Source organism: Atractosteus spatula, chromosome 8 (genome assembly GCF_055471065.1).
Source record: "Atractosteus spatula isolate fAtrSpa1 chromosome 8, fAtrSpa1.hap1, whole genome shotgun sequence".
In the NCBI taxonomy this organism is placed as follows: Eukaryota; Metazoa; Chordata; class Actinopteri; order Semionotiformes; family Lepisosteidae; genus Atractosteus; species Atractosteus spatula.
Window position 1 is genome coordinate 46,209,853 of NC_142713.1, and position 144,179 is coordinate 46,354,031.

Genomic DNA, 144,179 nt, shown 5'->3' on the forward strand with positions numbered 1-144,179 from the left:
GAAACAATCCATTTCATTTTATTCATACTGTATTTGTGACAAAAGTTGACGAGTAATTGTCAAAATTAATACAATTTAATAATAATTCTTTGCAATTAGAGCTTTTGTTGTGAATATATTAAGCAAGAATGATGTTAAAATTAATGTGATCTTTCAAAGATATGATTACAAATAATTTAGTGAGATGTTTTCTTCAAGGACATGTAGTACATGTACAGTATATCAATTTAGGAATTTTACTACTTGAATCAGAGTCTTCTACAGTATGTTGAAGGCTAAAACTATTCAGTTCTTTTAGTCTGTCATGGTAAGATGCCTTATGAAACCATACTGTACATGTGCATCGCATAATTTCCATAAAACATTGATTTAAATTCTATCATTTTAACTACAGTATATATCCCAACATTCTGTTTGCCTAATAATTGCTTCCTCACAGTTTCATTCTGAGCAAAGTCATCACTGAAACAAACAGTTACACTGACACCTGGTTCATTCAGCATGAGTCTTGCCAAGTGCAGTGCAGTTTTCTTTATGTATGGGAAAATCAAGGTCACAATCCAAGGTCAGTAAGCCTCAGTGGGGTCTCAGCCGGGCAATCTGTTCTCATACAGCTCCACTGTGTCCTTCATAGACTATTCAGTTAGTGTTTTGTATTAGCAGTGAAAGTTTGCAGGACATGACTTTTCTAGCACCACTACCTTACTCTCATTTTCTCATTGCTTATTGCAAATTGTAAGCCATTGAAATTAAAAGAAAGTTAACCATTATATCAAGTTCACACTTCTAACAGTAATATTTGTATTGTAGTATCAACAGTATAACCAGGTTTTCTTGTGCAGCAAATTAAGCATGACTAGCATTTGGTTACTGTCAAAACTGTCATGTTTCTTTAAAGTGATTGAAATTCCAGTGTATACAGTTCACCACAACTGAAAGCTAGATGAAAACCACTGCCCCCAGCCCCCAGCCCCCAGCCCCCATTCAGCCCCAACATCCACAAATGAAAATATTGAGATTTGTTATCTTAGTACCAATGCATTGGCTAAGGAGGGACAGAATCAGTACATTTTAATTTGTTGAATGTTATATACTGTAGTGTTTTTCAAATATATGCCTTTAGCCATTTTAATAAGATTTACGTATGTTAGAAACAAATTTGCACAAATTTCTTACCCTTTTACCTAAACAAATTTTCATTTTAAATATTAATCTCACCTGATAGTATGAAGTATGCCAAAGTGGTGCCAGAATAAAGAGTTTGATAACAGCAGCAAATAGCTGACTTATAACTAATAATGTTCTGTTTGATGTTTGCAGCTGAGCAAAAAAGAAATGCCAAATGACTGAACAATGCAGATTTCTGGGCCAAGCCCAAGTACCTGTCAGAACATCCTAACAAGGCTGAATCTGTGAAGATTAATTGAACCACTACCTGTATACTTTCCCTCTTTTAAACAGCACTATAGTACTGTATATGATACATTGAGACATTATTTTAACAAACTGCTGTGGGTCACGGTAAATTGTGTTTTCCTGGAATCATAATTTTGTAGCTTAATCTTCATACTGGCTGGAAATTGAATTTTGTGAACCTATAGCACATATAGTTCAAGTGAAGTGGAGAATTCCAAGAAGGAATGGAAGCTAAGGAAAATACTTTAAAATACTTCATTTTTGTTGAAATATACATTTAACATGAATAAATTAACCTGATTCAGAATTTGTTTTAGAAATTATATTCTGAAATACTGGACACATCTAGAAGACATTATCTTGCAGCATAAGGGTGTTTCAATCCCATATGAGAGGCTAAATTGATCTTGGATAAGAGTATGCAAATACACTGTATCAAACGAGTTTTCCTGTTAAAAAAACATACATGTATTACATTTTTGTGTCTGAGTGGTTATTATTTTAGTTGCTTTCCAGTAAATGCCAGTAAAGCAAAGGTGTCACACTATAGTACATAAACTCTTTGAAGGTCACAGACTGCATATGGCAAGCAAGTTTTTACTTGGCCTGAAATGAGTCACTAACAGATTTTATTAGCTCCATTCTACCTTGGAAAAACCATATGCTATTCATTACAAATGAGTGCAAAGATGGATAAAAGGTTAATTCTGCATCTGCTGGCTATAGTTCCATAATATTCAATATCCATTTTTTGTCAAAACCATTAAAAATGATAATTTAAGGTATTAAGATTGTCTTCAAAGATAAAACAAATATTGTTGTGCTGGCATTTTCATACTCAGGATAGGAGCAAGGAACTGGCAGAAGAGTAAGAACACTAATAGTAATAGGATTCAGTTCCTGGCATGGTGCAATTCTACTCTTTATTACAAAGTGTCTGGTTTTGAATACCATCAAACATGCTGTAGCAAGTGCAAATTTTGTAGGTATTGCACCTACAGTATTTGCTGGTTGTAAACATGCATCACCTTAAAGAAAAGCTATGGACCTCCCTAAAGTATGGTCCCACCCATTTAGTTCTTGCTTCTGTTACTGCTGAAGTCTATAGGACTTACATACTGTAATGGGGCAGCATATGGGTGTCATGGTTAGTGCTGTTGCATTATAGCTCTTGGGTCCTGGGTTACTTTAGGAACGGTGCCTTCTGTGTGGAATTTGTGGGTTTTTGACAAGGTGCTCCATATTCCTCTCACATTCTGCAGACATGTTGGCTAATTTAATTGATTTATGTAAATTATGCTCATGTACTGTATATGTGTTTGCTTGCCAAAGAACAGGGAGGTGTTGTCTTGCCTTGCATCTTATATCATAATCACAAACACCTCTCCCCACCAACGCCCATGCACTAATTAATCAATTGTCATTCATCACACTCTTCCCTATTTATACAGTACCCTCCCACTCCACTCAGTCCCTGCTCACTATTGAGAAGTACTCTTCGGCTTTCTCTTCTACTCTCGACCTGACTTGGATACCCGACCTAGTTCTAGTTTGTCGACTTTGATTTTTGCCTTTTGCCTTTGGATTTGGTTGCTTATCGGTTCCAGTCATCCTCATGGGAGGGCGGAGCAGTGGCTCTGTAGCAAGGATCTGTGCCTGTGACTGGAAGGTTGCCGGTTCAAATCCCGCAGCCGGCAGAGGAATCCTACTCCGTAGGGCCCCTGAGCAAGGCCCTTAATCCCAACTGCTCCAGGGGCGCTGTACAATGGCTGACCCTGCGCTCTGACCCCAAGCTTCTCTCCCTGTCTGTGTCTCATGGAGAGCAAGCTGGGGTATGCGAAAAGACGAATTCCTAATGCAAGAAATTGTATAGGGCTAATAAAGAATCATTATCATTATCATTACATTACATTCTTATTATCATGCTCAGTGCCGCATAGGGTCCAGGTGGTGCTCCTAACACCATCTCTGACAATTACATAGTAAATGGCTATCATCAAGTTCTTATATAACATACGTAACAATACCCATACATCATCTGTAACATGACCAATGTTTTGTAACCTAAAACATTCAAATTCTGAGAGACAGTGAAAAAAAGAGAATTGCACAGAACAATTCACAAACACAACATATATTGTTACAGCTTTAGGTGACTGAGAAGTGTCTCTTCGATTTTAGATAAATTTTGTGACACTGGGAAGAGTAAACACTTCTAATCTCAAAGAAGAGAGGATGTTTGCCAAGGTCTGGGGGGGTCCCTTGAGCAGAAACAATTGTAAAATTTAGTTTAGTATACCTAGGTCAGTTGTGGATTAATGATTGTCAAGAAGCAGTACAGACACACATAATATAAGATCACATTAAGAGTACAAAAGGAAGGAGGAAGAAACAAGAAGCAGGAAACAAGGAGAGGACAGAAAAGTCCGGAGGAGTTGGGACTCTAAGCTTGAACCAGGCGAGAGCCCGTACTTCTTGATCATCCAAACCAAACCTGACTGAAGCTAAGTATTTGAACTTTGCTAGAGAGTGTGCTATTCTGTATTTTTAGGGAACTTGGGTTTCCTGGGTAAAAGATACCTCAGTTAGAAACATCTTTCCTGATTAGGGTGCATTTTATGAATAGGGAGATAGGCTCCCATTTATTTTGTGGCATCCAGGGTGCAGATAGAGCATTTAACTGCAGGTTGCTTTGTATTTAGTTAGAATGCAGCTCATCTCATATGTGGCCTCAGTAGGCAATTATGAGTTTAATGTAGCAGTCTGGGGTTTTCTGGGTGACCACTCACTCTAAAATGCCTTGTTTGTAAATACAGTCAATAGAGTAACTTGTGTGTTGTATGTAGTGTAGTTTGTGTCTTGTCATTGTAATAAAGGAGTAACTCTTGGTGCCTGGATTATTACTTCTCTCAACAAAGCTGTGCCAAAGAATAAAGAATTCACATGCTTCCAATTGTACCAGCCGCTCAGGAATATTACTAGAAGTCACTTACAAGTTGAGGTAAGTTGGGGGTTATGAATAATTATTTCCCTGATTGACTAAACCGCTTGGTCGATTCCTGATTTTCACCAGTTTCGTAGCCCCCAATTTGTAACAATATAAAATATTTTTTTCACAGATGACATAGTATGAAGTATACAGCTTATATACTGTTTTAAATTAGTTTGGTAACATAAGTAAAAAAAGGCCACTCTGAAAAGAACAAAAGCAAAGACAGGTACACTACTACAATTCCACACTGCACAAGAGAAATGGATATTTTTGTTTTGAAGAAATAAATGGTGTAAGCAGAACACATACAGTGCATCAAATGAATATTTTATAACTGCTTTAAATCACTCATGGAAGCAGTCAATCATCATAAAATAAAAGTGACATACACTACACTCTATAGATCCATGTAATGAGACTCAGTTGTCTCATAAGAATGAAATCTTTGTAGAAAATACTTGCAGAAAGTACAGTATTGTAGAAGCTTCAAGTAACTTTTTATTTGACTGCAGATTTCATTAATATTCATCAAGGCTATCATTTAATGATATATAATAAACTATTTTCTATAGCATTTTTAAAGGTGGCTTCTCAAAGCGCTTTACAGAATGACAATAAATGAAAACAATACAAAAGATAAAACACAATTACAATACACAGAGAAGACTGTGGATGATGGTACTAAGAATAGTAGGAGCAGAGGGGTGAAGAATGGAACCAGTTAAGTAAAGGCTCTTCTAAAGAAGAAGGTTCTGAGTCTGGATTTGAAGGAGTTTAGAGAAGCTGACTCTCTGATATCCTTGGGCAGAGAGTTCCAGAGCTTGGATGCATAACAGGCGAAGGCCCTGTCACCCATATAATGTAGATGGGCTTGGGGTCAGTTAGGAGACCAGAATTAGAAGAATGAAGGTTGCGAGGTGGGGAGTAGGGTGGTATTAGTTCAGACAGGTACTGAGGTGCCAAGCCATGCAGAGCCTTGTAGGTGAGCAAGAGGATTTTAAAGTCCACATGGAATTTGACAGGAAGCCAGTGCAAGGACTCCAGGATAGGAGTAATGTGATAACTTGCACTAGACCTGGTCAGGATTCTGGCTGCTGAATTTTGGTCATACTGCAGTTTGTTCGATCTGGATTAAGATACCCCAGCAAGTGATAACATAGGGCGTAGTCTAGCGATATTTCTGAGTTGAAAAAAAGATGTTTTTACAATATGCTGCACATGTGCGCTGAATGTTAAGCCAATATCGAATATCACCCCAAGGTTTCTCTATTTAGACTGAAGCTCAAGTACAGAACCATCTACAGACAGAGTTACAGGATTGGCTTTACAAAGTTGAAGGGGGTGCCAAAAAGCAAGATCAATCTTGTCACCGTTAAGATGAAGGAAATTTTGAGTCATCCAAGTTTTTATGTCAGAGATGCAATTAGATAGAACAGAGACAGCCATATCAGTGTCAGGTTTGGTATGGATGTATATTTGTGTACCATCAGCATAGAAATGATAGCTGAGCCCATGTGATCTTAAAATAAAAGCTGACCAAATGGAAACAAATGCTGAAGAGCAAGGGGCCTTTTATTGAGCCCTGAGGAACACCAGACTTAAGACCAATTTCAGACCTATACCCATTAAGAGAGATAAAGTGACTGCTTTGTCACTTTTTCTCTTAATTCTATTAGAATTAACACACTTAGAACAAATGCACTAGACACTGACAGATCCTTTAATAACTTAACTTGTGTTCTGTTTTGCTTTTACATTATACAGTATACTGTATATAAATTTAACTCATCTGTCTTCTTTTCCAGTTTTGGGATGTGAGAAAAGGTCAAACTGTTACTAATTGTTTTCATTTTTTTGTTACTGTGATGAGTTGTTACATTACAGTATGAGATTTGGTACTAGTGTTAATGCTTTAATGTAATCAAATAATGTTGGTATTTATCCATGTCAAAAAGAGTCCTGTGCATATGTTTAGAAAAAGAGTAGAGGGAAATTAATCAATTGTATTCTGTATGTTTAAGAAAATTTATGTATAAGTCATGAAGGTAAATTAACAATATCAAGAGGTAAATTCATAAAGTCAAATCACATTGTTAAAGCTCACCATTTATTAAAACCTCTGTTATTTGATATAGTTACATTCTGATGAATAAATTAAATGTAATCAAATATTTAAAACATGCATTTAAGATTTGATTATAAACAAGGAACTTTGAAAAAATACAGATCTAAGAATCATGGTATGTTTTGAGTAAATGAAATAGGTTTTTGAGGTATGAAATTTGAGTGACACACTAAGAATTAACACATTTCAAAGTTTATTTCATGTATAATCTCCCTGGGCATTCACACACTCCTGAAAAGATTATATAGTTTCTTAAACTAATTTTAGCAGTTTTAACTCAAATGAGCCTTAGATTGCTGCATTCTCATTGTACATCAGTATAGATATGAATCTTCATACATCATTAAACAACCCAGACAAGCCTCATAGTTAAGAGGTGATGAAAATAACATTTACAAAGCACATAATTACCATCAGCTCATGCTGAATTGTGTGATTTACTGATGAGTGATGTAAGCATGCATAAGTAGGTTCATAATTTGCAAATTATTTAAATTATTCATCTGCTTATGAAAATATTAGTTAGAAGATATATCCCTAGCTGGGAGATGATAAACAATGTAACACTATAAGCAAAATAAAATGTGCAAAAATGGAACCAGTGATTTTGTGACTCCTGAATGGAGTGTAAATAATATGCATACACCAGTAGTATTTCTTCAAAAAAAGGTAGGCCTGAAATAATTATTACATTAGCAGTCCCAGTATTGTCATAGATCAAATACTTTGGTCTTGTAGTCTGTCCTGAATTATAATATTCAGACATTTCTGGACTCCACAAAAACATTTAAAATCTCACATCTCAAGAAATCCTCAAGGGGGTACACAACTGGTCAATATTTAAATATTGACCATGGCATATTTAACTTGGGTTTCCTCGGCTTTAAGTTTAGCCGTTACTACTGCTGGATATTTGTAAACTTGCAGGGACTTCACAGAGTTGGGTCACTCCAGTGAGACACTGTAATGACTGATGAATGTCAAATGACAGTAATAAATGCTTCACATAGGTGGGTGTCTTGCGGGCCATTGTCCATAGCTCCTCATTCTCTATTTGGAGAACATGTTACAAACAATGGGATACTGCAAATTCAATATATAAAATATAAAAAATCATGGTGATTCCAAATTGAATAATAGAAATGCATTACTACTAAGACTAATATTGTAAGAAGATGAAAATGAAAGTATATTGCATACTTTTCACAACCACTATTTCAAATTTTCCAGAAAGATATGGAATTGTTAGTTTGGTTTTTGAATAAGTGACTGTGACCTTTGAATAAGTAATTGAGGTACTGTATAACTGCTTTATTAAAGTAAGCAATTCTTTAAATGACTACCTTAAAGAAATCAAAGCAAACCTAAAACAGTGGTTAATAATCATATGGTCATTTGTTTGTATTTTACTTTTTCTGTATTAATTCAGGGATGTTACTTATTCATGATATCCTACATTTACTTCAGTTGTATTCCCTTTTTCATTCACTGCATAATAACTTTTTCAATACATATGATGTCCTCATACATACGACACATGATGTAAAAGAAAGACTTTAAGTAAGGATTTTTGCATGAACAGAATGACCAAATGTTTAGTTTCCAGGACTTGTTTATATTCTCTTTAGGTTTCAGCGTACCTGTGTTCTTCAAGATACATTCATAACATGGATTAAAGGGGTAAGGTACTATTCTAATCACATGTACCTTGCAACTCCAGATTAATCAAACATTTATCTGCAGCAAAGATGCATACTATGTATGACCATTACCTGGCATAATCACTGAGATGGTATGTACTCCAGGTCATAGAAGATACTATAATTAATTTCCAAAATACTTTCAACACGACTTTGTTCCAAAATACATTTTCAGTACAATTCAATAAAATCATCTTATCATTGTATTATAAATGCTTTCCAGTTTTTCAAAACTCAATATAAAGTCACATAATACAGGTTTAGGGACTGAGAAAACAGCATATGTTTCCAAGCTATAAATTGCAGCCAGCATCGCAAATCGAAAAATGTGAATTAGCATTCAAATTATAAGAACAGTGCTACTAAAACTGAAATAGTTTTTACTCTTTGTGTTTGGGGTCATTAGGCATTAGTGCAGAGTCTTTCCATTATTTCATGTACAATGAGTAATCAAAATTTGAATGCTCGAATTGAACATTTTTATGGGCGAAATAAGTTAAATATCAGCAGAGCCTGCAAAGACAAATCAAATATTAAACATTTTGATTGCATAAGTATTCAGTTCAGTTGAAGCATTCAAGTTTTGATTAAAAATATTTACTCTAAAAACTGTGTGTACTGTACATCATTTGTAATTTGACAACATGGGACATCATTGAAAGGAGTGAATATTTTTGTGTTGCACTGTACATTAAAGTTGTTAAATATAAGCAAAAGAAGCAAAATCCTGCTGAGAAGGAATGCCTACAATCAGTTCACAGAATTACTGTTATTAAACCAAACTATGCATCCATTCATTTTCTACAATACAGGGTCACAGGGGAGCCACAGACTCCCAACTATCAACTTGTATAAGGCAGGGTACACCCTGGACAAGACACCAGCCCACCTGCATGGCAAACAATCACAAACACACAGGGCCAATTTTCCCAGAAGCCAATGAATCTACCAGTCTGTATTTGTACTTTAGGATGAAACCAGAGTACCATGAGAAAACCTGCACAAACACAGGTAAAACATACAAACTCCATGCAGATAGCACCCCAGGAATCGAACCCAGTGCCCCAGTGTTGCAATCATGCTAACATCTGTGCAGCCCTACTAAACCAAAGTATCATTTACAAAACAAATACATTTATTCAAAACAAAAGAAACATCCAGCAGACAGTACAGGAAAGAAGAAACAGTGTATGAGGTGATTTTGGTCATTACGTCTTACATTTTCATCAAGCCTGTTACTCCTAACAATCATTAGAAACCTTCATTAAACTGTATTGGGGTTTTGCACACTTCTTGTACCTTTTCAGGTGTACTAGGAAGGCATGGCTTTTTTAAACTGGAATTTATTTGACAAGAATAGCATGCTTTGCAGTACATGGTACACTTTAGAGGTTAAATTCCAATTACATCAAAATGTGCATTAAACAAATACAAACATGAGAAAAGTTCCTTCTGTAGAATAATGAAATGTATTCATATTAGTAATAGGGTGACAACTACTGCAATTACAGCAAAACTTATGACTAAAAAAGTCCATATCAGAATATCACTACATGCAGTAATAGTAAAGAGTTTCAGACAGGACAGGTTGTTAAACATTTCTGCAACATCATTGGCTAAATTTAAATGGTCCATCTGTCAACATTTAGCATTGAAATGTTGTAGAGCATAATGCTGCTTTTAAATAGTATTATGTAATTAAGAATATAGTCAGCCAAGTGTGACTGTTGTTCTTTTTCACATTACACTTCAGTGATTATTTCTGTCAATCATCTGTTAAGGGTCATGACAGAGGAGCCTGTCACAAGGTACAGGTAGCACAGGAAATACACTATTCATACACCTTCCATTGAGCAGCTGCTAAATAAGTTCCTGAGGGTGCACACTCAGGGCTTGACTAGTAACTGCTATTACTTAATTTCATATACATTCACATACATAAAACACATACTTAAACACAGGTATGAAGTTAGACACAAGATGTGAAGACAGGGTTAATTTTAAGTCCTTTCTGCATGAAGATTAGACTTCTAAGGCTGGAGTTTATGGCAGGAAGGGGGTTAACTGATAGGGATTCCAGATGCAAGCTGGGAAACTCCCTGGGGACTTAATCCCTGACCATTTGGCCAAAAAGCTGTAAACTGGCCAAACACGTGACCTCCCCCCTTTACCATAATAACAAGTGACATCAGAAGCAGAAAGAAAATACTATATAAACTAAAAGTTTGTACCAGCACTTTGAACAATACTTCAGTTTTGTTGTTTCTTGCAGGAAACAAGACTTCAGCTTTATTGTTCCTTGCATGCAATAAACTCATCTGTTTAACTTCATCTCAGGATCCAGAACCTTATTCTTTCCATTACAACAGGTAGAAGTGAGTATTGTGGTGTGAATGGAGAGTGCTCTCAAAATGGATGATACTCACTGTTTGTTTGGGGTTGGTACTTCCAGGGTGGGTCAGCCTATGGTGGCTTCAGAAGGCCAAACCTAACTCCACTTCACAAGGTTTATTTATGGGGATGGGAAAAACCACATGCATATGAATTTGAGAAATGGTTTGCTCCAGAGGGGGAGGGGCTTACATGCTACAGTATTTAAGCTGGCTCCTCAGCCTAAGAGGGTTGTTGTTGTTGGTGGTGAGTCAGGTAGTATGACTTAAAACAGAGAGAAAACAGTAAGAAAAGGAGGATTTATCTTTATTTGAAGAATTATTTTTGTTCCTTTTTGGGGTTTTGTTGTTCTGGTGTGGGGGACTGGGAGCACTGTAAATAAACTGCACTTATTTTACTTGAGTGCTTTGCGGTGGAGCCATTCTTTTATAAAGCAGACCTACTGTACTTTGGCCTTCCTCAGGCCATTATGTGACAAGGGTGCTTTTTATTAATAAGAAACGTATGATATTGATAAACTTCCCTCACAATACCTAAAAAATATGCAATTAAAAACAGTTGAAAAATGAATTAATAAATAGTGTATATTAATTGGTTTCAAACAGATAAACAATATTTTAAGATTACACTAATAAAATAAAATCTATTTTCATTCCAATTAAAATGTTTTATGCAGAAATACATGATTATATAGATAGCATGCTAAATGTATTCAATGTTTGTAATCTTAATTTCTACTCAAAATGTTCACATTTCCAAAAAATATATTGATATTAATTAGATTCAATAAACATAAGTATTAAATATTGGCTCCCATGTTATTTAAAGCATTTCAGCATAAACCACTTTATTGAAACTAACTTGAATGCAAGGTGATGAAGAACTAGTGGAACTAGTTTTATAACTAGTCTAGTACAGAACATCTGCTTCATACTTCTATCATATATAAACCTCTGATTTTTGCTGGCATCCTCCATCAGTCTATTGCTAGCTGTAGGCCTTTATGCCCTGTAGAAAAGATAAAAAGCTCACCATATCTACCCTGTCTGCTGGGAAGAGGTTGTGTTTCAACTGTCTTTTACTAATTAACCATGGAATGACACTTCAGGTAGAACAGGTACTGTAGCTAGCCAAATGCCACAATTACTGTAAGTGTCTTAAAATCCATCACTTTATAGCAGAGAATTGTGGGCCTCTCCTAGTAAACTCACTTAATCAGCATTGGAAAAGTGAGAGGCACCCACTGCAGTTCTTCATGTATGGATATTGCTGGTTATAGTTTTGTTTACAGACAGTAACAGAAAGTTCAACAGAGTATGTTGCACTTGCTACTATTTCACTATCCACATTGAGGGAAGGTAGACACAGATTCTGATCCAAGAATATTGTCATTGTCGCTGAGTCACAAACTCAGCTTGAACTTTTTTGGTGTTTGTGATTGATTTTTAGACACTGTGGTGTTGAAGTTGAATGTTCCAGTCATTTCTTTGGGATTAAAGGACAACAAAGGTTGCTAACAATATCCTTTATCCTAACAGGGTCTAAGGGTCAAGAATTGGTAGCTGGTTAGACATTAAAACAGCATCGAATGAACTGCTGCAACATTACAGCATTGACCATTCCAAGTGTCCATTTCCTCACTGTAGTCATCAGTCATAGTATCTTACAGATGAATCGTAGAACTCATTAATGAAATATTTTGATAGGGATTGGATGTGCATGATGCACATGGTAACAACATTACCACCTTGTAGCCTGATCTAACCAGATCTAAGGAAATACAAAAGGTTTTGACTGTTCAGTACTGGAAAGTGAGATCACCAATGGAAAGCATGTTGCTGCTGTAATTGGTGATCCAGTTGTTCAACCAATTTCTAATTTATCCATCTGATTTGCTATGTGGGCTGCTGTGTATAATAGCTACCATGCATCAGCCAACTGCAATTCTGTGGTGGATACTGTGGGTCCTCTCCTATAGGTAAAGCACTCTGGGGCAAAAGCACTCTATAAATGCAAAGAGTTATAATTAATTATGACATTCTTGCAGGAAATGACATTCCATTAAATTAATGTGCTGCGGTGTTTGTTGCACACCTGAAACCCAAATATTCCCTGCTTATTTTTAATTCAGACCAGTGACAAAAAAAAGACCTAAGGATTTAATGCGTTATTTCCGTAAGACAATGTCATCACATTTTTATTGCCTCTTAGTATAAAAACAGAGAAATAATCTGAAGCTTTCATCAGCCAACTCTATGAGAATCATTAATGGACATTTATTTTCTGTTAAGTTATACTTATGTTGCCTGCTACCTCACTAGAACAAGCAGACTGAAAGGGATAGATATACTTCAGTTCCAAAGGTGGGGAAATAGTCTTTGAAGGAAATATCCCATTAATGTTTTTTGTAACAGGAAGATCAGATGAATTTATAACAGCATTCACTCTTAGTATCCACTCCCTATCACTCTGGCTGTCAGGATATGTCTTGTTTCTCCCATATCTCATTCTTTGTCTGTATATTACAATTTCTAGAACAAGGATAAAAGAAAGAAAAAAGCCTGTGTGCCACTGTGAGGTGATTCACTGCAGAGACTGTAATAGGTTGAGAATGTATCACATCCAGGATTAGAATCCACGAAGTATAAATAGGAGGTATATTTTTAACCAGCTCATCACGTTCTTGAATGGTATTAATTACTTACCATCCATTTGCCTAATAATACATTTATATGTTTTAAATAAAGGTTCACTATGTAATTAAGAATGTTCTCTAGTTGGACGTTAACATATCCCATTGTAGCTCTCCCACATGGATGGGATAAATTGCACAAATCTTATTTTTTAACTGCGTTTAATTGTTAAAAAATCTGCTTTTATGCAATTTTCTTCTTGTTGTTCAAAAAAACTCAATACATAAACTAGACAATTTACCATATACAGACAATGCATTGTTAAGAATATGCAGACCCCTTCACAGATGGTCAAATTGAGGAAATGAATATTGCTAATTATCAGCCACATGTGGAGTCATACAATAAGGGAAAGGGAAAATTAGCATCTAATTATAGGCTAGGCTGTTTCCAGAATAGAAAGCTTACTATTTAATAATAACTGGTGTACATGTATAATGCAAACTAGCAGTTAAAAGGCACATACAGCACCATGTTAAAGCATAATTATACCTTTATACCGACTACTGAATGGAGTTCTATCATGATACTAAGTATATCACCATCTAAACAAATTTAAGTGACTTTTTAGAAACAGAGCATTTCACAACAGAGTCCATAATCTATGTACAGTACATGTCATATTAAAATAAGAAAAGAAAGAAGAAGAAAAAGATTTATATGAGAAAAATAATATTTTTTGCTCATTTCACATGGAACATGTAACAGGAAGGTGGGCTGGATATTTTGATATCAAGCAGTGGATAATTCTAAAAACTGAAAACTAAAAACAAGGGAGAAAAATACAAAATTTCACCTGTGGATCCTTCTTCAGGTGTGAATCTGCAGAATTATGCGATTAAGGGTTGTGGCAGTGAGGACCAGGGAAGGGACACAGAGAATGAAGATGGGACAGGGGAGCTGAAAAAGGGACAGAGCGGCTCGATATTTGGGCACTGCGTTCCTGTACATTAATGGAGAGTAGAAAGAAATGGGTTGTTCATTGAGTCCTTGTGGAATGCTTAAGGATAAATATGACCTCTGTGACTGTCTGATGACTTCTGATGAGTTTTTGGATTATCCTGAAAGGGCACAAACAGAACGTTCAGTTTGTTATGATTACGGAACTATCAGGGAACCAAAAACTGGAGAACTGTCAGTTTGAAGAGTTCTTTCACCATCAATTTTGATGACTTTCTGCCAGAGATGGAGAAGAAATTGCTGGACGAACATGATGCCTTCAAGGTGAAATTGAAATAGACAGATTCCATGGGTATACAGTATGTGCTGTTGGGTCAACGTGTAGTAACAGTGGCTGGTGTAGACAGGGGGTGTGGACAATTAAGGGAACTGTGGAAGGCTGTGTTGATTAGGTAGCTGATGGTAAGAATTGAAACTTGTTTTTTTTTCCTTTTCAATGTAGATGTTCCTTCTACCTGTTCCTTTGCAGCTAGCATGCTCATGTAATTCACCGCTGTCACCTTTGCAAATGTTCTTATACAACCTGTGGAGAATGTTCCACCAAAACTATAGCATAAAGCACAGATTATTAGAGGTATATAGTGCAGTATGAATCTCTAGTGCCACCTGGGGGATTAGTAGAACACAACCAGATGCACAACACAATGTTAGAGATAGCTGTGGGTGATAGTTATGGTTCTCCATGATCCATATAATTAAATTAATTTCAGTTTACACTGTAATTGTTATTATAGTGTACATCTCTCACAACATGTAGTTTTTATAATTATAATAATACTTTCTTAATAATTTATAGTTCTTTCAAAAGTGCCATAGGAATTCACAGTGTGAAGCTCATTGCAATTCACCTGCATTAAGATGACTGCTGTATTCTGTGTACAAGCTTTTTGATCAAACTTATTTGGAATTGATTATTCATTGGTCACAGTATTGTTTAATATTCGACTTCTGACAGTATTTTCTTCACAGTTATTCATTGCATATTCTGTGTAGCATATTTAATGTCACAATATTTTTTTAATTAGAAAATGAACTTAGAAATGCTTATTTAATTTACAAAAATGTATTTAAGTTTTCATCTGAACCTTGCATTTGGATAGAAATCAGATGAAGTTTTGAGTGGATGAACCTCATGCTGGAAAGTATAAAAAATAATTTCACAGTTTGTGCTTCTGTTTATTTACATACTGTATATACATAGAATGCAAAGATCAAATGCCCTCCGATGATGCTTTGAGATAGGCTTTCATGCTCTCCCACAACGGGACTTTCACATTAAATTATTACAGATCACATTTTCTGATATACTGTGTACTCCTAGATTCTAATACACTTACATTAAATCATGTTTACTCTGATACGTGTTAGAAATCCGTGCACCATGAAATCACAGACCTTCCTACTGTGACTTTAATTAGGTTTTTATCGGAATCTAAAAATAAGTATTTTTTTGCAGGTTACTTGTTTTATTGTGCTTGTAATTTCTTTAAACTTTTATTCAGTATGTGCAGTGATAAAAAGTACCATAGCTGTAAGAAAATCAACTACTTAAATTTCTAACAAACCTTATTATCTCTAATAAAAATATTAATCTTTACAGACATTAATAATTCACATTTAATGACTAAGATACTGAGGGAATCAACAAACCCTTCACAAAGCATATTTTCTAACACTACCTACAGTAGTGTATAGTACAGTACTATACAGTATTACAGTACTTGCTTCACATACTGTAATTTCACAAAGACCAATAATTCCATAGAACCTTTGTATTCATAAAGGGTTAATATCTAAATATCTGACAAGATATCTCCAGTCTCCTCCTTGCATTAATTGGCCAGAAACATCACAATTTTAAAAATAAAATTGAATTTCTCAATGAACAATATTTTTATTCAACCATGTATAATATCACTGAAAAAAAATGCTATTGAATAAAGGAAATTTCAATATACTGTAATCATATAATATTAAACATCCATGCCGCCTTTCTTTTTTAGTTCAAGGTCAACGTGCAATTTCATGGTGCAGAAGCATTCATCATACAGTAGTTTGCTTTTCCACCATTAGGTTCCACAGAGGTCAGTGCATTGTGAATAGAGCATATAAGTAAAGTATAAACTAACTGTAATATGAGTGTCATTTAGACCACCTAAATTAATTGTATAGATTGGGAATTCATGGATTTCAATTTCAAATTTGTCATAGATGAGGGAACAGAGGTGGCAGTGGCATTGAAACAATACAATGTTATGTTACCATACTAATGTCGTGTAATAATACAGTGTGTTGTATTTTATTCTATATAAATATTTTCAGTTCATTGCATAAATCCTCAACATTACAGGTATGTCTATTTCTTAATTACTTCTTCAAACAAAATAATGAAGAAATTGATTTTACCAAATCTAATCGCACATTGCAGACGGGCACAGTTCTAACAGTCACAGAGATCCTATTACAACTTACATTGTTATTCCATGTACTGTAGGAGTACTGTATTATTTCATTACTGTAGGTTTCATTAACCTCAATGAACTTGTTCTGTTCTCTCAAATGTACTTAATGGATTTCATTGGTGTAGAAATCACTGCGTGATAAGATGATAATTTTGTGGATGTACAAAGGAGGTAACAACCTGGAGAGATTACTTACTGTATATGCTCATGCATAAGATAACTTGATAAGTTCTTCATTGAACTGTTTCTGATACTAAAATCTTTACTTTGATTAATTTATATGTCCTCCATTCTGATTAACACAACAGGAATAATCATGATGCTGGTATGGTTAATGTTAAAAAGGTTGAATTATTTAAAATATTGTCATTTGCATTTAAGTAATCAGAAGACAACAGTAACAATGTACATCTGCACTAATTTCACAACTGAAGCTCTGCTCACTGTCCAATGTTTTTAACTTTAACAAGTGATAATTCCATTATTCACTTAGGAAACGTGGATGTGGATTAAGTGTTTTTCCTCATTTGTATTCTGATCTATTGTAAATATAAATGTCAAAAATAAATGTCAAAAATATTCCAGCATGCTTTTACTAGATTGACTGGATTGTTAAAAATCTTTTGTGTCTGCTTAATTTTGTGGTGACTGTAAAATCGTATATACTATAGTTATGCAATGTCTTCAAACCAAATTAAAAATTTTACTCTATACAGTACTGTATATTGGTTGAGAATAAAAGTTGTGCATAGGATATATTGTCGCATATGGGAGTGGTATTTTAGTCAAAACAATGACTAAATATTTTAATTCTATTATTTTGACTAAAGTGGTAATTTAGTCAAAATAATAGATCTGACACTGGCTTAAATATAAACGATTTGTACAAGTAACCACACACCTTCACTGGTTACAGAACAATAAGCAAGGGCATAAGGGGGTCTTTCACTTCCTGTGAACAATTAGTGCCCAGCCCCAGCAAAACTATTCAGATCCTTCCTTTGATGTCCAATCCATCCATCCATTTTCACTCTGCTTTTCCTGGTGAGGGTCATAGTTGCAGCAGGCCAGCCCAGACATCCCTGTACCCAGCAACAGATTCCAGCTCCTCCTGGGGGATCCCCAGGCGCTCCCAAGCCGGCCAAAAGATATAATCCCTCTAGTGTGTCCTGGGTCTGCTACGGGGTCTCCGCCCAGTGGGACGTGCCTGGAACAGCTCCGGTGGAAGCCGACTGGGGGGCATCCCAATGAGACGCCCAAACCACCTCCACTGGCTCCTCTCGATCTAGATGAGCAGTGACTCTACTCTGAGGCTCTCCCGGATTGCCGAGCTCCTCACCCTGTCATGGAGAGTCAGCCCTTTGATGTCCCGTTTTGTGATATTACAAAATGGTGGATACTTTTTTAATTATTTTATTCAAAACTTGAATGCAGAATCTGAAGATAAGATTAGCTACAGTAATGTCAGCAGAAAAAAAAATAATTACAATAAGTATTCAGACTCATGAACTCAATATTTGAGCTTCTACCAACCCTGTTGTCAGCGGGGTGCAATTTTTGCCTGGTCTTCCTGGCAATTTTGCTCAGTCTCTCTCAAGTTGCTTAGGGAAATCAAGAATTTGATGTGGCTACTTTCTTAATCTTAAGCCATTCTAGTGTAGCTATAGCCTTGTGCTTAGGATCATTGCCCTACAGAAAGATGAATTTTGATCCAAATTTTAGGTCTGATACAGGTTTTCCCCCAAAATTTGGTTCTATGTTCCCTCCAATCTTACCAAGCTTTCCAGTCCTTGTTGTTGAGAGGAAAATTATTGAAAAGCAAAACTATTACATAAAGCTACAGCACCACCACCATGCTTGACAACAGTGAAGTGTTGACTAATTGAGGCATTATGTTTTTTGTTGATGTTCAATGTAGATTTTCTTTCTTTTCTACACAAAATCTCTTTGTGGAGATGTTGTTGACCCAACCTTAGCAGTGGTTTTGAGTAAGTTACTGTATTGACACTCATAACAAGGATTTAATGCATATTAAATGGATAATGGCTATTTAACTAACCAAATTATTGCTTTTAATCAGACCAAAGCACTTTTCCAAGTCTGTAATGATTGAAAATGTATCTTCTTATTCCAAAGTTAATTTAATTTTACAGTTTATCTCCAGAACACCATTGTTTTGCTGTTTCTAGGCCAGTTTGGATAGTGTGCCTGGAAAGTTTTAAGTGCTTTGTAACTGAATCCCAAGAAATCTTCTAGGAGAAGAGAAGATGTTAGCTGAGCCCAGTCCTTTTTGTTTATCCTATTGATTTTGGTTTCCATATTTCTGAGATTTCTGAGATGTATCAGAAAATTATGTTGTATGAACACACATTAAGACTGAATGTTTTGCCTAAAATAGTCAACACTGTAATTTTCTGAGAAGGATCATTTTGACCTGAAGAGCCTGAAAAATAATAGGAAAATACTGATTGTGCTTTATAATATTGTCAAAAGTTCTGACACTGGGGCTGGTGATAAGACATACACTTTTCAATGCATGTAAAAGATACATACATTCTGTGAACACATACTGTTTAAAAATAACAGGTAAATGCAAGAAAGCATAATGACACACAGTATAAATAATTTATGCTCATCAATAAAATGTCTCCCTGACTTATAGCATTTTTCATGTACAGTATTATGGTAGTGTGATCGTGTAGCCCACAGTTTATTCTTTGATTGCCATGAGTTTTAAGTAGTGTAAGTACTAGATACTGAACCATAGCGCTCTGAAGGTTTAGAGGATTTGAGGCTACTGATTAGAGATGATTCCTGCTGCCAAGTCAAATTCTACTCTCCTGCAAAATGCATATTACTGAACTGTTTTGCAATTTTCCTCTGAGGCTCTTTGAGCAAATAATCATTTACCAAGATGAAGCTGGGTCACGCAATCAAGGAGCCTGTCAAGCAGTCCCCCCACCCCCAAAAAAAAATAATACTTTCAATTTATCAGTAAGATCAGATTTATCAGAGTAAGTGAAGAGTGGTTTAGTGGAGAAACCATTTGCCATTTTTTTGAAGAAATGTCTATGCTTAAAGGGAGGAAAACAGTCCAGATGCCAACCGACAAATTCTCCTAATGTAAAATAATGTATGTGACTGAAAACCAGTAGAATCAATGCCTGAAACAAATACCTAACACAAGTAACGTAATTGTGAAAATAAAACCATTATCTTTTCCCCTTATAGTTATAAAAGCCATGTGATTTCTTAATATTTGGATTGCAACATTATTATCCTAAAAGGAATGGTAAGAAGGTACTGTATATCAAACAGCAAAACCTCATGCCTTAAAAAATGAAAAAGCACTACAAATTAAAACCAGTAGGTGTCAGTGGAGACAGTTGGAGAAAAGATGTTACTATAATTTCCTAATGCACCGGCTCTTCAGCCACTATCAGAGTTTTATTATAAGCAACATTTCTATTATTCTCCAGCTTTATCTGAAAATATTCACCATTACTAAGCAGTGTCCAGCAAAGCATACAAGACCACAAGTGTTTGTATTTTTGTGGCAAGTTAGCAGTTAAACCTTTATTATGCCTGCACATTCTTACCAAACAGTAGGTTAATATATCAAACAGTTAGGTATTCTTATTTTAATACATACAAAAACACTATAAAATGGCACTCTTTAATACTGTTTCATGACAAAATCTGTGTTTTGACATTCACATAATAAAACATTGCCACACCTGTCTTTTTTTTAGTACTTCTTCAGCCTCTGACCAATCACAATCCTATATAACGGGCCAGGACATGAAAAGAAGTCACTGTCAGAATGTTCAGTATTTAAGTGATAGGTTTTAACAAATTATTTTTCAAACGTTCATCCTTATTTCTGACTCTGTAAATCTTACTTTTCAGATTAATTCTCTCCCAGCAGATATCAGGTAAATTCCTTTTCACATAAAAGAAAAAAAAATACATTTCACAAAATAAATTAATTCCAACAACCTCTAGTATCCTTTCAACTCTGACAGTGACCTCTTCAAAGTGATATTTATTTTTTTTCAAATTCATATTGGCCTTAATTTGTTTAATATGACATTTGTTTTAAAAAAGCAAGATGTTATGTATGTTTGTTGTTATAAATACATTTACTGTTATCTTTCTATGTGAATTAAGCAAGAAAGAGGTACTATATACCACCCAAATACTGGAATTCAAATGATTCCTTCTTTTCAGAGCAGAAATAAAAACTTTAGGTCTTAAAACTGGCCCAATATGAAATGGAAAAAAGATTCACTTTATCCATACTGCATGTCTTGTCTTCAATATAAATATATAAAAAGTTACCAAAAAGGAAAAGAAAAAACAACAATCTTTAACCCCACTGTAAGGGCTGAACTTACAAAAGAAATGCTCAACAAAAAAGCAGGAAAAGGTGTTTTGTATTTTTTTTTACCGTGCACTTATTGTTTAATGTGACATCACAACTTTGTCTTCATGCACTGCGAAAAATTATTGCTTTTTTAAAAAAAAATGAATATGCTAATGAAACACTTGGCACATGGCTTGAAGTTATTTTGCTATTTTAGTGCATCTCAGAATCGTCCATTAGGTTGCATAGCAAGGGGGGTTTAACATATGTAACATATGTACTGTGCTGTGCTTAAGGTACTGTGACATGGAAGGGGCTTCCCGGCACATTTTCATCACCCCATTTGACAATAAGGATGTAGTCCCCCTTTTCCTTGACCGTGTATGTAACGTTATACATTCTATTGCCCATGTGCTTCACATACACTTCTTCACAAGGTGTCTTTGGACCGTGCACTCCCACCATTAGCATATTAGTACCTACAAAAAGAAAGGGAAAGTTTTGTTATCTCTCACTCTAGTTGTGAAACCATTGAAGAACATTCATGCAGAAAAGCGAATAAGTAAAAAACAGATGCATCCATCTATCCATCATCAGAAAGTTGCTTATAAAGGTTGCAATAGCCCTTCTTAGAATTATAAACCACTTATAATGACTTATAATTCCCTAGATGGGGTGTATGTCCACATTGGCACAATTTAGAGACACCATTTAACCAAGTCAGCATGTCTTTATAGGAGCAACTGGAGTAAACCTATCCAAATAAGACAAAACATGCACTCTCCACGTACAGAGCCCCAGCGCAGAATCTAACCTAGGAGCCAAGAGCTGTGAGTGTCAGCACTGACCAGCACTGGCCATTATGATATCATCCTTTCATTGCCACCATTTAATTGTAAAACAATTCTACAAACCCTGTGTTAAAATAGAAGAGTAAAGAGTTTTCCATCTTCCCTTAGCAACTAAAGAATGATGTTCACTATCAATGCCGCTCTGTCAAAACGCACTCACCTGCTTTACTGCAGTCCACTGTAAAAGTGTTTTTCTGCCCAACAAAGGCCTTGGAGAGACCAGGACCCCTTGAAACAACTTTACTGGCATCTGATGAGAACTTTGGCATGGCACTATATCCTCCAACAGTGGCAGTTTTAGTAACAGTTTCCACAAGAACTGATGAGGTTTCATGCAGGCTGTGACCTCCTGACAGGCGAGCACCTACACATTAAGAATCAAAGAACTATTAAGAACCACTATCACTAGATCATCAAAAACCATCTCTTGATCTACAAAACCCTGACTATCCTCATAAAGTCACATAAGGAGCGGCAGTCAATTTACCTTTCTAATAAAAATGATAATAACATTTCATTTTTTACAACATAATTTTTTGGGATGATAGCTATAGTATATACAGTATGCAGATGCTGCAAATAAATGACAAAGGTGGAACCAGTTAAAAATTTAAGTAAAACCTTACATACAAATGAAAAAAATATATTTCTATGGATAGACTGTATTCCCCCTTTTTTCTAAAACATTTTTGTCTGACAAAATGCTTTGTAATTCTTCATACATTGCCTCCATCTACAGTATATAGTAAGTTAACAAAGGACTTAAACAGTTGTTTATTTAGGGTTTTGTAATTTTGTTTAAAGTTTTATCAGTCTAACTTTCAGCTAATTTCCACTCTGCATACTGTAGGTTTTTAAGGCAGATTTTCATAATTGTTTATCTCTATATCTCAGTTTTCTTACCTGTGACTTTTGCTTTGAAAGGGCTGCCCACAATATGCTGAGGTCCACCATATTTAATAGAAATTAAATAGCTTCCCGGAGCCATTGGTGTGTAAGTAACCTTATATCCCTCTGGGCATTCATTGCAATCCATCTTCACCTTAGAGGGGCCATCAATAGTCACTGAGAGAGCACCAGACCCAGCATTGCATGTGTTCACTATAAACTCAGAAGGCACTCCTAAAGGAAATGAAAGAGAGACGAACATCTACTATGATACAAATGAACAAAATAAAAATATTTTAAATGTAGTAACATAGTAACAAAACGTTCCTCAGTGTAATAAACACATACAATCTTATAGCAAGAATGTCAAGAGTGCTCATTGCCTTAATAATTTCTAAATGACTTGTATTTTGATCTTTGTGCTACTATATGTTTACAACAGGGGATATAAAATGTACATTCTGTGAGGACAGTTTCTTAACAGGTCTCCCTAAGAAAAACAAAGTCATAAATATGTCAGAAAGAGACAGAAAATGGGAAATGAAATGGGAAGTTTACCTGTGGTTCCTCCCTCCAGCCCAGGCCCAAACGCAGACACAAGCCCTGGGTCCCCAGCCTGTCCGGGCTCTCCCACCCGGATTTTGAAAGGACTGCCTGGGATGTGGCTGCCATTGAACTTCACATCAATGGAGTGGACTCCGTTCTCGTGGGGAATGAAGCGGATGGCATACTTATCTGTGGAACAAGAAAAAAGAATCGATCCTGCTTAACGAATAATCTTGACACAAACGCTTTCTGTTTGATGAAAATATGAACCTCAACTATTCTGTCAACTGACTTTTTAACACACATCATAGCTCACATCTGGTAACAAGTAGATAACAGGGGGTGGAGATTTATAACTGAGGGGGCAAATGCCATGTGATGTTCTGCAGCTGTTCCTTCAAGACCCTTTGATTAAATTATGACTAAACAGCCCTTTGTCAGGACATTATACAATTATTATCAAAGGCTGGACATACTTTATTAAACGCTTAGTAGCCAATTTACACAATATAATAAAAATGTAACAATATAATTAATAAAGACCATTTCTTTAATGTTTTTTTTTTATGTGTTAAGCACACATCAATCCAAACATCACTGCATGGCAACCCAAGCTTTTTCTAAATGAAGCTTGTCAAGGCTATATGTATACATAGTCAAAGGTAGAAAAAAGCACCTATTAATTAATTAATCAAAAATGCTTAGAAGATATGTCTCTTATAATTTTATAATTATTTTATATACTTTACTTTGGCATTCAAATTTCATCAAATGAAGTGTTTTTTTTTCACATGTACTGCGACTCTGCTCTAAAGGTAATAAAAAAAGATCTGGTTCACATTCTTACCACTATCCAGCTCAGAGACATAGCATTCCTCCACGGCCCCAGATGGTGTATGAACTTTGGCATCGATCACCCCTCTGGCTCCGTTCAGCTGCACCGCAAAGGATGCCGGTTGGTTGACCTTTAATCCGGTCTCCTGTAAGGGATGGCAGAGCAGTGTCAAATTTAACTGCCATGTTATTTTGGTTGCCTTTGGAGATGATCACACACGTAAAATGTGCAGAGCAGAGGGGAACAATTCCTATGTGAACAGTCCAAGCAGGATACAGCCAATATATCTCAGCACAGAGCAGGTCTGATATAAAGTAACCTACTTGTGATTACTGGAAGGACAGTTAAGCCTCTGTATCAGCACAGGATGTAACTTGACATAAATATAGCTTAAGCTTTCTGCTTTAACACATACTGTATATGTGGATCTCCCAGATATTTGGCTTTCTTTTGTTGTTGCTGGGTTTGTTGTATGAAACAAAGTATTTCATAAGAACTTGAAATATTTGATAAAAGTCTACAAATGTAAAAGCAAATTAGCATTTGCTTTTAAGTTATGCAGTAGTCAGAGAGATACAGTATAACCTATCAGGCACTTCTTCGATCAATAGATCAATATCACATTCTGCTACATTTTTGGAAACACAAAAATTTCAAATACTATGCACCATTTAAATTATTTGCAGCTCTACCAAAAGTCAGTTTCAGACATCTTAATAAGTCTTGCAATATATACGGTATATTGTATTTTTTATTGTCATGTCTGAAAGTGTAGTATTTTTTAAGGTTTTTGTCTATAATTCCTGTGACAGATAGATTAAAAAGCCCACAAGGGTCACTTCAAGTCCAGGTTGAGCTCTGTGACCCAGACAGTGTGAGTTCCAGGTTGGGTCATGTCACTAGCTGACTGTGACCAGGATGCCACAAGCAGCAGTGCACTATGGGCTCAAAGCCACCAGGGTAGGATTGGAATTAGTCAGCTGTGGCTCTATTGACTCCCCACAAGAAAAAAGCCCTTGTAGCTGCTGACTTGCAACGACCTCAAAGAGGGATATGCCTGTCCTCCAGCTGGGATCGAAGCTTGTAGAAATCACTACAGAACCTCTAAAATGTCCAAAGATGAAGAGCTCAAGGAGTGAAAAGGTTGGAGGCACAACCTCTGCACTTTCTCCCTCTCTCAATGCATGTGTACAGCAGGCATTACTGTGAGCCATTCAGTAAAGATTCAACTGGCAATACCAAATTTGGGGAATAGGGTATATGATAAAAAAAGCCAGTCAGTTCTAAAATTATACTATATATAAAAAGAACAATGGATCACTGATTTATTTAAAGCACAGAAAAAAACAGTAAGTTATTCTCTAGGGTAATCACTGTATGCACAGTATATATGGGGATAAACAGCTTGAAGAAGAGTCATATTATAGCCAACAAGTGTACCTGCAGACTGGTGACAGTGAGTCTCCGTGCATCATCAGACAGTGTAGCAATTGGTACAATAAAGGGACTGTCTGGAATGTGCTCATCGTTGAACTTGATTGACACCTCATAATCACCTTGGAAAACCAGAACAGAAGTTAGAACCAACTCAATCATTTCTAGTCACCATTAACATTATCATTTTTCTCCAAAATGATTTAAAAAAATCAAAGCCCAGTAATCTCTTAGTAGAAAGATCATGAGAAAGTACCGTCCCTAGCATAGCATATTTGAATTCCTACACGTGTTCAACGGTAAACATGATTCTTTATGCACTGGGTATGGGATATGGATACTGTTGCAGTGGTACTGTTGTTTACACTGCTATTGTTATTGTATTTGCTATCTATTGTCTTGTCTGCTGTTCTATATACACAGTTTACTGCACCTGAGAGACTAATGAGAAACACTTTTCATTATAATATGCACCTGTGTACTGTAAGTATAATGACAAATAAAGTTGAGTTGAGTTGAATTGAACTGTATAAGTAGTTTTCTACGTCAAAGACTGCAATCTATGACATTTTATGATAGAGTATTTTCCTGTACTGCATGTGTTAAATTATAATGGTGGCCCTATTTGCACTGTATAATATGGTATCACACAGTTTTGCATTTATCCTTTAGGAGATTACAGACATAATAGTAGAGAACATTTGATGACAGTGTTCATATAGGTTCCCAATTGTGTTCCATAATAACCTATCAATATGTTCTTTTTATTGGTTTGTATAATCATTTTACACTTGACCAAAAAGAGAGGTTTTGGTTTGTAAATCATATATCCAATTGGTTTAATTCAGCTGTTGTATAATTGACTATAATACTGTATCTTTAGGATTGTTTTCCTCTGTGATGATCCAAAAGCCTACAACAGTCTACCTTGTAAAACATATACAAATACAAATTAAGCACACCTGCATCTTACTGGCTTGTGGAGGCCATTGTTTTTCGTGTAGAAACATGTTTTTAGCCGAGAATCAATAATTGTTTTCATTGCTAAATCGTGATACATCTTCATCAGTTTATTCTTAATTTTGCACAGTGCAAAATACATTGAATGACAGGTGTGAATAGCCTTACCAGGGTCCTGGACAACATAGGAGACCCCACAAGATCCATCTTTCCTGTCTTCAAAAGAAATCTCCGCTTTGCTTGGCCCTTCCACAGCAATGGAGAGACCACCAGCACCTGCCTCTCGCGTCCAGATGCTGAACTCCGCTGTGGAGAGCAGAGAAATGCATATTTATAAATCAGTTAAATGATGCAATGAATGAAAAAGTGTATCAGTGAGGAACATTACAAATTTAAGATTAACTATTCATTTTTTTATTATCCTTTACCAGGCTTCATTTAAAACTCCAAGTTAATGGCACATTGATTTTTTGTTAGGTTTTATGTAAATGGATTGCTCAGAAAGGGAAATCGAAGTGTTAAAGAAAACAGGGTTTTCTTTACATTTCAAGACAGTACCTGGAACTCCTGCAACTCCGCGGTCCAGACCTGTGCCTCCAGCTCTGACCTTATGAGCTCCACCCTCACCCAGTGGCCCAACAGTGAACTGGAAGGGGCTACCAGGCACATGCTGTCCACGGTACTTCACATTCACTGTGTGAGGGCCCATCTCCTGAGGCACAAAACGCACGCTGTAGGTGCTGTCCTCTCCTTCAATGATCTCAGCATCTTCGGTCTTCCCTCCTGGGCTGGTGACCTGGGCTGTCATATCCTGGGAGCCAGCTTCTCCTTAGAGACCAGACAGAGGAAGAAAGAGACTTCAGGTGTCTCATCGTGAACTTAAACCAAACTTGTACTAAAATTAAGAAGAGGTACACATCATCCTGAAACACCAGAGGCCTAGTGTAAGATGTAACAGATAGAGATTAAACAGTGCAGAGTGACAGGTAAAGTAGTGAAGGGATAATCAGCTGATTATAACAGTGTGATTAAAGCCCTTTATAATGGGCTAGAAGGCTATATACAACACAGTACCCTTATTCCATCTTTCCATATTATATTCCATTATCAGTTTCTTAATCATACATTTTCTTAGAAATATAATTTGTTGCAGCAAGGTTAGTCGTAGCAAATTTTGTTTTATTTCTTACAGTTGACAATCTAAATGATTGATGCATGAGTTAACAAGTTGGCGATCACATTTTCCAGCTATGTTGTCATTTTATATGAATATATTTTAATAATTTTGAAATATATTTCTCCTGGGGGGAATAGTCTGAAAATCTTGCTTCCAGGTTCACAAATTGTGACAGCAGCTGGGCTCTGATTCAAACCAACTGTACAAACTCCTTGGGCAAACTGACAAACCTCTACACCCCACAACATGCCACATACAGTATGCCACTTTTCTTTTAGGCATCCTTTTATGTTCCTAAAGAAACACAGGAATTAAAAAGCTGAAATGTGCGGCACAAGTGGTCTGAGACACACACCCTCTTGTCTGGGAATACCGCTGAAAGTTCCTAGACTCTCTCTGCCCAAGAACTCTCCAAAGACGCCATGGAAGGGGTCTCCTCCGACCTGAGTGGACTCCTCCACCCTCACCTCCCTCTTGGTCTCCCCACCCCGCGTTTTGCTGATCTCAGTGCGCTCAGTGCGCGTGTAGGTGTGGCTGCTGCGGGTGAAAGTTCGTGTCAAACGCTCCTGGGCCGATACCATCTGGAACCAGTTCCCTGAAAGGATGAGGGAACAAGAAGAGGAAGGAAGGAAGAACAGAGGGATTGAGGAAAAAAGGTTTAGAAAGTAGAAGATACCGTTGGTAAAAAAAATACTCAAGCCCATACGCCTGTGCACACTATTGTATTTATTCCTTTTCTTGTTTCCTTATCTATATTTTTACTTGATTAGTAAGGGGTTTTGGTTATGCTGACAAAAGTGACTATATTTAAATATGTATGTTTTAATTAACTACTAATTGAGTCTGGTGCACTTCTTGTAAAAGCACATCAGCCCTTGCCCCACAAGCTAACCTGCTTGTTTAATAACACTTTAGATTAGGGGTTGCAATCACATTTTAAATGCATAAAGTAATAACAGGGTTAAATTAATGAGACAAAAAACAGTCCATACAGTAGATTAATTGAAAGTAAGTAACAAGCTCTAATCCTGGCCATACAGTAACTAGAACCATAACCCTAACCTTAACTATAGTTTTAAGAGGACCTTTATTTCAGGTTCACATACTGTATCTTCTTTCACACAGCTTGGTGAGTCATTTCTTTAAAGATGTTATTCCCTTTATGAAAGAATTCTAAAGTATTCATATTTTTCATGCTGATAGGGAAATAATGTTATTCTTTTTGCAGATGATGTTATAATAAAAATATCTAATCAAACGTTGTGTGTACTTCTTAATGTATTGCCCCAGAGCATAAACATCATTCGAGTTAAAAAAATTGAAGTTGCCTGTAATATTATTTTATGTGAGTCAAAGAACAGTTCAATTCCATTTATCTTTGAATTAGTCTGGGGACTTTTGTGCTTGATTAAATGCTTTTGTGCTGCATGACTCAAAATAGTTTATATCCAAACAATTTCACATTGTCAAAAGACCTGTTACATAAGTGACATTTCCATAGTCTAGCATATTGCTGCGCAGAATGTAAGCATAATTTCCCATCAACCTAATTCCAGGAGGAAAAATGAAAACATGTGCTCTGTTAATTACAGTATGTGCATCTGCTTTCCTGTCCCTGTTTGTGCTTCCTGTCTAGTATGGGCCTCAGCCTTTTTTTTATCAAGGACAAAGCTAGCGACAGATACAAACAAAAGCAGGACACAGGCTTAAAAACACAAAATATGGAAAGCTTGAGGGTGGAAACAAAAGTTTTTTAAATTATGAGTGAAATGAGTTAACATTCCATGAGGTGAAAGGAATGTGAAGAAAAATCACATATTTTCTTGGCTCAAGGCTTACATTTTCCCATATAACTTTATTCAGAATCACTCTTGTATCTGGTTACCTGGGATTTTGAGGTTAAGGTCACATGTGCTACCAACAGTTGCAATGGAGGGAGCCTGTCTTTTTCTTGTAATGCTCTCCTTCATCCTACCCTCTCCTGTCACCTTGACTGTAAAGGGACTTCCTGCAAAACAAATGCATCTTGATTTAGGAATAAATTAACATTAAAGGATGACGAACTAGACTAAAAGGTATAATCCATCTATTTTACTGTATATAACATTACATATACTGTATACCGATAAAGGCAGTAGAGAAACAGATATTTAAATATTTTTTCACATGATGCTTCTAATATGGCATACAATACTAATGATGAGTGATCTCTATTTGCTAAAAATGTATGTCTAAAAGTAAAGAGTGCCAGTAGACATCAGAAGACTAGTCCTCTGCTCTGTCAGATGAGTTGAGTGTTATTTTCTCTTGACTTATTGATTTTATGCTTCAGTAAAAGATTGAACAAAAATAATACACTAAATATCATGTTCAGTGATTTTTTCTGTTTTGTGTGTTCAGCAGTTTTTTTTAGAAATACTCCTTACCAGGCACGTGTTTGTCAGCAAATTTGATATTGATTATGTAGTTTCCAGGTTCAGTCGGGCAGTATGTCACCTTGCATGTTCCATCCTCCACATCTTCACAGTTTATGTCAACTTTGCTCGGACCTTCAATTGACAAACCAAGACCTCCATAACCTACAAGAAAGATGAAAGGAGTTAAACAAGTTAATCCAGGATTTTTCAAGTTGAAGTTTAATAGAGCACAGTTAGAGCAATTACCTTTATGTATTTAAGCTTAATTATCCAGCTGCTGTGAAGTTATATTGAGAGCAGCTTTAAACTCATTTATAACTATATACAGACTTCTATAAACAAAGAGCACTGGTTCTACTATCGGTGTTGGCATCAAAACCTTACAAAGAGTAAGAAACTTAGAGGCAATGGTTCAAAGAGGCCATAGTCTGAGAAGATGCAAGCAACTGGACAAGCAAGACAATCCTCAGATCTTCCCCTCTTTCACATTTGCAAATGTTACCATGTTTTTATTCTTCAACGTGAAAATATTGAACAATTTTATATTAGCGTAGGTATCACTCGTCATATTTCATATAGAAAAAGATCCCATGCTCTTTCATAAGCCACCTATCAGAACTGGTTAACCACATACATGTAAACCTTTCCTGATGTTAGAATCCAAAACAGAAGAAAACTAGCATCTTTCTTTTTCTGTGTTCACCTTTTTTCTCTCCCCCCTTCCATAATGCCCTCTTGACCCCACAATTTACCTTTCTGGAATGCACCCCCCCTCTCGGAAAAAAACCCTCTCCCATCTTCGCCCTGATCCCACCCCATCCCACATGGCCAGCCCCAGAGATTCTGCAAAACTAACTCAGTAACTAGAAGAAAGTGGCAGGACCAGTTTCCTCCTAGAGATTCCTTCTGTGCCACCAAGGACCCAAGCAGTAGACAGCTCCATTTGAGCAATATCATGAAAGGCAAGGGCCCACTGGGGTCACGGAAGGAGGTGTGGTGGTTGCCAACAACATGTGATCATTCTTTAGGTGGTAGTAATGCCAGACAACCACACCCTTTTCAGTGGTATTGTTAAGCCAATAGAGGTTTCAGCACTGTGGACAGAGTCACACATACCCTTCTCCAAAGCAATAGAACATTTGTGCAACATACTGTATGGTCCATGACCATATTTGAAAAAATGTGTCTGTAGCTCCCTGGGAACACAGAGTACACTTTTAGGAGTCAGTAATATGCATTAGAAAATGAGAAAACTGCCAATTTTTTTCATAAAATGCTGAAATCTGTATAGTGGTCATACCTGCATTTCTTGTGTCCACAATGAACTCAGACACCTCAAAGGTGTGGCCCTCTATTAATCCCTTTCCGGACACCTTCACTTTGCTGGCATCTCCAATTTCTGACTGCCCCACCATGATTTTGAAGGGGCTGTTGGTGACATGCTTGCCATTCTTCTTCACACTGACCACATGCTCTCCCACTTCCTTGGGTGTGAATGAAATACCTTTGGAAAAATACATAGTGCCATCAAAAAATACCCTGTTTTATTTTTACATTTTTAACAAATAGCATGCATATGAAATGATTCATTATATATCTAGGACTTGAGTGGAAGGAAATATCTGCAGTTTGCTTGACAGTTTTTCCCTTGATTTGTATGGCTTAATTGGATTGTATGAATAATGGTAATGATAATGATACAAAAGAGCTATCTTAATTAAGGTGCTGAATTTCAGATTACAAATTTATGCTACCAGCTCTGTAGGCTTCTCACCAATATGCCTGTTTGGCAGCCTTTTCAGAAGACAAGGCTCCTCGTTGCCAGATGGAGCTCTGATACTGGCAGTTAATGAACTGAGATCGGTCTCTGTGATCTTCAAAGAGACATCTGTTGCTGTGCCAACATTAAGCTGCGATGTTCTCATGGAATCATCTCCTGTAAAAGAAAATTGGCAAAATATTTAATGTTTTAAACTATACAAAATGAAAAAGCTCAAAATATCGCTCAGAAAAATAATTATATCAACTATGTGAAAACCCCAGCTACAACCATCTTAACTAAACGTTTTACAGATTATCTTCATGTGCTACATTTTAAATTAAGCTTCATTCATTTCATGTCAAATTAATAATACAGTACTTCCATTAAAATCGGGTTTGCATCAGCATTTACATTATTTACATTTATGTACATTTATTTCCCCACAATATTAAGGCCCTTTGTGTGTGTTATAAATCTGTAATGGAGAGTTGATGAAGTGGAATGTTACACTAAACTAGAAGGTGATCTAGGGTCAATATTTACATAATCCAGAAACAAAAACACTGTTGTATCCATTTCAAGTTTATTTACAGGTCCAATGCTACTCCATTTAAGAGAGTCCATATGAGGTTAATAATAACTACCAGCCAGCTCTGTAAATCCAAGGTTATGGATGCTTATTTACGTCTTGTGGGTGCCCCATAATTAATGGATTTTGGAAATGTGCAGGGTATGTGTTGATCTACATAATAGGTAATATTTTCCTTCAGTCCCTAGAAGTTCTGTTACTCTCTGATGTATATCGGTCATCAATGCTTGACAAGTGATTTATCTTAACAGGGATGACTGTAGTGATGAAGACTTTTTTAATTAGTTGGACAGAGCCTTCTATTTTTTTCTTGTGTTTGGTTAGGATATTCACATGATACTGTATGTTCCTTCTAGAAAGGCACGTGTCTCAGCTTTTAGTCAGCCTCTATCACTGCTTTAGTAGATTGGGACACTGCTATTGACAAAGTAGCTCAGAAGATGTGATGTCCATATTTAAGTATGTTTCACCCCTTTTGTCTTTTTTTCTTTCTCCTTTATTTTTGACTAAAACCCTAATGCATATTGTGTATGTCTAGAGGTGTTGATGTGGTCTCATTCTGTGTTTTCTTTTGTGTTTCCTCTCCTCTGGGATTGAGGTTTAAATAAAAAAATTAGAGAGTTGTTAAAAAGTAATGATCTCTGTTGTGGAAGATTAAGTTATTTGAAAGCTTATGAGGATCTGTTAAGGGAGCAGGCGGTTCCCCTTAAATCGTCTTGTGTATTGTTGCCTTCTTGCTATGATTAATGAGTGCTTTTCATCTACCTGTGATCTTGGAAGTGAAGGGACTCCCAGGGATGTGCTTGTCATCAAATTTGACAATGATGTTATAGTCGCCTGGTGCAGTAGGGAGATAGGACACAGTGCATGTGCCATCTTTATTATCCTTGCAGGTGATCTCAGCCTTAGATGGGCCTTCCACGGCAAGAGAGAGCCCACCTGCTCAAATCAAAATGAAATACCATTACTCTTCTGTCAATGCCAGGTATCACCAAAGCCTGATTTTCTAAACTGGCTTAAAGAATAGCATGCTGATAGCAATACTCTTCATAAACTAACTTTAAGATTTTTCTAACTTTTTTCAGTTTCTTTTACAATTGTCTTTTACAGATTTTAAAGCTGACGAGGCCTGCTGTATCCAACCAACTGAAATACTTACAATGAAAGTTATGTGAAATATTTTAAGTGTATTGCACATGCGGTAGTAAGAAAGGCTGTGATGGAGATCTTAAGTGATAGCTGAATCAAATACAACTGTCCTTCCTTTTTTCTACAAAAGCTCCCTATTTTCCATACCATAGTTAAATGAGTCTGTCTTTGTGCATTCCATTTTTTTTCAGTATGTGCATTTAGTCATAATGTGAAGGTTAGAGAGTAATTAATCATAGTTTATTGCCAGAACACATTACCTTCTCCAGCATCCTTAGTAACAATAGTAAATGTAGCTGGTTTATTCACCATTCCATGACTGAGACCTGGGCCATAGGCATTCACATGGCCACTGTTAATAGCATCCACATAGAACTGCAGAGGGCTGCCTGTGAAAAAGAAATTACATTACACAATTACTAAAGCTTACCCAGTGTATTTCAATATAGTGTTTGCCTGTTTGTTTGTTATTTAATTATTTAAACTGGTTTACTAATATAATTAACAGATTTTTTGAAGAGGACTACCAAGGGGTAATAAACTGACTAATAGACTACTAAGCAATAATAAACCGGGGAATGGCAGAGCAGTCCCAGGCCCTGAACTTATTTTGACAAGTAGCAGGAGCTAATGTACAATCATGTTTATGTTTCATAGCCTGAAGAGGCTATGTTTTGGGTTTTTGGTTACTTACCTGGTATATGATTTCCATCATATTTAATATCCATTTCATGCAGTCCCTTCTCTGTTGGAGCATATTTAACTGTGACAGTACCATCCTTGTTATCAGTGATATTAGGACGGGCTGTCTTGCCTGAGGGCATCCGAACCTCACCTAAAATGATAGAAGTCTACTATTAAAAATACAGGAAGGAAAAACCGCACTGTTGACTTCTATATAATGCATGAGCTTCAGAGTTTGCTTTTATTTGGCAAACCCCGTTCGCCATCAACTGGCATAAAAAGGTTAATCTTTAGTCTTTTTTAATCATCAGCACACTTTAACATAAAAAATGGACAGAAATGTAGGTCTTTTTTGTGACTTTATGTTGTGCATCTCAAATGCCAACTACGAATTACAAAAGCATGATTGTCAATACTTGCCGTCTACTGTACATACGGTACATGTCATCTGGAAACATCAATGGGTTTTCTTATCTGGTCTGACACTGAGCATCTTGTCCATTGAATTGCCTCATGCATGTCTCTCAGCACCACATGTCCAGGTTTCACTGGGGACTTACCTGTTATTTCACCTTTTTGGACAGTGAAAGGGATAACTAAGTTGAAGGGTCTAAGAGCTGGCTCCAAGTCATCAACAGGTGCAATGGGCTCTTCTGTTGCCTGGGAGAAGGAATAACGAACATCAAGTGATGTAATAGGTAACAGAGCTAAAGGCATAAAGACAGGAATCAGAGAAGACTGTTATAAGGAAAAGACATCAAAGATGAGTTATATCTCAGATTTGGGCATGAGTATAGACGATCCAGGCTGCTTAAGCCTGTCTTGGAAGAAAGAAGAAGAGCTGCAAGGAAAGAAGTGAATACACTGTACAATGAGCCATGCACACATTAAAAATGAGGATTACACTCAGAAAAGAAATGGGGGAAAAAATCAACGTACTGACATTGGTTAACATTGAGACAACAGCTTATTCAGATATCTGTTAATTGCAGCTACAAATCTTTTAATTATACTAGGACAGGTCCTTGAAAACACATTCTGCAATGAAACACATGAGGATTGTTGCATTCAAATTTAAATTAAATTAACAATACTATCAGTGTAATAAAAGCAGTGCTTTATTTTTAGTAATAATCATGCAATAGGACTAAACAGTGCCAAGTTCTCCAAATAAATCATATTTCTATTCTTTATGTAATATATTATTTTAAGGTAGGCAAATTTAAAATATACACAAATGGCCTACTCCTTTATATATAATAATAAAGGACCTATTGATATACATAATATAATATATATGTACTCCTTAATAGATCATTTTAACACATTCCTACAATGCCTTCAATAGCCTTATCAGATATCTGGTTAGACTGAGATCACAGGGTTATGGTGATGGTGTGATTGACAATGTTGTACACTGAGTTGTGAAGAATTTAATTACTTTTTAATGAAAGAGGAAGTGAATGAGTGAGTGAAAAGAGGGAAATTGTGTTAAGGAACTGAAAAGGTCTTGGAAGATATACCCTCTGTGGCTTCATTACACTAGTCTGGCAAAGGTAGCTGCCTTATGAGTTGCAAATCTAAGAATATCAAAATATTCAAGCACCAGAGGGTGAAAAATAATTTGTAAGCTTGTCCCTTAAGCATTACATTTGTATCATTTTATCTAATAACCAGAAAACTAATTTGAAGGGGACTACAGGGATATATTTTCAAATGGTTTTTCAACCCAATGCATGCTGTAGGTTCCTTCTGCCAGTTTTCTGGTAACAGGTTATAACTACTTGCACTGTAGTTCATAGCATATTGCACTGGGAATATACTGCAAGTTACTAGTAAATGCATTTGTGCTTTTATCTTTCTTTAGAGTAATCCATGCTGTCCTGTAAAACAAAAAAGAGGGTATTTCTCAGAGCTGAGATAGCTGTTTCTCCAGTGTAATTGTTATACCCAGTGTGATGGATAGCCAGTGTGGTAGGAAGCGTAGGGCTGGTGTAACTGCAGCATATCACATGGTTCTTCAATTATGGGAATGGTATCACACGCCTAGCGGAAGGTAAGTTACAAATTCAGAACAATGTTATCATGCACAAAAAAAAACAATCGTACAATGTTAAAACCATTATAAATAGACTAGTGCATGACAGCCATGCAATTTTTTTCTTTCTTCTACCAGTTGCAAAATCAGAATATACAGATTCAGTTTGCCTCCCACATAATTTAACTGAACATTTATGGGTTTAATTATGTTTACAAAAAAAAATGTCAAATGTAAAAACAACAAAAACAAGTCATACTGTATTTCTCCAAATGTCATATCATTATGTTATATGAAATGTATTGTTTCTTTTACGTTATAAGAAAGGCATTCATGACCAAAGATATGCTTCAGCTTTACTAACACATAAAACATCCTCCATAAAAAAAAATCTAGCACAAGTTAGAAAAGCAGACATCTGGAACAAATTTAGCATTTCCTCTACATATTAAAATTTGAAAGGGCTCTAAATCATCATTACTGAGGGCAAAACTAATGTATCAGAATTACTTATTCCATTACTATAAAAACTGCTTCACATTTGAACACACAAATCTGAAGGTTGAACTCCTTAAGCACTAGTACAAAAATGTTTTTTTTTTTCATTGACAGAAGCCTTGCTTCTATTTGGAAAATCAAGAAATCTAAATATCCTCATTACTTTCCACCAGCCTTTTCTGTTAAATTTAATATTGATACTGGGCAACAAATGATTGTATCCCCATGGAAGAGACCAAAGAAAGCACCTACCACAACATGGAACGGGCTATTAGGAATGTGCTCCCCTCCAAAGCGGATAGTAATAACATATTTGCCTGGTTCAGGAGCAGTGTAATAAATATCAAAAGTGCCATCAGAGTTCTCCACAACATCAACATCCAGTTCTGCACCATCGGGGGTTGACACCTTACAGGTAACTTTTCCCTTCCCAGCGGCCTTTGCATCAACTGTGATCACAGTCTCCTCTCCAATCTGAATTGTGGGTCCAAGGCCTGTACCTATTGTGAAAAGATGTTTAGAAAAATTAAGGCTGCCAGGCAAAGCATGCCTCACCATCTTTTTTTTTTATCTGGTTAGCCTCTACAAACTGCTCTTTGTGATCTCTACAGCTGCATTCACCTTATGGAACTGAAATAGAAAAAAATGTTGCTTACCCAAACCATGTCCCCCAATGGATACTGCAAAAAGAAAATCAATTTTAGATATAATGGATGAATCATCTAACTGATTTTTCAAGGTGTGATAGTGTCATTACCACTGTAAAGGAATAACAAAGCTGTTAAGTGTGTTTATAACTGTGCGGTACATGTAAATAAACTTTGTGACTGACCTGTAACCAAACACTTGCTGGCATCTCCAGTTGGCAGGGCATGAATGCGGTAGGGAGAGTAGGGAATCTCATCTCCGCCATATTTGATGGTAATGGTGTAGCGACCAGTCATGTCAGGCACATATGATACAGTATAGGTTCCATCTCCATTGTCACGGATGTTAGCTTTTTTGGGTTTCCCTTCTGGGTCCTAGATAGATAAGAATATTCATAGTTTGTGTGTATGAGTGTTGAGTACAAAACATTAGTATGTACTGTATATTTATATAGTGTTGAATATTTTACTACATCACACTTTCAGTTACTTTCTAAATGAAAAGTTTCAAAAAGTATCTAACCCCAAGCAGAATTCAGTTCTTCTCTGTTGTTATATTTCCAATGAAAATACAACACACTTAAAGATCTCAACTACACAACCAAGATACAGGACAGTAATATCAATGCAATATCATCAATACAACAGGATAACTTTCAATCCTGCTACATCTACAGTATAGAACAAAACAAGGATTTATTTTTGAAACACAGCTTCTTTGTAATGTATCAGTTGACGATAATGTTACACGTGGAAAGTTGTGATGTTGAATATAAACTGCTGGTGACATGAGAACACATTTTTGCTAACTCTTGTATTTTCTCTGTAGCACTGAAATGTACATGTTACAACTGTAGACACATCCATCTCTCATACATTCACTTTTGTTTGGAAAATGTACTGGGGACTTAGCAAAATAATATTCTACAGATATTCCTACAAAATATAAAAATGTGAATGTTTTGCAACTGCAGCTAGTGAGAAGCTTTTATGGCAATCAAGAACAAATTATTCATAGTGGGCAAATATGTCAGATCAATAGCAATTTTCTAGCTTAACTGAACCTAATTAAACCAGTGTAATGTACAATTTAAGAGGCCCAGCTGTCTGAGTTTGCAGTTCTTCCTGTATTTACGTGGATTTTCTCCAGGTGTTCCAGTTTCCTTCCACCTTCCAAATTCTAAATTGTCCCTGTGTGTCAGCATACTGTGAAGCACTAGCAGTCCAGGCTGAAGTCCCCCTTTGCACCCCTATGTCTCTGAGACTCTCTGGTTTTATCATGACCCAAAAGATGGGTGGGTCTGTGTCAAAGCTAGTTAACATTTACTCAGTGTTAGTCATGTACTTCAAACAGCAATCAGAAAATTAGTTGAACCTCATGAGTGTCAGTCCACAAAGACTAGGGGAAGAATATTAACTTAGAAATTACAGCATACCATTTCTTGTTTTTAATTGCAAAAGGGGATTGTAGTGTTTATTGATTCGTGTGTATCTTCTCTACTGATATCTCTAAGGAAAACGTGCAATTTTACATCCAAATCCCTGTCATTGCCAAGACTGAATCCCCCCAAAAAGTTCTTTATTTCTGAGATGCACATCAAATTAACTTTATCTGTAAGCATATGAATTTTAAATATTCAGACATTGAACATTCAGAAAAAAAAACGGTTTTTGTGCAAACAATTTTCAGCTGGCTATAAAAGTGTTTCATGTATGTACTGTATGTTTCTCTGTTCATCAGAAGACAAGTCTACTTTATTAAAGAAGGGATGCTTAGCTGAACTGTATGGCATGCACTAAAACATATACAGTACAATACTACTTAATTGTTTTTCTTTCTAAATGATAAGAAATGAATCATTGAAATGCATGTACAGTACGTTTGGTTTCCCAAGTGATATAAATTCTATTTACAGAATTGGCACAGATTAGTATTGCTACAAAAAAGAGCCATTCCCCATGCCTTGGATGATTAGTTTTGGTTTTAAAATGCAAGTCTTCTGTTGTATAAATTAGTGATGGCCAACTCACAATGTTGCCCTACAAGTGCAGAATGACATCTGTGATTGTGTATCAGACATTAGGCATACACTCATCTTGACTGCCTTACAGAGCAGATGGAAGACCAAATGTCTGTTCCAAATTTAAACAGTTGCCATAAACTTTGACAGACAATATACTGTTCAATGTAGGGTTTACTTTCTTACACTATTCAGCTAGGCACCAGTTTTCCTAAAACTCAAGGCGCGTGTAGTTGACCACCACTGTCTGGGACAATTGTTTTCCCCTCACACTTATCCACATGGTACACAAGGAAGCAACTGAGAGGCAAGGAAGACTGAAGACAGAATGAGGTGACACAGGGACTGGTGGAAGAGCTGCTTACACAGCTTTTTTTATGAGTAGGAGAAGGGATGGTTTTCTTTGGAATACGTTTCTCCCAAACCCTCCTCTTCCAATCCTCCACAAAAACTGAGGCCTCCTGCTTGCGGCCTTCAGGGTCCTACAAGCAACAGGTAGATACGTCACATTATCCAACTTATTTAGCTCCAGAGGTGAAAGGGATCCTTGGAGCTCACCATGGCTCTTGCTGGACCTACCTCTTCATGTAAGGCTATCATCTCATGATGGAACTCAAATCAGTCAATGTATCACATGCTACAAGCAGTAAGGAGTAGATAGATTTAAAGGTAAACACAGTTAAGCTAACTTACCTAAGTACTAAAAGAGTTAAAATTAGAGGATGAAAATGAAGATATGAACTGACATTGTTGTGGATTGTGTCTGTCCAGACACCAAATATTTTGTTTTCGTCAAACAGTGAAATATTTTTTATGTGATTCTACTTACAAGAATCTGAACAGTAAGAAGACCTTCACCAGCATCTCTGGCATCTATAGTGAACTCCACAGGCAAACTGGCGGGCACTCCTGAGGCATTGAGTCCTGGACCGCTGGCACGGACTTTGCTGGCATCATGAGTGGGCAAAACTTTAATCTTAAACGGGCTGTAAAAAATATATTCTTACATTAATACAACAGTATTTTTAAACAAGAGTGAAGGACTAAATTGACATGCCATTGTTTGTAACACAATCAAAAGCTTTTCAGGTAGGAAACCATGTTGGATTTCAGTGCTCCCTAATAATGCAAACCATCATTTTGTTTTTTTAATATCAGTCTTCCTTTTTCTTAAACAGAAACTGAATTGCAGCTAAATTTAACAGAGCTTTATGCAACCTATTGCTGAAGTATTGATTTAAATGAGAAGTTCTCCTCACATTTATATTGAGATGGAGGTACGTCTATATATTAGTGCAATCTCTGGTGCTTACCTGCGTGGCACCTCCTGATCAGCATACTTGACTGAGATAGTATATGGCCCATCCATGGCAGGAGTATAATTAACAGTGTGTGTCCCATCTCCATTATCTTTGATATTGACGGGCTCTGCCACTCCTGCAAGGGTACCATCAGAAAACAGAAATCATATTCACATTCTTACAAGATAAGGGTTCTTATTAATTGCACCTTGCTGCACAATAAGCATTCTGCAACTGACCTGCAGGCCCAAACAAGAGAACCTCAAGTGGAGCCAGGCCTGCTTTGCTGCTGTCCACAGTGAACGTCTGTGGAATGTGAGCTCTCACCCCAGTGCCCAATCCAGGGCCTGAGCACTTCACTTTGCTGGGATCAACCACCTCCTTAACAGGCACTCGGAAAGGACTGCCTGCAGGGCAAGAAAAGAGCAATGTTTGAACCCTTAGGAATCCAAAAAGAGGATAGAAAAGATGGACAGATAAAGGCAGAAAGCTAACCTAAAGTATCCTGCAGAAACCAGCAGGATAAATTCCTTAACAAACATATTATTATAATAGAATTTAGTCATCTTATGTACTGCATAACGTATAACTCCGTCTATCCATCCATGTTCAAACTGTTTCATCTAATTCAGGGTCGCAGGGGAGCCAGAGCCAAAACAAGCAAGCAACAGGCACAAGGGGGATACACCCTGGACAGGACACCAGTCCATTACAGGACACACAGACACAAACACACAGCACAGGGGCAATTGTCCAAGAAGCCATTTAACCTACCAATAAATTTGACTGGGAGGAAACCTGAGCACCTGGCAAAAACCCACATGAACACAGGAAGAGCATACAAACCCCATGCACATACAGTAGCATCCCAGGCCTGGAACTGAGTGCAAAGCAAAATTCCAGACTACAGTGTCAGTGAATTGTTACCTGGAATTGGGCGTCCCCCAAAAGTAATGTTGACATCATAGTCTCCTGGTGTGAAAGGTATGTACTCCACACTACAGCTGCCATCTTTGTTGTCTTTACAAGACATTTTGGCTTCAGATGGACCTTCAATAGCCAAGCCCAGTCCACCAGTCCCAGCACCCCTGAAAGGCAAAACAGCAGAATCACCAATTTGAGTTTCTTTAAAATGTCACCTGCTAATTATAGGAAACCTAAATATAGTTAGGTTAAATTAGATTTTGGTAGATCTCCTCTCATTTGTAACTCTTCTTATTTATAAATTAAAAGTCATTTGGGACATTTGGGACTTACAGTATTTTGCAATTCAATTTGTTTTCCAAAAGAAAATAAGAAGATATGTTTTTTGTCAACATAATGACAATTTTCAACATGTGTTGTACAAAATGTAAGCATTTCAAAATGTACCTGGTTTCGACTGTGAAGCGGTTGGGCTTGTTAACAAGGCCTCCTTCCAGACCCGGCCCGTAGGCTCTGACACGTGAAGGATCACATCCCTCTGCAATAGCCACTCTGAAGGGACTCTTAGGAACAGCAACATCATCATACAGCACCTCAATCAGGTGTATACCTGGAGATAAGACAGAGCAAACACAAAGCCCACAAACTTGATCATCTGGGTATTGTATATGCATTTGAATTCATGACCAATATTGCCTATAATGGGAGAGATATTAATAGTCATTTAAACCTGTGAAATGAACCACTTCAACACCAGCTGCTTTGAGTTATTATCTATTTATATCATTGAAGTTCCAGTACTTTAGAAACTATTCCAGAATATATTTTTGCCAGACTATTGCCATAGCATAACAGAAATCCTTGTCAGTGTTTAAACATGTGTTCTGATTCACTGGCTATTTATACCAACTCCCCAATGTGAAACTGTGACTGCCCCTTGTCTCTTAAATTGCATGACCGTATATGGAGGCTCTGATCTTTCAAAATGTATTACTGTTTTTCACTGTAATATAATTTGATCAGCAAATGTCTCAATGGCTAAGAAGGAAAGCAGATAGACTTTTTAAAGCCAAGAAATAAAAGAAGTGTTCACAAAAATAATCTTAGAAAGAAAAACTCACATTCCTTTAAAACGTTCTTGAAAATGCAACCTTCCCCTGCTCTTATTAAAAAACATTTAATCTTTTTGAAATGGGTGTTTTTTTGTTGTTTTAAGCAATTGTGTAGTAAAGTTCCAATCATCTATCACAGGGAAAGCACAGATAAAAGTACACAGTAAAAAGTACACAGTAGACATGCATGTCTTAATATCTATTTCAACTTCTCCTCTCTGAAGCACTTGTTTTTGTGATTTTTCAATAAAATTAAAGAAGTAGTATATGAACCAAAGAAATAAAATATCACCGGCCAGTGATATTTACATTCACATGCCACATATATACATTATGTAAATGAAGATTTTGCTAAGACTTTATGATTAAGCAGTTGTTAAAAGGAGTCTGTGAGAAAAGAGAAACCTGTTGTACTCAGTATTAGTTAATTGTGGGAACAGCAGGTACAGCTCTGACAATTTTGCATTTCATAACCTGTTATTATTTTCTACAATATGGCATTTGCAAATAAGCTGCAGAAATAAAAACCAATTTTAGAAATATATTAACCATAAAGAGCTAATAGCTCTAAAACAGGTCTGTCCAACCCTAGCCCTGGATGACTGGTGTGTTTTGCATTCCTGCTCAGTTTTTAACTATCTAAGCCAGCTGATGTCTGGATTAACTGGACCTATTTTGTGAACTCAAAGAGTCCTTGAAAACCACCAGACACCCCAGGCATTCAGGACCAGGACTGGACACCACAGCTCTAAAACATTGACCGCTATTGCCAAGCTTGCCCAGTGTACTTAGAGCACTAGCTGGGCTCATGGCCAGGTCACATCTCTTTTGCTTCCCAAATGATCCCACTCTATTGTTCAGTGTCAAGGCTGTGTGACAACTAGCAGGTGTGGGACACGGCCAATCTCCTGCTAGATCAAAAAGAAATGTCAGTGACGCATTTTTCACACAGTCCATGTCACTGAAGCTGTCTGTGAACAGCCAGGACCTAACCCTAACCCTTTGAGGCAGGTTCAGTTTAAGGATGAAAAGATATTGGCGTGTTTACATGCACCAGGTCTGCCAAATACATGAAGCCAGATAAATTCAGCAAACATGAAATTTAGTATCAATTTTTTCTATATTTCTTTCTAAAATTTATCTCTGTTACACTCTTATACAGTACAGATATGTGTCAAGATACTATACAGACTAGCTTGTCTGTGCAAGCTAAAGCCTAAGACAACACAAACACTCCATGATTTTTATTTAATTGAAGATAGCTGATTTTCCTACTATGTATTGTGTATAATAATTTTTATATGAGTAAACCGTGAATCATGAAATTGCTTCTCTGATTATACTTTGTCATACAAAATCTATATAGTTTTTTATGTCTATGTACACCATTGGACATAAATCAGTATTTCAAATTCATGCTTTCAGTAGTGCATATTTTGCCTTACCATCTTCATATGCAGTATATTCTACCCTGTAGGTCCCATCCCCTTTATCAGTGATGTAGGTATCTGTTTTGGCTCCAGAAGGGTTTACAATCCTTGCTTTCACATGGTTGCCTCCAGTCTTATTCAGTGTCCGGACATCGACAATGAAGTGTGTAGTAACTTCACGGAGGACCCCTGCAAACACAAGTAGGTCAAGTGACTGTTGTTATTTCGAAGAAAATAAGCTTAGGCAGGAAGCTTTTTTATTGAATTCTACATCTTTCTGCCTATTTCCAATTTTACTTTTGCCAGTAAAAAAGCAATAAATACACTAAATGGAATGTAGGATTATAATAAAATACATTCAGTAAATATTTAATACACTACTCAGAAGTTCTTAAAATTGGCACAAAACAAGGAACTACATCTGATATTGAGCTTAATAAAACCAGGATGCATTCTATTACATCATTGAGGAAAACAGGGTATTCCATTATAAAAGAGGGATAATAATAGCTGCAGAGTGCAAAATGGTAACCTTAACATCAAACTAGCTGCAACAACAGCAGGGCAGTGTGCCAGACATCTGCACGGTCTGTTGCTTATACTTCTCAGACTGACTCACAGAGACCATTGTTTTATAAGTTTAAAGGCTTATTCTGCATGTCATGGTTATTAATTCACTTTTAAGTTGTATAACTACACATCTATTAAAATCTTATGCTTCCTAAACTATTTCAGTTGGTAATTATGGGTAAAGCCTCATTTACTGCAACACTGCTAGAGTAACTACATATACTGCATATTGTTTTGGGTATTGCAATCTAGACTTTTTGTATGCCTTAAAATATTTATTGTTGCTATAGAAATGTTTTTTTTATATGTTTTGTTTTTCTGAGTGTTAGACAGCTAAAGATTAAAATTATTTTTAATCTCTCCTCCCCACCCTCCATAGAACCAAAGAAAATGTGGTGGTAATAATACAAGACTACTGAATTAAAACTGGCTTGCAATCTACAGCCCACTGCTCCATCTCTAACACAGCTGCACTGATGTTATGATGGAAAATCGTAGGCCTCATTTCAGCAAATTCTGTTAACTGTGCTGAATCGCAGCCAGTATAATACAGCTTATTCTAGCTTGTTTTTATTTGCCAAATAAAGTGAGTGAATATCCTATCTGAGGATACAAAATTACATCAGAGTGACTATATTCACCACACATGGATCTCTTAATGAATTTAGGGCTCTTGAGATTTCAAGATTAATAGCACATGGACATGGATTAAAGTGACATAATACACTAAAAATGCTTTACTTAATGCTGTTTTTCATTATAGTTACTAATTGAAAGAGAGGAGTACATTTTAACTTTTGTGGGGAAAATCAGGGGAGAGCTACCCAACAAAGGGAGTATTCCAGAATAAAGTCATATACCACTCATAACAGCATTACTGTATAAATAAAGAACAAAGAACTGCCTTCTGTGTTATGTCACAGATGGTGTTTCTGGCATTGGGGGATTCCTTACAAATAATTTACCGATGAATTAAGTGGTCTTTGATGATCTTTTTTATGACTGATTTCAGCAGTTCTAAGCAAACTTACTTACCTCGTGGCTCAATTCCTGGTCCATAAACCTTAATTCCGCTCGTATCGACTGCTGGGTCCACCTGGACACGGGCAGGGAATTTGGGCACTGAGTGTCCTCCATATTTGATGGTGATAGTGTACATTCCATGGAAGGGAGGTATGTATGTGATGGAATATGTCCCATCGCTGTTGTTCTGAATGTGGACCTCCGCCTTGGCACCAGAATCCGATATGATCTCGATGGTCAGCTCAGCATCACCAGCCTTGGAGCAGTCTACAGTGAACGACCCAGCCTCGTTGACCTTGCCTCGCTCAAGACCTGGCCCACTGGCTGTCACCTTGCTGGGGTCAAACACGGGCTTGATGGCTGCTTTGAAAGGAGACCCTGGAATATGAGCTTCTGCAAAAAGGATGTTGATGGAGTATTCGCCAGGTTCAGTAGGCAGGTAGGACACAGAGCAAGAGCCATCGCCATTATCTTGGCACTCGATTTTTGCCTCACAAGGCCCCTCCACTGTTAGCCCAAGTCCACCAGTGCCAGCTCCTTTAGTGTCAATGGCAAAGGGAGCTGGCTTGCCCACAATTCCTCCCTTCAGACCGGGACCATATGCGCGCACCTGGAAAACAGAATTCTCGAGGTGACTTTAAAGTCATCTCAAAGGATTTAGCCTCAGAACCGATACAGCACATGGCAGACTATTTCAATTAAAAGGGGTAGACCTTTTTGTTGTGAGGCCAAACAAAAGAAACCTTATCTAAGGCAGGGAGACCCTCCATCTATTAAGAAACTATCCTTTTGGATTGAATGACAAACAGAGGATGTTCAGGTATGTAAAGACCAGAGATTCAGAGAATGTTGATCGTGTCCTCATCCAGAATATAAACGTATCCAACTTTTACTACACTTAATTCTATTAGGAAAGCCTCAGAAGTTGCAATGCCAAATAAAACAGCCTCAGCAGACATGCCCTTTAAGAGATAAAACAAATCACTTAATATGCTATTATTTATGAAGGATTTCTCCAAAGATATCTCTTAATCAATAATATGGTACAGCTGGATATAATGGAGATATGCTCTCATGCTGAGCTGAAAGTAAATTGCACTTGATTGCAGCAATATTATTTTCTTTTTTCTGTATAAAGGCACTTTTACCTTCTATGAACCCTTGCTGACTTTATTTTTTTTATATATTATCTACATACAGTGCCTTGCGAAAGTATTCGGCCCCCTTGAACTTTTCAACCTTTTGCCACATTTCAGGCTTCAAACATAAAGATATAAATTTTTTATTTTATGTGAAGAATCACCAACAAGTGGGACACAATTGTGAAGTGGAACGAAATCTATTGGATTTTTGAAACTTTTTTAACTAATAAAAAAATGAAAAGTGGGGCGTGCAAAATTATTCGGCCCCTTTACTTTCAGTGCAGCAAACTCACTCCAGAAGTTCAGCGAGGATCTCTGAATGATCCAATGTTGTCCTAAATGACTGATGGTGATAAATAGAATCCACCTGTGTGTTATCAAGTCTCTGTATAAATGCACCTGCTCTGTGATAGTCTCAAGGTTCTGTTGAAAGCGCAGAGAGCATCATGAAGACCAAGGAACACACCAGGCAGGTCCGTAATACTGTTGTGGAGAAGTTTAAAGCCGGATTTGGATACAAAAAGATTTCCCAAGCTTCAAACATCCCAAGGAGCACTGTGCAAGCGATCATCTTGAAATGGAAGGAGTATCAGACCACTGCAAATCTACCAAGACCTGGCCGTCCCTCTAAACTTTCAGCTCAGACAAGGAGAAGACTGATCAGAGATGCAGCCAAGAGGCCCATGATCACTCTGGATGAACTGCAGAGAACTACAGCTGAGGTGGGAGAGTCTGTCCATAGGACAACAATCAGTCTTACACTGCACAAATCTGGCCTTTATGGAAGAGTGGCAAGAAGAAAGCCATTTCTCAAAGATATCCATAAAAAGTCTCGTCTAAAGTTTGCCACAAGCCACCTGGGAGACACCCCAAACATGTGGAAGAAGGTGCTCTGGTCAGATGAAACCAAAATCGAACTTTTTGGCCACAATGCAAAACGATATGTTTGGCGTAAAAGCAACACAGCTCATCACCCTCAACACACCATCCCCACTGTCAAACATGGTGGTGGCAGCATCATGGTTTGGGCCTGCTTTTCTTCAGCAGGGACAGGGAAGATGGTTACAATTGAGGGGAAGATGGATGCAGCCAAATACAGGACCATTCTGGATGAAAACCTGTTGGAGTCTGCAAAAGACCTGAGACTGGGACGGAGATTTATCTTCCAACAAGACAATGATCCCAAACATACAGCAAAATCTACAAAGGAATGGTTCACAAATAAACGTATCCAGGTGTTTGAATGGCCAGGTCAAAGTCCAGACCTGAATCCAATCGAGAATCTGTGGAAAGAGCTGAAAACTGCTGTTCACAAACGCTCTCCATCCAACCTCACTGAGCTCGAGCTGTTTTGCAAGGAAGAATGGGCAAGAATTTCAGTCTCTCGATGTGCAAAACTGATAGAGACATACCCCAAGCGACTTGCAGCTGTAATCGCAGCAAAAGGTGGCTCTACAAAGTATTAACGCAAGGGGGCCGAATAATTTTGCACGCCCCACTTTTCATTTTTTTATTAGTTAAAAAAGTTTCAAAAATCCAATAGATTTCGTTCCACTTCACAATTGTGTCCCACTTGTTGGTGATTCTTCACATAAAATAAAAAATTTATATCTTTATGTTTGAAGCCTGAAATGTGGCAAAAGGTTGAAAAGTTCAAGGGGGCCGAATACTTTCGCAAGGCACTGTATACTGTAACTTACTCATCCTCTGGCTGAATTACAGATATTAGAAGGGAGGAGGAGAAAAAAATTAGTCATGCTTTTACAAGACCGTAAACTTCAGTATCTACCACACAGACAGCTCCAAATGACATCACTTCTGCAGATTTAGTAGGTTAGGTAAAATTGTGATAATCATTGGGGTAAAACAGATCAACTGTAATTCTCTCTACAAAAATAGGGTTTAAAAGAAGGCTAACAGCATTATGGATTGTGTGTCACACCCCTTCCACTGTGAATTTGCACTAATCCCATCTGGGAGACGCCTCTGTGCCCCAAGGTGTAACAGAAATAGACTTATCAAATTGTTTATCACTTCAGCAATTTCACTTATAAATAATGTAAACAGTTCTTTTATTTTCTGAATTATTGTTTATCTCAAACCTTTTTGTTGGTTGTATTTTTGTAATATTGCCGTTTTGGATTCTGTAGTAAAACAGGTTACCCATAGAAGACTACAACCGAAGCTTGAATTAAAGTTATTATTAATGAAAAAAAGAAAAAAAATAGCTCTGAATAATACCGGGAGTAGATTGATGCCTACCTTAGAGGGGTCAGGGGGCATGACCCCCTCCACGGTGAAGGGGCTCCCCGGCACGGGGTTCCCATCATAGCTGACCTCCACCTTGTAGGGCCCCTCCTCTGGGGGCATGTACTTGACAGAGTGCAGGTCGTTGGCGGTGCCAGTCTCCACCTTGCAGGGGATGGGCCGGCGGGAGGGGGAGGTGATCTTCACGTCCACCTTGCCCTGTCCTCCTGCGCCACGGGTGTTGATCGAAAACTCCTGATCCTTTCCTACATCCACTTCTAATTTTAAAAAAAAACATAAAGATAGAGGCTTATGGTGTCTGGTGTCTGTCTTTATGTGGTCTTAAACCTGCTTTTTTTCCCTTTTTTACCATTCTCCATTCTAAACAGTATCTTTCTTTTAGTTTTTTTTAAAATAAACTCAAGATGGCATCTGAGTACGGTGAAAAGCAAAATCCAGAAACACCTGATTTCCAAAAGTTTTGCTTTTCACTGAGCAACAGACGCTTAATGGGAGATCAAAAAAAGGAGTATGTTTGCCGTTGGCAAATAGTCTTTAGGAATTACAATTATCTTTACTAAGCTGATAACCTTTAAAAACTGTTTCTTCACAAAATAAAACAGCATATCCCATATCTAAAGGCATTGTTTGGCTCATTAAACTAAACAGAATCAACAGGTTCCGTTGGCCAGTGGCATACATCACAGGACCTACTTTGAGAGAACTTCAGTCCAGTCATTTCATACACAATGCATACTCACTGTTATTCAGCCCTTGCACTTTGACCTTGTTGAGATCTAAAGGTGGTGCCACAGTAATAGTGAAGGGACTTTTAGGAATAGGATCTCCACCATAGGTAACTGAGATGGTCATATTTCCCTGTGAAGAGAGCAAATCGTCATAGCTAGGAAATAACAAAAGCAGCAGTTACTCAAGGAGAACAAGTTGGTCTTGTTAGATATATACTGTATTGTAACAGACTACTCAAACAAATGCACCTTATTTTCTTATAAAAACATTTAAATGTTTAAATTAAAACATTAATAAATCCATGAAGTGAGCCTGTTACCCACAAAACAATAATTAATAAACACCCTCAGGACAGAAATTAACATTACTTTCCAAAGTCAGCATCTATAGCTAGAGAGGAAATCAGTCAGTGTAATCAGATGAATCTCCTACCTGTTGAACCGCAGTGTACCTCACAGTGTAAGAGTAGTCATGATTATCAATAATCTCAAAGTCCCGTACAGCTTCTCCTTTAACAGCCCCCGTGAAATGGACATCCAGTTTGGCTTTGCCAGCCCCCTTGGTATAAACTGTGAAATGTGTTGGCTTGCCAACTTCCACACCTGCAGAGTTATTTTAAAAGCCCAAAAGATACAAACTATCAGGTAAATTTACCTAAAAATAAGCCAAAAGTCCTTGAATGAGATATGTTTCAACTATATCTTACCAGTGTGCACTCTAGACACCTTCACAGGTTATTAAAACGATTATGCACAAATTGATCAATGTGCCTATCAACTAAAAATCAATATGTCTGAAATTACTATCAGGTATTACCTGTTCTGTTCAGTCCAGGGCCTTCTGCCCTCACCTTGGCAGCATCATGGGAAGGATCAACTTTAATACGGAAGGGGCTGATGGGAATTTCCTAGGATTTTAAGGAATGTGGTTAAAACAAATATGTATATCAAATATTTTATGAATGCCTTTAAAAAACAAAATAGAAAAATATGATTTGTGATAGAGGGCATTCTATGTAGGCTGTAACTTATCTTATTCTAGATAAAAACAACTTGAATAATTGGTACATTTTTCACAAATGAAGTTTTCTCCAGTATTGAAATACCTGATCTGCAAACAGCACCATGATAGTGTACCGTCCGGCTCCAGGTGGGGTGTATTTCACAGTGAAGGTATCATTGTCATTCTTAATTATGTCAAAGTCAATGTCTGCCTCAGCAGGACCCACAACACCAGGAGCACACTTGATGCCAATGCTCACATCACCTGAAAAACACCAAAATAAGGATTTTATGTCTCTAATTTTCTCACCGTCGATTTTTCCTGTAAATTGTTGAAAAGTTATGGCCCTCTCTTACCCTGACCAGCCTCACTGCAGTCCACTGTGAAGTAAGTGGGCTCATTGGCTTTCAGACCTGTTTTCTCAATTCCTGGTCCATACACTTTGACATTTTCTGGGTGACTGCCTTCTCCAATGCTCACCTGCAGGAAGTCAATATGTATGTCAATAAACCAAAAGCGAACAATCCTGTGACCACTCAGAATAAAAATGAGCAACACTGTTGTGAAATAATGTCATAACTGAAATGATAAAAAGCCTTAAACAACATCACATACCATTTTAAATCTGGATATGAATATAATGTGGTCATTTTTCTTAATATAACTTCTTATACAGTATATTATTTTTTTATTTATGTTAAAAATTTAATTAGTTAATTAAATAATTATTTTAAACAACATATATTATAGATAATCTGAAACCCTTATTAAAATGTCTACTGAATCTATTATTTAATTGAAAACCCAGTACAAACTTTTAACAGAAGGATCCGATATATAGCCACTTTATAGGCAATGAATTCAGGAGTTGGAATCTTTCTGACAGTATCTCTTACCCTAAAGGGACTGTTGGGGATATTAACATCTCCCCAGGTGATAATGATAGTGTGCTTTATTGGTTTTGTTGGGATATAAACACAGAAGAAAGTGTTATCTCCATTATCAGTGATCTGGATATCAATGGGGAACCCCTCTGCATCCTGTATAAAAAAAACAACATACAGTTCTGTTACAAAAATGCTTTTAATTTTGAATTAGAACTGTAATTAAATCGAAACACCATAAAGTTACACCGTTTTTTTTTTCAAGTACCTGGGCATAGATCTTGAGTTCTGCTTTCCCAGCTCCACGAGCATCAATAGTAAATTCTGCAGATTTGTTAACAATGCAGCCTGTAGGCTCCAGGCCTGGTCCAGAGGCTTTTACCTGCATAAACAGAAATAACAATGAGACATGTCTTTCCAGGGAAAAACAATAAATTATGCAGTGACTAGAATGAGATAGATTTAAATTTCAGGACAATCAGAAAAAATATGAACCACAGTTTGTTATCAGCAATAAACAATGTATTCAGTTCTGCGAACATAATAACCCAGGACTGTTCTCCTTAGGGTTTGCAAGCCATAGACTTGTAGCATTTTATTTATTGGGATGTGGAAAAAACTGCAAGCTTACTTTCTCAGGGAAGACATCATTGGCAGCAGGGAGGATGTGGGCCATGAAGGGACTGTCCTTGATGTCTTCATCATCACAAATGACATGGACAGCATAATCACCAGGTTCTGTCGGCCAGTAGCGCACATCACAAGACCCATCACCTTTATCATCACATTCGATCTTAGCCTGAGAGGGACCCTCAATCGAGAAACCTGGAACGAGTACAAATTCAATCCTGTCATTTACAGCTGGAATAGGTCATCTTTCAAGATAATGCCTCACGTAATCCATCTATCTTCTAAGAAGAAGATTGGAATCTTGTAGCATGAGAAATGATGCCATATATTAGCCATAGGAAGGGAATTATCTTGAAAGAAAATTAGAACTAATAGCATTTGTTGCATTTTTAATGCATCTCACCATGCACAATGACTTAATTTTGCCCTGAAACTTACCTTCAACACCATCCTTTTTTAATGTGAGTAGAAGAACTAGTTAATCCCCAGAGGGTCTGTTATTTATTCCATCTTGTCAGTTTCTGGGGGGAGTTGAAGGAAGCCCTAGACTTAGTGCTCAGAGGCCTAGTATCCAGCTATGTGCCTGTATTTGTTTTTCTCAACTGCTAACAATTAAAATCTCTGCAGACAGGCAGGCGAGGCAACACAAGAAAGGAATCTCAGTAGGAGGAATAGTAATTTTGCCAGAATATAAAAAAAGAGAAATGAATGTGTTTGTATAACTAAACCCTTAAATGAACTAATGAAAAAAATAATAAAAAAACAGATCACCATGCTTGCGTTAAGCTATCCACAGCATAATGTTGTTATTGCTGCCTTCAATTAAATGCTATTTTATAGGATAAAGGTGATGCAAAAAAACTGCATCAATGTCATCAGCAAATGTTAAACCTGCAGAGAAGAAACTGCCAATAAACTTAAAAACTTTAAAACTCAACTCATAAGTTTCATGAATCTAAGTGAGAAAGGTCTTATAAACACTTATACTTTAATATGTTTAAAGCTGTTATATATTTGTTTAAAGAAATGATATGTCAGGATATTAGCTAGCACATTCTTTACATGATACATTTTGAACATTCCATTTTAATCCTAAAAATATTGTATATTGCAGATTCTATCAAACGGGGCGCTCATTTAGCTTCTTTTTCCAGTTTCCCACCAACATTTCCATTTTGGACAAATGTGTAATATGACCAAGCTATGGCATACTGATTTGTTCCCTGCCGGTTGTTTTGTCACACAATTATTCTTTACCAGCGAATGTGTATCCTGCCTCCTATGTAACTCGCTTGGCTGCAACGACTTACCGAGAGTCCCCACTTCAGTCCCAATGGCCTCTACAACAAAGTCTGCTGACTTGCCCACCATTCCAGTCTCCAGCCCAGGGCCCCAGGCACGCACCTTCTGCAGTCCAGGCTCCTCACTCACCAAAACCTCGAAAGGGCTGGTGAGCAGAAACAGGGTAGACACAAATTAGCACATGCACAGCCGCCATTATACTGACTCTGTATCAGAAGCATCTCTCTTTAGAACACCCAAATACATAAAGGGGCCACATAGCTTTTGACTTTCAAAATGTATGACTTATTTGTCCAAAAATCCAACTTTGTCAAGTCATTTTTTTTTGGCTTGATGAACAAAGAATGTCTATACAGTTATAAAGACTATACAGTATGTAACTATGAACTCAAAACACAATGAAATGGGTGTTAATTGAATTTGTTATTATATAAAATTTCCCTGTAATTTGTACTCTGTTGAGACTACAGCTCAGTTTCATACTGATAATTTCAAAAGGGCACATTTACCTCCTTGGGATGGCGTACCCTCCCCAGGTGATGCTGACAGTGTATTTACCCGGAACAACAGGATAATATTCACATTCAAACACACCATCACCCACATCGTGAACTTTCACTGGCTCATCTCCTCCTTCTAAAAAAGAACACATGAGTGAAAAGCTTTAAAAGATTATATCAACTCAAATTTCCATTAAAAGTCTCACAGGATTAACGGTACTATTGAAACTTCAACATAATTGTGAAAAATGACATCTTGTTTAACAATTGGGAAATATTTTTTTACATGTAATTACTTTTTATTCAGACAGGCACAGCTGAAGCCTTTAAAAAACTGAAATGCAATTCTCGCATTAGGATGATTATATTGATCCATTTTACAATCCAAGTCTATTATTTTTGCCATTTATTAAAATCATTTTGTAACCCTAACCCTAAAAGAGTAATTATTTCACATTTACCAGCCCTTCCTATGTTTATGAAATAGATATATACTAGTGGTGGTGTAAGTTGTCATTATTAATAAGACTTTCAAAAGATAAAACAACAGGCTTTTTAAGGGACACAGATCATTGCTTATCTTACAATACTGTATCTATTTGATTCTACACCAAGTATGGTCATAAATAAACACCTCTGTTACTTACTTGGTCCCTTGACAAGAACCTTGAGCTCCCCACTCCCAGCTCCTTTAGTGAACACCTTGAATCCTGCCACCTCCTTCACCCTGAGTCCCTTTGGCTGGAGGCCTCGGCCTGTGGCTCGGCAGGCATTGGGGTTGCAAGCTGGAAGAGAAAAGTCACAGACATACAGTATAACTGAAGGCCATCTGACACACACTGCAGTCTGATGCACTAAATCCAGAGGTAGCTGTTAGTTTGTAGGAGCATGAAACATTATCACAGAGCAACATAAAAATTAATACCGTGAACCCAAAGCATTTCATCAGGAAAGGGGAGGACGTGGGGGAAAGATATTTGTTTCTTTGTGAAACCATAAGCTACAAAAAAGCAAACAAGCAGACAAAAAAACAGAACAAAACAGTGCAACGGCTTTATGCGTCACTTGGCTAGAACGAACGTTTAAGAGAAGCCATTTCATATGGCCTTGACTACAAGCAGCCAAGAATGTACCAAGCATCAAAGGATTAATGCAGATTCTGGTCACATACAGAATTTAAAGAGTTTAATTGCTATTTGAAAAGGTTTCACTTGTGTTTCCCTTCTGGTAGACAGGAGCAGCAATTAGTTTGCTCAGATGCACTAAATACCTTGAACTCAAAAATTCAGAAGGAAGCTATTGTAGATGACTCAGATGTGGACAAGAAAAATACTCTCTTCTGTTTTAAACATTTTACCTATTCTCTTTTCACTGACCTGACATTAATGTAGTTAAAATAAATCAAAAGAATTAGAAACAGAAAATGTCTTTTATAGAAATAAGCTCTGGCAATATAGACAAGTGAATCATACACAACTGCTAAGTCCTTTGGGGCAAAAAAATACTAGAAAAACAAACTCTAAAGTGGTGGCAGTCAATGTTGGCTCTTGAGATTTGTAGCTGCTGGCACTTTCCACGCTTTAAAAAGGGAAAGAAAGTGTATTTTCCATCTGGTCAAATCTGGCAATGAAAAAAGCCATTAACATCAGCTAACTTAAACAATTTTGGATTGCTGATAAACAAGTCTGTATATGTGTGTGTAAAATATGCGTGGCCTATTTCAGCAAGTACTGACTAAATTAAAACACAGGTCTATTTATCTTACAGTTTATGTGAAAATAAGATGAGGATCTTAAATGTGACACTGAACCAAATCAAAACAGTAATCTGACAAAATCTTGCAAAAAAATGTTAATGATAGCTGAATTAAAAAGGCATATCTATGCATATTAAACCTTCCATGAAATTGCTATTAACAAACCAAGATAACAGTGGCATTCTGCGCAAGCAACATTAATATTCAGCATCATGATCTTCTTACAGCAGTGGAATCAGACAAAAAAATGTTGGATTAAGGGACACAGTGTTCCCTATGTAATGAATTAACATTTCACAATCCAAAAGTCTGAAAAGCAATTTTAACATTAATTCAAAATATCAACAACCCAAAAACAATAAAAAGTTATATAAATTAGAATAGAATGCAATTCTTGTTACTAAGATTTATTATTTTATTTAACCAAATTGGAATAGTTTTTATGTACCTTTTAATAAATCCATAAATTTATTGTTTAAACTATGATTTTACATTCAGTATTTTTACTTTTCATTACTACTCTAGTAGTCCATCTAAAACTGTTATTGAAAATACTTCTCAAAGCTGATGATGCTATACAGTACTGTACACAGGGGAAAGAAAAAGAATATTGCACAAACCCACTGAGAAAGTACTGGCTGTAAAAGTCTTTATACTCTAACTCCTATTTTAATCCACTTTTTTCTCCCTTCATTTTATACAGTAGGCCTCACTACCCAGATAGATTATCTTACTTTGAAACTTTATTTCTGACACACTTCCTGTTAATGCTATATTGCTGCAGGTCCAGATTCTTTTCATGCTGTATTTGCCATTAAATCACTACTCCTACAGAGTCTGCAGCCATGCACAGTGATGCAGCTTTGAGGGGCAATGCAGAAAAGTGCTTAAAAAGCCCCTTAACGTACTGCCTGAGACTCTGGGACAATTGTACACAGCGGTGGATAAGAATTTACTGAAGAGATACCGTAAGTATAATTCAGATACAGCCATGATAAACTAATGACACCAATTTAAAATACATTTTCACTCCTTTTTTGCTCAAACACTTATAAGAAGGCTTTCTGGAACTATTTCCCTTGGAAAGTTTACGATGTCAAGTTAAAAGCTAAAATGAATAAATAGAGAATAAAACACAATTAAAATCAATGAAGGACAAGTGAATTTCTCCTTTTATCTTGAAGGCATTTTAGGATTAACAGTAACTAAATGGTCAATATCTTTATTATATTGTACAGTATATGAAAAGGTAAATACATCATGTTTAAATTTAGGATTTAGGATTGTCCGTCATTTTTTATTGCACATGGCTCCAATTTGGAATCGCTAATTGTCTCATCTCGTAACTGTTGTACCTACAGAAGAACTAGAAAGGACGGGGGGGACCCACCTACCCGACCCACCTACCCACTCAACTTTTGATACACTACTAGCTCTGCAGAGACATACAGGAGGGTTTTGTGCCCTTTGGCGCAGTACCATCCCTCACTAACATCACTGTGAGCCTGCAAAGATGCAGGAATCAGTCTCTTGGGGAGCCAAGACAGCAATATCCAACTGACACAGGCCTGTATGCCCCAACATGTGGGGAAATCCTACTCACAGTTGCCCAGTGACATGACCAGGCTTAAACTCACAACATCAGTCTACAAAATTACATTGCAATAATGAGAAGTATTGAATTAATGTTAAAATATCCATCCACACATTAGAAACAAGTATCAGGTGCTTTTGGCATTGTTAAAACACAAAAATGCATCTTTATATTGACATTTTTCATACTGAAAGCTGTTCTGAATAGTACTACAGAAGGCAAAGCTCCAGTGCATGCCAACAAGCTTTGAGGATGTGAAATCCAGAATCGGGCCAGACTTTACACAGGCATGAGCCACACCAGAGGCCTGTACTAACTTGGTCGCCTTGGTTTGGGAGGAGTTGGGGGTGGGACTTTCTTTGGCTTTTCAGTTGGTGGAGTGCAAATTGACTGAGGAATAATCTGAACCGGAGACCCAGCTGGCTGGGCAGATTGTGGAGCTAGAAGGACAGACAGGCAAGACATGGAACAGGATTTCACATATTGTAGGTGACAGCTGAATATGGAAAGCTAAGGAAGTGTTGAAGAAAAATCCTGCATGATGTATCGTTCCAGTAATGTTCATTCTTTTGTACATGTGAAGAAACGTCTGCAGTGTTTAATGTAAGCTTCACAGCTACAGCTCTGGATGCCTTGCTTGAAAAGGCATTTCTTGTTACTTGTGTTCTGTGTACAGTATGTGGGGAAAATGAACCCCAATCTTTACTTTCTGGCAGATGAAAGAATAAATCGTTATTGTAGTTTTTGGTGTTTTATAGAAGATTTTGCACACACTTTACAAATAATAGGGTTTGCAGACTTTTGTCCTTATAAAAAGTGAGAAACATGTTATTACAGTATATTATGAATCACATTGATTTTATTGATCATTATGTTTTTTATTGATCAATAATTTTCATCAATCATGATTCATCATTATTTTTTGTTGTTAGGTGTTTTTAGTGAATAAGGATACAGATTGGCCCTATTTGGATTTGCTTTACAATTTGCAAAGGGTCTGCAAGTTTTTTCTAAGACTCATATCCAACATTGTTAAAAAAGAGCAAGCATAAGGTCATTCTTTTTTACTTTCTTTCTGGATAATAGTATCCTACCACCAAAATCACATCACACCAATTTTTCTTTATTACCATTCAAATAAATATATATTCTATGTGAAACTTTTTCAAGAGGTTAGAAAAGGAGAAAAGGAGAAAGCAAGTGAATGGAATTATATCTATGAAATAAGTGATATACAGTAAGTGAATATACTGTATGATCTCCCTTTAAATACCACTGTACATTCATTTGTGTTAAGCAGCCTATTCTGCAAAGCAAATATCCTGTGCAAGCAATTACATTTTACAAAGCAAATTTCTAATTAAAAGGCCCCTCAAATACGTACCTTCTGAGATATGAACCGTGTAGGGACTTTTTGGAATCTGAGCTCCAGCAAATGTAACATAGATGTTATGCGGTCCCTCCAGAATGGGACGGTAAGTACAGCGAAAAATGCTATCGCCCTTGTCTTCCAGAATGACCTCTACAGTGTCACGACGGCCCTGGGGATCCACAATGACAACCCCCACATCTCCTGCTCCAGCACCTTTAGGAAACAAAAGGGCAAAAAATACCAGGATGTATATCAGAGCAACACTGACATTGACCCAATTAAGACAGCTGCCAAGAAAAACATTTTTTAATTAGGTTGGAAGAGTTAAATGAGTTGAACACATCGCACCGTACCTGCTGTGTAAATATCGAAATATGTGGGCTTGTTGGCCACATTGCCAACAGGTTCCAAACCAGGCCCTCGAGCAGAAACTTTGTTGGGGTCTCCCAGTGCCATAGAAACATTGACCATGAAGGGGCTCTTGTCAATATTCTGGCCAGCAAATAGAACTGTCACCTGAAGAAACAGCAGTCAGCAGTCAGCAGTCAACTCCAAGCTGGTCTTCATTTTAAGTAAACATTCATTTTGGCCTTGATATTTTGTACTGTCAAAGCATTGCAGTGTCATGAGTGTGATGATTATGCCCAAAACGAAACTGTAAAGATATCTTTTTTTTATTTTCAAGTATCTGAACAATATCCTCACCCTGATTCTCTGAGTGAAACTAGTGACATTATTAATCTGTCTTTTTCATCGAACGCATGAATTTTATTTGGAATTAATGCTCAAGGCTATCAAGAGTGGTTTGTACATATGATTTAAGCTAGTGATTTTTCACCAGTATGAAAGCCTTATCAGACCCAATTATGACCCCAAAGACCATGTACAGGTATATACAGTAATTATTCCACGAGTCATACAGTATATACAGTACATAGCAAAAAGTATATAATGAAAAATGCCAATGATCATAACTACATACCTGGGCAAATAAAAAGTACAGACAACTAGAAAACTAAAAGTATGTGTGAAAACAAATACACGAATTACATAATTATTGTACCAAAATGTATGCTGATCTGATTGTAAGATATATGACTAGGCAACTCTAAACTTGTGTATTTATTTACTTTACTGTCACAATGCTTGGCCTATGGAAAACATGTATACATTCATCATTGTTGGATACGTTAAACATCCATACCTTATGAAGCCCAGCAACCTTGGGAACATATGTCACAGAATAGGTCCTGTTTTTGTCATTGTTGGCAACAACTCTGGCCTTGAAATTTGAAATTAGAAAAGAAAATTAAATCAATTTATATCTAATTAAATTGATTGATATTTCATATTTTATTCAGATCATTGGAGCAAATGTCATGCACAAAAATAAAAGAACAAAAAACATTTACCTCAATTTTTTTTAAAAATTATGAAGATTTCAAACGATTGCTGCCTACAGTACATGACCATTGTTCATACCTCCTCAGTGTGTCCTTCAGGGTCTTCCACATAGACAATCACCTCTCCAAGCCCAGCTTCTATGGTCTCTACCGTGAACTCAGCAGGCTTCAGCACAACATTACCATGGGGCTCAATACCTACAGAAGGACACATATATCCAGTCATCAGCATAATCTGCTGTCAAACAAAAGCAGCAAAATCCTCCCTCCTGCTACAAAAAACATCCATAAAACCAAACTTAGAAATTAACCAGATATGAATGAATAGTGACATGATGGAAATTTTGTTCAGAAAGGTGGTGCAAAACCATTGTAATTTGTCTATATCAAATACAATTTTTAAAGCATTAATGAATGTGAAACAACGAAACTGCCTCTAATATCACATGTAACATATGATATGTGTTCAGTGATGCTTAACTGCCTTCAAATCTTCTCATACCTGGTCCATAGGCCTTTGCCTTCTTGGGGTTGAGTTGTTTGGACCTCAGAGGAGCCCCTGGTTTAAGCTTGGCTTTGGGGAACTGAGACAGGTAGGTCATGACTGAATGTTCATCTACATTGGGATCAACAATCTCTTCTGGAGCAATCACCTAGACGGAGAAAAGGAGGCATACAGTATGTAAGGTACAAATGACAACACTTTGGCCTGCTGAATTAAAATTAAATAGAACTTTGCTTTAATTCCCTACCACTTTCTTTCTCTGATAGAAGGAGCCACATTGAGAAAAAAGGTTATTTATATTGTGAAACATGGCTAAATGCTTTGCAAACACAAACAACAGACATATAATAAGAAAATCTGACTCCCATTAAAATAAATCAATATGAGAAGAAGATCAAATGACCCAGTGGCTACAAAGGCCAAACGTAATTGACTTCAAATTAGGTTTAATTTATTCTGTTGAAATTTACAATGTGTTTTCTGTTGTTTTCAGAAAATCAGGGAAAAAAATCACGAGAAAGCAATTCTTTTAGGGGTTAATTAAATAAGTCTGAAGGGTTGTGGCAGCCCTCAACTCCCCTTAGTTAACACAAAATGAATGTTTTTTATCTGAGGAGAAGGGTGGTGTTTTAGCTTTGAATGACTGAAGATTAAGCCTAGTGGATATTTGAAAAATGACAATTAAAAAAACAATTTCTGCTTCATTTTAATATCTTATAATGTAGGTTTTTAACTTTATTTCACTTAAAGTTAATCATAATTCCATGTTTAAAAGCAAACGAAAGATTGAAACACAACATTGTGACTATTGAGACTTCTTTAGAAGATAAAATCTTCAGAAGTCTCTATGGTCAAAGCATTGTGTATTTCACTCTCTTCTTTTTGCTTTCAGCATGGAATTAATCTCTACTTGTTACTTTTTAACAGTTTTAAACAAACGTTTGGGAGGTGGTTAAAAAACTAATCATGCGTACTCCTGCTTACTACGTACAAATATCATGCTTCATGCCTATTTGCTTGTGCATTTTGCTTTTACTGTATATCCCTGCCTCCGCCCTGTCTTTGCCCTTGCAGTTGGTCACTGACACATCCCTCATTAAAAGCCCTGTCCTTACAGATGTGTAGTCACTATTCTCAGCTAGGTGAGTTATAAAGCTCATGACTGGGGTCATGCCTCTTATCCTCTTAAATTGAGGTTTCTGAACTCATTACAATGGCATTAAAACAACATGAAACATAGCTAGACACTCAGAGCAAAAAAAAAGTCTAAAAAACGTATTTTGTTGCTCTTCATATTCGAAAGGGTAGGTTCACCGATCACTGTGTACATGTGCTCATAATCACTGAATATGTGGTTTTATATTTTTACATGAAAAGAGGCCAAGATAAACAGGTTCACAAGGTTTTTTGTTGGAAGATCAAAAGTCTTCTTGTTGGTAATCCCTGTACGCAGATAAAATGTTGTTTTTTTCTATTTATAACAGTGATTGCTGTGCTACCAAGCTACTCAAAATAGAATGGCATTTAACATGCCTTCAGAATGAGCCACCACTCTCCCACCTAGTTGACACTGACAGGAAAATTAAACCTCATTCAGACAAGACATTCCACGGACCCCATGACTCAGGACTAACACAATTTCTGCAATGCACTAATCCTCTAAAGAGGGATTCTTCTACATCACTTCTCACCAGTTATACAATTTTCCATTACAAAGCTAAGACAAATGACTGTCTTAATATACAGCACCACACTGTATATATATCTATGTATCTATATATAGAAATGCTCTTCTTGGATAAATAAAATGATGTAGTTTTGCCCTACACTTGTTTTTTTAAAACTCATTAACAATAGATTGAATCTTTTAGAATACAGATTTATGAGGTTGTAATAAGTTAAACTGGAATTTCCACTTGTCCACAGTGCATTTTCAAGGGGCAGCTTTTTAGAGAAAAAAGCAATGGTGAGTCTGTGCAGAATATAGATTTGCTTGCAGCTGGACTTGGATCAGTCTTGGAAAATTAAAGTGTTGAATACCAAAACAACCTCTGCTCTAACTAATCCCCTACCCACCTAAATTAGGGCAACATTAACTGTGAGAGTACGCTGAAATTTGGCTTAGCTTGCACATTATATTTAGAAGCTCACTGTCTCTAAGCGTTTGGTATTAAATAGTGTGTTAAAAGTAGTCCAGACGTGGCACGGAATCCATACTGCAGACTACACTACAGGTCACAATGAAAGATTCTTGACAGCAGAGACAACTAGTACTGCATTTTTATCCACTTGGTTTGTTCCAATTATTTTTATTTTACTTGTTCCATTGAGATTTTCTTTCTATTCACCAGCACTACTGGTCAAGGGAAACATAAAATAAAATAAGCACTTTCCTTTATCTTGGCACTTATCTGTACTGCAGTTTTGTGAGCTCTGTACATAATATTAATGTACAGTATATGATACACAAAGGGTGGAAGAGGGACATGGTGAGAGGACTGACCTCTAACCACTACGCACTGAATGAATCACAAGGGCAAATTCACGCAGATCCCAACATTACTGCTCCATCCTAATGGATTAAAACACACCTGAGGCACACCCAGCCAGTCATCAGCCTGCTGCATGGCTTCTCTTGCATTCTCCACAGGCTGGTTAGGATCCCAGGTTTCCCAGTCAGGGCACAGACCTGCAGGGGAGAAACATGAATGGTTGTTATTGAAAAGACGCTGACAAACGACAACGTACAGTATCTGATAACATACTGGGAAAAAAATTAAAGATGATTAGCTTATGCCAAGTTCTACAAATGTCATCCCTTCTAGCTGCCAGATTAAAGCAACAATGCAGACCACAACCCTCCAAGGATAGATTGGTAACTAAAAAGGAAAGGATGGCTATTCTTTTATACTTGCATACTATGCAAGGAGTTTTCCCACAGCTTCAACAGCACAGTACTTCTAGGATGTGAGTTATCTAAGAATATACAGTATAAAAGTAATTCTGAAATTGGGTTAGCAATATGTGACACGGTATACTCTTCTCTCACTAAGACTGGGGCACCAGTATATTGACAGGTTTAATTATTCCTGCACAGAGCTTTCACGTCAGGTTTGAGCTAAAATAAAATGTAATTACAAAGTATGTATTTTATATAAAATCCCAATAATTTTACAAACCGTAACTTCAGGAAATAAATTGGAATTTGGGATAATTGTTAATTATTCACTCAAATAATTAAATACGACTGAGAATCAGTTATACCAACATATCCTGGCTGATTTGAACATAAAAAAACACTTCATGTATGAAACTGGGCTTCAGCTCAGTCTAATTACTTTTTGTTAGCCTCTCTATTTTGAAACTAGCAATTGTGATTTAATTAATTACAGTGCATTGCAGAAGCATTCAGACCCATGCAGTTTTCAAATTTTTGTTCTTTTTTCAAAGCTGAGTCATGACACTTTGAAGTAGAAATTCGTATTTGTTATGTGCACTACCTGCTCCACACACTCAAAGCAAAAAACAAAAAGAACCAAGCAGATATGAAACAACAATGGAAAAGCCATGATTGCATAAGTATTCAACTCTTTCGTTGTGGCTAGCCCAAAGTATTTTAGGTGCACAAAATTCCATTAACTAACCACACGATTAGTTGAATGACCTGTTTGTGTGCAATAACAGTTGTTCCCGTGATTTCAGAATAAATACTATCAGGTTCCATCTTTGCTAATGTGCGTTCCATTGTTACCATAGTACTTCAATACAACCAGAAAGTGGTTGGATGAATAAAAGCAATTTGAATAATGAACACCTAACTAAATGTTAGAGACTGTACTGACATCTTCAGCTATTTCATGAATTATATACTGCACATTGAATAAAGCAAGAATATGAGCTACCAGAGGAAAGCTGCTGAGAGTACTGTATAAGATGCTTTTTGTACGTACAGTATTTTATTTTACAGAAGTGACCTCTTTGAGGAGGACTCATGAAGAAAATAAAGACACTTCAATAAACACCTGAATCCTACACTTGTTGACACTGTCCTGTTCTGTTTTTTTTATTATATTATATACACTGTCCTGATTGTTGTTGTTCTTCTTACATTTGTCTTCACTGCACCAATGATATACTGTAAGCCTCTTGAACAGGTCTCCCCAAGTGAGAAGTTGCTCTCAAATTATTTATTCAATTAAACATATTATTATACTAATCAAAGATTATTATAACACAGCTTTTTATATACATGTATAAATTTAGGAACTATTGGGGATTTTTTCTATTTTTGTGTAGTTTGTATTTTCAACTAAAATCACAAGAATATGAAACTTTTACTCATGAAAAAATAATTTTGGCAGCAAACATTGTAGACTTCACATATATCGTATATCACTTATTTGTTACCAGCTTATAAAACCACAATTTATTTAACTGAAATGCCTGCTATAAAAAATGCAATGTTGCATAATACACCAAAATTTATTAGACAACAAGCCATTCCTGTCATACTACAGTATGCCATGTAATAGTAGAAATGGTCAATCTTGTCCGCTGAAACTGATATAAAAACAGAAGTTAAGAATAGATTCTGCCTATTGATCTGTGAGATGCCAAGAATATTAAACTGGTAGTGCAAGTATTCAGCAAACTTAAACTATTCATTCAATATGCCTCCAATATATATGTTGGATAGCCTACTAATATATTAATTACCTACCTGTATTGCCTGTATTACCAATGTATTTACTAATTTATCACTCCTTTTAATTTTCCTGTACCAAACTGCAGTTAAACTGCACCATTTTTATTTTATTAATGTTTTTAAGTATAAAATTGATCAATTGTCCTCTATTTTAATAATGCTCTGTTCTACCTATGAACTATTGTCAGTTTTGAATAGTTGCTTAGTTCATCTGGTTTAGTTTAAGAAAAATCCCATGGTATCAAGATTTTAGAATTCAGCACAAAAAAGTTTATAACCACAACAACCTCAGGTTACCTCTGAGGCCTCTGATGCCTGAGTATTCACTATAGAGAAACTGATACTCTCTGGAAGTAATGGAGGAATTTTTTTAATGACATCTAATAATGTTCTTAAACTTAAAGGAAGATTACACTCAATTGCACAGAAGTCCTTTTACCATAAAGCAAGAAATTGAAATATTTTTCCCAGCATAATGTTAATCTCCACACACATCAATGGCATAGGCAAACTGTGATCAGAACCTTATATTCTGTTCATTTCATCCTCAATCCACCACATTTCCTCTCCTCTCATAAAATACTCTGCATTCTGCTTCTCCCCCCACCCCCTTCTGACTTAAATGTCATTTTTAATGAGTCACAGGCAATGGTTAGGTTAGAAGCCAAAGGTCACAGACTATAGAGGTTGGGTGGGAAGTTTCATATTGCAAGGTTTTATCAAGCAAAAGGCTGTGGCACGTTGGGCATGCAGTGCATTACCTACACGATCTGCATACCCAGTTCACAAAACCAATCTTTAATTGTTTTAATTTCTTCCATGATAAATGGCTAAGAATTGTGTTTCGTGATGAATTTACTAAGAATTCTCATTCTGCATCCCAACTGATAACTTTTGTATCCTGCAGTGCACAGTTGTATTCTACTAAAATTTCCAATTCCCTGGACATACAACAAACCAATTGAGGAATTACCAGTAAAGACATCTGTGTGTGAAACATGCCAGCCCTTTCTGGTCTGTTTCTGCTCCACACCACACATAGAACTGAGTGTTAACTCTGAAGTCGGTTCACCGCTATACCAGCAATCATATACTATTATTGAAAAATGTACTCAACTTGCCCTATGTACTTATAAAAGTCTTAAATATGAAGCACCCACCCATTTTTTGCTTGCTGTTAAAAATGTTAGCACAAACAATGTTAGAAATAGTAGTAATACTGCCAGTATACAATAATTAAGAAAAAAGAAAAAATGTTACAGTTTATCACAGGATGCATTACAGACTGCATGAGCTTTGCAAAGGAGTCAAGCATAGAGTGACTCTAAAGTGTTTAAACTGCACCATCTAAAGATAAAATAAATTTTGACTATTATGTCCAAGAATGTAATTTTTATTGAAAAAAGTAATCAATGCAAACTATACATTAGATTGATAAGATAACAATAACAAATCTCAGAGGTAACCTAAGGTTGTTATAAATAGCTTGGTGCTAAGCTCAAAAATCTGTATACCAAAAGACTTTAGAACAGTGTAAGTCTTGTGAAAGGTCTTGATTTATTTCCTTGTAAATAAAAAAGAAAATGTAGTTGAAGAAATTCTTTAATTCCCTTACTATACAAAAAAGATGCTCCCGAAGTTTCCCTTGTACATCATTAACTGTTCCTCTTATAGATCGTATTAAGGGTTTTATAGTTTTCTTCATCACTTTCAGTTACTATTTAGTGGCATCCTACAAATGAGGCTTTCATGTGGTTAGTGTTGAGTTTTTTTATGCATAAATAATGGCAGGAGTTGCACCTCAGGGCCTTTCTGTTTCCAGACACAAGGAAGGCTCCAGGCAAACAGAGCTCAGAGAGTCCCAGTCCTACATAAGTTCACCATTAGTTTAACAAACAGGCCTTGTTTTTATTGTTTGTTTGCTTGTTTTACTAGGTGATGGTTAAAGGAAAATTCTTGAAGGAATGCCATGGGTCTCTTCCTGTCCTCTCCTAGTTAAATTTTGTATTGCTTTTGTTTTGTCTTTTATCGGAGGGATGAAACTGCTATGATATTTGAATGCACCTCTGGTGTGCCCTAAAACTGTTAGCCCATTGGTCACTAACATTCTACACATATCCTTTGATATACTGTAAGCAAAAGATAAGGCAAAGAAGAAAGAAACATAGAGATACTGTATAACCTTTTGTTAAAAGTTTTTATGCAAAAATAATCAAAACAATAAACAAAAGCTGCATGAAGTGATTAACTTTTTAAATTTTAGAAATCTTAAAAATGAATAACTTCATAACAAATACGGTTTACTAGGATGTGTTGTCAGTTTTCAGTAGTGCGTACTTGAAGTGTATGATTTAAAAATGTCAGTTATTCCGTTAGATCCTAATACATTCAAGAGAGGAGATCTGCGGAGCATGTTTGACATTCAGCAGCTTGCCTGGCTGGGGCAATAGTCAGGCTTACCAGAAGGGCAAGACTGTCTAGATGCTCACCCCTCCCCCTCAGTATTGCAAGGACTGGGGCAAGAGAGAAATGCAGTATGGGAAATCCCGGGTGCAAGAGTTACTGTATATACTTAGGTGAGAGGAAGTGTGCAAGGATCCAACATTCCTCCTGAATAACTATATTTGTAGGTCTCTTAAATGGATTTAATGACGTTACTAAATCATTTTAAGATATCTCTACATATTTAAAGGTTTCTTAATCAATAAAGTACCTATCTTAAAATTATTTAGATATATCTGAAAAATCTGAATTTGGCTCGTCATAGAAATGAGCAGAAACACAGATGAGATTCAGACTAGAATTGTTATACATATAGCTCTGATTTCACTCTTGAATGTAACTGTGATAAAATATATTTTAATAACAATAATGTAAAAAAAGCATCTTATAAGACAACTGTAATCAATTACAGCTACAAAAAGAAAGATTATAGAAAGGAACAAGTATCAGGCCCTGTGTTTCTCAAGTCAATACTGTAACTAGAAAACTTCCTAATTAAAGGATTTACAATGCAAACTACTGTTGCATTTTCTTTTTGCAGAAAGGCTATTGTAGATATGAGAGTGTGTCCAACTAAATTTTCTTTTTTTATTTACTAAGCACTGGGTCATGGATTAAATAGAACACACACTGTTAATATAATATTTTTGGCAATCAATGGTTAAATAAGCGTTATGCTTTCATGCTGTTCAGTTTCAAAATATTTTATCCCTTTAACCATCATTGCATACAATCAAACTGTTTTATTGCCCAGAAGGTGAATGGCATTGGAACAAGTTAATTTGTTCTTTTCAACAATTGAACTATTGTCCATTATTAACTGCAATGTCCCTGCCCATTTCCAACACATTTCAGCACTTCCTGTCGAATGAGGAAATACAGTATATTAGTTGACACCGTAATTTTCCTTTTGCTCATAAAAACTCCTGTATAAATGTATCAAATAAAACCATCTTAGGTCATTGTATGTCGATGTCCACATATTACAAAATGTAGAAAAAGGTCATAGTTCATAATTATTTCTTTCACAATATCACTAGAACTCAAACCCTCTTTTAGGAAGCTTTTGTGCAGGATATGATTTTTTACAGAAATTGTCTGTCTTGTACTGTAGTTGATTTTCAACAGGAATTTAAATATAATAGACATTTCACCTACAAGATGTCCAGGATCCCACTTTACAAAAATACCGGGGCCCAAGTTTATTTTTGAGAAAGCAAGTGGAAAGTGTACACCTATGTTCAGAGAAAAAATTCTAGATTTTTTTGTTAATAATTGATGAATACTACACCAAAGAATAACTTATTAATAGTAATATAGAAAATGTAAAATTTCAAAAACAGAATAAATTAAGCTGAAACATAAAAATGAATCTATGTGAATAAATTAAAATCATGTGAATTGAACAATGTTTACAAACACATCTGCATTATTACAAGTGAATAATCACATTTTCTTCAAATGTAGTTCACAGCTTTATAATCTTGTTACCATAAGCAATCATTTTTAAATTGGTTTTAGTTTTATTTATATATTTTTAGCCACTTCAGTTTCAAGCACTTAGGTACTTAAATCTCATTGCTCCCTTTGGGTTTTCTAAAACATAAGTGTTCTGAATATAAGCTACTATGTTTTAACATCATATTTTCTCATATGAGATCTGCTATGAACATTACTGAAGAAAGCCGAGCTGTGTTAACAGTATGGAAATTTGTCTCCTGTTTAAGTCTGCTCTAATTTAAGTCTCTAAAGCCAGTTAAAAAGATTGCAGTCTAAATTTGGGAAGTTAGTGAACTGAAAGAAACAAACCTGCAGTTAGCTGCTCTTAGGAGAGCTTTATTTGATCTGCATCAGCTGTCACCAACACTCCCAGCAGGAGGAGCCATGTTTCACACACTGAAACCATTATCCCTTTGACACTGTGGCTAGATCTCAATAAATGATTATCCCTGAATCCATCTGAAGCAGGCTCAATGAAGAAATAGCTACATTAGATTCAAAGACACAGTGTATTCAGGGTTCTGAGGAATCACCTTATCAGGCACGCAGCGAACCATCCATCAGATTAACTTTTAACTTGACCCAATTATTAGTGTCAGTGCTCTGAAACCTCAACAGCATCACAGTAGTCAGAAACCTGATTGGGACCAGCTTTGCAGTCACTACTATAAAAGAACAAACAGGACTTCGGGATATCGTGCCTGACCTGGAGCACAGTTGTCCACCAGTGCTCCCAGAGCCTTGCCGTCCTGCCAGTCTCGGTGAAAGTTGGTGATGGGCAACTGTGGGATCTTGTTCTGGATCCATCCCAGCAGCCTCTGCTTTGGTGTCTGCTTCTTGGCATCCTCGTCATCCTCGTCCTCCCACATAGGCATGGAGATGGAATAGTGCAAGATGAGGGTCCATATCAGGCCCAGAATTAGCTTCAGGTTCCCATCCACAATGGCTTTGCTGTCTGTCAAGAGGAAACACACGCACAACATTACAGCTTAATGTTTGAGAAAGAGGTATTATGAGCTAAATGAAGGCTTCAAAGATCTTCCGCAATATTATTTAATCTCTTAATGAAACTGGGTAGTTTATACCCATTTTTAAATCAGGATACAAGGATATGGAAACATCCTTAGCCCATAGTTCATTTCAAACATCTGTGCATGTATTCGGCAGGCCACAAATATTCTGTATTATTTTATCCTGTATTATTCTGTAATATCCTGTTTGTTGTCAAATGTTCATGTAGTTGGACATTAAATGGGGGGGATTACTTAAATTTTTACACAGAGGCTAAGCTGTTCATAACTTTTATAGTTTTATTTTTTCAAAAAAAAGCTGCTTAACATCCATTCTCCATAACCGCTTGGTCCAATATGGGTCACAGTGTGCTGGAGCCTAGACAGGCAGATGATCCAGGCAAGGCAGGATACACACTGGTAGAGAACGCAGGACCACTCAGAGATACCCGTAAATTCACACAGCATGTCTTTGAATTGTCGGAGGAAACCGAAGCACCTGTGTGGCTGTGGAGATAACACTCAAACTCTACTTAGAAGGCACCCCAGGCCAGAATGAAACCAAGGATTCAAAAGCTGTGAAGCAAGAACAGTAACTATCGCCCAAGTGTTTAACAATTATATTAAAAGTTAAAGAGATATTCAGTTGCATAATACAGGAGATCCAATGATAAATATCATGATTTTTGCCAACTCTTTCTGCATGGACTTTGTAAAATTTGAAAGAAGCTCTTCTCTCTGTATAGGCAAAGAAAGGACCTGCAAAGTGGACAGCTGAGGCTGTCCAAAGGGGGTGAAGAAGAACCACAATTAATGACTCATTGGTGAGCTGAATCAATAGAAATATCTACATACATGAAGGCAGAAAAATGCTTTCTGATTAGTTCAGATTAAATCTACAAATCATTAGTCAAAGATGCATTGTATCTACACTACAGTTCCACTCACTTCAAACTCTTTGATGAGGATTTTGAGTTTTTAACATGAGTCTAAACGACAGATATGATCACAAAACACATGGATACAGACTCATGAAAAACACTCTGTTCCATTTGTTTACATTAAACACACCATTCTGTTTTTATTAAAAAGGAGCACAGAAACAAGACTCATATTCAGTACCAAAAAAGGAAATACAATATAATCAATTCATCCTGTAAGTATGCTGTTTTAGAATTCTTTTTTCATCTTGTGACTAAAACCTTTATTAGAACCCTGTTTTTCATCTGAGTGTTCTACACAGAATATGGATAAATACACTTGAAGAAATATAGTGTATACCACAGGTTTTGGATCATAATCAAGGCGAGATTACTGAAAGCTAATCACAGCTCCAAATGGCAAAATGTTATTATAGCAACAGTCAAGTAAATACCAGGTCACAAACCCAGAAGTACAGTATGAGTGTTTGAGATTTATATAACCAAATATTAATAATATTCACTATTTTCAATTGTTCAGCACTCACCTCCATGTTTAAGAATAACTGCTACTGTACTTACAGAACTATAGTATCTTTAACACGTTAGTTCTCTACTGCCAACACATGCACAAGATACGAAAGAGCAATTACTATAAATGAGTCCAATAATGAAATTGATTGTACTGTATACACATTATACTTCCAAAATATTACAAAAAAAGTGGTAGGGCTGAATAAAAGTGTTGAAGAAATTAAAATCCCCTTAATTAAAACCCCTTAATCTAGGAAATTAAGGAACAAAAAATTCTAAAACCATTTCTAAACTTTCTTTTCTGATAAAATGTGGGCAAAGTCTGGCGACACATTTGTAAAACTCACCTGTAATCTTTATTTGTAAACTGAGGTCTAATGGACTTTTGACAAGATGTTATTGTAAGGTTTCTGGAGCCTGACAACCCTTATTTCATTACAAATGTCAGTGTTTTGTAGCTCTAGAAAGAAGTGCAGATTTTTCTCATTATAACTTCTCTGGGATTATCAAAATGAGTACAGTATATTAAATGCACATGAGCACACAAATAGTGAATTAATGTGCAGAAACTATAAGATTTTCCATAGGAGATCATATGGATGTGGTTTTTAATCAGGAATGAATACTGTATATATTACTTTGCATTTTAATGCTTTTTATATATTGTGCTGTACACCAATTAAAAGTTGTGATAATAGGTTAAAGCAACACAAAGTATTCCTTTAGATAATACAAGTCAGAGATGAATTAAGTTCCAAGTAAAAAAAAAAAACAAATTTTGCTCTTTTTACAGAAAATGTAATGGACAGTGTAATATTTTCTGTAAATCCTTTATTATTAAAAAATAAAGTTTAAGAAAATAGGTGATAGCTAAAAGAAATGTAGATTCTTCATCTCAGGGATAGTGGCCATGATAATACTAAAATGCATATCTTAAAGGTCTTTTTTTGCCAACGGTGCTTGTCTGGCAATCTTTAAAAAAATGCCCTTTCCATTCAATGAGGCAACTCCCAACATGATTCTTTAGGCAAATGCAAAGCATAACTCTTTTCCTGTTTTCCTCTTTTTCCCCCAAAGCTATATGTTCCATCCAACAAAAGTGTTACAAAACCTTGAAAAGACAATGTCCCCATTTTACACACACCACAATGACCACTTATGTTTGTTTATGTTGTGGTGAATTTTATCTCCGCTTATATGTTATGACAGGATGTGAAGTTCGCCCCTTGAGGAGGTTTTGTTGTTGTGTTTTGTTGCCAGGGAAAATAAAAACCTATCATTGTGCTTTTTAAGGAAAAAGAATGCCACTTTTTCTTTTCAAACATGTTTAGGATAAAAAAAAACAATTGTATTAATAAAAAAACCACCTGACACAAAAAGAGTCTAGATTCTGATCTTTGTCAGAAAATTAATAAAGGAGTAAAAACGGGCACCTTTGGCATTTAAATAAGATTTGATGGCATCCTAGTGGACTTTTGTTTCATATGGTCTAGGGTCCTTTTACTTCCATTAAAAAGCACAAGAAAGGATAGAAACAGGAAGAGGTCATCTAACCTATTGTCAAGGGGTTGTTATACAGGTAGCTAAATGATCCAAGGATCTCATTGAGCCATTTCTTGAAAGAAGCCTTTAGTGACATGGCTAGTCTCATGCAAATCTGTACTTTTACTGAGACCTTCAAAAGGGATTCAATTACAATTACATTCTAGTGAAAGAGGAAAAGTTCCCAGTGTGTGTAGAGGAATTAACTGCCCATAACAACTCACTGAGAAAGCCTTATAGTGTATAGCAGACACACAGATAAGATTGCAAGTTTTCAAAGGAGGCTAAATAAATTCATACATACTGTATAATACTGTACTGTAAAAGGAACTGGTGGAAATTTGATTCATGTTCACCTGTATAAATGAAAAGCAAATAAACTAGAGGGTCTGAATGGCCTCGTTCAAAGGTTATTCTTCCAGAACTGCAGAAGAAGTTAATTAGTATGCAGATAAAGGGGTGTTCAACCATGAAATCACTGTAGTATAGTGTATTACATTCAACAACCATTAGTAATATTTGGCACTCCTGTTGTATAGCTTCTTATTTGTAACAGCTCTTTTCTGAAACAAGCTAAACATACCCAGAGTGCATAAGGAAGCTGCTTCCTTTCTGAGTTTCCTAAGCTCTTATCTAGCTACAGTCTTTCCAAAAGATAATTTCCGCCCTTTTTAAATCCTTCTTCTCTCAATAACCCCTCCACCTCGGTCTCTGTTTCAGTCCTGGATGGGGGTGAGTATAATTCCATTACCTTATCTCTCCAATAGAATTAGCAGCAAAACAACTGATTAACACTATTCCATCTGAGCTAATTTTTTCCACTGGATTTTTAAAACACAAAGCAAGCATGTCCAAAAAGAAGAAGTTAGCTCTCCAGAATAAAGCTTAGCATTTGTTTCAGAGACCCCCGAGAATTTGTCATATAGCGTGTGGTTATTAAAGGCAAATATTTGTAGATGATTTTTTGTTTTTCATAATAACTACCTTTACTAACTAGTTTTACGAATTTTGTATTCATTGCTCACCAGAAGACTCACACAAGTTTTCCATTTATCCTAAAGATACAAAATCTGTTTTGATGTGAGAGGTTAACCACTTTATACCCCAAAATTAAGAATTACCTTCTAATAAAATAACCATAATCTGGGTTATGAAAACACCATCTCATGTATAAACCTATAAACCTCAATCTATCCAGCATATTAATAAAGAGACAGATGCATAGGTACATAATATTATTCTGATACAAAGTACCATGAAATGACCTTGTCCTCAACAATCCATTTTTTAACCTGTTTATCGAGTACAGGGTCAAGGGAGAGCAGGAGCATAACCAGGAAAGCAACTGGCACAAGGCAGGATACACTCTGGGCGGGATGCCAGTCCATTACAGGGCACACGCAGACACAAACACACAATAACTCACATCAGGGATAATCTAAAGTAGCTAATTAACCTACCAGTATGTCTTTGCACTGCGGGAGGGAATCGGAGCCCCCAGAGGAAACCCATGCAAACACAGAGAAAACATACGGACACTGACCATATACTGTACCAGGTCCAGAATTGCACCGAGGTCCCCAACATTTTGAGGTAGCAATGCTAACCACTGCACCACCATGTTGCCCTTCTAGTGGATCAATAATTTGTCATCATAGTAATATATTTGACAAGAAGACAGTATGTCTTTGGACAAAGGGAAGAAACCAGAGCACCTAGAGGTAACCCACATGAACATGGAATCCCTAAGGATGTTTCTGTTGTTATTTTGATATGATTAGGAAATGTAAACACCGAGTCTGTCTACAGTGATTTCAAATGGAAGGCAAAGAAAAGTTTGCAGTCTAGCAACACTGCTAAACTTACATAAAGGAATTACAGCACAGGCTGTCCCAGAATTTAAAAAAACTCAATGTACTGAACAAGAACAGTGTCTTCACCTCCCTTAACTGTTGGGATAGTATTTGTTCCTGATTTAAATGTACTATGAGTGTACTATTAATGTAGCTAAGAGTGTACAAAAATCATGGAGTTGACATTTTTGGCATTTCTATTTGATTAACACAGATGTTTGAGTCTGCCAGACGATTACATTGAATTATATGTACCAATATCAATAATATGTAATACATTTTTTTACCTCTTTTTATGCTGGAAAGAGAAAACCAAATAAATAACAAGCCTGATCTTCAAGTACAATGTGTAAATATACTTATTTTGTGCCTAGGTTTGGCTAATTTCACAGCAGCATCAGACTAGATGTCAATAAAATTTACAACACATAAAGTGTCTGGAATATTTAGAATTCATTTAATAAATAGTACATAAAGTGAATAAAAGTGATATTATTGCTTTTTAGACTTAAATATTTGTGACAAATATGAATTTTCTCCATGGCATTGCAGTATAATGTGTATAATCTGATCAACACTGAACAGGTGATAATCTTGGTTCAAACTTCCAAATAAGGATACAAAAGTCTGTCTTGTACTGAATCTCTTGAGAACTGACAAATGTTCTGTTCGCTGTGTCAGGCATTGTGGCCTTTAATGACCACACAACAGACATCACAGCATAGACAGAAGACCCAACCAGATGACAAGACAGACATTCCACAGACACACTCCATGGGACACACCGATGAGCAAAGCAGCTGGATAAATGTCGAAACTGTAATTTAAGATCCACAGTGGGAACTATAAAACCGTGGAAGTTGTCTCTGTTGCTCTAAAAGCTAAGTTATTTCCTGCACATAATATGTTACAAAGATATTCTATGACCCGTCACCTGTAGCATGCACACTTTGAAAGTTGCAAAAAAATATGAATAAAAGATTACAATTATAATTAATTGTATTGTAGATCTCTAGGCTGAGCCAATTAAATTGCAATCCATGTTCTCTCAGTAGAGCAAAAGTACAACAAGTCCTTATGTAACTGAACTAATTCAGCATTCCAAAATGTTGTCTTTGGAAACCCATGGTAAAACATTTGAAAGGTGCAATACATTTGTTAATGTCAGCCCAATCTGTATACACCCTCCCAAAAAGTTCTCAGAAGATGTTTCACATCACAGTACACAAAGTATGATTTCCTTTTGAAACTCGGCATCATAAGATCATACTGTACTCACATTTTCATCCAGTGGGATTTAAATGAATTTGTTCCAATCCCACAAAAATGAAAAACCAACAAATACATTTTTTCAGAACACTAAAAATAATCCCTTTTCAATATTTGTTGATGCTCTAAAGACCCCAAATATACCAAATATATGTATAATGCCAGTAATGTACAGTATTTTCCTTCTGCAATATTACTTTTCTTTCACTTATTATAAACTACACTTTCATACTTATGATTCATCTGCAATACTTACCTTAGATTACATTGTTTCAGTTATTATATTCTGTGGAATGTGTTATACAACAGAATTTTTTAAGGCAATTTTTTTTCCAATTTGTTGATTGTCTTAAATAATGTATGTCATCCTGAATAAGGATGTGGCAAAAGGAAGCCCTGGTAACTACCTCAGAGAGCATACCAAGACAGTCTGTCATATATAAAACTGAAAGAAAAATGTCATTGACCATTCGGGCAGATTATTTGGTTTCCAAAAGCAGTAGTTGTTTCATTAGAATCTGGAATACATCACTGCAAGAGAAAAACAGCACAACGTCTAAAGTGAATCTCATTTCCTTTAATTAATATAACTTTATCTGGGTTTTATTTGTTTGTTTTTTTCTCTGTCAACATTTAGAATGCACTCGAAGTCTGTTCCTTTATCATTTCCTCAGCTGCTGTCCAGTTGTTCCTTAGACACCTTGTAGAAACAAAGAAATAAGCCAGTGACTCCAGCCTGACTGAAAATAGACAACAGCAACTGTGCTCCCTGCCCCCCGCTCCCTCCCTCACACTTTCTCTATCAGCAGATGGCTGAGAAAAGCTGCCACCCCGCCAGTGATCTGACAAACACAAAGCCTTTACCAGGCTCTAAATAACTTTCAATGAAGGCTGAATGGCCTGTGAACTTATATACCGGCAGCAACTGAAACAACTGAAGCAAAGAAAAACAGCAAATACTGTAGATGGATAGAATTCAAAATGTGCAGTTTGTGTTAGTTTTGCTTGTACTTTCCTCACCTTCACCATAAATGGTGTTCAATGGAAAATACATAAAGAGTACAAGGAGCTTGTTTATTTTTTTTACATTTGAATAAGGTCTTCAGAGTCAACATGTTATTCATTCATTTCCAATAAGGCTTACTATCTCTTTCTTCCTTCCTACCTTCCTATCTACAGTATATAAAATGATTCCCTTAGGGATTTATTGCAAAATCATGTGTAACATTATAAATATTGAATATGTCAATTTAATACTCTCAGGAGAATTACTTTAACTGTAAAATGTTTAAACTTTTACACTAGTTCATATTTTCTTCAAGATTCAATCTTTTCTTTCTACACAAACATTTCATACTGTTGCTATACAGTAGGTCCTATTTGTTATAATGAGGTAATTATAAAGAATTAGAATTAGAATTCAAGGCACATTGCATAACGAAAACAGAAAGAGACTACAGAGTCTATTGCTTGACACACTATCTCAGCAAGCAGTTCTAAACACCACGCCTGGTCTATTGGACAGGATGCAATGCCAGATATTATGAATAGAGAACAGTCATGGACGTTGGGCCAGCAATGTGACAGTCAGCAGATAGAAACCCCTGGAATGAACCCACGTTAAGCTTATTAAAAGTGTTGGCTAACTCTGTAATACACTGCATAGCCTCTGGCTTTTTAAGTATTTTTTTTATGAAGAAGCTCTCTTAGTGTTCAAAGACCACATTCTTGCACAGACAAGATACAATACAAAAATACAACTTTGTCTAGGAATGCTTAAGAACTGCAACCAGTAGACACTTCTGCCTTGATTCATGACATTTTCCTATAGTTGTATTTAGAAACATTGGGTACATTTTAATTATTATATGGTTTAATTAACTTTACATCCAGTAATACAGCTTGCATCTGAAAGGAGGGAACCTTGCTTTTGAAGACTTGTAATCAAGACTTGTGATCAGTTACAATTTTTTTGTGAAAATGTATTTTCATGCATACAATTTAAAATAATTTTAAAAACCAATTAATCCAATGATCTATATAATAGACATTAAGTAGTACATTGCTAATGGCAACATACATACATGGCAAATCTCACAATGAGCATTCATTTGTTTTTTCTCAAGTGGAACACATTTACCACATCAAAAGAACATTTCAAATCAAACTCTAAAATACTGTAAAAACATCGAGATAAGGATGAGAATAATGTATATAAAGTTGCAGTGTGAATTGTGTATTATTCAGTATTTATTAAATCAGGTAAAATAGAGAAATATGAAAAATAAAATAGTTAACATTGCACAGTCTATCTGCTTCTATCTCAATAAACATAATTGTTCCTCTCACAGCACAGAAGCATATACTGTAGGTGGATTGGGCAACACTTCTGTCATTTAATGAGTCAACAAATTATTATTTTACTGACCAACTACCAGTATTTTGAGCAAAACATCTGTCCGTAACTGATGTGTGAAGAATAAGAACCTGGAAGTGGACTGTTCAGGCACTCAGCCCTGTGGTTATAGTCTGACACCAGAGTCAGTGTTAAATGGCTTGAAATCGTATTTAAGCTTGATAAGCCTGGGAAATATTCTAGAGATGTTATCAGTAATGTTCTTCTATACTGATGAAGACTTGAAGAAACACAATTCTCTTTTTTTCTGAAATAAAATATCTCAAAGGGATACAGTATTGTAATTCCACCATAAAGTAACCATCTAAATCACAATTGAAAAGAGAAAGGCTGTCCCTGTCTATCAGTGCTGGATCTACAGAAGAGTGCTAATGACATCATTGTTACAACTGCTGACAACCAGCTGGGCTGCACATATCCCCGAAAATGGTATGGCCTTCTTTCATGTTTCTTCAGACACATGGCTTCCCTCACTAAGGCTTGGCTTTGAATCAAAGGTCTTACATGGAGTTAAAAGCTGGCTAACTTTTCAGGCAAGAGTGTAAACATTCACAGTTTCCCCAGGTTTCAGTACCGTGTCTGTGAAAGAATGCAATTACTGTAACTCATTCAGATCTCAAAAAGACATTTTTCTTTTTTTTTGTTCATCTCAACTAAGTGTGAGTTTAAAACCCAGCCTTTTTACTGTAACAGCTCCGTAGATTACCAAAAAGGAATGGCTTTGATTTATGTCATCATTCCCTTTGTGAGGGAGCCAGATGTTAAGCACAAGCTAATAAGAAAATAATGCTCGCAGTGCCATGTGCAACTCAGAGAATGTTATCCAATTTTCCCAAAGCAGTCAGAGACCACTATGTGATACATAAGTTAGTAAGGAACAAAATAGATTAATAAAATCAGGAAAATGGAGCTCTTATTCAAATATTTGTATTCAAATATGATAGGGGATAACTGTATAGTACAGTAGGTATCACAAAGTATTAGGATCTTAAACTCCAAAAGATTTTTAAACAGGGCTCTCTGGGATAAAGTCTGGATTGAAAGGAGATCTAAAAAACTGGATAAATAGTAGTGTTAAGCTCATTTGTTCTGCACAAGCCTGTAATCCACAACTAACCAGGAATTATAGAAGTGATACTGTATACTGTACAATATACTGCATACATACATTTCACCATCACCACTTACTCGTGACACTTAACATAGAACAACCATACCTTATAGGTAACTATGGTAAGTAATAAAATTAAATGACAAAGAAGATAATGACTAGCCTGAAGTCAGCTCACAATTTCACATGTACAAGCTTTTCAGGGAGGCTTGTAACAATAATAAAAACTAAAATATAAATCCATGAGTAAAAAAACACATTCCCTTAAAGAAAAAGATTTTAATACCATAGGCCTGAAAAACTTATTCTAGCAGATACTACCTAGGCTGAAGGAAACATACAATTAATAACATTTTCTGGTATTCTTAGGTACACTAATAGAATTTCTATACCCAACGTATAAAATAGATGTTTTATTTTTTAGCTATTTTAAATTTAATAGCTTTGATTATATTAGAATGAAAAAATACTTTGTGTTCAATCAAGTGATATAAAAAGAGCACAGTTGTCTGTAAATTAATTTCTTTAAACAAATACAACAGTTTTGAATTTGCTATCCATAATGCTATTGCGATTTTGGAAGAGACTATTAAATCATAAATTAAATAAAATGAAATGAGACATTTCTGTCTTCAGAATATTTATTAATAAGGATCTGTAGTACGTAGTCTATTCCATTATTTGCCACAGGGCCATAATGCATTGGTCTCAAGAATGAAAAAGTGTTCAACTTCTGCAAAAGACTGCCAACACTAGTGAAAACACAAAACCACTGGAACTGATCCAGATTGAGCTCTTTTCTTTGGTCTGGCTGTATACTGACCAGGGGGAAATATTGAGAATATCTGGCAAACAGGATGAAAAACAGGAACTCCCCCTAGAATAATGTGAACTTAGCTGCTGAACCCATTCCTTTGGGGAGTCTATTAAAAAATACCAAATTAAACTCTACAAAATGTAATTTTGTACTCAATAGAATATACTGTAGGCCTACAGCAAGACATGTATTTTAGAAGAACAGAGAAGCTGGAATGGAGATACTGTATACTGTATATCTACTCAAATCAAGAACAATTAGATACATAAGAACTACGTACTCTGGCATTCAGACCCTAAGATGATAATAAAAGCTGTCCTTTATGTTACTGAATGTCATGAATAACATTAATACATAAGGACATTCAGCTTTTACACTGAAAGTTTTTTTCAGGGCAGAATTGGACAGAAGGTGCAACCAGAAAGTGAAAGGCTAGCTGATGTCTTCACATACTGTACAGTATGTTCCTGTACTCAAAACAAAACTATACTGCTGGATGCACTGTAAGACTGAAACACACCACTGCAGAGAGATAAAGTCCATTCAGAAAGATTACGCTTCCATTTGGTTGCTCTTAACAAAGAATTCTAACTGTTAATTTGGTCTCAGGGCCATTTTGTCTAGCTTCTTAAGATTAGAAAAAGTTTCTTCATTCATTACGTTTCTTTGAAAAGGTACTGTATAATAATTTCATTTTCACTCTCCACACAAAGCCATGTATTATCTTATAGAGCATATGAGGTCTTTGTGTTTGTTGTGTACTTCATATAAAATAGTCAAATGAATTAAACTGTTAGTTGTTCTATCATCATCCCAATTCTTGGAAGTGAAACAAAATATTTACTCTAATAAGACTTTAAAAAACAAACAATTGTCCATGTTCATGGGAAAATAAATCTCGAAGAATACTTCTACCCTATCCTGAAATATCTACATGGCCAAACTCATTGATGATATATTTACAGTATCTCTGACAAGTAGTCTCTGATAAGAAAGTAGAATCTATGCTGCTAAGGTTTTTATTAATTGTTAGAAATTCAAACATGTTCCTATAGTACATTAGGCCAGATTGCATTAGAAAGCAAAGTGTAATATAACTTATAATAACAGCACTGTAGCACTATAGAATTTGTATCTAAGATAAATATTTTAGCACTTTGAAATCATTGTCTCAAACCTTATTCAACTGCTACCAAAAGTCTTCAAATTAAAGGCTTAATGTATAAAACTCATAACTAATGTATTTTAAGGGAAACAAAACTAAACACACAAGAATATAGATTAATTTTGTGCCAACTACTTTAATCATGAAGAGAAAAGGCAAAATAGCAAAAGATATTTTAAAAACTATGCTTTGAAATTAGTGATACAGTAGGTCCAAATTTGAAGTAATTAATTAATTTTAAAAAAGTATTAAAACAACATTACAGCTTTTTGATATGTCCAGGGGTACACTTTCGTAATCAGTGTAATGCCTGTTTGCTGACATTTTGTTTACTTTATTCCTAGAATGAGAGCACTGGCTTGAAACGCACATTCTTACGTGCTTACTGCATCACTAGCACATGGTAACAATTAGAGATCATGTTGCAGAGTATTCTGTATCATTCTCCAAAATCCAATAAAAAAGAAAACAAGAACAACATAAGCCAGAAAATTGTTATCCAAGCAAAACTATTTAAATAATGAAACACCTACAGTATCATGTCTCTTAGGAACCTCAGGATTGATTAAGTGTTTACTATTATCAGACAAAACTCAAAAATCACTGCACAAGGCATGATTTTACCCTTGGCAGGCAATGTTTTTGGTTAATGTTGCAACAACAGCCATGAACATAAGAACATAAGAAAGGTCAAAAACAAGAGGTGGCCATTTGACCCCTCTAGCCTATTGGGTAGAAAAGGCAGCTTATTGATCCAAGGATCTCATTAAGCCATTTCTTGAATGAAGCTTAGTATCAGCTTCAACGTCAAGGCTGGTCGCTTTTTCTGCATACTCTCACAAGCCAAGCACTGTACTGTACGTCAAGCAAATTTATTAGTTAACCCTCTTCTCAAACAGCACATATAAGAGCATTTAACCTTGAAAACCAATTATATTCTAAGGTGTCTAAAGCCAGGAAATCGTGGAACAAATAGTGTATATGACAGTGGAAAGTCACTTGCCTTTTGTTGTTAGTGAACTTGTGGTAAATGCAGTACAGTATATTGTGATGGGATGACTCTCCATTCCTGCTTAGCACTTTTCATTTAAATTGATTTGTGATAGAGCTTTTTGCATTATGTGCATTATACAGTGCGTTATGCTGAGCTCACTGCTGTTGGCCTCATGTTTGAGCAGGGTCACATCTGTTTTTTTCAGCTGCTATCATTACTGTGATGGATTACTTCAAAATATGGTGCTCGCATGGCTCTAATTTTTATATAAAGGACAATTCATTGTACTGTACATCCGGATACACATCTTCCAACATCTCTACAAAAATAAGAAGATGCAAGTACTCAAATGTGAGTCATAGAACCTGAAATGCCCTGTGTTAGTAAAGGATTCTACTTCCAAGGCATCTGTATTCAAATCCATTAGCTAGTTATGTACTATATAACTCTATACATCCATACTCCATTTACCTCATTGTTTCTAAGTATTCAGAAAATAACTTTGGATTTAACTGAAATATTATATTTTTTTCATTTATTTTAATGTACTGAAATTTGTGTGTTCAGCAAGAGTGTAAAAGGCCAGGATTAACATTATTTCACACATAATGTGAAGTAGTCATTTAAATTCCCTCTTGGAATCTTCCCTTTATCACAGCTGTTTTGAAATAAAATTACATCAAAAACGTAAAAGGTCAACTGTAAAAAAATTGACACCTAAAGAAGGCTTAACAAATGTTGTTTCTTCTTTCTATGTCTCAGCATGAAATTAACCTTTACTTGTTCCTTTGCAGCCAGTGCACTCTGATGCAGCTCCACGCTCAAAATTCATGAAAATGTTGTATTTCTATTTTGTTGTCCCTGCTTCTTGTAAGTGAATCTATATTCTTCTTACTGATTATCTGTCAGTTCACAATGACAGCCACAAATACTTTTCAGCAGTCTGCAAGTCATAGTGTAAAAAGATTTCTTTAAAAAAACATGCCCCATAAGCCCCAGTGGCAGTCACACTGTTGTCTCGCTGAACTGCAAGCTATTTTAAGCACCTGTTACTGGAAAGAGCCCAGAACCAGCTGTCTTTCTATCAATCACTTATTTTGAAGCTAAAAGGAAGCCCCACCAACATCTAATAACCAACTGTCATTCATTCACACCACAGACCTCCTTGCAAGCTCCTTCTGACCCATCTAGAACTCTCCAATACCTTTGGGTTTTTTTTTGGGGGGGGCAACTCTAAATCAAACTTAAACTTTTTGTGAATTTCTTGTTAAATGTTTATAGGTTAAGCATTTACACTACTTTCCAGCATCAAAGATTATAAAGAGGAAATATCACACTCATGTTTTTCACTGTCTTAAAAGTTGGTGAGATTCCCCAGTGGCAGAACAATGATGGTTTCTGCAATGTAAGGAATTTTCAATAAAATGTGTGATTAAATGTAAATGCAATACAAAAATAAGCAGGGGTTCTGTGAGGTTATTAAGGCATACTCACCTCATGACTCAGGCAGAATGGAACATTAAGACAGGTGCGGAAAGCAGGATCTCCTGACCAATGCCAAGCCTTAATCATGTTAACGATCATCTTACAGCAAGAAAGTATTGACACGCTTCCGGGCATGCCTTTCTAGGGGTTTCTAGTTATGCCACGAGGCCAGGGCATGTGAAATCTGACACTTGTACCTCAGAAAGAAGAGCTACCCTTCTCGAAAGATCCTTCTCAACTGCAATGTCATTCAATTCTGCACCTTTCTACTACGTGTCTACGAATCCATTTGCTCATTCTCTCACTCAGAGACTGCTGCATGCACAGACTGCTAAAGACCTCAGCTGTTTCTTGCTTAAACCCAGCAGCTGGGATTCTTTGGCAGAAACAGGCACAGACAGAAACTGATCAGTTCAGAGCTTGGGGTCCAAAAACTAATGTGAGTATGAGTGGTAAGGGTGTATGTGTGTGTCTTGGTTAAGTGCTCTCATTAGAGGAGTTCTGTGGAAATTCAAGTTACTTGTCACATTCTTAGATGGAATATTAGGAATAGTTATTAAAGCTTTTCCTAACTCCAATGTTCCAAAATGATCTCAACCCACATTGTAAAACTTTCCACTGACTTCCCTGTTCTTTGTCTCTAGAGTAAAAAAGAATTTATTGCTACAACAAAAGCCAGATCCCTACAAGCAGTCAACCTTTATTACTTTAGAACTAGTGGTTAAATATCCTTACAATATGAGCAAGCTGCTTAACCTGGTTAAGGCTGTACCAAATCTGTATCAAGCCAGAGCTAGCTGACCCCGCAAGGGTACAAGGAATAACAGTGCCAGTCTATTGCAGGGTATCAGTTAATGAAGCAGTTCAGACCAGACAATCAGACTGAGACAGCATGTCTTTAGGAGGTAGATGAAAGCCAAAGCACCTGGAAAGAGCCCATGTGAACAGAGGGAGAACATGTATATGCCTCACAAGCACAAGCCCAAGGTCATAATTGAACCCAGGACCCTCCACGCCACCTTACAGTCTTGGGTTTAGACATGAACATGACATTATCCTTCCAGCTTGCTTCAGTATGTGACAAAGCCAAACATTGGTTAAAGAAATCACATATCAGTGACCTTGATATCAAACCCCAACCTTTTAACTAGACAGGCCAAATTAAATCATTTACACATGCACTTCTATACAGTACATGCATCCTAACATGTCCCTAATTGATGTCTTGGTACTGTTAGGAATTGTCAAAGACAGGAGATACTAAACCAATAATCGTTTTTGGTGTTATAAATAGAAATGCCTCTACGGTGTTTTTAAAGGTCTACAGTTTCACTCTGCAAAAAAAAAGTAATGTACTAATAGGAAAAAGAAAACCAATATTGTCTTTTCAGCTATTTATCACTGACATTTTCAAGGTCAGTATACATTAGACCTACACCAGAAATGATCACCTAGAATTATAATTTATTTTAGAAGCATGTTAATTTATCTAAAGATATAACTCAACCTTAACAGAAAAAATATTCACGCTCTTCTGAGGAAACAGAAAACTACAGCCTATTTTTATTAAAGAAAGATTGGGTTACTGAACTAAAGCTCCTTTCCAACAGTGATAGAAATAGTATAGTACTAATGCTATTTTCAATGAACTTGTATTATGGCTCCGGTGAAGACTCTTTAACTGCAAAGTCCTGAAAACTACGATAATGGTCCATTTTATTTGCAATGAAGCACAAGAAAAGTTTAATCGGTTCAATTTTCAGAAGTATCTGGATCTAAAACCACATTTTCTTACAGATTCCTTAAAAATCTCTACTGGGCACAGAATAAAAAAATGAATTCAAAAGTCTAAACCTCAACTGAAAATGTTTTTTAAAAACACAAAACATTCTACTAAACTTTAGTTTGAGACCATTAAGAAAAGGAAAAAGGAAATCTATAGTTTCTTTTTATACTGAAATTTTCCACAGGCACTTCAATGTTGTAACATAGTCACACACTTTACAGCTGACCTAACACAACTACAAAGTTTTGTTATTGGAAAACTAAAGCTTATAGTTTAACTAAAGCTTTTAGCTTTTAGGTCCTGGGCTTCAAAACAGCGTGATATCCATTAAGCAAAGGCACACAAATTATACTATGTGTTTCGTACAGTACAAATATATTGCATACTATAATCGATTGCAGAGCACATAACAAACTGTACTATAGCCACCTATCCATTTTTAATAACAACTTTGTCCAGTACAGCATCACAGTGAGCCAAAGCCTAACCCAGGGTGAACAGCAGAATTAACTTTGGAAAGGACGCAAGTTCACCACAGGGAACACACATGCATTTAACTTAGAGAGGCCACACAACCTAGACGGCATGTCTGTGAACTGGGGAAGGAAACTGGAGCTCCTGGAGAAAGTCTGTGTGGCTAGAACATGCAAACTCCCTGCGGAAGGTGCTGCAGACTAGAATCAAACTTTGCCCCCAAGACATGTGAGGCAGTTAGCAGTGTTGCTTAACCACCAAGTTGCTACATAGTTTCATTTTGCTTTAAAGTGCAGCTTTAATTGTTGAAAGGTTCTGTCTGCCTTTTCTTCTCCACTGATGAACATTTAGTATGTCCAATAAAATTGATGTAATTTAATTACTTAACAGGTTTAACATTAAGTGCACGTGCACAATGAAAGACTTTACGATAAATTGTGCCGAACGAAAAATTGAAAAATACAACTTTGACCTAAGAGATTCCTGTTTTGGTTTCAGTTCAAATTCCACAAAACCAACATTTCTACGGACAAGTGTCATTAACGACCAGCTTAAACGTTAACAGAAAACACCCGATTTAATTATATTTTTCTGAACTACACATTCTTTTTTCTTCTCTTTATTGCCACGTACTGTATAAGGGTTTTTTTTCTACAGCATATTATGTAGCAGATGATATACAGAAAATGTCAGAAGTTAGCAATATATCCAAGCTGGAATAAGAAAATTGTAATTTTCTTATTGAATTGTATTCGTTCGTGATCTCAGTAAAAATCACAAAAAAATGACTAACTAAAACTGTCAAAAGGGGATCCGAACAAGACTTGAAACAAAGAACATCTTTATTGGCTGCAAAGGCTACAGTTATTTTTCACAGGAGATGCCGGTGACTATTCTACGAATATTTATACTTTGTCCATTAACAAATTGTTAGAAAATTGTATTCAAATAAAAAAGCTACCAAAAGACAAAAAAATAACTTTTGGTGGAAAAAACGAGTACCCAAGCATGCTTCTAAGGCGAAAGGAACCGTTCTGCTTATGAAAGGAAACATGTTAATAGTTTACCTTTTATATTACTTTTCCTATACTGTGTGCAAAACAATGGCAAGTTGTCCATAATTAATAAAATAATCCATTCAAATTGAGGGTGTGATAACTACGTAAAAGGGCCACAAAAACACACTTACAAAAAATGAAAACCTTTATCTTACAGTAAATTCCAAACTGCTGGAATTTAATACCTCAATAATATATAAAGCAACAACAGCCTAAATACCAACATAATTTGTTTCTGCATTTTCTAAAGTACCCGCCGTCTAAAACAAAATAATAATTTTACTTTTGTGTCTAACATAATTGGATGCATGTTGAGCATTTTTAATGTTTCTGAAAAGTTTTCAAATCCTCAGTCGCAAATCTTCCACAGTTTCTCACAGGGTTAACTCAAGGTTAACGTTTAGCAAATGAAGTATATCCCCCCTAAAATAATAAGCTGTAGTAATTAATAAGCTGATAAAACTAAAGAATAAATGACAAAATATTTTGGTCACATTTTAACTTTATACATAAACGACACAGATACTGTTTTATAAAACTAAGGTGTTATCAGAAGATAACATTTGCTTTATAATTTCTTTATGAAGTTTTCATACGACAGGGCATGCTATGTAATCTGTTATACAGTAATATTTCAGTGAATTAAAAAATGTTCATGTATTTGCATTATATCCACAGTGTATAGAAGTTTTGATTTAATGCCACTTTACTAATACATTAATTACGTCAAAAGCGAGTGGAATGTTTCGAGGTGGTGCGATGTTAATGCACGTACTGTAACTGCATCAACTTTGTTTTAATGAGCATGTCAATCTTGGCTTTTAAAATGCGCTATTACAATTAAATGAGTACGTTATTAAATGAGCCTCTTGATATTGATTTGAACATTTAAACTAAATGTATCTCTTAAAATAAATAGTGGGTGTGTTAAGGACAAACACATTTCCAATGAAGAAATCAAATTGTATTCTATGACTCAAGGACGCCCTCTAACTCTCTTCCATTGTAACTTTCCCGCAGGAACAAAAATGTCAACTTTCTTTTGTGTGAACTCTGCAAACCAAAGCGGTTTTACCGAAACTTCGGGAAAGTGACTACATATCGCTTACCTATAGATACCAGCTTGATGTGTTCTCTGTCTAGGAATTCCAGTGCCACCGAGACATTTTCCAGTTTCATCTGCCTGAAGTTGGGTCTGGAGTGGTATTTTCTGTACATTTTCTTTTGACTTAAAACCTCCAGCAGACCGATAAGTTTCAGCCCATCGCTGAGATCTTTCTGTAGATCGTTGATCCTTTTGTTGACACATTTCAGGTGCTCGTTGCACCACCTGGTGAAGGTGTTCTGCTGGATTTTCTTCCAGGGTGCATCCTCGGCCAGGTCCTTTTCTGTGGCGGGCATCTCCTCCTGCTCTTCCCCGTTGTTGGTGCCCTGGTAGTACTGAGGCTGCTGCTCGTAGTAAGTATTATTGCTCATCATGGTTTCGGTCTCCGTGACCCCTTTTTATACCGCAATCAATGAGGCCAGTGTGAAATCTACTGCACGCAGGGGAGAAACGGGAGAAAAAAAAGGTTTGGCAGGGCAGTGCCAGGCGCGCGCGCTGTGAAAAGTTCCAAAAACTAGTTTTTTTTTTTCAGACCTACTTGTTAAAATGGTTGGGCTTGTCAAACCAAGCAGAACTGTCAGCAGAATGATAAATTAAGGAATCCGGTTTTCGTTTGGAAGGCAGGCAGTCCCCCTTTTTAATTGGCAATATTGTGAGAAATGTGTTAGCTAGTTCTTAATAGACACTATAGATTAGAGCAGGAGTATATTAAAAAGAAGAAGAAGAAAGCTGCTCCTGGCGAGGAGTATTAAGAAATCAGCAGAGCTGCGTTAAGAGAAGCTTGTTAACTGTGTGACTAAATGGAGGAACAGACAGGACAGGGGTTTAAAAAGATCTGAGACCCCTTTACAACGTCAGAGGGAAGGATTCTCCGGAATGTCTCTGCCATGACCATATACAACTAAAGGATGGGTATTTTTCTAATCCTACGGAGATAATAATATGTAACAGGATTGGACACTAAGGATAGCAGGGGCAATGATTGGCTAGCCCCCATGTGCCGCCGCGGTAGTGACAACTAACTTTATTTTTAGCCGCTCCAAATCAGGATTTCGGGGGCTGGCTGGAGTTTTTTTTGGTTGTGACAGTTAGTGTGTAAGTGAGTGGGTGGTCATCAAAGGTTTATAATTGAGCTAGGAAAGGAAAATGACGGCTAGGTACACTGCGAAACCTACTGTATTTAATGTTATAGGTTGTGTTTGCTCATATATCATGTATTTTGTGTAGGGCTTGACGTCTACTTAACTGTGCTCACAAGTCTACATTACAAGGTCGTTTATTATTAGTGTCTCTCTGCGGAGTAAGTCACATAAATTAAGACGAGTAGATACCCAGCAGCTGAGTTGGACTCATATTCTATTCTTGACTAAGGGAAGGATAACACAGGAGAGACCACTTCTCAACAGGTTGTCTCGACCTCCCTTTCTTTTTAACATTAGGTATGAGGTCATACCTCGTCTTTACAGCAGGGTTTCTCCAATTATTAAACTATGACGTTAGCACAATACATAGGCCCGCAGCTATGTGTCGCCTCATAGTGAAAAATGTCTCTTTAATAAACAAAGATGGGATCTGACAAGTTTTTCTGGCGAATTACTACTGTTGTATGTTCTTTCACTTGATGTCTCGGCAATTTCTAAAGAGAAAGGTCATGAGATTTTTATTGAGCGTGAGTAAGAACCACAAAAAAATCTTACTATAATACATGTATAATACATTTCAAATGGTGTACTCCTGATACAGCCAGTGTAATTATTAGAACATTTGAAAGGCATGCCCATGAAAGCATACAGCATCATAGTTTAACTAACGTGAGAGTCTGAATCAAAAGGTGGATTTACGAATCGTGTTAGAATATACTTATCTTATTTAGCTCATTACTAAAATATTAGCATTTTTTTATTTCGGGTGGGAAAAGGTTTATTAGAAAACAAGATAACTTTAGATATTCGAATTGAACTTTGAAAATATAACTAAACAAGCTTGAAATCGAATATGAGTCCTTCACATTGTTTACCAGTAAAATCTGATTTAACGGATAACACTTTTTCTATAAGGTCTATAAACTTCATCTTCACACGAGGAAAAGGATACTCATACAACATGAGGACTTATCGATCCCTTGTGTTCTTAACCACGACCTACTGTATATTTTTTATTCAAACGTTAAAAGCAGAAGAACACGGCAACGTTATATTTATTTATCATTCATATTGTATTTTTGTTTAAATAAAATAGCTCGTGTAGATTTTGTAAGTTTCGAGAATGGATAAAACGGGAAATACAGTATTTCACACTTTTAAAATACTTTAAGATTTCTACGTTTAACGGTTCTGAACACTAATAAGGAATTGCCTTTTGATCTATTCTTTTGTGAAAGCCATGCTGTGTGTAACTTAAAATCTGTACGTAAAAATAAAAACAGAAAAATAACGTTGCTGCATTTTGGAAAAAAGAACAATCTGTATAAGTTCAAGTAGGGCGTTTGAAGTCGCTGGAAAGGAACAAGTAAAGGTTAATTCCACGCTGAAAAGGAGAAAGAAACACAACGTATCAGCTACAATATATTTGTAAATAAAGCCAATCAAATGTTACATTTTGTCTAAATAAATAAAAATCCAAAGCTAAACAGCAACAGACATAGGTTTCCCTTCTAGTTCCTTCTGGACCCCTGTTTGGGACCCTCTGTACAGCAGATGACTATTGTTAAACAACAAAACCTCCTTAACAGCAAAACAGACAATGGCGTTTGTTCACAGCCTGCCTAAGCACTGAATAACCTTTTATCCAAAGTAACTGTACCAATCGCTATGGCAATAATAAGGTTGTATGCTCAACAATATAATGAAGCAATATGGTTCAAGAAGGATACTGGCAGGTTTGGTATTAAAGATCATCTTCTGTAACTACTGAATTTTATGGAAATAAAATTAAGTAATTCCAATAAACCGGTATAAATGTATATTGCATGAAATCCTGAGAACATACCCCTTAGAACTCTGTAGGATCCTTGCAGGATCCTTATGAATGGCATACTCTCTGGGGAAATGATTCTTGTGAATGGAGATCCATAAGGATGTGTTTTATCACCAGTGTTGTTTTTGATCCACACAAATGAAATGCAGAGCAATGATGGTGTTTTTAACTTGTTTAAATACGCTGACAACATGGCCTTGTTTGACCTTCTGTAGGGAATTGAAAGGCCAGACCAAACACTCTACTATGACAAAGTATTAATTCTTATTAACTGGTGCCAGTTTATTTAGGAAATAAACGTCTTGAGCACAAACTAATCAGTCCTACAATCAGGGAGGTTTGAGCCAGCTACACAGCTGAAACAGAACAAGCAGAAACTGGAATATTGGTTCACTTCTTTCTGAATGGGGCTCAAGCCTCCATACCCTGTGGTCAGGAGGCTAGCCATTAACCAAGTGGGTCTAGCCACACCTACTGCATCTCACCAAATCAATCCAAACATTCACAAAGCAAATGCAGGTAATGCTTGGATGTAGTTGACCCTAATAAACTGAAACTTACTGATCTTGGTGAGAGTTGTGGCAAGCTATAGGATTGGGACACCAGTCCATTCCAGATCCACAAAGGAAATAATTGAGGGCATTTTGAAAGAATTCTTAAAGAATGACAGAGCATGAGTAGTCTCAGAAAAAGAGTCTACTGCAGTCAATCCAGAATGTCTCTGGGGGCTGCGAGGAATCTGGGGCACCTGGAGGAAATCCACACATACAGAGAGAGAACATGGAAACTCCACAAATAAGGAAGCCCAGAGGCCAGAATCAAATCCAGAAGACTGGAGCTGCAAGGCAGCAGTGCTAACAGCCACACTTACTGTACATGCTGCCCACTTGGGGATCTCAATCAGTAGTAAATATCAGATATGAAACCAAACCCAGAAAAGACTCTGTATCCTGCCTCCTGACCCCATGGCTGAGTGATCTCACCCAGCTATTCACTTTGTCATAGGAACCACAGGATCCTGTTGGGAATGGAAACATATGACCCCTTACAGATGTCATACCCAATTACTGTGATGTGGGTAAACTGCAAACAGGCTACAGTAATAGGAATTTCTCAGCAAACGAGGGCTAGGATCCAAAAGGATCCAGGATTCAAACCTTCAAAATTAATGACCTTTAAAAAAATCTGATCCATTTTCAAGTTGTTTTGTTTAAAATAATCCTAAAACATTTCTTATTTCTGGAACGTGTCTGATGTGAGGGTTACCTGGATAAATTATTGTGAAAGCCAATAATCAGCTTTTATTTCACAATCCGTATTTGATTTAAGGATTTTGATCAAAATAAGAAATATAAAACAATTTTATTAAAATATAAAGGAATATAAAGCAATTTTCACACCCGAAGAAGGCTCCACAGCCGAAACGTTGTGTTTTCTTTCTTCTCTTTTCAGCATGGAATAAGGTGTTCACCTATTATTTGTTCAATTTTATTTATTGTACTTACTATTAATATCAAAGCATAAAAAGTAAGAAAAGAAGCATAAACTGGCAGTGCTTCAGCTACAGTATCTAGACAGGATTTGGAATACTGCAGAGCAATATGGTTGGGTGGGTTCATTATAATGTCAGATTCACTTATTACGGCAAAGTATTTCAGAAGTCACGCACATCTTAGGCCCCTACATTGGATAGCGTAAGAACACTAGGTTTTGTCTCCGTTTTTCTTGCTTTAATGAAACTCATCATGCTTTAAAAGCTAACTGAGCATCTGGCACTGTATCTCACTGACACTAATTAATTTGCTACCAAGACATTGCACAGCAAATCTTGATTCCATATCAGTCATTCTAAGAACTATTCCAATGATATTCAGTCAATTTATTTCACATACTTATACCCGATTCTGCCTGTATCATCTAAATAAATGCATATAATTGTGGGTATTTCACATTGGGATTCATTATAAAATCTGTTATATGATTTAACAGTTACAGTATAAATTGGCATAAAATGTAAATGTAATATATATCTCTCTTAATTTTAGTTTCTGCCTACTGCCTTGTCTTCAGTCATTAAAAAAACATTTCAGATACATCTCTGTCCTTTTCTCTTCCATAACAATATGCTATACTTTTTATACCCTCACTGACATAAAGCTACTGCAGAGATTTAAGTCAGGCATGATGATGTTCGCCATTCATATCCATTCAATTTTTATTTTATCAGCTGTCCTCAGTTAAGTGTAACTTGTGTGGGCACACATCCAAATTAGTAAAAATCCAACTTGTATTGATCCTGGCTCATTGAACTTGCTTATTTGAGAAACAGACTCCTGTAGAGAATACTTAAAAAGTTGTCTAAGAACCTATGACATTTAGCACAACTACTATATATAACAAGGATTTGTTATATGTAAGCAGTAAATGATATACAGAAGTACTGGTGCAAGGAAACTATTGCTCATCATTCCTCACTTATATCCTTGACTTACTATCTTTCTTGGCATCTGTGCAGAGATGACCATATATTCCTTGAAAACATGTCAAAGGCTATACTGAGAAAGTCTTCTGACATCTGTAGAGTCTTACCAGCAAATTTCTTTTTTGCTAGGAACACAGGACAGCTAGATCTGTGTTCAACAATGAAACTCAAGAACTTGCACATAAGATATTTTGAAACACTTTATGACAGTATTTAGTAGGTAGTTTACTGCAGGTCTGCTTTGCATACGTCCAGTTATATAACTGACTTCACAAGATTAAGTTAGATTTAAATTTATATGTATTTAGATGGATTGAGACTTTGAACATTATTCTAATTGAAATATTGTCTAATTAACTATAAACGTGTAATGCATATTTCCCATATTCACATCTGTATAGAGCCTTGAACTATTCTGACACATTTTTAAATTACACTGCCAAAGCCAAGATTTCTGAAATCCTGTTATTTATTTATCCATCTGTTCATTTTCTAACTGCTTAATAAAATTCAATGTTGCAGGAGAGCTGGAGCCAATCTTGGCAAGCAACAGGCACAAGGCAGGATACTCCCTGGACAGGATGCCCGTCCATCACAGGGCAGACACAGACACAAACACACACTCAAACCAGGGCCATTTTTTTCCTGAAGCCAATTACCTACTAGTATTAATTTGGTAGGAAACCAGAGTACCCAAAGGAAACCTACACAAGCACAGAGAGTACAGTACAGTACATACAAACTCCAAGCAGTTAGCACCCCAGGCCCGGAACTGAACCCTGGGCTCTAGTGTTGAGAGGCGGCAATGTACAATTTCTACTATTACTGCATATGAAATGTGCAACCCTCCTACTTCACCTAGTAGTGCAGAATGGGTGATAAAAATAGGCCCTGAGATGATACTCTGGCTGATACATTGTGTATCCGTGATAGGAATCGGTGACTGTGAAGTGACTTGGCCATTTTAAAGGTTGAAATCAAGATCCCATGAGTACATTCTGTGTTTTATTAACATAATAAAACGTTTCTCCCATATGGTTGGAGATGCCTGAGTTATCCAGCCAGAACTTTAAAAGACAGCAAGCCACAAAAAGCTTTCACAGTAATTTGAGATTTTGTAGCTATGTCACATGGTCCCAATCGCTAGCAGGCTTGTTGACAGGACGATTTTCAATAAATATGTTTTGGAAATGACAAAATTTGTTTTTAAACAATGAAATAAAATAATTCAGAAATCAAGGCATTTATGTGAGGGAAAGAAAAGGAAGGCTAAATTATTTTATTTGTCAGTTCCTTTACAAAATATACACCCTATTACCAAAATACTCACATTTTGTGAAAACAATTAAGCCATCTAAAAAAACAAGCATTTCAGAATGTACATTCTTGCTAGAAAACATATAACATTACATTTCTTTAGCTATGTTACATAGACAGTCACCAGTTTTTCATAGACTTTCACATCAATGCAACATAATGAATAAACTCAGTGCAAGCAGAGCCTGTACTGTCTAATTAAATTTATTAGAAATTTGTAAATATTTTTACTCATCTACTTAATACAGCTTTTTGTATTGAATGTTTTTAATTTTTTTATAAAGTAAAAAGTAAAAATACATCCACATTCAGTAAGCCTTAGTCGTAATTACTTAGCTATATAGTCTTGATACATTTTCAGGTTACTACCACACCTTGATCCTGTTGTGACTGTGTAAGGTGTGGAGTTGCAAGATGATACATTTGAACCCAGCTGTGGGATTCAAAGTTCAAACACTAGGACAGTTTTCATGATTTACACTGAAATAATTGATTTTGTGCGGTAAATGGAGTTACAAATAGCAGTTTAAGCATTAATGATTGACTGGCTTTTTTTAAAAGCATTTCCCACAGAAAATTCAGAGTATGTACAGCATATATTATGCAAGAATCTGGAATAATCGTGCAATTTTAGGAGCAAGATTTAGGAAACGACCAATTAAATTGTGCATGCAGCTTTTTCAAAGCAATCCAAAAACACACATTATTAAGAAATGTATTCTAAAACTGAGGAATACATGCAAAATGTAATGTTTGCTGTCTAAAATTCAAGATGCAACCTCAACCAAAATAAAAGAGACAAAAAAACAAAACTCAACATGCAAATACAAGAAAAATAAAAGATACAAGATAAATAGGTTATTTTGTTCTGATTGAGAAAGACTATATATTTACCAATACAATATGGTAAATGTATTTAGATAACACATGTGGGATAGAGTTATTTTTAAATAGAAACAATACTGTACATCATGAACTGTATTTCTTTTAATGAGGACTCATTTCAGTAAGTAGTTAACTGTTGTTATTGCAACTGAAGTGTAATAGTAAAAGTAATAAGTATACTTTATTGTAGTAAAAGTGAATAATCCTGTGTTCTGCCTAGGTTAAATATTTTAAACAATTCTAATTTTCATTAAACACTGATAATTGTATATGTGCAATGTCCCATATTCTAAACACCAATGTATCATTACATTATTTATATGTTGTCTCCATGTATTATTTACATTAAATTACAGCATTCATTGACAGTTACAAAATATTTGCAAATTACATTTAATATTAATTTATGTGGAAATAAAGCTTCAATATTCTTTAAAAGTATATTTTTACTGCTGACAAACTACAAAAATATAGCAAAAAAGGAATACTGCTAGAATAATAAATGAATGCATTACATTTTAGACATGTGAAGGGAAGACTACATTTTAATAGAAATGTATGAAATTTGTTAACCACTAAATGCAGGTACGTTATACAGCATTTCATTGTTAATATGTGTTCTACACATTCACTCTAGTTCTGCGCTGTAATTTTAAAATACTGTTTATTGTACTACTACAGAAGAATTGAAGCAAGGTATAGTAAAATCTTAGAAGAAAACCTGCTTTGGTCTGCTAAAATGCAAAAAGAGGGATGCAAATATTTTAAATGCAATTTCAACAAGGCATTAAAAGGAGTTAAAACTCCATTGAACAGAAGTGCTCACAGTTCCTCCTCCTATACCAGGGATCATTAAAAAAAGAGGTAAAAACAAAATGAGAGAAAGATGTAATTATGCTTAAAAACAGAAAGCACTACAAGCAGAAACTACTCTAAAATGAAAAAATTAAAGAAACTAGATTAAAGCAGGTAGTATGTCCCATTCTCATTTTCCTGTTTCATGCACTGCACCTTTTAAATGTCCTGCTATGGAGTCTGTTGAACAAAGGGATCTGCTAAGCACATAACAATTAAAATGTTGTGTCAAGTAACTATTCCTGCAAAACAACAGGAGATTAAAGCCAGACTACAGCAGATTTAACAAAGCTGAGTGAGAGATAATTCTTAATACTGTACTTCAGCACTGGGCAGAAGAGCTTGGTGGAATTTCATTTTGCTTCTAAATAAACATGCCAATTGTGCAAAAACGTATTTGGTAATACAACTCATAACGTAAACTGAAAGTACAACAGAAATTTATACAGAAGAGATGATACACACTTCAAAACAAATGGAAATGATAGAAATCCCGCATTTAAGGTAACAAAATAAAACTATATAAATGCCTCCAAAACATATTTTCAAAACAGTATTAAATTGTGTGTTCCTATAGCTTGCAGGCTTTTTCATCTTAAACTCAACAAATAGAGTTACATGTCTGACAAACGCCACGTTATGGGTCAATTATTTCAGTGCTCTCAATAGTGTTCAAAACTCTAGAAATGAAGAAATACAAATCTCTAGTGTGCAATAGAAAATGTCATTCACATTTGCAGCTGCCTTTTTAAAAAATAAAATGAGCTGCAGTTCCTAAACATTTTCACAGCTGGGAAATAGAGAGCATTTTGTTTATATGTACAGTACATAGTTTTGCCTTATACTGTAGGTTTCTTTCATCGGAGTTAAACATTTGTAAAAGATTGTAAATTTTGCAGGAACCACAGTAATTATACTGTCTGTCATTCTAAAATAAAGTGTGCCATAGTGTCCCACAGAAAAAAAAATGTAGTGAAATGTGTACTAAAATATAGTAGTGAGGGAGCATTTGGGCATCAGTTGGATAAATATGATGTAATACTGTACCATGAACACAGTTTGTCATTATTGCCTTGTAAATCATACATGAATAATATTTGCATGTCCGTTGATTCTTGAGCGAAGTATTTTATAGATCTGTAGGATTATCTCACAATAAGACATTAATATAGTTCTAAGGCATCAATGGGATCTTTTTGGCACATCTCCTTTATGAATTCTGTCAATAAGATAATAAGTGAGATAAACATGAATTACAACATATAGACAATAAATATTTCTGAGAAGGTTGGATTGTTTTTAAATAAAGTTACTTCATCAATAAAAATTGATAGCTGACATAAGGTCCTTACACAGGAACAGGCCATTTCAAGGAAACTACAGTAAATTTAACTTTGGTTTATATCTATACATACACAGGTGTATGTACTGTACTGTATAGTGTCTTGCAAAAGTATTGGCCTCATTCAAAAGATATCCCATTTTGTTAAATTACAAATGAATTATGCACATTTTTATAGTGAATATTTTTATCCAAACCTGAATGTTAAAATTGAAGACTTACAGGAGTGAAAGAATTTAAATGCCAGTAAAAATGGGGAAGAAAATTAGAAATTCAAATATGTTGTTTGTTTGCTGAAATAGGCTCCAGCTCCCCTATGATCCTGAATTGAAAGAAGACAATAAAAAATGTATGGATGGAATATATTGATTGCATAAGTATTCTTTTTGTTGTGACAAGCCTACATTTGTTCACATGCAAAAAATACTTTTATAAGTCAAACAATTAGGTGAATGGTCTCTGTCTGTGTGCAGTAATAGTGGCTCACATGATTTCAGAATATATACAGTACAGTACACCTATCTGTGTACGGTCCCTCAGTCAGGTCATGATTTTCTAGCAGAGATTCAACCATGAAAACCAAGAAGCTTTCAGAGCAACCCAGGGATAAAGTTGTAGAAAGGCACAAATCAGGGGAAGGATACAAAAAAAATTAAAAGACACTGCTTTGAGCACAGTGAACATCATTTTTATGAGGTGAAATAGGTATCATACCACCCAGCTGGGCAAGGAAGTAAATGGTTAGGGATGCCACTATGATGCAAACAGCACCTTTGAAAGACAGAGTTCAATGGCTAAGAAAAAAGAAAATGTCCATGAGTCAGTAATATCCTGCTTACTTCATGAAGTAGGGATTTAGTATGGCAAAATGAAAACAAGGAGGCCATTACAGAAAAAAAAACAACAAAAAATGTAATGGGATACTGCAAAAATGTTGTAAATGTTTCTGTGGTTATGTTGGACAACACTGGAAGCTGTCTAGTCTAGTTACATCTAGCAGCTCATTACAGAGTCAATATCATTCCTACTAATATCAAGCATTGTGGTGGCAGCTTTATGTCCTGACAAACATCTCATAGAAAATCTGTGACAAGACAAAAATCTGTTGTCTATCAACAGTTCCAACCAACCTGACCAAGCTTGATGGGTTAAAATTGCACTATCCAAGTGTGATAAAGTTGATAGAGACTTACGAAAAAAGACACATATAATTGTTGCCAAAGGTGCTTCCACCAATTCTTGACTCTGGGATGACATCTAATGCAATCAGCCTATTTTAATTTTGGATTCTATTTAGATTTTTTTTTTTACATTTAACTTTACCCACTTTTCATTTAAAAGTATGAGAATATAAATATTCACTCTAAACAATGAACAGTATATCTTGTTTAATTCAACAAGACTGTACCTCATTGGAACAAGGTAAAGACTTATGCAAAGCCCTATATATGTTTTAAAGAACTGATTACTAAAGAGTTGGTTTTTGTGGTTTTGTACAGTTTTTTTAACAGTTTTTAATTACATTTTTGTGTATGCAAAATATCTCCATATTTTTAGTTTAAATGATTGTTATACAATTAGCCAAACAGTTCCACTTTGGTGAGCATATTAAAAATACTACTCTTAAAAAAATGTTTTTCAGTCAGAAAAAATGTAAAGTACATTATGATTTTAGTAAATTATAGTATGGATTTTATTTACTGTTTAGTTGGCCATGTACTGTATTTTATAAATCACAATACAGATGAAAAAAAAATCACATATTATATATACTGTATACATATTCCATATGTATATAATTCTGATCCCAGGAATGTGATTGAATGAAGGTAAATTGTCTCCTATAGAACTACTGTATTTACAAATGGTGTAAACATTCAAAGCCATTTCAGTCCTGCAATTTCTTTCCCTTTTCTTGGTTCCCTTTTCCTTTTTTAGTTCAGAAAATGCAATAATAATTACTAGTAGTAGAAGCAGCAGGAAAAGTTAGAATATACATCTCAATGCATATGTACAGTATATATTCTGTTAAGTGTGTATATATTTCCTATGCAAATCCAAAGATAGGGTGCTTACAATGTACAAACAGAACCAGGCAGGGCTCCCATGTTAAACCTTGAATGTTGTGTTTAAATCATCTACACAAATAGCTCTTGCAATTTTTGCATTCATAGAAAAAGAATAAAAATATGTTCACATGCACTGTGAGACTAATGACCATTAGGTGGAATAGTTCTCAACTATTATGTTTTTACGCTTAATAAATACTTTTTAATTTTTTCTTTTTTGTGTATGACATTAAATGGAATAGAAACAAAAACAGGAAATATTTGGTTCAAACAAATCTATAAAGATGGAAAAATTGTACAATTGGCAGTTTTACAATTGGGAGCCTCAAGTGTGAACATCTTTTGATCACTTAGGTGTTTCATTGTCTCTCTCCTTTAAAAACATTATTTTTTGTGATAGGCTTATGAGTCCCACAGTCCAATATGAAACTGACCCATGATTGCTTGAAGAAATGCAGGGGAGATTGACTGAAAAAACATTGAACCATAGACTAGAAAATACAACCACAGAGGCAAAGGCAGCAAGCCAGTACTGAGTGGCTATGAAGGCCAGGAGTTTAGACAGTGAAGAGTTAGGATGTACAGATGGGCTGCTGCCAAAAACTGCAGGAAATATGTGCTGCAGTTGAACGAACAAGGGCCAGACTTCCAGGATTCACAACTACAGACAAGAGCTACTCCCACATGGATTGACCTGGATGGACACTGGATACGCTGCACATTCCATTTATGTTGTAGCATCTTGGAGCAATACTATCAAATACAAGACTTTTCAAAAGAACACTTTTAAAAATTAGTTTGATTTATCATATCCCTGGAATAATGTCTATTATAAATGTTAGTAAAAGGGAAGGCAGTCTTTCTATCTCAAAAGGCAGCTACAAGTAAATGAGATTTCAGGATTTCATTTGAAAAAAAGTGTTAATCAATAATGTATAAATTAAGGAACAAGTATATTATGATATGATTGATAACAACAGATACTTCTATCATCAAAGTTTTCTAAAAAGCCAGAGAACATAAAAAGAGCACATTAACATTCAACTGTTTAAGGAATTAAGTGTCAGCATTTAGTTCTGCTTTTGTCTTTTGAAAAACTGCATTGGTTTGGTTTCCAGATGAAATACAATATAAAATATTTCATTGCTTTCTTTTGGTCACATTTTGTGCATGTCAGCTTTTTATTTCTACACTGAATATACTGTATATTATTTTTAGCAAAAACATTTTTTCAATACAGTCAATCAATGTATTGATCTGGCCCATTATTTCAGAGTAAATCTAATCAACACCTTTGTAATCAACTCTAAGGCAGACTGTCGTCACATTTTACACAATGCCAAATAAATAAATAAAGTTCTCTGGATATCGCCTTATGTAAAACGAAGACAGCAATAGTGAAAGTCCAGTGCAACAATCCAGTCCATGTCTTGTCTCTTAAGTCACATTATACAGCATCTGAGATCATTATTAATAATGAAAGGAGGCATCTTTAAATTAAAAAGAGAAAAATAAGTAAAGTTGTATAGAAAGCAATTCAAATAATTATACTAACTTGCCTTGTATTTTGTACAGAAGAATAGGTAATGGGGGAAATGTACAATGATTATTGTCTTGGTTTACTTGGTTTAAGAATCACATTCGTTCAATTGATTTTCTTCAACTGTGTCCTACTGTTAATCCGCAAAACATGTGCTTTACTTAGAACGCTCCGGAGATCCTCACAATCCATGGAACCAAAGTTCAGGGAGCAGTCAGGATCCTCATTTCTCATAAAGACAGTTGTCTCTGATAGCAGACCCTCCTCAACTAGGCTTAACAGGGGCCCGAGGCGTAGCAGGATGTGAATGCTGGTGGAGAGTTGAGTGTGCGAGGGAGGGCTGCATCTGAAGAAGGGAACTGCAAAGGAAGGCTGTGGAGAGGTCCTCAGGAGAGTGCTCGTGACAGAGTGGGGAAGATCAACACCACAGCTGCAGCCACAGCCACCATCATCATTGGGTTCCAGACTCCTTCAGGCTCCTATGAACAACAGAGGAAAACACTTGCAGGGCACTTTAACTCACAAGAAATCACGAACCTGGTAAGGAGGTAAGTACTGTATTTGGTGTTATCACAGAGTTTGTGTGTCAATTTCCCACATATAAAGTATACATAATATACAGCATTACTTCTGACAATTTCTAAAATATCCTTTGATAGAATTTCTCTCAGCCTCAAAACCCACAGCATGATATTTTGGTAAGCAAATATAATTGGACCCCTTTTTACGAATGGCTTATGTTTATGCTTGCTAACAAAGATAACATTGAACTGGGTACAGTAAATGAGATGTCCCTAGCAAGGATTTACCCATTATTTTAAACAGAAATTTTGAATTCTGGAAGTTCTTGGCTGGTAAGAGACTGAAATTGTATTCACTACTGGGTATGAAAGTAATGCAGCAGCATCAAAATGAGGATTGTCTTGTCTTGACCCAACCAGTAGCCTGCATAAATAGCAAGTGAGTAATTGAAGCTGACAGACCAACTTTTTTATTTCAAATATTGGTATTTCTTGCTAGGACATTCTGTAGTATTGTCTGACTGCCTTCTTTAGCTTAGATAAGACAGTTGCAGGACCTCACGTAACTCTGGCAGAAATTTGCCAGAAGGTCCTAATTAATTAATTAATTCTAATTAGTTGGAAATTCTTCAAACTGTTGTTAAAAAGTCAGCTATTACTAAAAACTACTTTATGAAATACCAGTGTACTATAATTATGTATTAATGTATTTCTTTGATTGCTCTCATTATTTTAAAATATTGTTTAATAATTGTTCATAAGAGGGTTGTTTTTAAACATTCGTTACACTGTAGACAGCACACCTGGTGTATGCACTCCTACAAAAACATTTCAGTACCAGTGTTGAAATGAATGAAGTATGACACATGCAGACCAAAAGTAGTGCCAAAGTGATTATTGTAAGTAATGTAGCAGGGAGTGAAAGTCCTTATAGGTGCTTCTAACTGAATGTTGTACATTTTAAATGTTGAAATGAAACTGATTTTCTTCCTTTTCACACCATGTGTGTGGTCTGCATAACATCCTTAGGGTCATGCATTTTAATTGAGAGCGTTTCTTGTTTGGCAAACCTGGCTTGTGCCATTCACTGAAGTTCATTTACTTATTTCTGGGTGGACCGGGGAGGTGTCTTTTGGAAGATAAAGAAATATCATACCGGTACCTTGTCCCCTCTAGGATGAGGTCTCCGCCCACCAGCACCAAAGTAGGGCCACTATAACAATCATTCCTATTAGGGGAATGGACAGAACAGGTGGCTCAGGGGTAGGAGAATTCTGAGGAAAAATAAGGGAATGTGAGGAATGAAAAGGACAGGTGAAACAAAGGCAGGCAAAGAAAGGGCGATAGATCGACATTGGTATCAAGAAAGGTGAAGACACAGAAGCAGTGAGGCAGGGTGAATATGGAATAATGGTGTAAAATCAGAAAAGCATAAGAGACAATGTACAGCAAAGTGAAGAAGTGCAGATAGAACGTACACCACACTGGGCACCTTGCTATGAATTAACCCCCACACACAAGAAGAGATACCTCTACCAACGTGCTGCTCATATTTGGTGACATGAGTCACTTCTTGGGGTAAACTGATGTTTGAATCAAGAGGTATGGTTTTGAAGGGGTTAATCACAAGGTCCACACCAGTTATGGAAGACAAATGACATGACACGAAGGTATTTAATTTAGTGGTGTTTCTTCTGGTGCAGAATTCAAAACAAAGCCCTTTACTGTCCAGAAAATCCACATTAAAAAAACACAGTACCAAATTAATTTGCAACATGAATAAATAAAGTACCAAGTAAAGGTTTGTTCCATGCTGAATAAGGTGTGGAATAAGGCTCCACCTGAAGAAGGTTCCACAGCCGAAACATGCTTCTTTTCTTTTCAGCATGGAATAAACCTTTACTTGTTGCTTTGCAGCCTACGCATGCTGACGTAGCTACAGTACCTACTGTACATGAATAATTAAAACCCATGTTGCGCATTAATTTGGTACTGTTTTCCATCTCTTTCTCAATGAATTGTTATCAGTTTAACTAACCACAATCCTTCTATGCATAATACAGTTATGCAGTTATTTTTAAGAACAAAAAAGGTTTGTACACATTCATTTCTAGTACAGTTTTTAAGGGATTTATTTTTTAAATAAGAAACCAACAGCTTCTTAAATCAACTATTAATGATTTAAAAAGCTAATAAAAACTTTTAAAAATTTAACAGTAATAGTAGTCATCATTTATATCATCATTATATTTAAAATTCTAATAAAAACAAAATACAATTGCTTGTGCAAAGTGTGCTGGCTAAGATGAAAGATGAGAGCATAGCTGCTGTAGCGAAAATTTCAGGATGCTTGTGTGTCATTTTTTTAATTTGTGTGTGATATTAGTATGTGTAGGTATGTAAGCATGTGTACAACTGATTTTACACCAGTACAGTCATTATAGTTTAAAAGCTGCACTATTATGCACATACTTTCAGACGATGACAAAAATGAACAAAAATAAAAGAATAATTGTTTTTATTATATAAAAGTACTGTATACAGAGCAACACAGAAAAATAGCAAAGATTCAAGAACACATAAGCAATTGTAATGTTTGATACACAAGACATTTGTACGGTGATTATGGTAATGTTACAATAAAACTTTTTTAACCTCAGATACCATGGATTTAAGTTTATTTTCTTATTTCTGTATATTTTCTCATGCTATAGAATCTTCTGGCTAACCCTTTCTTGTCAGACACATATTGTGATTTTTTAACAAAGTATTCCTTCCATATTTACATGCTAATACAAAATAAAAGGTACCAGAACAGTAGTAATATTACTGTATAACATTAAACTACATAAAGATTAAGTATCTAAAGGAGCAGTGTATGTGCTTGTCTTTTTTCTGTTGTTTAACCATGATAGTAAACTAATTCTATTTTGTACATGCACTGCATGTTTTTCCCAGTGTCAAAAAAATCCAACAATGACTTGATTAAACCTGGAAATTTGAGGTTCAACCGACAGTAAATTGAACCGAGACCACCGATCAGAAAGATCATGAAAATGTATGAAAATGTCTAATGATAAACCTTTATGATCATAACTTTTATTGATAACTGATGTTTATTCCTGCATTGTCCATGCAATTTCTGTATGGTGTGGAAATATGATGTGAGTTTCCCTAAGGTCTGGTACTTCTAGAGAGACTTTATGTAATGAACTCACTTCTCTATCTTATCTTATGTATAGTGAGGTACTACAATGGAATGGCTGCCATGGACCAGCTAATTGGGAGCTCGACTTCAGTGGTGAATGAAGTGAATCCCCTCCTACCTGTAAAATGCTGTGAGATCCTTTTGGATGAAAAGTGCTATGAAATATGTTGGGGAAAACTATTGTTATTTTGTTGGCTGAACAAGAGAAACATGCTTAACTGGTTGATTAGGCTGTTGGCCAGAGATTCTTAATATCTAAGTTTTCCCACCACAGTGCTTGTCATCTTTGCTGAATACCAATGGCAAAATTTTGTTGCCACTGTAATACTAACCAACAAGAGTTCTTCCAAATGGTAGCAATGTCACAGGACGTCCGAGTCTCTTACCTGCACTTTCTTCCCAGTGAGTTTCTCCAGCTCCTCCTGGCACTTCTGAAGTTCCCTTTGAAGTTCATCTTTCTCCTTCTGGCTTGTTTTGTATCGGCTCTGCAGCTCCTGCAGCTCACCCTTCAGTCCATCACACTGCAGAAAAGACTTGTTTTCAAAACTTGGAAAACTGAAAGGAGGCCCTGCTCCTCAATGAAGTACTAATTACATGTAGAAACTATAGCTCTTGCTTGGTTTCACCTTTCAGAAGGAACTGTCTAGCAGAAAAGAAGCCTTGAGCGTTTGAAAGTGTGGAACACTTTCAGTTGAAAGTGGGGGATAATTTGCACCAAAGAACAAGACAATGGGCTACAACATATGGTCATATTCACTTTCAGAAAGGAAAATTATTACACTAAATAAAAACAACACACTCAAGACAAACGTTAAAGAACTAGAGCTTAGAACTTTTGAAAACATTTTGAATGATATCACTATTAATGGTGTCTCTGTTTATAAATATACTGAATTAGAGTTTTATTGAAAGATGTCAGAATGTTGATTATGGAGCAGAATGCTGCAAGATAATTAGAAATCTTAAAAAATTCAATTTATAAGTAAAAGATAAAACATACTGTATGATAGGCGAGGGGAAACAAGTTGTGTAGGGGATACAAATTTATCAGTATCTTCATCTTTTGTTCAAATACCATTCATTTTATAGGCACCTCATTCTATCATTATAAAACATACTCTTCAACTTGTTTCAGGTGGTTTCTCAGGAAGCATATTTTACAGAATCCATCATTAAACAGACAATTAGGACAAGGTCAAATTATCATCTCACACTTCTGTTTCCCTAAACATATAAGCTGCCTGGTTTCCCACCTGCACAGATCTTTTCTAGCAGTCAGATTTTGTTCTGTTGCAGAGGGACGTGTTTCGCACTTGGCAGTGCTTGGACCTTACAGTATGTTCACCGTGTTCATCTCCTACAGGAGTGGTGTCATCTTCAACTTCACCCTCCACCAAAAACAAGCATTTTACCTACTGCCATGCTACAGTATATGTGCTTTTCTTTCAAAATAACCGATGTCATCAAGCCATCTAGAAACTCTGAACGTCTGCGGCAGTTTTGTCTTCCTCTTTCCTTCCCTCTCTATTCCTGCTTGCTCCACTCTCCTTCTTCTTCCCCACTCCACCCTGCAGGTATGAGTGCACTGCATCAATATGCACCATACTTGGGCATCCTTATTCATACTCATGCTGTCCCTAGCACCCACCACCTAAGCTGCTACAGTGAGGTCCAACTGATATGGTGTCAGCTCTCAATACGTTCCCCCAACCAAAGCTTTCAGCCACATACAGAGTTGATATTTTTTCTTCTTTTAGAGGTTTTGCTTGCAATACATCCTTATCCATTCTGTTTAGCAAATCTCAGCAAGTTGTAGCTCTCTTCCTACTTTTGTGTCATGTGATTCTACCACAGAATTCCAATCTCAAGCTAGCCAGTCGTTCTAGTGCTGCTACCTCATATTCTGTCACCTGCATCACACATGCTTCTCATTCACTGCATACCCAAATCTACTCAAATAAGCTCACGTCTGCATCTTATGCACTTCTCTTTCTTTCCATGCTACATGCATCTTCTGCCCAATTCCTTCAAAACTGTAGTTGAACTGATTTGTTAATAGCTCAGTGTTTGAAATCTGTGTCTGTGTTTTAGGGATTCTTTTGGGTGTATGATCTCCGACCAGCGTTATCATTTCCTCATTCACGCGATTTAAAGTCAAAGTATTAAATATGTTAATATAAATGGTGTATAGTTTTATTGTGTGAGAAAATGGTGTTCAGTTAAACAGAAGCTCTTGAGGAGGTAAAATTCTAATATCACACTTCGGCTTCACTGTGCAGAACCCTTCCTTCCACTCCAACATCCACATTGCAGCAATTCCCTGCTCATCCTTCATAAGTGTGTGGTGGTGGTGGTGGTGGGGCGGGTTGTGACAGCACTCATCTCGGACCAGGACTACAATTTCCTCAGCCAGATGAGTTAAACCTAAAGAGTTTTGTACCTTATCTTTTTTATATTCATTGGCTTGTTTCATCGTTAGAATCTGACCCAATCTAAAGACATTAGAGAACAGTTATTAATGAGAAGAGGTCGTTTGGACCATCTAGCCTTTATGGTAGTTAGTAGCCAACTGTTTCAAGGATCCCATACAGATATATTTTCAAAGAAGCCAAGGTATCAGCTTCAATAATATGGTTGGGTAGCTTGCAACATACCCTCAAAATCCTTTGTGTAAATAGTACCTCATCTTCTCAGTTTTAAATGGACTTCCAAATAGTCTCCAGAACACATGGGTGTCTAACAACACCAATAAATTGTATATCTTCTCTAGGCATACCTCATTCTGCACTTGCAAAGCCTTCTCCTCTGCTTGTTTTAGTTGGTCTCTAAGAGAATATATCTCAGAGAAACCACCGTTCATACTTGTTGGTGTCATTGGTTTTCCGTCAAATGAGATATTCTTCTGAATGGACACATCCACCAGTCTGCAGTTTGTCCTTGGCTCTGTCATTGTCATGTAGCTGCCAGCCTTTCGCGTTTCATATGGATCCTCAGTTCCCTCTTCAATGTCTTTTATGCCAGTTAAATGTTTCTCTTTTTCACTGTTCACTGTATCTTCTTTCAGTGCCAGATATACATCATTCGATCTGTGATGATGAAAAATAGCTTTCTTTACATTCAGTATTTTGCTGCATAGAGATGTGTAAGTTGCACATAATGGACTTACAACAAAACAATAAAATAAGTGATTTAAAATAATTTTGTGGACTATAGGTGGAGTCTGAAATATCAAAAAATGCATTTTTTTCCATTAAAAAATTAACAATTCAGGTTATTTCTCTGAATGGAATGTATATGAAATATTCCTTGTTATTTTTTTTTCCCACAAAAAAAACATCAACAGCTTCTCAATTCCATGTATTGAAGTGTTTTAATTAGCATGCTGGATAACCACTGCCAGAAACATCAATATTTTAATCATGCCTAAGGGCAAAGCAGGGCCTTTGCAGCCAAATAGTGGATGCAAAGAGTTCAGACAACGTTTCTCAATCCTCACCCAGCTCTCTGCAGCTGCAACAGTTTCAGTTTCTCAAGAAGCTGTTTATTTTCATCCTTCAGAAACTCTGACTCAGCCTTCAGGCTCTGGTATTCCTCCCTCAGCAACTTCAGGTCACCTAAAATCAAGTCAAACAGCAAAGGGTTCAAACAGATCTCTACACTTTTCTTGTGCATCTAGGTGGGTATTACCTCAACATTTAAAAAACCTGTTGCATGTTATCATTATTAACAAAACTGTGCACCCTAAATGATGATAAGAATGAATTAATGCTATTTCAATTTAAATCTTTGTGTGGTACTATGAACTATGTTCAGATGGTATGTGTCAAACAGATCTACTGTTTATGACCCTAATATATTTATTAATATGATTGATTAATCCTCAATATGTTGCATCTTAACTGAAAACTAAACTCTGTTTATTCGGTTAATTGTACTTGCTGAGTTTAAAATAGCTGTTTATATTGAAATATAATGTATTGGAGCTGCTAGCGAAGCAAGGGAGCATTCTTCATCACTGTACACCAATGGTCAGGCTGTAGAGGTGGTGGAGAAGTTCCCAGGCACCACCTCCAATACTCTGAAATGGGAGTTCAACACATCCACCATGGTCAAAAAAATCTCACGAGAGGCCATTCTTTCTGAGACAGGTAAAGAAGTTTCGAGCATCACAGGAAGCAATGACCCTGTTTTACAGATCTGTCATTGAGAGTGTTTAGACCTTCTCCATCACTGTGTGGTTTCGCAATACTTCTGCCCAGGACAGGAAGCAGTTAGAAAGAGTAGTGTATATCACCTTCAAACCTGTAGGAGGCCACCTTCCCTCTGTCGACTCATTCTATCTCTCAAGACTGAAACGTGATGCTCTAAAGATCTTCACTGAGTCTCCCCACCCTGAATCTAGCTCTGTTTTTCTTTCCTCCCGTCTGGTAGTTGGTTCAGGTCAATCAAGACAAGGCCTACCGGCACCTACTGTACAGTGCCTGCTAGCACCTACCTTTCATAACAGTACCTACCCTGAGGCTGTGAGATGCATAAACTCTGCACTTTAATTTTGATGTTTTTGAACGGCTTATTGGTATTCTACCAAGCCCCACCATTACTGATTTTTTACTGGTATGTATTTAGAATGGTTTGTGAATGTGTTAGTGGATGCTACCTATTATCATCTTTATGTTGTATATTTGTTTTGTATGTCTTTAATTGTATGAGCTCACCTAACCAAATTTCATGTAGCTGGTTGTTATGGAAATAAAGTATTGAATGTGAACTTGTTACTTTTAATCTCTTCCTTAATAATTAAGCATTTTAAACATTGCAAAGTGGAAACAATATGAAACTGACCCCTGACTTTGTTGTCCAGAACAATGCTAAACATTAACATTGCATGCCAGAAACATAAATGCTGTAACTCTAGGATGCTGGAAAATGACGTTGTGGTCCTGAAATGTTGCTTGTCAAACAAAAGCTTACTACATTTTAGGAAGGGTTTGAGTGTTATCTGTTCATTCTGGTCTAAAATGTAAAGTATGTAAAACTTTTACAACAGAAATAATTTTGTCTGTTATGAATATATGTGTAATTCTACTGGTACAATCTCTACAAGCCTGGAGTCAGTAAGCAGTGATGTGAGAAAGGTTCAGAAGACTTAATTATTCTGGGCTACAGCAAGCCTTCCATTACCTATACTCCTTGGAACACAATCCCCGCTAGAGTCCGAACTGCTGCTCATCATAATGAAGGGCTGAACAACAAACAGGAGATTACCAGCTGAGGCTCTACTGTCAGTAATGAAAGTCATATGACTGACGTACCACTTTGAGTGCTATGCAAAGTGGCCAGGTTCAGCAAGAACTCTGAAATGCAGCTGGCCTATGCAAGTGGTGAAGATGGAAGGATACAGGAACCCACCATCCACTCACCATTTTCCCGGGAAAATCAAGAGAGTCATGTTCATCAGGAAGAGACATGCTCAAGCTGCCAGATGAACCTACAGTAAAACGCCCAAGGTACATTCAGAAAAGTTGGCCATTCTGTCTCCTTACAGAGTAGGGATTGAAGTCTACCCACAACGTAATGCTGTCATCACCATGCTAGACAGGGGGAATGATTTTGACTGGGTGATGTGCTGTGCTGGGTTTGCACTAGACATAATTTGCATTTACATCAGAAATTTCCGGTTCTGTCTCATCTGAACATGACCTTTTGCCATGTTTGCAACATCATTTTAATGTATTGCTGCAAACTGCATGCATGGTTTGAGATTGGTTTGTCAATCTGCCATACAGGCCAGCTTTGTGAAGTACCCAGGATATTATTGACTCCTGGACATTTTCTCCCATCTCAGCCCCTGAACTCGATTTTCAAAGTCTCTGTTGATTCCACTTTATATTGATCAACTTCACTGTGAACAAAGGGACATTCTGTGTTTTTTTAATGTTTTATACCATTCTCTTGATCTTTGATTATCTAAAACTTTATCTCCAAGTTGTTTACAAGAGACAGGAGTATTAATTCATAAATCATATAATCCACCATTTTTACACATTGCTTATATTCAACTCATAGTGTGACTTATCAAAGTAAGTTCTGGCACCTGAGCTGCTTTTGTGTCATAGCAAATGAAGTGAATATGCAATCAACATTTTAGTTTTTTTTTATTTTTATCTGTTTTTGCTGATATTTAACTTCTTTCACCCATAAAAGTGTTGCAAGATTAGTATGTTTTGCTTAAAATTTTCCCTTTTTAAGTGAAGTTTTTATATATACTGTATATATCATTTGTATTTCAGAGGGGTGAATACATTTGAAGTACTTTTTAGTTATTTTATCTTGTATAATACATTAATTTCAATCAAATTTAAAAAAACAAAAGGGATTTGCTATTTCTTCCAGGGTCTGCTAAGCCATCAAAACATTAATAAATCTAGCTTTTTAAATCTCATTATTTTGTTGTTAGTCATTCTACAGTCAATAGCATTCTCCTGGAGCTGTGAAATATCTGATTTACACTCAGTAGTCTTTTCACGGTTGCAGTTTTTGACTGCAACTGAACAGATTAATTACATTCCTTAGATATTATCATTGCTTAAAATTGGTTTCCCAATATTTATAGAAACAAACTTTCTCAGATTTTTCTTTAAACGTTGCATCTTCTTACTAAAGAAGTATTTATGCAATACTGTCAGAATCACATTCTAGAGCTGTACAATCCATGCCATCTCATTCTTACCCTAATTCAATTCAATACCCACATACAGTATATGTCACCAATATTATATATTTGACCTTCGGAAAGTTTTAAGGAAACATTTTGATGTTTGCAGAGAAATTGCTTAATCATTGGTTTGCATCTTTGGATTTTTTTTCAAACATCAGTTTATTCTCCAAATGTTCATTACTGTAAAGCAGTCCAGTCCACTAGAAACCTGACCTGAAATGAGATTTGTATCAATAGAAGATGGATGTGTTTGGATTAAATATGAACTAACTGTATGCAATTACAAAGAATGTGATCTAATTAAATAGTATGTAGCAACAGTATGAAGTAATAAAACAAAATGATAGTCAGACATTTTGGCTTAATCAGGAACCTCTTTCCAGTTGTACATCGTCACAAATATGATACCTACCAAGTTTGGAGTCAATTGATTTAACAGTTCTTAAACAGCAGACACTTTCATAAGAGGCTGTGTTTTGCCAAGCATGATCCATAGTAAGTGAGAAAATGATCAAAGCTAACTTGAGAGGTGCAAATCATAAGCAGCTTTCGTTCATGAAATCTGCCAAGTTTTGGTTAAATCAGTGCAGGAATTCTCAAAATAGTTTGTGTTGTGAGAACAAAATTGTGGTCATTCATTCATGATATACAGTACACAGGAATGACAGTGCATAAGATGTACTGCATAATAGTACGCTTACTAGAATGATATGTACTGTACATACAGTACTGTACCACATCTGGTGTTAATTGGCCAAATGTTTTTTTAAACAAACAGGAGTTTGTGATATGGGGCATGTAGCAACAACAAGGATATTCATCTACACAGGAATATTTTCACATACTGTATATTTATCCTGTTGGTACTAAAATTATACCCATTGGTTTTGAAGTTAATTGCCGAAACGGTTTTTGAGCAGGAACAGTTTGTGTAGTCTGCTGAACATATGTTTGTGTTCATGTACAGGTCTAAAAAGTATTGCAGCTATCTTTGAGATGCAAATTTGAAAAAAGCTTTGGCTGTGGTTGGTGCTGTCAAGTTTTGATTCAGTCATCGCAGCCGTTCACAAAACGAATATCCTCAAACGGTTTTGATGGTTTTGGAATAAACGGGCCAAGTTGCCATCTTGGTTTTCTCAAGACCCCAGATTATTGTCTCAAAGTTAATATCATATCTGTGCCTGCTAACTTGCTTAGTTCAGGCAAAGTTGAAGCCTAATTTGCACACAACGGGGTTTTCCAGGGCTGTGGTTTTGGCTGTTCAACATAACTCTGAAACCTCTAGACTTACAGCTCTCCAGTAATGGCGTTTCAGATCATGGGAGGTTTTCTGTGGGTCATTGTTTTTAGGGAGTCAGGGGCTCACCTTGTAGGGGCTCCACGTCCTCAGTCTTGGTTCCCACACCTTGACTTTTCATGTGAATCTCAGCGCGCAGGCTGGTGATCTCCAGTTCGTACTCCTGGGTGGTGGCATGCAGGCGCTGCAGCTCGGCCCTGAGGCGGCACAGCTCTTCCTGCAAGCTGGCAATGTCATTCTCCCGCTCGGCTGCCGCCTCCTCCGCGGCCTGCTGCAGGACCATGACCTCCTCCTGCGCAGCCCGCAGCTCCTCCTGTGCTTCTGACAGCTCGCTCTCCTTCTCTTCCTCCAGACTGTCCATCTCCTCCTGCACTGAGCGCAGCTGGGCTGGGGGAGACAACAGGACCACCTCAAGATCCAGTAACTCTACATGCACATTCAGCTATAAAACTAATTTGAAAATGAATGGCTTGGTAAACGGTTCTGCTTTTTTGAATACTCATGGAGCTGTGCACTGTATGTGTGGCTCCTGTTGACCAGTCTGTGATTTGCTGTGTGATTAGTTTCTAACATGTCTAAATGTTAGAACAATACAGCTAGAAGGCAATAAACTATTTTTCTAAGTTCTCACATTAAGAAGATGATCATTCCATTGGCACCCTAGTTAACCAAGTTCAGGACACATCCTGAAGGCATTTGGGCATATTGGAGACAGAGCATTGTTTGCTTGTCACACAAACATTTTACAAATACTGAACTTCCTGCAGCTGATGTTTGTGTATACTGTATACATCTATTTTACTAGTCAAAATAAGAACTTAAGTTTTAAAATGATTTTTAAGGATCTAATTATTTCAAGTCCTCTTAACTGTGACAAAAACATTAGTAAAGGATGGCAGTTTGTATTGGAAACTTCCAACTACAGCCTTTGGCATTCTCTTCTTGGCATCCTTGCAATTACATCCTTAAACTTCTTGATAGTGGACACCAAAGTACAGTATTAGATTCAGTTCTTTTGTGGATTATTCTATAGCCACCTTCTTTCTTGTGGAGCTCTGTGACCTTAACTATCATGATGCGTGCTACTATTGAACGCCTTCCTTGTGTTACCTCCCTTCATACCATGGGGCAAGAAGAAACTTTCAAAGGTCTCTATATAGTTCTGAAGATTTTCATTTACATGTTAGATTTTGTTGGACTTCATTTAAAGAAATACTTAGTCTTGTGAAGAATGTCTGATAAATACTGTAAATCAATATTTTGTTTCTTCTGTTATTATGATTACTGTAGAATAGTTTTAAACAAATTAATCCATAACTAATTCTATTCTACATTTTTTTTGTCCCATTTCATTGGCGGAACTGTATATACAGTAAAGTATACCTCTGCAAAGTGCTGATTTGGTTGTTAAAAGCTTTCTTTTATACAACAAATGGCAAGATACAGTCAATTGCATTTTTCACTTCTGCCCATGGTGCTATTTTGGTATTTACAGTCTTCACATTTAAAGTGTTTTTTGTAATTAATTAGAACACAGAAGGTAGACCTTCAAGCCTTATGTGTGAATCCCATAAAATGACAAACTGTCAATTTAATTGCAAACAATCAGCACTTCAGAAATCACGTGATGAAATCTGTCTACACAGATATCAGGAAAATATTATTTTCAACCTTTGCAAACAAAGAAACAGCATATGTATGAATATCAAACATTTAAAGTGAGTAATTCAAATGAAATTATTTTAAATTCATAAATTTAAAAATACTTTTATAGATATTTTAGACATCATGCAGAACTCTAAAATCTTTGAAGCTATCTTTAATTTTTCCTATATTACAGATTTATACATTTTTAAAATATCACACAGAAGACAGAACAATGTATTTCCATTCCTTCTTACATTTGTACTGGCTTGTATACTGAGAAGATGAAATCCAGGGCTTTGGAAATAATGGTGTGATTGGTGTGAATGATTCCCAAAATCTTATATGACACCTTTCTGGCAACAGATTGAATCAGAACTCATGCAGTATTAAAACATTACTTTGCAATGTAGTATAACATTTGTGTGTTTTGTGCTGACTAGCTTGGTGACTTGATTTGGAGTCTCAATAGAAAACATAAATGAAAACACTTCTGTGCTAATGCAATTACTATAATGATATTAATGTGGTGTCTAGTGCCAAACCCTTTGGCATGCAATGAACTAATCAAGAGAACACTTGTTGCTGAACTTCACCGGCTGGTTAATGTATTCAATATGAACCTGAAAAAAAACTCACTTCCAATACAATACATTGTAGTTGTATTTTATTTTTACTTAGTTCATCAGTTGACTCCACAGGCAGGTTTTTTACTTCAAGCAGCATGAGAGAGCTGATAGCACAGTTCCAGTTGTATCAACGGAGCTCCTCACACTACAGTTTGAATGTTCTTTATACTATAATATCAATATACATTATATGTTTGTCTTGAAACTACACAGTTCATGATATAAATCAAAAACTTTATTCTATGATTCATCATATTGCCAGGATTCAGTCAGTATAAGAAGTGCAGAAGTCGATAAAAAAATATTTAATGAGCTCAATTTATGTTACTTGACACTTTCATTTCACCTCTGAAATGAAAGTTTCTCATTTCACCTCTGACGGCCATGATCACAGTGATCTCTCCATCTGTGTTCTCAAAATAGGGTTTCTTAACTCCTATAGCAGAAAGACATTAGAAACTAAAATTATCCTGAAACTTCGTTCACACCTTCCCCCTTCTCTCAACAACAGACTTGTTTTTTTCTAATTCTCTCTATTCATTTGTAGGGTTTGTTTCACACCTCTCCTCACCTCTCTCGACCTCGCACCACTTGATTGCTTCTCCCCTGCTCCTGCCTCCTCTTCTCACCTGGCTTTTGTTTTCCCATGCTATATTATCTTTGCTGACTGCACTATCTTTCTTACACCCGAAGAACGCTCCACAGCCGAAACGTTTGTGTTTTCTTTCTTCTCTTTTCAGCACGGAATAAACCTATCACTTTCATTTATACAGCTGAATAAGGCTCTCCCTCATAGTTGAGGATGATAGATGTCCATGGACCTGAAGATGTCTGATCAGGCCAATGTGGGATTCCAGTTGCAATCCAGTCATGGTTAACTCTCTTTCTTCTTTGTTTTGACAGCTTTGGTTCTCAAAGTGCTCTGCTCCTTCCCAGACATTCTTTCTCCATTTAGTTCAAGGGCCAAAGGTTGTAATCTTGCAGGAGTCTGGAGGAAGAATATCAGTGTTGCCTTTCTCTATGTTTGATTTTACTATCTATTCTTCTGTTCTTCTCCAATGTGATTGCTTTGGCTTTTCTGGGAAAAGAGGGCCTTCTCTGTGAGCCTGAAATCTGACATCTAGACAACATCTAGGGAATACTGATGTTGCTGTATCTGTCCTCCCTCTCAATACATAAAATCTTCCACAAAAAGCATTGCTGACGCACATCCAATCCATTTTAATGAGTCTTGTTCATTGTCTATGTTTTAACACCGTAGAGTATGGTACATGACACAACAGACAGATTTAAAACAGACTTCTCATCTATAAAATTTTAAGATTAATATATGGTTACACCATAGTACAGTGTTTCTTTGTTTATATATTATTTTCATGTGTTACACTATATATCTTTTTATGCATCTTTGCCAGAGTTATATATCTTTTCTATGGCTGAGAACATGAAAAAATAATATCTTGGTGTCTTATTTTAGACTTCACACTTAAAGACTTAAAATCAATGAATACAAATGGACTATAATTTGGTATCATTACCTTGTAATCTCTGTATCTGTCTGGTGAAGGTCTCAGCCTGCTGTGCACTGGCCAGCCTTTCATCCTCCAGCAGCCCTGTTGGTTGGGAAATTGGAAATTATGCACTTAGAGGTGCCCTACACGGACACGGCGAACACTTTCTCACGTTCATTTAGAAAATGCTGGCAATTTTCAGAAACAAAACTCCATTTAGAATACAAAATATTATGTGAATCTGTCAAAAATTTCTGTAGACCTAAATGTCAATACTACTCAACAGTTTGCATGAGAGTATGTCTTTTTCTGTAACATAGTTCTTACATGTTTTTCCCATTTTGCATTGCCTTATAAAATGAAAGTCACAGTACATGCATATTTTGGATTTAAGCCATGTAAAAAACAATTGGCTTAGTGACCTTTTTTTGTTTCTGTTCATTTGTTCTCCCCTTGTCTGACTTCAAGGCAAAAGCATGTGACATTACTTTAAAAAACTCCTAAATATGTTTGTGAACGGTTAAAAATCTACATTTTAAGTTTGTAGTTATCTCACTAAAACATTCCTGAGATTTATTTTACTATTAAAAGAAATTGAAAATCCCCTTTTTGGAAGACATTTGGGATCTAAAATATTTACAAAATTGTAAAATGCACAGAGAAAGTGGACCTATGCAGACTTCATATCATTTTTATTTCTTTAAGTTTCCTCTTTTAAAATACATGCAACTCTAGGGACAAACAGTCATGTTTCTTTTTAAAACTTTGGACACAGAGAAGTCTATATTTTTGTGAAGTGACAGTATGTGCTGAAAGGAGGTGACCCACTGCAGTCCAGCAAGCTGTGACTCAGCAAGAATTAAAATGGCAGCCCTGGAGCTACTCTGAGATGATACTGTGGGCGCAGAGATCCGAGCAGCTGAGCATTCCCTGAGAGAGCCCAGCAGTGATGTCACAATAGAGTCTTTAACAGCTGTCTACACAATTTACGCACTGGGACTGCAGCTGTCAGATGTGGGAGCATGTAAAGTTTAACTCACCTTCCCCTGTACAAACTGCTCTCAAGTGCAGCAGGTAAATGACTCCTACTACACATTTTACTTAATTTACACAACAGAAAACTATTGTTGTTGACAGATTCTAAATGGATGCCCATCTTTAGAATATTGTGTGCCATATTGTGTGTAGGGTTTTGTGTTTTGGTCACTGCGTCACAAAACAAATATTACTGTTATTAAAGGAAAGTCCTACAATAAGGCTAAAAGAAACCTTCGGAGTTTTGAACAGAGACCATTACAAGGCAGTCTGACCAAAGTATTCAAAATCCTATCACATACTGAACATACTGAACATAAAGGGAAACTAGGTTGAAATGCATATAAAACTTAGAACAGGATGCACTTCTTTGCATAAAGAGTTAGAACATAATGTAAGAAAGGTTACGAACAAGAAGGGGGTATTCTATATATAAATATAAATCAATTTATACTGTATATTAATTCTCTAAAAGTATCAGTTATTTTTCCTACCTTGCAATTCATTGAAGCTCTCCTCGTGTTTCTGGGAGAGTTCTTTTGCCTCCTCCAGCTCATTTAGCAGCTGAAGAACCTGGGACCTCAGCTCTTCCAACTCCTGCTCTTCGGGTATTAGTTCCTCACCATAGTCTCCTCCTGCCTTCAGGTTCCTTTTTTCTTTCTCATCCATTGCTTCTTTCTCCTCTTTTTCCTCCGTTTCCTTTTGTGCTTTGCTGTCGTTGACTGCTGTCCCTTCTTCTTTCTCCTTATCCCCTGCCACCTCTTTCTCTTCTTTTTTATTAATTTCCTTCACCTCTTTCTCCATAGCAGTCATGTCCTCCTGCCCAGGTCTATCAGGCCTCTCATCGCAGGCGTCCTCTTTGTTCAGAAAGAATTTGAAAAACTGTTAGCCGCCACTGAAGGAATGAGGCCACAGTTCCATCGTCATGTTAAGATCTATATAAATCTTCTTTGTTTACAAATGGATGTGGATTTTACACTTACAGTATAATACAGTAAGACAATAGGGGGTGTTTGTTTTTCTAGTCATCAGAAGTTCATACAGTATTAGCCTTTCTTTTGATGTCATACCTTCCATCGTTGGAATTCTCTCAGTTTACAATGATTGATCCTGTACTGCACAGGAAGAATGAAAAACAGCCACCACAGATCCTGGCAGAAGGGTTAGACTCTGACAAGCCTATAGGAAGATGCAGAAGTCTTCACTCATGTTTTACTTTAAGAGCCAGCTAATCAACTAAAACTAGAGAAGATTCATTTATGCACCATTCCCCTGATGCAGCTACTAAATTCCCTCCATGAAACTCTGTGGAACAAAATCTGAACAATTTGCTCCAACTCATTTTAAAATTAAAATGTTTGTATTTTTGCTCTCTTCAGAATATTACTCATATGCATTAATGTCTTTTCTAATCTAAGTAAGAAAAAGCAAATGTGCAACTTCGATTTTCCAAGCATGATTTTTATAATGCATCGTTTTCTGGTGGATTGAAAATATGTGCTTACAAAATTGCAAAATGTTCAGAACTCATTTGTTCAGAACTTAATTGGAACTAAAATGCACAAGCTTAGATCTCCTATTTTAGTTTCTAGCACAGGATTCATGTGGATTTCAGAACTCTATCAATGCATACCCCAGTTAAAAATAAAATTTCTTCCATCCATCCATTTTCTAACCACTTTATTCAATTTAGGATCACGGGGGAGCCAGAAATTATTTCAGCAAGCAATGGGCAGGGTACACCCTGGACAGGATGCCAGGGTAGGGACTGAAACACACATTCACACCAATCCAATTTTCCCAGAAGCCATTTAACCTACCAGTATGTCTTTGGTTTGTGGAAGGAAACCCACACAAACACAGGGAGAACAAACAAACTTCACACAGACAGCACCCCAGTTCTGGAATTGAACCCAGGGCCCCAGCAATACTGCAATACTAATGCATGGCAGCAATTCTAACCACTGTGCCACGTTCTTATCAGCTGTATATATACTATACACTTAAATAAAAACGACAGCAAACAAATATATTACAAGACTGCACAAATTAGATTCATACATAAAATATTATCAGCTTTCAATAACATTTATAATGCTCTGCTGTGTGATATCAGAGGTGAAAGGCTGATTTGCAATAAGTCTGACTACTTCAGCTTGCCTTTTAAGTTCCCTTTTAAACAATTCTTTGGTCCTCTTATTTTATTTCTGTACTCTTTTTTTTGAGTATACTATAACAGTCATCACACTAAAATACTGCCTAAAAATAATTCCCATTTGTTTGCACTTACAATTTACCAATTATCGCATCCACAGTTTTCACAGTCATATCTGGCTCTTCTTGTAACGCCTGTTTGTACCTCTTTAATGTCTTATCCTTATTTGAATCATGATTTGGAGGACCTGTAATGCTAGAATCCAAAATGCAAAACACCTGTTCTGTTTGTCAGCTTTTGGTCATGAACCCATATGTAGTAAAGCAACTCCCCCCCCCAACTTGAAAGATTTACAAGGACTGGAAAGATCGGGGATTAAATAAAAAAAACTTTTCAACATAATCCTGTTTCAATTTTTAAATGTTCAATCACGCCATCTTGTGGCTCAATAGAAAAAACAACCTCAGAATTAAACCATGAAATTAGCTTCTCCATAAAATTCGTATCTCGCGGCGTTGCGGAAGGCTAAATTCCACAGGGTCGTCCACAGAGAAGAATATTAAATTGTCGGTATGTACTATTTTCTTCAAATGGCTTATAAAGCACATTCTTTCATACCAGTCCTGGATGAACATAAAGACAGCTGACATCCACCTGAATTCTCGGAATGTCAGCAGCAAGATGGAAGGAAGACAAACAGTCACGATAAACATGCAATACGAGCTGGGTCGTCCAGGAGAGAATATTCAGCCAGAGAATCCCTCCTGTGTCTCGACCTTCTGCTCCTGCTATCCTTGGCTTCTGTCACTCAAGCCCAAACAGAAGGCATAGTCTAAATATAGTTGCTTTTCTTACTAATTACTCATTTGCAAACACTGACAGCTGCATGTGCTTCAAGCCTATTTTTCCTCTGTATCAGTTAACTTATATTTTAATAGATTCTTTTTATACGGTTTTAATTTGGAGCCGTATTTTCCATTTAAAATTAGTGTCTACGTGGATCGAATTTCCGGACGCTTTTTTATAATAAAGGTGTAAAACTATGCACTTTCTATCCATTACTTTAACTTATACAGTACTTCACTTATTTTACTCACACACCAAAGGACTGAAGTGAAGTAATTATAGGACTTCTCTGACTCGGAAAAGTACAACAACTGCCACAACACCACACACCCACACTTGTTCATTTTCAGCATGGGTTCCGATTCGTTTGTTATCTTTTCTCATCTGGCCACGAAGCTCAGAATAATAGTCTTTATTTGATCGCATTTAATTAATGATTGCCTTCAATGCCAAAGAAAAAAAATTGTCAAGAGTGGAAATGAGCAAGAATGTCACATGATATTGTAGTTTTATGAGGCATTATGTAAAGCTTTGCCTGAGTTCTTTACCGTTTTATGAGGGACAGAGAAGCAGATAGTTGCTTTCAATTGATATTCCCAGTCACCACATATGTCAATGAGAGAGAAAGTTAACTTTAGAGTTCAGAGAAATGTCTTTTATAAAACAGAATGCATAAACAGAGGGGAATATCTAAGCATGTCTGATATAGAATACTGTGTGTAGCTTGTGCTCCTGTTGCCAGGCAACGGGATCGTATAGTACATAACACTGTCATTTTCAATCCTGAGACCGCTATGATCATTCTCCACCTTTACAAAAATGCTATTAGAGTAAAATTACAAGAACACTAGAAAAAATAGTTTTGACAATTAACATAGAACTTGAATTTAACTCTTAAAGAACACAGCACTTCAACCCAGACTCTGATTCAGCAGATGTCGTCTTCTAAGGACTTTGCTACTACGACAGGTCTGGCCTACAGGGCTGCCTAATCAAGAAAGGTCACCGGCTTAAAGATTTAGCTCAGGTCAGACAGAAATAAAATCCCCTTATCCTATTATATGTAATACCTATTTCACAGTCAGTTAAATGTGTTCCAGTCTGTGTGCTGGTACAGTACCTTTTACAGAATGTATATTGTGCTCTTTCACTAGTTTATTGCAATAATAACTTCAAAGATTCTCTCTACCTTTCATCTGTAATGAAGAGAACTATCAGAAGAAAATATCCTAGATAAACTAAAAAAGTACCTAAAAATTTAATTGGAATTTTAAAGAAAATAGATAGTAAATCATTACAGCTTGTCAAAACAAACAAAAATGTTGTCATTATAAAATGAATACAGTGTGTATTGTATATACTGTACAGTGTCTTTCAAAAACATTCTTCCCCATCGAATGATGTCCAATTTTGTTGATTTACAAATGATGTATGCTCATTTTTAATGTGTATTTTATTTAAAATGTAAATACTTCAAATAAACAGTTTTAAGGATGAAAAAGTTAAATGTTAGCAACAATTGCAAAGAACATAAAAAACTAAAATATGTTGATTGAATACATATTTGTTCTCCTAACTATACTGTAGCAAACCTAAATTAGTTAAGGTGCTAAACTGACTTTGATAAGTCCCACGATGAATTGAATGGCTTCTGTCTGTGTGCAGTAATACTGGTTCACATGATTTTAGAGTATAAACACTTGTCTCTGCAAGATTACTCTGTCATCTCGGTCTGGTACTGAATTTCTAGCAAACATTCAACACTGAAGACCAAACAGCTTTCGAACAACTTAGGGATAAAGTAGGAAGGCAGAGATCAGGAGCAGCATATAAAAAATTCAAAGGCAATGTCCCAATGAACATGGAAAAGTTGATCATAATGAGGTAGTAGGTGTATTTTGCTACCTAGACACTGCTTAGATTGGGCTGTCCCTCTGAACTGAGCCGTTGGATAAACTGAGCAGTTGGGAAAGTGGTTGTGGATGACACTGAGAGGCCTGCAGTGACTTTGAAAGAGCTACTGCGTTCAATAGCTAAGATGAAAAAAATACCATGAATCAACAATATCCTAGACACAACACAAAGCTGCCCTGTATGGCAGAGTGACAAACCCTTCTCAAATACAGTATGGAGTTGCAACAAAACATTTAAGTGATACTGCAAATGCAAACATGTGGCAAAAGATCTTGTGGTCAGACAAAGTTGGTACTCTTCTGATATCATATTTGCCAAACACAAAATACACACAGTTCATCACCCAGTCATTGCCATTCCTCTGGAAAAAATATTTTTTAAACTACAGTATGTTGTCAGAATGCTTCTTATAAGCAGGAATTGGATGGCTTGTCAGGAGAAGAGAATGCATGGAGCAAAGTCTAGGTTAGTACATGAGGAGAACCTGCTTCAGTCTGCTAAGGACTTAAAACTGTAATGAAATATCACCTTCCACCAGGACAGTGACCCAAAGTATAAGGTCAAATGAAAGTTTGTGACCGAATCAAAATCCTGACTTTAATCTGATGGAAAGTCTGTAGCAATTCCTGTCCCTCAATGATCCCCAACTGACTGGACAGAACTTGAGCATGTTAGAAAATACGAAAAGGTGAAAACTGCACCATCCTAGTGTGCTAGAGACCTACCCAAAAAGATTCACAGCTTTAATTGCTAACCAAAGTGTTTCCACATAGTGGAATGGAGGAGCACATGAGGGAGCCACACAGAGCCTATCCCTGCAAATGGGTGCAAGGCAGGATACACCCTGGACAGGATACCAGTCCATCACAGGTCACACACAGACACAGACACAGACACTCACACCAGACCCATTTCCTCAGAAGCCAATTAACCTGCCAGTACTGTATGTCTGTGGACTATGGGAGGAAACTGCAGTACCCGGAAAATCCATGTAAACATAGGAAGTATACAAAATCCACTCAGGTAGCACCCCAGGAATTGAACCCATGCCCCAGCTCTGAGAGGCAGCAATGCTAATCACTGCGCCTCTGTGCTGCACACGTTTAAAGTAAATAATAATAATAATAATAATAATAATAATAATAATAATAATAATAATTGCTTACACTTATATAGTGCTTTTCTGGATACCTTTATATAAATACCTTTATAAAAAGAATAATAGATATCTGCGCAACCACCTCCAGCAAAGATGGGAGAGAGCAAGCTGTGTTTCAAAACAAGGAATTCTAGCAAATGTCCAAAACAACATCCCCTTACTATGTACAGTAGTTTATTTGATAAGGTTTACATTGCATGCTCTTCTCTCCTTGCCATTTGACTTATCCTATTTTCTAATGTGAATGATATCATTGCAGCATCTGAGCTATACCTGTGACCTATAAAAAGAAGGCAACTGGAAAGGCCAAATCAATAAAATATTTTAATTTGATACAGGGAGGCACCTAATTAATCCTTGTGTCAGAAATAATAGTTATTGGATATTTAGAGGGCTAGAATAGTGAATATGCCCAACATGGAACCGCAGAAATAAAAAACAAAAAAGGAAAAAAGGAGATACGGTATATGAGTATTTGCAAGCATGCAGGTTTTACTCTCTTCCCTACAATAATATTTGTGGGGTTAGCCCTGTGGAACTGTTCCATATGAATATGGAAGTATAAATACCTTGCAGAAAGGGTAATTGCTTTTAATTTTTTCTATTTACTTATAATTAGCTCTGCAGAGACTAAATTAAATGATCATTTGCCTTCCCAACCGATTGGATACAGACTTGGAAAGCTGCCAGTGTTGTGCTACTAAGATGACAGCTACAGTACATGGACCTGTCCAATTATCACCATGTCTCTGTCATTGTGACAACCTGCAGCAGCCTGCACACTGACATTCTTTTAATTCAGAATGTTTTTCTTGTAAGTTTTAAAAATAAATGATTTTCTTTTCCGAGCACTGCTCTTTACTCTGAGATTTGGGTCTCTGCTATTCCTCCCAATGCCTTGCTCTTCCAGCATTATTTGCTTAGATACAGTATCAACCAAACACTTTTTCAGGTCTTGGCTTTATAAAAAAAGCTTTAATATTTCAGTCTGCTGGACTGAATGCTTACCAATTCAAAAGTGTGTAAAATGTAAACGGAGTTTTCTCCTTAGTTTTACTATGTTGTCAGACACTACAAGAGGCACAAGATTCAGATCAGTGAATGCAGTGACATTATCTCTTCTAAGGCAGTTACATACAGGTAAGTGAGATACAAAATTTACAGTCTCTACTAATTTAATATCTTCTAAAGCTTCCTTTACTATCTTCATAGTTTACAAAACTCAATATTTACACACTGAAAACATTACATGAAAGTGTAATTTTGTTAAATGGCTACCTAAAGCTAATTAGTAATTGAATTACTTTCAAAACTACCAACAGAATTATCACTATGATTAGTTTGGTTACTGTGTAAAAGATGAAATGATATAGGATTATGAGATGAGGTTAAAAGGTAATGATTTGTAAGCAATGACTCAGTAATGAAATGCCACAGTATCCATGCACCTGTTCAAGAAAACATTACGTCAGAGGTCCCATTTGGAGTCTGGAACAAGCTGGAAAATGTGTTGTGTATGGAAAAAGCTACCTAGCCATGTGGTTGAACCCAATACCCTGTCTGTTTTTAAGAAACAGCTGGATGAGATCCTTGAATCAGTTAAATACTAAATACCAAATGGGCTAGATGAGCTGAATGGCTTCCTCTCATTTTTAACCTTCTGTTCTTATGTTCTTAAGAGGCTACCCAGCTATGTTCTCAGCTGACATCCTTCCTGGCTTTTTCAAGAAGCTGATAGACGAAATCCGTGAATCACTTTTCTCCCAGCAATCATGTAAACTGGATGCACCACATGGCCTCATCTCATTTGTAGCCTTTTTGTGATTTTTTCTTATATTCATTTAAGATGAAAGCTCTGAGGTGCAACAGAAAATGTAACAAACCTTTTTTCAGCGCAACATTTTATCACTCAGGAGGGAAACACAAACCAGTAGTTTGGTCAAACTGCAGTTAAGGTGGAGAAGAGGCATGATTCAAAAAGCAAGCATTATTGAGGAGTAACTTACAGTACCTGTCTGAAGAGAACCACAGCCTAAAGAGAGGGCTGACAGAAGCCCTCAGGACTTGCAGCGTACGTTGCAAGGACAGATGGGGTGGAGGGTGAAATACAGAAACAAACCAAGTGCAAGCGAATAAGCAAGGAGTATGATATCTCTGCATACTGTAGGTACTGTAGGTGGAAATAGGTTTTGACCTCCTCCTGAACTTCTGTTTAAAATCTATGTACAGAACTGTGAGGAATTAAGAACTGTGCTATAAAATGTGTTGTTTTTTGCATCTTAAAAATAAATATTAATGCACTGAATCTATAATTATTTTTCCAAATCTAGTTGTACTAGATTTCAGTTGTACTGAAATTAATGTTTCTTTTGAAATAAAAAATATGAGTTTATTAATAATCAGCCTGAAGACTAGCAGTTCCTTTGCAAAACTATACTGTAAATTGTCCTTGCTTAGAACTTACTGTAGGTATTCACATCAGGGACCTACAGTACAGTACATAATGCTTCAAGTAATTACATTTTTTACTGATTCTTTAAAGCAAGCTTTTGCACTATCATACACCATTATAACTAAATAACAAACAAAAAATGTAATGACGAGCTATTTATACTGTGTACCTCAAAAAGTATCCCTCCAGGACATATGAAGAACAACTGTTTTTAAGATTCAATTAATCACCCAATGGTATCTTACTACTCATTTAGTACAGTATTGTACATAATATTAAAAATCTGTACAAATATTTTTTAGTACAGCTTTGTGAGTTATACACAGACCACACACTGAATATCTGCATCATTCCTTGGCATTCGCTTTGTTACAAACAAGCAAGCTTTGAATATACTGTACTGTAGTTCGCAGTTAATAAAGTAGTTGTAACTCAACAGACTTATACCTCTTCTAGGTTCTAAACCTTACATAATATATCAAAACATATTAAATGTCATCTCTGTATCTGGCATTAGACTTTGAAGGTGATTAAGAGAAAAAATATAATGATGCCATGTATTAAAAATACCTTTCATAAAGAGGATGCATACTGCAAATTATACTAAATATTATCAGTACACCTATTGCTGTACCCATTCATCTATTGTCAGGAAGATGCATAAATCCATGTCTTGGACAGGGTGCCAGTTTATCACAGGGCACGTACAGTATACACAATTAATGTGGCCACGGTAGGTGGAAGGAAATCATAGCACCCAACACAAACCCACATGAACATTGAAAGCTCAAGGAAACTTGACAAAAATGGCATCCCAGTCCAGAATTAAATCCTGGACTAAAATTCTGTGAGGTAGTAGTGCTAATTAGCCTTCTATCATGCTACTGACCTATTGTGGGAATTACAAGAAAATGTTTTGAATCCTCATATTGAGTGTAATGTATTATATCATTGTGAAGTATGTTATTAACCAGTATTTAAGATCTAATTCCATTTAATTCCATCTTATTTAATAAATTATTTCAACCAGAATTCAAAAGTAAATCCCTAGCTACAACATGCTTAAGAATGAAAATGGTCAGAATCCATTCAAGATACTTATTTTTCCACAAAGCAATGGTTTACTAATGGTGTCATTGTTGACTCAGAAACCAGGTAAAGTACAGGCAATGTTAGGAGAGTTGAGGTTAGAATTAGAGTCGGAGCGGTAATACTAACATATACTGACAAAATAGGGTCTATAGCTGTAGTACCATTGGTGACTCCCAGAAACTAAAGTGATCATCTGAATTCCCTGGCTGTGAGCCTTATGAGCCTCCCAGCATTCACACATGATCATTGAGTTATTTCCCTTGTCTCCTGACCCTAACCTTCTGCATTGCTGTGGCTGCCAGCCAGACTCTGACATTATCTTACTTTTTATAGCCCATGTCTAACTATTCCGAGATTAAGTAACTATACACCTCTCCTAGCAGCACATGTTCATTGAGTAAGACATGTTCCAAATGTATTCTGCTTCTATCCAATTCACAAGCTATAAATGAAGTGGCTGTAAGTGGTCACATCACCTCTCAAAGGTTAGAACATTGACAGCTGGCAGTGTTGGTTGACTAACCAGGTTAAATAAATACTGTACATATTCTGGGATGAGGATTCAGAGTGTTCAATGTCATTTATTGTTCGAATTAATATGAATCATTCATATTAAACCGCATATGGTGTTGTAAACTGTGTATTGTGCCGAGAGTGAGAATGTTGAGTATCAGTTAACTGAGCCATGAAAACCTCAGTTTTGGAGTATCTAATGGGAAATAATAGAACGTTTCTTTTTATCCCAAGTTATAAAAATTGCATTTCCTTAATAACAGCAACCCTGAGTCTTCACCTCTCTTCTTAAATTGCACAAAGGTTTTCATTTTCCTCAGTAACTAAGGTACAGTTGCACATTAATAAATAAGGCCATGAGTTCCTCTGGACACCTTACAAAGAAAACGATACCTAATGCATGGCCTTAAAAAGGATGCAAAGGCTCAATGAGCTGTGAAATTGACTGTATATCAATGACAAACTAGGGGAGAGAAGCCAACTCATTTGAATACATACCTGCAACAGTTACAGTGTTATTCTCCTGGTCCACTATATAGAAAAATATCAGCTAGCTAACTATATTTCACAGTGTGAACAACAATGAAAAAATATTTACAAATATGATTATTTGTGGCAATAAATCATATTTATCAAAAATGTTAATTACAATGTTTAGGTTGACTATTTGTAATCTAAAAATGTACATAAAAACAGCCATGGTAACAGGGCACTAAATGTTTCAACATTCGGCAATACAGTAACTGTATGTTACTGGTTGATATTTCCTTCTGTGTTAAATACTTAGTTTAGGCCTTGATGTGCCTTATGTACTGTATGTTCATTTACAAAAGAGAGTAATGGATTTAGGATCTAGATATGTAAATCCAAAAATGTGTCCTAACCTCTACAACTGTGGTCTGCTTCTTAAGTTCTTTCCATCTTACCTTAAAGGTTCAGACACCATGAAAGGTGGGCTTTAAAAAGGATGCAAAAAAATTTAATACACCAGTAGCATTCAGACACTTCTCTCCATCCGATCAAAATACAGATAATATATTTCTGAGAAATGTTGTCTTGCAGATACATATAAAATGCATTGGAAAACAGCCTTCAAACAAAGGGAATGGAAGATCTTAGTTTGTTTTTATGAGAGGAAACATATAATTCCTTGTTTATGGAAGATTGATTCAAATCTCTCTTTGTGCAACTTTCAAATTTGACCCATCTCCATGTTCAGCAGAACACTAAAGTTAACTATGCTCTCTAGTCTCACAACTGACTCCAAGACTATTGCTTCACGATGACCATACATATACTGTATACTTTGCTACACAAGGAGTATTCTGAGGTGTTGTTCTGCAGGATGTACATACTGTACCCTGCGATGTTCATGTGTTGAACAGTCTGCTAAACTGTAAACAGAGAGGATCAGCACCTTAATAAAACTGTTCTGTGAACACTGAAGTAAAATCATTCAATATGAATAGCTTTTATGTAAAGCTTATTTTCACCAATAATTTACAATATAAAGTAGAGGATGTCTTCAGTGTGTAAGGATTGTGTACTCTCGTCTGTGTTTTTCCTACTCCAGCTGAAAGAAAATACAAAGAACATTTCCTTCTAGCATGTCCCAACGCAGTGCAAACATTTATTTCAGTAAAGGCGAAGCAAAGCAAAATAAAAATATACTGCTACATACATGTTAAAAGAAAAAAGTAAATCAACGGCATTATTACTAACAGTATAGCAAATGATTAAATGATTCATGGAAACAGTTGTGCGTTCTCATGAGTGCAAAGAGTCTGTACTTGATCAACAAAAGCTCAGTTTCTGCTAAAACACCTATTCACACAATAACATTGTAAATCATACTTCACAAATTTATAGCCACTATAATGTGATGATGGGCACTCAACTACAGACTTCTTTTAATGTAAAAACATAGTATGTTTTGGATAATTTCACATAATGCTCAACAATGCACTTGCATGCCACCCAAGGTGTAGTCCCACAGGGTGTGTGCCATGTGTCTCCCATGTTACCAGATCACTGACTGAAACTGGACAGATCACAATTGTAAAAACTTTTGAACCTGACAACTTTAGTAGTTGTCATCTTATTTTTTCTTCTGCACAGTATCAACATCACTTCCACATAAAAAGCTAATTTCATAAGTAGCATAAGTAGGAAAAACTACTTTTGAAATTAATTATATTCATTTGATCAGTCCCTTCACTGATATATTGTTTGACTGAGAATAGTATCTACTACAATTAGTCATTTTCTTATTATATTGTAAAAAAAAAGCAGCTCTCTTTCTATAATACTAGGACCCAATAAGTTCACTAGCAAACCAGAATAGATTTGCTCTAGTCTAAACCAAGTCTTCCTCTAAACCAGAATAGGGCTGAGAATCTTTTCTAACCTTGTTTATCAGCTAGAACAGTTAACTCACATCTCACACTCCAACACTGAAGGTGCCTCTGCCGGCACTAATCAGCCATCCTTGCTGTAGATATGATGAAAAATTAATCTCAGCTGTCTCTGAACACATTGATGAACAACAGGCCTGACCCACACTCAATAAATGTCAATTCCAAGTGCTCGTCATGAGTTACTTTGCCCTGTTACGTTGGCTGAATTCATAGGAAATCCCACCCACCAATACTTAGCATGCTAAATGCACCTCTTCTTCAAAGATTGATTCCTCCTGTTAGAAACCACATGGCTCTCCTCTCATCTGATATTTGAAAATGCATGCTTGTTGGAGACGCTACGTGCCTCTTCCTAATTTGACGTTTAATTGCCTGAGTCATGAGAATGAAGGTGCCCCTCTTTCAGCATTCTCACTCAGTGGCAAGTCTGCTCTGCTGGCAAATACATTCTCCTTTTTTCTTCCTTTCTTCAGGCATCAGTCCCATAGTGTGAGCACTTGACTGGAACTGACTTTGTAATATTTAGGAGCTGACAGCCACATTGCATGCAGTAATAGGCCAAGAATACAAATAAAACAAGAATAATAGTGTGATGCTGCAAGACTAATCAGTCTGCATCATTACTCATTCTGGCAGTGGTGAGAAGACAAGTTCTTAAACCAGTCTATAGACTTTTTCATCATCTCCTCTTGAAAACCTATGAATATTTGATGGTAAAGTAATAAGTTAGTAATGAGGGACTGTAAAAAGAGAAAGGCTAGGAAATTACTATACCCAAAGGCTGATGTCAGTAGCAAATGTTGTGTCTGTTTACAAAGGTTGTTTCCAATAGTTGATATTTAAGACAAGACTTTTAACTCTACCTTCTCTTGTTTCCAACAAATCTTGGTATAGAATTATATACGGTGGACAAACTATGTGTTAACTGGAACCTTTCAAAAGCGAAAGGATATAAATGCAGCTCACTCCATGTCCGGTTCAAATGGACTAAAATCAACAAGACAACATTTAACCTACAGTATTTCTCTGCCCTTTCAGTTTACCTGAAGGGATGATTGCAATTCTACATGTCATAAAGGCTCCTGCACATACTTTCCACTATCTGCATTGCAGCTAAGAGTTTAGAAATGAGGTTAACTTCAGCAGTTTCCAATTTTTAGGTGTAACCTAGCAACCAAAGAGTGATGATTTTTTTTAAATAACACTTAAAGCCAAATGATATAAACCAGTGCTGCAGTGAAACATTTACCACCTTTTCAACGAGCCAGGATTTTTAATGTCAGTGTTAGGTTTTTCACTGCTTTGTGCTATAAGCTTCAAATGTAATCAGAACACTAAATCACAGCACAGGCTCTCTTTTGTTTATTAATCTTTACTTCACAAGGCAAGGCATAGAATTCACTGGAATACATAAGTATAGGAATTTTTAAGCCTGTTGATATTTTTAAAGGGTTTTGTTTCTGATATTAAACAGTCCCTGTTGTACTCTATATACTATACAGTAGCAGTTATCTACAGTATCTTTACTATTGGCTCCTCCCTCTATAACTTTATGCAGAAAATTTGGGGGTGCACATCATTAATGCTTTAAGTAAAGCCACAATTATTAAAGGTTTATAATAGAAGACAGATGCCATGTACATACTGTGTAGGTTTCTATGGTTTTGAACATAATGCAGTATACAAAAATATGCAATGGCATTATAACTACTCGTACTGAACTGGGAAATAATTTGGGTGTACAGTTGGTGGACAGAACAGTTTTGATGGTCACCTATTAATAAAGGAGAAGTAGGACCTTACTGTATGTAAAACTCATTAGTCTTCGCAGCCCCTTCACTATGTGGGAGCTGTAGTGGGCCCAATCTGTCCAGTGTGGCTCTAATAGCTTTCCAGTCACAGATTCTGAACAAAAACAGGTCATGTGCTAACGTGCTAAAGCGTCCCAAAGACATATCCCTTCTTCCTAACAACAACACCTTGCTCCAGCTCTGAATTTCAGTCTATACAGTCAGACGCTCAGCAGGATCTCCAGAACAACATCTGGTTTCACATCACTCGAAAGCTTTGATAGACAGGAAATGCTGAACAGAGGCAGATATCACCATAACAGTCTGTTTGTTCCATGTGAAGGAACTCAAGGCTGACTATGATGTAGGAGAAGAGATTAATCTCAATCCATGAGGTCTATGCAACTATGTTAAAAAATTACTGTAATGACTGAAAACTTTCTTTAATTACACAATAGGTTTAGATGTGTTTGTTTCTGGCTTGATTAATAATCAAGCTACATTATAGGAGACCATTTATTTTTAAAACAACTAAATGTCAGTAGAAACTAGGTCAGTGATACCATCTGATGCATCTGTGGTCAAATTAATGCTGTTAAAACACACACTACCATGTAATGGCCTTTATCACAGTGGTATATGCTAACAAATTGGTTCGGGCATGCAGTCAGTCATGCAGTACAAAACAGTATTAAGGCAATAACATGAAAAAACAATTACACAATGGATGCATTTACCAACTCAGAAATACTATGCCAAATAAATAAATCTTATTTTTAAACATCAACAGATTTTAATTGTAGAGCAAATTATACCAGAGGTCTCATACGATTCGATTGCTGTGAGCCTGCCACTGCACTAGGCTTCCTCCTTGAATGCAGAATTAAAGCCTGTGTGCCTTGGATCTATTTTGCAATGTGGGAGGGCATGAATTATTCAATGTCTCTTTCTCGTTCTGCTTTCAAGTAGTTACAGTATTACAAGAATTGCATTGTCGCTGTTATTCCACAATAAAGTGGATGCTTGTCATAATGTGAAAGTAAAAAAAAACACCATAAATTTTTTTTTTCTTTTTGTAATGCTTTCAAAAGGAACTATTGAGAGCCCTTGAAAGCATTTGCAATACACGTCTATGTTTATCATGCTTATAATCGCTATGGAGACAGGTTCCCAAGTGGATTAGGCTTGTTAATGTTAAGACAGAAATTGTGCCTTTTGTGCATTCATAAAAAATACATTTGTGCCTTTATTTTCATGACATTAAACTCAACATCATTAAAACACAGCATTTTTAAGCCTAAAAAATAATGTAGCTCAAGTTAAAAAAAGAACCTTTTATAAGAGCTTACTTTGATCGGTTTTTGACATGGAAACAAAGTGCACACTCTCAATGGAAAATAGAGTCTCTCACTATAGAGGTAAAAAAAAAAAGTAGCATTATTCATTTAGTTCAGTATGTTGTTTTCAAGTTTAATCCCTTTAGATTAGACCCGACAACAGAAACTCAGATAAGAAGCATCTGCTTTCCAGAAGTGGTTCAATCAAGAATAAGCAATGAGCTCATGTTTTCTTGAAGAATAAATTAAAATGCAATTTAACAGATCATATGGTACATTAAAAAGATGGAAAAACATTATTATGTGTTAGATTTGCTACTGGGTATCAAGCAGTATTTATTTCAAATGTTGGCTTATTGGAATATATAAGGGTAGTCTGTCAGGATAGGGTGCTAAGACTGAGACTAATCACTTCTGCAGAGTTTCGATTCAATGCTCACGATGCCAGTTTGGAAAGGAGTAATGTGAAATTCTTCTTATTCCATCACATATTGGCAGTTCCAGGAAACTGATATGGACTTACGCTCTTTCCTTGCCATGAATGCCAAGGGCATAAGAAAATCTGCTGTTGTTGAACACTGATAATACAAGGGAACAAGTAATAGGTTTATTCCATGCTGAAAAGAGAAGAAAGAAAACACAACGTTTCGGCCATGGAGCTTTCTTCAGGTGTGACCTCACAGCTGAAGAAGGCTCCACGGTCGTAACGTTGCATTTTCTTTCTTCTCTTTTCCGCATGGAATAAACCTATTACTTGTTCCTTTGCAGCCTACGCATGCTGACGCAGCTACCCACCTTAACTGATAATACAAGACTGAGTTACCCAGGTGAGAGATCGGAGTGTTTCCACTGCCCATCATTGAGATGTAACACAAAAGATGATGAAAGTAAGAGCTAATAATCAGGAGTTAAAGAAAAGTCTACTTTAAATCAATGTAACACTTGTAACACTACGTCAAATTTTTAAATTTAAGACATAAGGTAATTAGCTGTGTCAAAAGCTCTTTGTTAGTGGCTGGTGTCAGCAGAGACTTCTGCATTGTGTTCCACCTTACCTTTCAATTAAACCAATTATTGGCTAAGGTGAACAAATTCGAGCTTCATTTCCAGGTTTAACACATGTGGTGATTTAAAGGCACCCAGAAAACCTGCAGGTTTGTGTCACTGAGGTGTCTCCACGGTGATTTAAGATTGTTACGGTACACAGCCAGTGTAAAAAATACCACTGATGATAAAGCACTTAAGCTTAGCGTAAACTACAACATCAGAGTCAGAAATAAACAAAGCTTATGTTGCAGCACACTTTCAACCAGGCACTAGGCTGGTATCCATCAGTATCCATCAATAGGAGACACTTGTGGGTTCTTTAGGGACTATAGGCTATTTTACAGGGATGGGTGTGGGACACAATCTGAAACAAATGTCTAGGACAATAAGGGGCATCTGTGTTAGTGTGAGAAAAGCAGTTGGGAATTTCGCTGGAATAGAGGAAATCATTTTATTATTAAATTAACTGGATAATTTGTGAAAAAGTCTGAAAAATTCAGAAATTAGACACTGAGAACATTATAAATATTCCTGCATTAAAAATGCCTTTCCCATGTAATTTTAGGGAACATCCCAAGACTGCCTCTAAAAAGGAGATAAAACACTAAGGTTTACATCTTTACTTTACTTTATCTTTTTTTAAACGGGTAACTTAAATATTACATCAAAATAGTCGGGTTGTTTATTGTTTTATTTCAATGAAAAATAGGAAGTTTAATAACTTCTAACAAAATGAACATGACATTGATATATCACAGAGGGGTGAAATTTAAAATGGTAGTACAGTATATGATGCTACTGTTCGATATACCTCCTTATTAGATGGCCACATCTCTTTTCTGCTAAAAGGTGTAGACATGGAGCGTCATGATTGGAGGTCAAGACTTTCTTTTAATGCGCACTCAGTAATTTTCTCACAATATATGTCCATAAAGGGTTTTTAATTATTAAATGCCTTGACATGATTAATACATGTATTTTCTCTTTTTAGGATGTTATGAATTGCACATTAAACTCTAGGGCATTTGCTCTTTCATTTATCTTGGAATAATAGGATTCATTTTTTGTCAGTATGAGTTAATTTTTCACGTCTATGAAAGCTTCTCACAGACATCTTGTGCATTGATAGATAAAATACATCAGAGTTTTTGATCACTACCTCATCCCACCAAGCAGAATGCTACCTGTGGATTGTGACACTATAAAGAGATGTTCATTTGAATCTGTAATGCTCTGTCCCCAGAGAGAAACTAAAAGAGACAGCATCACAGAAATGTTCTACTATCGTTCAGAAGAAACAAAAGAGGGACCTACCGCAATCTCAACAATATCTACAATCAAGATAAAGATTAAAACATTTTTTTCAAAACATATGACCTACAATTTTGATATATTAGCTGAAGCAAAGCAAATAACTAAAACTAATTTCTGCAGCATATCGCTGAACTGAGAAGAACAGCAGACCTAGACTCATTTCAGCTCCTGTCCTCAGCTGTGCCTCATAAATTCCTCTCATTCTCTATGCTCTGCTAATTAGACAGACCTCCATTAGCCAGATGGCAAAGGGAGCAGAAAAGCTGATCACCAACCTGCAGGGTCCCCAACCTCTTCAATCACAGGCGGCAGCCGAAGTCCATCCATCGCGGCTGCTGCTGCTGCTGCTGCTGCTGCTGCTGCTGCTGCTCGAGAGGGGCAGGCGAGGAGATGCCGTCTTCTGAAGTGGAGAGAAAGAGTGAGGAGAGAGGGGCTGAGGCTAGGCGAGTCGGAAGAGCAGAGGAAATGAAGCAGCCGCAGATAAAGGCCCTGAGAGACTCCTCAGGATCCTCAGAAGCGGGGCTGCATCTGCGACATTATGGAGATTGCAGACCTTAAGACTGAGCTTTATTGAAGGCTGAGCTCAAGAGCCCCTGTCGGTTGTATGTGGATAGAGTGGTTTCGCTCTCTCTCTCCCTCTGTCTCCCTCAGAAACACACACTCGGAGTCACAGATGCCGTACACACTAACAAGCGTATGCTCACACACACACAGCTCCACTGGCAAGCTAGTCTTATTTACCCTTAATAAGATCCAGGCCTTTCAGCTCAGGACACTGAAATTAAATCTCCTCCACCTTTGAGTTTATATCCATTCTCTTCCTTTATTCTCCCCCTTGCCTTCTAACGTGGTATTAATTGTCGCTAGCTGCAGCCCTCCTGCTAAATGTTGCTGAGCATTTCTTATACACTGTAGTTCTCTCTCACACTCTCTCTCTCTACACAGCTGGGGATTTTAACTGTTCAGCTGCTGGTCTTCAATTATTTTTAGAATCGGGGCTGTGTATGAAATGCAGCACGGCATGACAGACATAAACACTGTCATTAATATGCAAGCATAACCTCTAGCCTTTTTTAATTTAAAGTGCTATTTGGTCATAAATGACTGTGATCCTGAGTGTTTTGTTAAAAACATGTTATTACAAGTATACCACCTTACTGAGACTGTCTGATCTGTGCTGTGTACAACACCACCCAGGTAATTAGAGAAAGGAACATGTTGTACCCACAAGGCAAAGACTCCCATCTTAATTTAAGTGTAGGTATTAATCCACAGCACTTCTAAATTGCAGTGTGGAGGTGCATTTGTGTTTCCAAAAGACTGAGAAAAATCACAACTAAAAAACCTTGTGCAATTGAATGCACACTGCAGCTGTCTTGGCAACATTCAGGGAAATATTTAAGGGGTTACATAAGTGTATTAGAATTACTTCTCTAGTTTTAACCATTATGAACTGTATGTTAAATCCAAATGAAAAAGCAATAAAATACAGAATAACAGTGGAGCCTCATCTGTAGCAGCTGTGTATTTTTACAGGAGCTCCTGAGATGTCTTAATGATCTAAATTATGCATTGTTACGTATAGGATGAAGGTCGCTAATTAATTGAACAGTTTAAACAGAAGACAGTTGCACTTTATATGCTTCTATTTGTAGATTAAGTTATTTCCTTTTACAACAGACATGAAAATATGTATTAGCATTCATCTGTCAGTTTCACAGACTCTTATACACTTTATACATATGATTATATTTTAATCATTGTCTTACTGTATATATAGAATCTGATTAGAAATCGTAATCCATTCAAAATTTTAGCTGGCTCAAGAATTACAGTGGACAGATGACATTTGTGAGTCTTGAAAGAATGCAGTTTCCAGACACTGCCTGATGTACCTCATGTGGTGTATTATCATTGAAGGGAAAAAAGCAGACCTGTCGTTCTGAGAAACTGCTCATGTGGCGGCAACAGCAGACACATAATATATTTATAAAGTAACAGTTTAATCAAAGTACTTCTAGGGTTTTCCAAAGACCTTTTCAGTACTGCCACAAGTCAAATAAGGTTTGCTCCTTTTAAATTCCAAAACCATTTTTTCATAAAGCTTCAGAATAAACTTAATTACATTGAGTACCATTACAATACGATGTATGGCAAAATATCAATAAATACACAGAAAAAGTAAAGAGGTATCAAAGTTTTTAAAGGCAAATTTCAAAAACAGGATATCAAAATTGTCTATGCATTCTATACATACCACAAGTTCTAAATCTAAAAAATCTACAACATGCATCAAGAACTGAAACATTGTTCTTCTTATACAGCCCATTAAACTAAAACGTTTGACATTGAACTACAGTATGGTACAGAAAGTCAATAAATTTACCATCACAGGGTGCTGTGTGTGTTTCTCCACTGTGAGCTTAAACCCTCACTACCATCTCATTTGCAAACTTTCTTATATTCTTATGTACATGCTGGCTACTACTATGTAAAACAGAAAATAAACAAAAAAAGAGTCACATAACTGTAAATGCTGTTGAGCAGTGTGCCAGGCACACAGCATTCTTCTCTATCTCCAGGCACAGCAGAGTTCCATGTGTTAAACAAAAGAACAGTCTGTAAATCTGCAAGCAGGGGTCACAATTAAATCACAGGAAATTGTGGTTGGGATCTGTATTTATGCCTGTAGAAAGGTTCAAGTGGGAAGCTGCACCAGACTGAGAGCAGCAAAGGTACAAGTAAAGGTTATAGACTACAGGCTACAGATCAGCATTGACAAGTAGAAAGAAAGCAGTGTTTAGGCAGTGGAGTTTTCTTCATGTGTAGAGAGAGGTGAAGGAAGGAATGGAGGATGAAATAAATTATGAGAATGGCTAAGGTGTGAAAACAGCAAAGAGATGGAAATCTGGGAGCTGCAGAAGGTACCAGTCTGTAATTTGTTGTATTTTATGTTTAGCTAATTACCAAAATGCTCAAAATAAAGAAAAAGTAGATTACACACAATACACATATGCACAACATACTGTGCATGTGCATACAGAAACATAATAAAGTGAATACCTACAGTACATACGGAAAGGAGACCTTCTGATTTTGGAAGGCATAGCTCTGGCCACTTAAGAATTTTGGTGCTTTCTTTTGCCTTAAGAATCATAGCAATGTGCTTGCAGATTGTAGGTCTATGAGACAGCTCAGAAATGCCTTGCGGAATACCCATTCAGTAACTTGCTAAAGCATAACAAAGATTTGATGCTCTGATGGTCAATACATTTAAGAAGGCTGAGAGAACTGTCATGTACTTATTAAAAAAAAAAACGGGCATTTTCTTTTTTCAGTTTGAAAGGTACCGTGATGTGGATCCTCCACTGGCACAATCTGGAAGCAGAGGCTGTCACAGTTTTTTTTTCTGTTAGTAAAGAGATTATTCACTGGTTTGCTGCAGACTGCAGAACCTTCCAGAAGCCTTACCAACGCAACTGACAACAGGGGAAAACTGGTACTGTCTTACTCTCATGAAAGGTCAGATATACGTAAATGTTAACGTGCAAACAAAGTATTTACTAGCAGAACAATGACAAAAGCATTTTAGTATCAGACAAAAACTACATAAACTGTTCAGAGCAGTAAATCCTCCTGAGCTCAGACTCAGTTTCTTGTGCAACACACATATGGGAAATGCATTTTGCATAATGCAGCATAATTTCCAGGTGCTTTTATTGTGGACTGCATACACAATTTTTGCCAGTGTGTAAATCAGCCGCAGCATCCATTTCTGAAATGCATTGACATGGACCTCCCTGTTATGTGCATAAAAATGGATTCGGTTCTGATAAACCTAAATACTGCATGGTTACTTAAAAGTTCAATAATTTTTATCACTTATTTGTAACGGTCCTTATTACTTGTGAACAGATAAACTAATTTGTCACTAAATATTCCACATTAATTAGCAAGAGGATGTATCATCAGTGACTAAATGAACCACAATATACAACAGTATTGATGACAAAAACTGTACCTGGTTGTTAACAGGATGAAAACAGAGAAAACACTTCTCTGACTCAGAGGTTTACAGTGGCTTGAAAAAGTACTCACCCCTTCTAATGATATCTCGGTTTGTTGAATTACATATGATGGATACACATTTTTTAGTCAATATTTGCCATCAAAAGTTAATAGAAAAAGCTCAAACTGAACAGATTTGTATTGCTGTCCATCAACAATCCCCAACCATCTTGACAGTTTGTGCAAATTTGTAAAGTGGACAACAATTTCACCACACTAGTGTGCAAAGCTGGCACAAACTTATCCCAAAAGTCTCACAGCTGTAATTGCTGTCAAAGGTTCTTCTTCCTCCTGATGATTTAGGAAGTGAATACTTATGCAATTAACATATTTTACTCTAGGGCAAAAAAGTGGCAAATGCTTTTGCAAGGCACTGTAATTTAATACTGCTTTTATATTTTCTGATTAATAATACCACCTCTAGTTTTATAACACTGGGAGCCATTTACTCATTACATCGGTTTTAGAGAGTTATTAGGCAACAGCAGTACATTTGAACAAACCCAGTTACCATTCAGATACCATTGACACCTGAAGAAGACTCCATGGCTGAAATGTTGTGTTTTCTTTCTTCTCTTTTCAGCATGGAATAAACCTATTACTTGTCCAGTTACCATTCATCTTACTTTGTAGCGATAACCACTAGCTCATGCTACTATTTTACCAAATTTACAAATACTGTACCTATTCGATTCACTTAAAGAACAGGAAAGTTGCCTTGTCTAACACACATATGCTATATGATATGTCAAGGATGCTCAATACAGGATTTGTATGCTACAACATTTATGGAAAAGCTAATTTTGGTTACTTATAGGTACTACAATACTGTATAAATTAAACTATAAGAAAATAAGAAAAGTGACTTATAAAAAATTCTTTAACGGACTCTTACTGGAAAGTACACTCTCAATATAAGGACTTGTGAACAGAAGGACAGTTGACAGTTAAAAATTTTAAATAAATATTAGTGTTATAGGTAGTTTAAGGTGGATTAGAATAAAATACCTTTTCAGATTCTGAGAAAGTGAATTGCTCTGAAACATTCTCCTTTTTCATTTCAAATGTAGCATAACAATGAAGCCTTTCAGTATGTCATCTGGAGAAAATATATTGTTAATATCTATTAATTAGGTTTTAGAATCAACCTCACACTCACAATGGGTGGCACAACGAAAACACTGGCAGACATATCAAATGCAGATTTAAACCAGACAGTCTTTGAAAAAACAGATGTCGGCTCATGATATTGTATTGAGATTTAATGTGTCTATTGAATCATTTTTGCATTTTTTAGCACAACAAAAATTACTTTAAACTAACAAATGAAGCATTTTGTTCTGTGCATTCACGATAAAGGCTCAGGCAACATAAGTATCTTCTGGCATCAGAACTTTTGGTTTGGAGAGATATACCAGTGGTTGAAACTGCTACCTGTGGATATAGGATTCTGTGTCTCTGAAGTGAAGATGCTTCCCTTACACTCAGCCTCAAATAAAAGATTGGTAAATGCCATTTCACTTGAGTTTAAACAAATTATAATGCATGTACTAAGGAACTAAAGTTAAGATAACATATGTATGGTGCATAAATAAACCACACAGCTGTTTCTGAAACAAATAGTTTTCATACTGTTTTCAGAAGAAAATACAAGAAAATGAAAATACATGAATCTCTTTCCCTTCAGTTACAATTTGAGATTGATCAAATTGTTCAAATTATCGATAGCCGTCCACAAGTCTTTTATGTGTAGGGGCAGTGTGAAAGAATTTCAACAATAAAAATACAGATTGGGTTACTATTCAAACTAGTCATATGCAAATACATATCTTTATAAATTTACTATCAGTCAGAATTATTATAACACATTACATTTTTATAAAAAATATCCTTAAACTCTAGGCTAAAGATTCGAAAAATGTTTTAAAGTGTCCTCCTACAACCATCCACAAAACTTCAGTGGAATCTCCAGTCGTCCTCTCAGAATCTCCAAGGAATGTCACGACAGATTGTTCTCAGTTCTCAGACAGCTACTGAAATAACCAAGTAAACAAGAGGGGACTACCAGAGTTCCAATCTACCAGAGTTGTTAGATTTTTTTCCATCAATAGACCAGTGAAACAATAATAAAAAAGGAAAAGCATTTTAAAAGTAACAGGAATTCCTACCAAGTCAGTAACTAAGACTCTAACCTACAAATGACCTTTCATAAGACTTGTTATAACATTCAAAGTACCGTGTGTTTAATAACCCAAATCTCCTAATATGGCTAGAAATATTGTAGGTATAAAGAGTTAGAGAGGCATAGACAGATGGTATTACAGTGTCCTACAAATAATTCGAGACACCAAAGGCTATACAATGCAATTGCAATACAATCCTGGATTTTTTATTTGCAGTCAATAACTACATGATGTCTGGAACCCACTGAGCTCACCAAACTATTTTGAGTAATGAGAGGTGTTTTGTTAAATCTTTGATGTAACCATTTTAATTCCTAACTATTTTTGGGATATGATACAGTATTACTTTATTGTCTGATTTCTCAGAAGTCTGTTTTGCATCAAGCCAGCTACTGTACGTTTTACACATACAGAAGTTCACAAAAAACATACAAGCAGTACGAGTAAATTTTACATCAAAAATACAATGAACATTTCATAACAGATATCAACCCATACATAATCATTTCACAATTGATTTTCTGACTTCATTTATTTTCTTCTTTTTTTTATTCAGTCTGTTCCCTTGA

General features: G+C 36.3%; 2 protein-coding genes across 10 annotated transcripts; both read right to left on the reverse strand.

Annotated features, from left to right (window-relative positions):
- Positions 1 to 20,281: 20,281 nt before the first annotated feature.
- flncb (filamin C, gamma b (actin binding protein 280)) lies at positions 20,282 to 89,954 on the reverse strand. 6 transcript variants are annotated; one of them, XM_088922968.1, is made up of 49 exons: positions 89,833 to 89,954; positions 89,299 to 89,727; positions 70,462 to 70,710; positions 63,640 to 63,737; positions 61,046 to 61,196; positions 60,623 to 60,741; positions 60,345 to 60,422; positions 59,494 to 59,656; positions 59,153 to 59,353; positions 58,086 to 58,208; positions 55,066 to 55,203; positions 54,428 to 54,554; positions 53,927 to 54,063; positions 52,618 to 52,811; positions 52,255 to 52,368; positions 51,999 to 52,142; positions 51,459 to 51,582; positions 51,206 to 51,366; positions 50,917 to 51,007; positions 50,533 to 50,702; positions 50,112 to 50,229; positions 49,366 to 49,628; positions 45,974 to 46,571; positions 44,384 to 44,557; positions 42,274 to 42,436; positions 41,830 to 41,990; positions 41,142 to 41,309; positions 40,915 to 41,038; positions 40,431 to 40,587; positions 37,766 to 37,955; positions 37,590 to 37,613; positions 37,186 to 37,433; positions 34,958 to 35,057; positions 34,408 to 34,548; positions 33,974 to 34,102; positions 33,330 to 33,503; positions 31,988 to 32,149; positions 31,514 to 31,717; positions 30,223 to 30,375; positions 29,682 to 29,804; positions 28,152 to 28,391; positions 27,178 to 27,447; positions 26,788 to 26,925; positions 25,666 to 25,781; positions 24,238 to 24,370; positions 23,403 to 23,579; positions 22,860 to 23,078; positions 22,117 to 22,320; positions 20,282 to 21,584 (listed from the first exon to the last, which is right to left on the reverse strand). In XM_088922968.1, exons 2-49 carry the CDS (start codon positions 89,666 to 89,668, stop codon positions 21,397 to 21,399), a joined length of 8,211 nt encoding a protein of 2,736 aa, XP_088779094.1. In that variant the 5' UTR covers positions 89,669 to 89,727; positions 89,833 to 89,954; the 3' UTR covers positions 20,282 to 21,396. The 6 variants fall into 6 exon arrangements, with proteins under 6 accessions (XP_088779094.1, XP_088779096.1, XP_088779095.1 ...); XM_088922972.1 differs by lacking the exon at positions 89,833 to 89,954 and adding an exon at positions 36,348 to 36,443 and having other exon boundaries at positions 20,288 to 21,584; positions 89,299 to 89,802; XM_088922973.1 differs by lacking the exons at positions 58,086 to 58,208; positions 89,833 to 89,954 and adding an exon at positions 36,348 to 36,443 and having other exon boundaries at positions 20,288 to 21,584; positions 89,299 to 89,801.
- Positions 89,955 to 100,820: 10,866 nt separating this feature from the next.
- ccdc136b (coiled-coil domain containing 136b) lies at positions 100,821 to 138,272 on the reverse strand. 4 transcript variants are annotated; one of them, XM_088924212.1, is made up of 10 exons: positions 138,101 to 138,272; positions 137,635 to 137,759; positions 119,818 to 120,180; positions 118,316 to 118,390; positions 114,574 to 114,891; positions 109,986 to 110,103; positions 109,266 to 109,575; positions 106,876 to 107,010; positions 104,438 to 104,555; positions 100,821 to 103,239 (listed from the first exon to the last, which is right to left on the reverse strand). In XM_088924212.1, exons 2-9 carry the CDS (start codon positions 137,684 to 137,686, stop codon positions 104,454 to 104,456), a joined length of 1,473 nt encoding a protein of 490 aa, XP_088780338.1. In that variant the 5' UTR covers positions 137,687 to 137,759; positions 138,101 to 138,272; the 3' UTR covers positions 100,821 to 103,239; positions 104,438 to 104,453. The 4 variants fall into 4 exon arrangements, with proteins under 4 accessions (XP_088780338.1, XP_088780339.1, XP_088780337.1 ...); XM_088924213.1 differs by having other exon boundaries at positions 138,156 to 138,270; XM_088924211.1 differs by having other exon boundaries at positions 101,420 to 103,239; positions 104,444 to 104,555.
- Positions 138,273 to 144,179: the final 5,907 nt, after the last annotated feature.

Coding starts and splice junctions, on each gene's coding strand:
- ccdc136b (XM_088924212.1), bottom strand. CDS start 137,686: ATGGATGGACTTCGGCTGCCGCCTGTGATTGAAGAGGTTGGGGACCCT. Junction 110,104..114,573: donor GGACGTGGAGCCCCTACAAG/GTGAGCCCCTGA, acceptor ACTTGATTTTAG/GTGACCTGAAGTTGCTGAGG. Junction 104,556..106,875: donor TCACTGGGAAGAAAGTGCAG/GTAAGAGACTCG, acceptor ATTTTTCCTCAG/AATTCTCCTACCCCTGAGCC.
- flncb (XM_088922972.1), bottom strand. CDS start 89,668: ATGATGAGCAATAATACTTACTACGAGCAGCAGCCTCAGTACTACCAG. Junction 61,197..63,639: donor ACTGGCTGGGTGTGCCTCAG/GTGTGTTTTAAT, acceptor TTCTCCGTCTAG/GTGATTGCTCCAGAAGAGAT. Junction 23,079..23,402: donor GCTGGAGGGAGGAACCACAG/GTAAACTTCCCA, acceptor CATTTCCTTTAG/GAGTGCCTTCTGAGTTTATA.